Genomic DNA, 125,977 nt, shown 5'->3' on the forward strand with positions numbered 1-125,977 from the left:
TGTGACATCTCTAATACAGAGTGCTTTTCCTGGTAATGTACAGGTTAATAAAAGCTTCAGTCAGACTCAGAACTTTGCAACTAATATTGACAGATTTACTATAAATCATTCTTCCTGTTATTACACAGGTTATTAAGAATTTATATTAGCGTTAGGGACCCCTGATATGTGGTCTGCCTTGGCATTGGCTCAGGGGCTTACAACAATTTTGACCAAAAATGTCAAACTAAAAGACCATTTTACTTATTAGATATTTATACATATATATTTAGGCACTGTACCGTGTATGAGTCTCACTGGATGTGCTAAAAACTGAGCTTTGTCTGTGTTTTATGTTCTGTCTCTGGTTTTAAAAACATTAAATGGGGATAAATTGGTAGAATCCTTGATGGAGAAGGATTTAGGGGTGCTTGTAGACAGCAGGCTTTGCAATAGTGCCCAAAGACATGCAGTAGCTACAAAGGCAAACAAGAACTTATCTTGCATTAAATGGAAGGGAAGTAAACATAATTATGCCCCTTTACAAAGCATTAGTAAGAACACACCTTGAATATGGAGTACAATTTTGGGCACCAATCCTAAGAAAAGACATTATGGAACTAGAGAGAGTGCAGAGAAGAGCCACCAAATTAATAAAGGGGGTGTACAATCTATCTTATGAGGAGAGGCTAGCTAAATTAGATTTATTTGCATTAGAAAAGAGGCGTCTAAGAGGGGATATGATAACTATATACAAAAATATTCAGGACAGTACAAGGAGCTTTCAAATTAACTATTCATCCCAAGGGCAGTACAAAGGACTCAGGGGCATCCCTTGAGGTTGGAGGAAAGGAGATTTCACCAGCAACAAAGGAAAGGGTTATTTACAGTAAAGTCAGTTAAAATGTGGAATTCATTACTCATGGAGACTGTGATGGCAGATACAATATATTTGTTCAAAAAAAGGTTGGACATCTTTTTAGAAAGGAAAGGTATTCAGGAATATACCAAATAAGTAACCATGGGAAGAATGTTGATCCAGGGATTAATCCGATTGCCAATTCTTGGAGTCAGGAAGGAATTTATTTTTCCCCTTAATGGGGTTTTTTGTTTGCCTTCCTCTGGATCAATAAGTAAGTATAAATATGGGGTCAATTATCTGTTGTCTAAATTTAGCACAGGTTGAAAATGGCATTCTTAGGTTACATCATTTCTGATTTTGGCTTTTCGATGGATCCAGATAAACTCAAGGCTATCCTAGAATGGCCCCGTCCGACCACTCTCAAAGGTATCTAACGCTTATATTATATAGATATATATAAAATTATTATTCAGTGGTTGAAGTCCTTTGTTATTTTATTTAAAAATAAAAACTTCCCTTATATTTTATGGCTGTCTTACCTAATACTTTCACAGAATAATTCAAAATACTTACTAGTTTACAGTCAGGGGCTTATTCACGATAATTTATACATGATTTGAAATAGTATTATTAATGTCTCTTTAATGCAGTGTTTTTGGGTCGTGCTCGTAATTAAGGGCAGCTATGCCTGTTACTTTCAATGTGTGAAAGCAGGGCACTCGGTTGCCTTGCTCGGAAACTGCAGCTAATTAAAGCATCTGGCATTGTAATGACCCGCTAACTGCACGTGAAGCATAACGAGGATCTTGAATACATGCTTATATCAGACACATTGTTATCCCTGCTCTGGTTGCATGTGTTAAGTGTTTATAGACAAGTTTACAAATATACTAGTAAATAGATATAACACAGGTTATTTGTTAAATGCCTTGGGAGTTGTATGTTAGATATGAATGTCTGGTGAGGGGAAAGCTTTTCCTATACATATAAATATATATAATGACAAAATGGTGGCAAAATGGCTGTCAAGCTTTGGTTCATGCATCTACTAAGCACATTCCACAGTAGACCAACCACTTATTTATATATTCATTAATATACATACACTCATTAATATTAATATATATATATTTATATATTAATACATTAACATTATATATATATATCCGCCTATTGTTACCTCCATCTAAAAACTGCTCTTTAAATAGATGTTGGGCTGGGCCGGGGCAGGTGAGGGGAGAAAGGTCAGTGAGAGCAGTGACAGTGACACTGGTATTGACATGAGGGAGCACATTGCCACCTTTCCTCAGCTTTGTAACCTGGAACATAGCAGCTTCCCGCCCTTTTCAATGATTGGCTGCGAGGCCCTGACCAATAGCGTCTCATCTTCGGCGGCTTGTTGCTTGGAGACGGAATGCCAACGCGTACGCGTTTCACGCTTGTCTCTGCAGTCCCGGTAACCCTCTGACGTCACAACGAGAAACGAGGCTTGAAACGCAGGTGGCTGTCTTTGGTGAAGTAGGCATAGCTGCTGCCCAATGTGGAGGCGGCGAGTTGCTGTGCTGTTGCGTTGGTAACTGGAGAAATGACGTCCGAGGGGATGAAAAGAGGCCTAATACTCAATTGTCTTGGCTTATAACCGGTCTGTGATTTACTGGAGCAGGAGAAATAACGAAGGTAGGAAGGCTGGGTGTGGGGAAGCTGCCCTGGTGCAGGGGAAGCAGCTTCATGTGCTGCTAGAATCACTCTACGCTTCTAAATCTGTCTTTTAGTGTCTCCCCTTCTGAAATCCCTCTCCTGGCTCCCTATCAAATCCCTTATCGCACACTCAATTCTCCTAACTTGTAAGGCTGCGGTTATAGTGCCGGCGATGCGACGTTGCGTCAAAACAAATGTATTGCCGCTGTCGCATGCGCTTATAGTAAGCGTGACGGCTTGGTTGCGATCGCTGGATGTCATCTCAATTTGATTTTTCCAGCAACCACAACCTCGCCATCGCCGGCACTATATGTGTAGCCTAAGGCTACGGCCCCTGTCCTCCCGGCTGCACGTGCAGCGACTACAGCCACGATTGGTGGTCTGTGGGGGCGGGGCATATCTGCCCTGCCATCGGCTGTCTGCTGCCACGTGACCACAATCCTTGTCTTCCTTGCCAGAACACGTGTCACAGTACTTTGTGCACACACACAAAGCCACTGGGGCCTGTCCCAAATGGGGCTTTGCTGTGGTGTGTGGAGCGGGCCGTCGTGATCACCGGGGACTCAGCCTTAGGCTACGCGTATAGTGCCGGCGAAGCGACGGTCGCTGGAAAATCAAATAGAGATGACTTCCAGCGATCGCGACCAATCTGTCGCTCCATCGCATTGCGCTTACTATAAGCGCACGCAACGGCGGCAATGCATTTGTTTTGCAACTACGTCGCCGGCACTATAAGCGCAGCCTAAGTCTGCGGTCCCAGTGTGCACTGTAGCACGCGTGCCCGGCGGGGGGGTGGCAGCGCGTGTACAGTGCATCACTGCGATCTGTGGGGAGAGTCAAAGATTGCGATGGGGGGGCGTGGCCATGACCTCACACGGCTGGTTTGCCCTCATTAGCTGAACCGCCGGCAGGGGCGTGGCCACGCCTCCGTTGCAAGTTGTAAACACAATTTGCTTGTCTTTTGAAAGAATGGTAGTACAGTGCGGCAGCCAAATGCGCGCGAAGGTATGTACTGGGCCCAGCCCCATTGAGGGGCGGTACTTGTACGCACAGTGCACGGCGAGCCGTGCGCTGTATAACACGCCGAGCCGTGAGCTGTATAACACGCCGAGCCGTGCGCTGTAGAACACGCCGAGCCGTGCGCTGTAGAACACGCGGAGCCGTGCGCTGTAGAACACGCCGAGCCGTGCGCTGTAGAACACGCCGAGCCGTGCGCTGTAGAACACGCCGAGCCGTGCGCTGTAGAACACGCCGAGCCGTGCGCTGTAGGACACGCCGAGCCGTGCGCTGTAGGACACGCCGAGCCGTGCGCTGTAGGACACGCCGAGCCGTGCGCTGTAGGACACGCCGAGCCGTGCGCTGTAGGACACGCCGAGCCGTGCGCTGTAGGACACGCCGAGCCGTGCGCTGTAGGACACACTGGGGCCGCAGCCTAAAGCTTTAGGCTGAGATTATAGTGGGAGGCTGCAGGGCGTGCGTGCGATATCGCTCTCGCAGTGCGTGCGCGTGAATCCTGCACTGTATGCAGGTGACAGGGGAGGCGGATGCATGGCCCGTGACATCACGTGAGCGGTTCGCCTTTATTATTGGCTGTGACGCTGCCGTCACGCAGCCATCGCATGGAGAGACAAATTCATTTTTTCTCTCCTGGATTCTGCCGCCCCCGTCGTGCCTCCGCCTGGTCGCGGTCACGCTAACTATAAACAACACAACGAAATACAGGTATTTGTTTTGGTGGCGTGCCGTCGCTCATGTCACCAAAACTACTATAATCACGGCCTAACACTCTTCTGCCCCTCCTTACATCTCAGCCTTTATTTCTCGCTATGCACCATCCCGACTCTTGTGTTCTGCTCAAGGATGTCTTCTCTCTACCCTCTTTGTATCTAAAGCCCTCTCCCACCTTAAACCCTTCTCACTGACTGCCCCACACCTCTGGAATGCCCTACCCTTCAATATCCGACTAGCACGTTCTCTATCCACCTTTAAGACCCACCTTAAAACGCACCTGCTTAAGGCCTCGGCCATGTTCCTTGCTTGCTGGCGGAAGCGCGCTAACGCGCGCTCCCGCTCAGCACTGAGCCCCTACAGTCGCAATTAGAGCGGCTTTAGTAGGAGCTCACCTGCGCTTCCGCAAGCGTGCGGAAGTGCAGGTCTTAGGCTGAGTCCATGCTCCCTGCTTGCGTGCTGAGGCTCAGGGAAAGCGGGTGCTTTCCCTGGCCTTGCGGTTGCTTACCGCACGCGCTCTCAGCAGCCGTCAGGGGGCGGGCCGGGGGCGGGCGCGTCACTGGCCGGGGGCGGGCCAGTGACGTCACGGAGCTGGTTCGCCCTCATTGGGCGAACCGCTCACGTGACAGGCCTGTCGCGCCGGCAAGCGGGGGAATTTTAAATTCCCCTAAGACCTGCGCTTCCGCAAGCGTGCGGAAACGCAGGTGAGCCCCTACTAAAGCTGCTCTAATTGCGACTGTAGGGGCTCAGTGGCAAGCATCAGCAAGCGAGAGCACGCTTAAGCAAGCAAGCACTAACCATGGCCTGGGCCTTAGGGGAATTTAAAATTCCCCCGCTTGCCGGCGCGACAGGCCGGTCACGTGAGCGGTTCGCCCAATGAGGGTGAACCAGCTCCGTGACGTCACTGGCCCGCCCCCTGACGGCCCGCTGACAGCGCGTGCGGTAAGCAACCGCAAGGCCAGGGAAAGCACCCGCTTTCCCTGCGTCTCAGCACGCCAGCAGGGAGCATGGCCCAGGCCTTAAGGAAGCATATGAATAGCTCCATGGCTGATAATATACACCTCATACATAAACCTTGGCCCTTTGCAGACACACTTACAAGAATGCCCTCCTACTGTGTCTGTACGTTCTTCCAACCAATTAGATTGTAAGCTCTTCGGAGCAGGGACTCCTGTTCCTAAATGTTACTTTTATGTCTGAAGCACGTCTTCCCTTTTATGTGTTATTTGCATTATTTGTTATTTATGATTGTCACGTGTATTACTGCTGTGAAGCGCTATGTACATTAATGTTGCTATATAAATAAAGACATGCATACATGTGCAGAGCAAATCATGTATAATAGGGTTACTGATTAATGAAATTGTCACTGTATGTATGTATTTATATTGCGCCATTAATGTACGTCGTGCTTCACAGCAGTAATACACTCAATGGGAAGTTTCACTCACTAATTAGACTTCACTTCTTCTCAAATTATGCACTTCTTTTAACCAGCCTCATTATGTCTCTAACTCTATTCATATATCTCCATCTCTCCTTCCTTCATCACTTCTCTGTTCACATGAACTCCTTTCTTACCTGCGCCCTCTGACACCACACAGCTATATCCCCTGCACTAAAAAACACCCCTACAAATCATCCTCACACATCCTCTTTCTTTCCATGCTTCTCCTCCTTGCTTCTGGGGATATCTCTCCCAATCCTGGTCCCTGCCCTATTCCTACATCTGCTCGTCCTCGTCTGCCAATTGCAAACTCTACTCCCTCTGGTGTCAACCCCTCAAACCTCATACCCATCCCCTGCCACCCTCCCTCCTCTCTCCCTTTCTCCCGTGCCCTTTGGAATGCTCGCTCCCTTCCTAACAAGTTCCTCTCTGTGCATGACTTCTTTCTCTCTCCCTCTCTGCTTCTCTTAGCTAAAACTGAGATCTGGCTCACTCAGTCTGACTGTGCTCTGGAAGCTGCCCTCTCTTATGGTGGCCTTTCCTTCTCCCACACTCCGCAAACTAATGGCAGGGGTGGAGGCGTGGGGCTCCTGCTCTCCTCTATCTGTCGTTACCGAACCCTTCCTATTCCTCCATCTCTTGCTTTTCCCTCCTTTTGAGGCTCACACTGTCCAGATCTTCTCTCCTCTCCCTGTCCATGTGGCGGTTATCTATCGCCCACCTACCTCTACTCATCCCCCTTCTGCCTTTCTCTCTCACTTTGAATCCTGGCTCTCTTTCTTCCTCTCCTCAGACTCCCCTGTTCTTCTCCTTGGGGACTTCAATTGCCACATTGATGACCCCTCTCTCACTTGGGCCTCCCGCTTTCTTTCTCTAACCTCTTCTTTTGGCCTTCAACAGTGGACTGCAGCCAGCACCCACAAGGATGGCCACTACTTAGACATGGTTTTCTCTAAAAACTTCTCTCTCTCTGATTTCTCCATTTCCCCCTTTTCCTCTCTCTGACCATCACCTCATCTAATTCTCTCTATCTCGCTTCTCCACCTCCATCTACCCCACGGTTCTGCAGAAACCTGCGCTCTATTCACTTACCTGACTTTGAGTCCACTTTATGCTCCTCCCTCTCCTCTCTCAGCTCTGCTACAGACCCTGACAACCTGGTTAGGAACTACAACTCTGCCTTGTCCTCCTCTCCTGATCTACATGCCCCGCTTTCTCTCTGCCGCACTCGCCCTTCTAACCCTAGACCCTGGCTAAATCCCCACATGCGCATGCTGCGTTCCTCCACTCGTTCCTCTGAACTTCTTTGGTGGAAATCTCATACTCTCGCAGACTTCCTTCACTACAAATTTATGCTATCCTGTTTCAACTCTGCCCTCTCGCAAGCTAAACAAGCCTACTTTTCTTCTCTAATCAACATGCACAAGTCTAACCTACGCCGACTGTTCTCTGTCTTTGATACTCTACTCAAACCACCCTCAGCTGCCTCTCCTTCCTCCATCTCCGCTCAGGACTTTGCTGACTATTTTAAGGTAAAAGTGGAATCCATACGGCAGAACATCACCTCTTTTTCTTCCTACCATCCTACTCCTCTTCCTAACTCTCCTCCTGCCTTCCTTGACTCTTTTTCCACTGTCTCAGAGGAGGATGTGTCGCTGTTGATCGCCTCTTCTCCCTCTACCACTTTCCCTCTTGACCCCATTCCCTCCCATCTCCTAAAACCTCTTGCTCCTACTATAATCCCTACGCTCACACACATTTTTCACTCCTCCCTCTGCTCTGGAACCTTTCCATCCTCCTTCAAATATGCAACAGTCATACCATTACTCAAAAACAGCAAGCTTGACTCTACCTGTCTTTCTAACTATCGACCTGTCTCCCTCCTGCCTTTTGCCTCTAAACTCCTTGAACGTCTTGTATTCTCTCGCTTGCTCCATTTTCTCAACACCTATTCTCTCCTAGACCCTCTACAATCTGGCTTCCGCACTGCTCACTCCACGGAAACAGTCCTCACTAAAATAACTGACGACCTCCATGCTGCCAAAGACAGAGGTCATTACCACATGTATTACTACTGTGAAGCGCTACGTACATTAATGGTGCTATATAAATAAAGACATACAATACAATAGGAACACATTCATTGTGACGGTATTTATTCTCACTTTTGAAAGTAAGTATGTGGAAGGCAGCCTCCCTCTTGTATCAGCCCTAATGTACTTGAATTGCATCTTAGTCTTTGACTTTAGAACTTTCCATTAAGATGTAATTTATGGCAGGCTCAAAAAAATTGGAGGTCATCATTATGCATGTATATCTTTGTATAACGCCATCCATGTACATTGCGCACCACAGCAGTAATACATGATACAAGATGGGAATAGGCGCTAAGACATAAAAGTAAACAACATTAGGATTCCCTGACACAAAGTACTCCAAGGGAAAAACAATTAGTAATTCAACAAAAAAAGCTGCATCTCAGGTTCCATTACCTGGCTATGGCGAGTGAACATGGAGTAGAAAAATAAAAATCTTAGGAAATCTCTAATAATTTATTGGATAGTAGTATTGTGTGCCGTAAACTTACTGGGCCGAAACGTTGCTACAGAATTATGGGTGTCACGATAATATCATGAGGTATTAAGTATTTTAATCAATCTGGCACATCAGAGGTTAATTTTAGCTGTAGGTTGCCTTAGTAATACATGAATTGTTTTTATTGCAGGTCGAACCACTGACCATGCCTAGTTTTATGTGAAGATCTAGGGATAAGAATATCTGAGGTTGGTGTCTGGTTTTGTAAATTGGGGGATTGAAATGGCGTCGCAATTCTTCCCTGACGGGGAATAAATGAAAACCTTTTAAAAATACCTTGAAAGGCATTCTTTGGGTGTTATGTGGAATACCAGGGGTGTGTGGCCAATATGAGAGCCCAAAGGTTTGTGTAAAGTTTCTAAATATGAAATCCTGGGTCTGACAGAGATTCACAAGAATGACAAATAGATATTTGTGACAGTTGCGATTACCCGAATCAAATGATACCAAGAATAACAGGGTATCTATGTTATCTCTGTTTCTGATGCAAAAGTAGAAGTTAGGTTATCAAATGTTGTATCCAGACGCGCATATTAAGTATAGGCATACCCCGCATTAACGTACGCAATGGGACCGTAGCATGTATTTAAAGCGAAAATGTACTTAAAGTGAAGCACTACCTTTTCCCACTTATCGATGCATGTACTGTACTGATATTGTCATTTACATGCATAACTGATGTAAATAACGCATTTGTAACAGGCTCTATAGTCTCCCTGCTTGCGCACAGCTTCGGTACAGGTAGGGAGCTGGTATTGCTGTTCAGGACGTTATAACAGGCGCATGCGTGAGCTGCCGTTTGCCTATTGGGCGATATGTACTTACTCGCGAGTGTACTTAAAGTGAGTGTACTTAAAGCGGGGTATGCCTGTATACAGATGCAACGGTGAAGATGGCATTTGTCTAAATATTGTACAAATTAAGTTAAGAAAAAGGGGGAGTGGTGTTAGGGTACACCCCGAAAGGTCGGTTTATAATGTTTTCAATGCAGGGAGCCTAGAATATAAGGCATGTATTTACGACATGAAATTAGAATTTAACAGAGGAGTGTCTGATGTCAACAAGATATTTGAATTAATGACCTCTTGGAGCAAGCAGATAGGATTTCTGTTTTGTTTATCCTTTTTATTTTAAAGAAACTCTGCATTTTATACTGTATGCTCTTGTAATCTTTTTCTGTAATCTAAGCACTGAACTGTTTTTGTATATTACATTTAAAATCTAATAAGTAAATATTTGGGCTCTGATTAGGACTTTGCACGCTTTGTAGAGTAATTTTAACATTTTGGGACACATTTTGCTACAACAGATTTTGTGTGCATATTTTCTTTAGTAAACAGGGACCAAAGACACTGCAAATTAATATTTGATAATGCTTTGGTGGTGGCTGTGAAGTAAAATTCCAAAGTGCAGGGAAACGGTTTCAGGCGAGGAGAATCCTATTTGTGCAGCCAACACAACACAGACAAACAATTTCTTCAAAGTGCCAGTCTCCTCTAAGACAGGGATACAAACTAGAGCTCTACTCACAAGTTCATAATGAAGTTCTCCATTTAATGTGACAGTCAAGAACAGTGCAAAGACTGATGACAGGTCCATATGGATCTGAAACTTTATCTTTCCACTGTTCTTGGCTGTCACATTAAATGGAGAACTTCATTATGAACTTGTGAGTAGAACTCTACTTTGCATCTCTGTCTTAGAGGAGACTTGCACTTTGAAGAAATTGTTTGGCAGTGAAGTATGTATGTACGTGATGATTAAGGGGAGATATTCATTTGTGGTACCTTACGTAGATGAAGATTGGACCAGTTAGATAGCTGTCTTTATTAACCCTTGTCACATATACTAGTTACGTGCTTGCAGGTATGCCGTACGTAGTAAATGGTAAGTAAAGATCTATATTGTGACTGGTAGATATTACTCATTTGAGGGACATTGCCTAGGTGAAAATTGGATCAGCTAGGTAGTTGTGAGGGTATTAACCCTTGATATATATCTCTATATATCTGTATCTTGTGTGCTCACAGGTGTGCCGTTTGTGACAGTGGAGTTAAGTTCAGGTAGCTGTATATTGTCCTGGAGAAAAGCAGATTAAGGTTGGTCCTCTAAAAGGTATGCCAACATTGAGAGTTCTTCATAGATGAAATTATATTATTCAGCGCCTTGGAAACCTCGCAGTATACTTTAAGAAGAAAGCCCTGCACACTATAATGTCATCTATTAAGAACTCTAATGTTGGTCCACTGAAAGGTATCGCTACCTGCATCGAATCAGTGTTATATGTTCTATTTCTTCAGTATTAATGAGGGCTACATCTTTAACTGTGCTTTTGTTTCTTATGCAGCACTGACCATGATGAGGCGAGGGGGGGTGAGAAGCTCAGCGCTGGCCCGGGCTCAGGCTCAGCTTTTGGGTCAGAGAATTGCAATAAAACCCAAAGATTCTACGGATGAACTCAAGGTACTGTAGCATTCAGCTGGACACATCATACAGATGGGTTAGATGCTAAGTAATAACAGAAATGGCTGATTTTACCCCCACAATGTGTTTTACTCATCGTTGTTTGAAATACTTTGCACAAAAATATTAGATGGCTTCATAAAATTAAGGTAAATAAAGCATCTGGCGCTGATGGTATGCACCCAAGGGTTCTCAAGGAGCCAAGTTCTGTAATCGCTAAACCATTCTATTTAATATTCACGGACTCCATTTCCACAGCCTCAGTACCACATGATTGGCATAAAGCAGACATGGCGCCTATATTTAAAAAGTGAGGTAGATCACAATCAGGAAATTAGAGACTTGTAAGCCTGACATCAATAGTGCAGAACACAGGGAGAGATGGGGGAGCACAGTGTGAGGGAAGGTGGTTCAAAAGTGTATTTCCTTCCGCTGAAGATCAAATGTGATGTCAAACACCTCTATTGAGCCTTCAGTCTATGAAGTAAACTTCTAGGGTAATGAGCGTACATAAAAAATGTATAAGTGAAAGGATAACTCACACGGCCTTGTGTGAGTTCTATCACATCAAGGTTTCTTTAACTGCTGGATCTTCCTTTGGGATGCAGCTCCTTCTTCTTGTCTTTATTCCTCGCTGTCTTTCAGGTGTTCTCCGTTGGATGCGTGGCACATTCACATTGGTTTTCCTCTCATGGAAATGAAAATGCTGTTAGATATGCACATATAAATACTGACTGTAATGTAGGGGAAGACCGTGAATAATATGTTATCACACATAAATATTAATAATATCTCACTGACACGGCCTAATGTGAGTGTTTTCCTATAGCGGTATCTTGTTGTCCCTCTAATTAGGGATTGCAGGTAAGAACAGGAAAAATATCTGGGTGTCACCTAGTGATTAAGGTGAAAAGCGGGGGTTCGGAAGGATAAATAAAACCAAATACTCACACGGGCCAGTGTGAGTACACACTTGTAAGAGTTTCTTTGTGGCTTCTGAATCTTGTGGTGAGAACCTTCTATGTACAGGTGTGGAAGGTGTATATATACTATGGGACACTGAGGTCTATGGAAAGGGTATACTTTAATGGAGGAAAAAGCAATAAAAACAAAACAATAAAATACAATAAAGTGGAGACTAAAAACAACTGTTACAAGCAGCAAGGGGAGTCAATAAGTGGTATGTGGTAAAAAGTCCCTGATCTCCGCGTCGGGATTGGGGGATACCACGTCACCTCTCTCTCCTCTGTAATAGCTGCCGACTGTCCTGGATGCAGAGCAACGCGTTTCACCCTATACAGGGCTTCCTCAGGCTCAAAGTGTGTTAAATGACTGAGTGCTGGCCGTTATTTATATCCTCCGACGAATCACTCTATTTCCCTGGTGCTGGAGACCTCATCTTCGCGCGACGGAGTGCCGCCATCTTGATAGATGCGCACGCATCTTGTGAGGAGTTTGAGTGGCATCCTCCCTGTTCAAGGCTCGTATTCCCTTGTGTGATCTGCGCATGCGCCTTGCTCTGGAGTAATCCCTCCATTCATCTTGTTGATGGAAGCTCGTCTCAGCGTGACGGAGCGTCTTCCTCTTCATGAGTGCGCGCACATCTCGAGGGGAGTTCCTCGTGCGTCACCCGTGATCTCTTCAAGTGACGCCCTCCCGTTTCTCATATTGCTTTAGATTCTTGGCGCATGCGCCTCGCGCTGGTGTCCTAGTGTATAACGCTGATTGTTCCATAGTCTTTAAAGCAGTTAGTAGTGATATTATCCTTGGTGTATGAACACATGAAAAAGGTTCACTTCGTAGTGTATATGGGCATGAATCTAATGGGAATATAAGCCCATGGTGTGTTTATAGGGGATTATTGATGCCCTCAGTGGTAATAAAAATAGCCTATGAAATATCAAATTAGTGCGTGGTCATATGACCTAACGAAATATGATTGTGATGTCTCAATCATATTTTATAAAAAAGGGGGGGGATAATGATTATTAATCTGTTAATGATATACAATGTCTACTGGCATTTTTGGTTAAAAAGTATATAATACTAATGTTAAAATCACTGTGTACAAAGATAAAATCTACACTTAGTATGAAAAATAGTGGGGGAAAAAGTAGTGAAAAAAAAAAAATATAATAAAAGTAATATATAAAGTGGTAAAGTTTTCCAACATGTTCCACATTTATGAAGTCCATGAAAGTGAGTTACGCACTGTGGGCCTCGATGGGTGAATCTATAAAAAAGAACAAATACAACTTTGATAAGTACAGTACAATTTGTAGTTTAATCGTCATTTTATAATCCTCGAATTTGTAATAGGAATAACTGGTAAAATAAATAAATAAAATGAGTATTACTATACTATATGAAGAGTGGTGCTATACATTAAAAAGAGAGGTGTGGAAAGGCTACATAAAAGCCCCCAGGTCTATGTCTATGTTGAGACCCCTGGGGGTTAGAGTTTTTAATTTGTAAATCCAATACGTCTCTCTTTGGCATAGCTTACGTAGCCTATCCCCACCTCTCCAGTGGTTGTCTACTTTTTCTATCCCTTTATAGGACAAGACTCCTGGGTTGCCTTCATGGAACAGGCTGAAATGTTTTGATACGCTGTGTCATGATCTGTTTTTTTATGTTTCCCATGTGTTCCAGCACCCGGACCCTCAAAGGTCTTGAGGTGCGGCCCACGTACTGGAGTCCACATGGGCATGTCAACAAATATACGATATAGTCTGTGCGACAATTAAGCGTCTGTTTAATTTTGAAGGTTTCTTTGGTAACATTAGAGGTAAACTCCGTTTTTCCCCCCTTTGATACCTGTTTGCATGCTTTACAGCTGAAGCACCCGAAAAAGCCTATTGGTGGAGGCAGCCAACTCTGAGTCTTAGGTGCTGCCTTTTTTCTAAAAACACTAGGGGCCAGTTTAGATTTTATACATGGTGCTTTCCTAAAAATCACTCTCGGGGCATTAGGGATGTGATCTTTAAGGACTGGATCTTTCTGTACCACATGCCAGTGGCGTTTAATAATTTGTTGTATCCTTGTGGCATCTGAGTTATAGGTAGTGATAAAGGGAGTTTTAAAATCAGCATTCCTATCCTTCACTTTTGTTATCAATAGGTCACTGCGAGATAGTGAATTAGTTTTGTCTACAGCTGATTCTATTAGTTCAGGTTTGTACCCTCTGTCTAAGAATCTCCCTTTTAATATGTGTGCTTGATCTCTGAATACACTAGCATCTGTACAGTTCCTTTTCACTCTCCGAAATTGTCCATATGGTATATTGTGAAGCCACTTCGGATGGTGGCAGCTTGATGTCATTAAATAATTATTGGCGTCCGTCGGTTTTAAAAAAGTTTTTGTTTTAATCTCTGAGTTGTCAATGTAAATTGTCAGATCCAGGAAGTTAATGTTCACTCGGCTATGTTCAGATGTGAACTCTAAATTCACATTGTTAACATTAATGTGTTTAATAAAATGTATTAATTCAGTCTCCCCCCTTCCAAATTAAAAGTACGTCATCTATATACCTGTGCCAGGAGACCAGGTTTGCGCTGAAAGTGTGAGTAGACCAAATATTGGCTTCCTCCCAGTCTGCCAAAAAAATTTTGCGTAACTGGGCGCAAACCTGGTCCCCATTGCGGTTCCGCACAACTGAAGGTAATAAACACCATTAAACCAAAAGGCATTATGTGTCAAAATAAAATCGATGCTGTCTATTATGAAATTTCTTTGTTCTTCTAAAATCAATGTGTCCTTTATTATGGTTCTTTCAACTGCCCGAAGGCCATCCCTGTGTTGGATGCACGTAATCAATAGTGCAGAAGCTACTTGAAGGTTTGGTACAGGATAATATTCAGGAATACCTAATGGATAATATTATTATTATTAGGAATAGTCGGCATGGCTTTTTGAAAGATAGGATGTGCCAAACTAACCTTATTAGTTTATTTGAGGAGCTACAGTAGGTAGAACTTTAGAGCCGGGTAATGCAGTTGATGTGGTCTACTTAGATTTTGTAAAGGCTTTTGATACAGTGCCACACGAGGTTGGTGTATACAAAATTAAGGAACTTGGTCTCACTAAAAACATTTTCACCTAGATTGAAAACTAGTTGGTGGGTAGACAATAGAAAGTTGTCATAAATGGAACCTTCTCAGGTTAGGCTAAAGTTTTAAGTGAAGTACCTCGAGGTTCGGTACAGGGGCCACTGTTTAACTTGTGTATTAATGGCCTTGAGGTTGGTATAGAGAGCAAAGTCTCCTTTTTTGCTTATGTGGTCCTCTGTGTGTCTCTCTGCCTCTGTGTGTCTCTCTGCCTCTGTGTGTGTCTGTGTGACCCCCCCCCCCTGTCGAATCGCTGTGTGAACTGCAAGAGGTGCAGAGGAGCTGTGTGTTTGTCTGTGTGTCCCTCCATTCTCTCCCTTCCCCCTTCCCTCCATTCTCTCCCTTCCCCCTTCCCTCCATTCTCTCCCTTCCCCCTTCCCTCCATTCTCTCCCTTCCCCCTTCCCTCCATTCTCTCCCTTCCCCCTTCCCTCCATTCTCTCCCTCTCTCCCCCTTCCCTCCATTCTCTCCCTCCCCTTCCCTCCATTCTCTCCCTCTCTCCCCCCTTCCCTCCATTCTCTCCCTCTCTCCCCCTTCCCTCCATTATCTCCCTCTCTGCCCCCTTCCCTTCTCTGCCCCCTTCCCTTCTCTCCCCCCTTCCCTTCTCTCCCCCCTTCCCTTCCCTCCATTCTCTCCCTCCGCTCATCCGATACTGTCTCTCTCTCTCTCTCACCATCTGTGTCTGTTTCCATCTCCCCATTCTGTCTGTGTCTAGTATAGATAAATGTATGCTATTATCTGCTAGTTAAAAAAAAAGTTCTGCACATTTAATATAGTGGGTTTTCCCCCCCAATTTTTTTTTTTTATTACATCAAGGGTGTGTCTTTAGAATCGTGGAAATACGGTAGATATCTTCAGAAAAAAAAAGTTGGACATCTTTTTAGAAAGGAAAGTTATACAGGGATATACCAAATAAGTAAACATGGGAAGGATGTTGATCCAGGGAGAAATCTGATTGACATTATTGGAGTCAGGAAATAAAAATATCACTTGTGAGCACATGTCTGACATGTCTGCAACCCTGCTTTTCACCATTATCTCTTTACTTACAACGCTTCCACTGCAGCCAGGCATTGTGGGTAATGACATGCTAATGAGGACAGTGTCAGGAAGGAATTTATTTTTCCCTTATGAGTAGGGTTGCCAGAATGTATGTATGTATGTGTGTGTGTGTGTGTGTGTCCTTATTTCATTGACTTGTTCCGTTGCCCCGGAAAGATCTGTCGGGAAGCATAATAGTCCCGTAATTTAGCGTCTTGATGTGAAATGCCTGAAGTTAAAATTACTGTAATGAAATTAGTCATAAAAACTTATCAGATTTCTACTGTAATAGTTACATTTTCCAGTAGATGCCGCTTAATTAAATTATAAAATTATTAAAATAATAAAGTTGGGACACTGCCTCGTCATCTCCCAATACCACGACACCCACCCCTATAGGTGTTACTCAGTGCGCGACCTTCCCCGCCCAGCCAAGAGCAGAAGTGATAAAAACCAAAGCATATAGCGATCAGCGGGAGATACCACTCAGCTCCAAGCATTCGCAAATCATTCATCGCTCATTATGACGTCATAATTTCACACTGGATTTTGTCATCCTGTATTATAAAAACTTAAATGTGGCAACCATACTTATGAGACCTCATTGGATGATGTTTCACTAGGGTTTTTTGTTTGCCTTCCTCTGGATGAATACACTGTAAATACAAATATAAGATGCATATCTGTTATCTAACATGGGTTTGAACTGGATGGACATGTTCGTCTTTAATTTATTTTTTTCAACCTCATCTCCTATGTAACTATATGTAGCTGTATATTCTACCACCAGAAAACGAACCTACTGCATTCCATAATCATTTTAAGTTCTGCCTATACTGTTCTAGATCACAAACGCCTCTTCAAACAAAATATTGCTCAATGTAACCAGATCTTCACTATTCTTTTTGGGTGTGGAACATCTGCCATCTAATGTAGAGTCTGCGTTTGTTTATGAGTATTTGAAGGGTGTTCGAGGCTGATGGGGGAGGACAGTGAGAGTTGTTAGATGTAATTATTGAATGGCACAAGACGATGCTGTTTTTGTGTCTCTGTTCCCCAAGTCGAATTTTTTTATATTTATTTGTTTTATATATTAAATGGCAAATCTCAACTGAGACTTTAAAGTGCCTTAAAGAGAAACAAATGGACATTTATAAAAATACATACTGAAAGCTAATAGGAAATTTTTAATATCGCCAACATAATTTTTTACAGTGTGTATACATACGTATTGATTCTTTTAATTACAGCCTGTTCATTTTTGGTAGGGTCACAAGAATAAAATACATTTCTAAGCTCTGAAAGATGTGGACCTTCTACCTCCAGTGGAGTTAAGCATTCCATATAAGCACAGACTCTCTCTGTCTCCTTAGGAGTACATGAATGCTCTCAACAAGAAGACAAGCGCATTAAAACTCTCGCAGCCGTCGGCCCCCAGTCTGAGCGACCGCAGCGACTTCTCAGTCGAGGACCAAGCAACAGAGCGACACAAAGGGACTGAGAGCCCACGGCAGGCAGCGTTCACGCAGAGCAGGTTCCTGAAGAACAAGCAAAGCAGTGAGCAGAAACCAGAGAGTCTGAGGAGTGGTGCAGCCACAGCAAATGTGATGGGACCAGCTGCCCGCGTCAACCCTGCTGCCCGGCCAAAGGTGCCGACCAGCGCGGCTCTGAGAAAGCTGGCAGAAATCGAGAATAGATACGGGCACAGGTATGGAGGTTCCGTGGTTGACTCCTTCGCTGCAAGAGGGGCCGGCAATGCATTGCAAAGCAGTGATCTGCTAACTAAGTGATTAAGATTCTGTATTTGGGTCCACTAGATTCTCATCGTGACAACTCCGTGAGGTATCTACATTTATCTACTTCTGCCTTTTTGCAGCTATATCTTTGGAATATGCCATAAAGCCAAAGCTACCAAAAGTTGCCTTTGTGTTTCCGCCCCAGAGGTGGCTGCATTCTTGCTTCTGAAAAATAATTGTTAAAAAAAAAAAATTTGAAATTCAAACAAATATGGTAACAAATAGTCAAATACAAAAAGGAGAATCCCAAAACAAGCACTCGACTTAGCAAAAAATAGAAAACAATTAATTTGCACACATTTTTGACCGGCCATTCTGAATGATGCTATCCTAAAGATTTTTTTTTCCTGCAAAATATTACTTCATGTAGAATTTTTGTGCCCATTTTGGTCCATATGATACCTGGGCGGTTCTATTATGTTCCTGTCGGAGTATTTGGGATTCTCTAGGAGTCGTGTGTTTTTTCTATTTTTGTGGTAACCTTATATAATACTGAGTTAAGTTATGGTGAGTAAAAAAAGTGACAAAAACCCTCCACAGGAAAGCAAATATGCAAATATAACTATGCTCATCTGCATGTCTGAGGCAGGTCTGCAACCCCACCTTTCCCCATCATCACCCAGCATACAGCACTTCCACTGCAGCAAGGGATTCTGGGAAATGACATGCAAATGAGCACACAGGTTTTCTGGGTATGCACCTTAACCCTGGCTGTGCTCAAAGCTGTGACCATGCAGCAAGCTTAAGCCTATAGGGAACCATGTTAAAAATGGTTTTTGAGGCAAAAAGTGACACTGTGTGCTCATTTGCATGTCATTTCCCAGAATCCCTTGCTGCAGTGGAAGTGCTGTATGCCGGGTGATAATGGGGAAAGGCGGGGTTGCAGACCTGCCTAAGACATGCAAATGAGCATACAGTTGTATTTGTATATATATATATATATATATATATATTATTTTTTTTTTCCATTTTCATAGGAGGCTGGAGATGGACACTTCTGAGAACGAGTCTGACCTGAGAACATCCGATGAAAGACCTTTCTCCGCCAGATCCAGCAGCGATCGCAGCAGGAGGGGTGTCAGATTCCTGAGGAAGAAAGCAGACGTCAAGGACTCGGAGGCCAAAATACAAAAGGTTGGAAGAGCTGGCCAGAGCAAACCAACCGAGCGTAGGAGAGTGACACTGGAGAGCGAGGAGGAGGAAATTCTTAAGCTGATTGGGAGCTCGGTGGAGATGTCTGAGGACAGCGACAGGTGGTGGAATCTGCCGGTGAGCTCTAGGTTCAGGTTATAGAGTTCTTTCTTACTCCGATATTTACCTTGCTCTTCACCAAGAAGGAATTTGTTCAGCACACGGTGATATCAGACCCCTTACAAGCCTCCGCTCACCATGTTCACAAACTAACTTTAACAAATGATTGAAAAATTCTTATAGCTGTCAGATTTGGGTAAAAAGGGCATCTGTCGCTCCTTAAACATGTCACTGCTCTTAGTACATTCTGTTCCTAGGAGAGGTTACTGGATTTAAGAAATCTTATGTACTATGCCAGTGGACTCCTGGGTTAGATGGGATTAAAATAAGATTCCTAGGCATGGAGGATTGCTCCAGAAATGTAACTGCAGTCAAATTAAAAAGTCCTTCTTTTCTTGCCCCAAAAGAAGAAACCACCTAGGACGCCTTCTCCACCCAGCAAAGGGACCCCACGCCGAAACCTGCAGAGAAGCCACTCCGCCCTGGGGTACAGCTCCCTACGCCGACCCTCTTCCCGCTACCATTCCAGGACTCCCTCCCCGCCGAGTCGGAGCACAGCCAGGTCCCCTGGCAGAACACGTTCTTTAACACGCTTGGGGTCTAGGTCCCCCTCGCCGTCCGTGAGGAGCACCCTGACCAACAACACTTCCCCCCGGGCTAGGCTGGGGAGACGCAGCCGCACGCCACTGTCCCAGAGGAGCGACCTCAAATCCTTGGATGAGCTGTTCTCTAGGACGGCCGAGACGGATGATCCGAGCAGCGCGAGTTCCAATGGTTAGTTTGTGTGTGTGCCTGTTTTCTCCTCTGGACCCAGCTGAACGGAGCGTCTGTCGCTGATTGCACATGTCAAACTGCTTACAAACATAACCAGCAGTGCACGTATGTGAGATATAACACAGGTGAACCCGACGGAGACGAATGCCTTGTAGTTTTGTAGCATTTATTAGGGATTAATGACCTGGATGACATTGTATCTTTGAAGTAATTTATAGGACTTCAGGGTAGACCCTTGAGCCACTGGTGCTGAAGCAGGGGTATCCTCAACCTGACCTGTTGGTGGCCCTTGAGAACTGGAGTTGCCCACCCCTAGTGTAGGAGATGCAGAGCGTGATTGTCACCCTTGTGTCAGTTTGTCAATCACACAGAGCCTTTCTTACAGCGCTTTTCCATGACCCTTTATAGACCTCCCGCAGCTGCCTCTGGTGTGGGATCTGTGTCCGCTAATGTTATTCATGATGTCTCCCCCCTAGATTTCAAATTGAATATCTTAAACCTTGATGAATTGGCACCCACTACAGAGACCAGCGAAGTGCGGGGAAAGGTGAGTTATGGTAGTGGCAGAGAGGCTGATATTAAGCCCTTGTGGGGTGGGGTGGGGCAGTAATAATTTATGTTGAGACCTTCTTCCTTCGTTCCACAAGCTTAAGTCAAAATATAGACCAATAAAAACACTTCCCATTAACCCAACAATGACCAATTCTATAGTATAAGCCGTGTAAAACGGCAGGCATGAGCTTATAGGGATCCACGTTAAGAAGCAAAAAGTCACACACTGTGAGTGCTCATTTGCATGTAATTACCCAGAATCCCTGGCTGCAGTGGACGCACTGTATGCTAAGAGATAATGGGGAAAAGCCGGGAGACACGTGAATGTACTCAAATTGTATTATTTGCTTTGCATAGTATACGCAGGAAGGGATAGGACACTATATGGAAACCATGAACAAAGATATTACCCCATCACTGCCTGAGGGGCCAGCAATGCATTTCTTTGGGGTTTATTTGTGTTGTAGGCCCCAATGATGGTGAAGGGTTTAAACTGTTACCCCCCCCAAAAGAAAATGTGTATTTTGACATTCCCCTTGATTTTTGTTTTTCAGGAGGCGGCTGCCATAAAGACTCCGAAGGAAATCCATCCTCCCTCCCCCACCCAGGGCAAAGCGCTCCCGCACACCAAGCATATAAAACCTTTCACACGGAAGACTTCTTTAACAGAGGAGGAAACAGCCAGCGAGGTGCAGACGGAAATGAACGCGAGCACAGAAATCTCTGTGCCGACGCAAGAGGAAAGTGCGGATAACACTGCTTATTCCGAGGACTTTGAAAACTCCTCCGAAGCAACAGCCTCGGAGACTGAACACCGTTCAAGATCAGGCTCGAGGTCATCTCTTAAATGCGCACCCTCCACAGAGTGTACCCCTTCCCCGATCCGTTCCTACTCGCGCCCCAAAAAACCCCAACGGGGTGAAAGGTGGGCTGAGACGGTACAGAGAGTCTCTATGAAAGAGATGGCTGTGCAGACCAGCGAACCTGGATTTACCTACTACTGGCCACACGGTAAGTGGGATTAGATGGTAAGCTCTCTGGTTGACCAATTCCCTTTTTATTTTTTTTTATGGTTATTAACATTAACTGAGAAGTAACACACAAAATGTAACTGCAATAAGAGCCATTTGGCCAACACAGTCTGCCCGTTTTCCCATCTGCTGTAAAATGTCAGACCCCATTCCTTGGCTTTTTCATATTTAGAATAGCCTTTTGTCTATCCACAAGCATTTTTTAATTGCCGCCTTGTATTCGCATCTACCACCACTGTTGGATGGCTATTCCGCTCATCCACTACCCTTTCTGTGACGAACAAGCTGCTCCCACCTTCTCTCTGCGATATGCTTCCCTTTTGCACCTTGTAAAAAAACCCTTGATAGATGTGAAAGTTTGTGTCCTATCCCCTCTCTCCCCCCAGCTGCCCATGGGTCCTTTCCTGATACGCTTCGTGACGCGGACTGTGCACTTTAGGAGAGGTCATGGCAATGATCTAAGGAGGTGCACAGTTCATACTCGGGCCCTGAATCTTTTTGAGAACGTTTATGGGACCAGCATGCAGACAACCTGTATTAGATTTGATTAAATTAATTAAACGGCCGTACCGCAGCAAAAGACTCTCATGCAGTTGTAAGACCTTGAGTGTTTATTCAATGGCAACCCTGCTCCTACAGTGCCCATTCTGTGCATGTGTTCCATCTATAAAGCTTGAATGTTTCTTTCTCTGTCACGCAGCAGCCAGCACCCTTGGGCCTTCTCTTGCACCTGCCTTTGTTGATCCAGTGCCAATAGCCCATCATGTGGTGAGCCCTGAACTGATAGAAGGTAAGATAACACAAACTGCTTGTTTAGAGGCAACCCCCCCCCCCCCCCATTCTCCTGTTTTGCAGCCAAAAGCTGCTTAGCAGTGCACGTTTATAACTGCCTACTGCAAATAAGAAGAGGGACAAAGGTGTTAAAAGGGCCCAAACATGTGTAGAAATGGTGTCTATGTACCAATAGAACGAGAATAAATTCGTTACTTTCTAATTTTTCATTCCCTGCGCTATACTGAGTGCCTTCTGCCTCAGTCGTTTCACTTGGGGGTCTATGTACCAACACAGGCACGTGGGTTTTGTAGCACTGCTGGGTTTTGTGGGCAGACTTGCGTCACACAGAAGAACAGTTTTTCCATGATCGGAGTGGGGTGGGGGGGGAAAGAATAATTGAGCAAAGTGTTTTGATACATAGGTGGAGGATGAAAATACCCTGGTTTTGTGTCTCAATGGCTTTGATGCCTAGAACCCCTATATCTTTATGGATTGCACCTTATTTCAGGGAAAGAGCGGCTTTCCTCTGAAATGAACACTTGTTGCAATGCATTGAGGTCCCCTATCGCTCGTGGAAAATCCAGGTCCAGCACCCTCCCTTTATAGCATAAACACCAACCCCATTCATTCTAGATTAGGAGTCAAAGTTTTTTTTTTTTTTTATTTTAAGTTATAAATTAGAACCTACATTTCCCTTTGGGTGAATGTCGCATTCTAGAGAAATGTTTTGACAAATGGGGAGACGTTGCTGGCCTGTCCGACAATGAAAGGGTTAACGGCATCCATGTTTGCATTTTGTGCGCGCAGCACCAAATGGAATATGATATGAGGGCTTATGAAAGAAGCGTTCTGATTGGTCGGTGTCACAGCCCTGACTGGCAACAAACTAATATTAAAACCGCACTCCCTCTGCAGCACTGACCACATATAGTCCGGCAGCCCTGGCCCTGAACGACATGTTAAAGCAGCAGCTGTTCCTGACCCAGAGCTTCGTGGAGCTGACCAGGCAGTTTCACCTCTCTACAGTAAGGTCACTGGAGGGCGAGGATTATCACTACACCACACTGGAGGAAACAAAGGAGGTGAATGCGTAGCACTGCTTGACCTTGACAGCTCAGCACTGACCCTTCACCAGGGCATGCTGGGGGTTGTAGTTCTGTAATCAGAGAATGAGTATGCATCTCCCAGAATTCCTTTCACTTAGATTTTTATTAATCCACTTTCATACTGTACCAACACAAATGGCTTCAGCTTTCAAGTAGGTTCTTTAGGCTTAAACGCTGGGCATCAGGTTTGTTTCAATAATAAATATGAACTTTATTTCATATAGCTCTTTTCTCCCAATGGGACTCAAAGCGCTTCACAATTACAGTATAGTGTGCGGTACGCAGCATTGTACATAGGATTTTTAAAAGTGTGTGTGATCTCTAGATATTTCTCTAGAGACAGATATATCTATATACACACGCACACACACACACACACACACACACACACATTCTTTCCTCTGGTGTGATATGTAACAATCTGCGTTATCAATGCCGTAGACTCCGATTTTCTCGGTTACAGCACGATATGGAAGCAATAGGAATGATGAGGCTAGCTCTGTTTTGCATGTGTATACACATCTGTGTTTGCTGTGAAGGAGGAATCGACAGTCCTTTCCATTTTACCTAATACAGCCGGTTAGAAAATTCTTTGAGCCGGGAGATGGGCCCTGTCGGACAAATATCTCCTAGTTGTGGAGAAAACGGGAAAGGCCCCAACTGCATGCACTCATACTCCTCAGTGAGTTGCAGAAGGATTAAGTGGAGGTAGAGACCTACAGAGTTAAATGGGCGATTTGTGAGGGTGGCACTAGTAGGAGTTATGAATAAGAACGGTGCCCCTGTGTGCTAGAGGCTAAACAACTGAGTCCCTCAAAGTACGAACTGAGAGAGTCCGAGTATACTAAAAAAAATCTATACAATTTTAATAGGGCTCATTAAAAGAATAAGGGGACAAAATTGCTTAAACAAACGGAGTGAAAATAACATAAAGAAGACCTCGGTCTGGTCAACCGCACTAGGATCGGGGGTGTTAATGCCAGACCGACCCTGGTGTAAACACCTTTTGATTCTGCCTGCCAAATGGGGCACAGCAGAGTATAAGGAATTACTGGTATGAATTAGATCCAGTCATGATAGTGCTCCGAAACGGTACAGTTGGTAATGCCATGAAGTGGCAAAATATTACCAGTACTCCTGGAGTACAACTCCAAGGTATTGTCTCTGTCCCCTTGGGAAGAAGGCTACATGAGGTGTCCTCTGCTATGGGAATAAAGGAAAGGAGATAGTAGATGGCTGTCATATGTATAAAGTGAAGGTCTACGTGGGGTTAACAATCCTAGAAGGTGATGTATAAGCCCTACAGTGATCCAATAGGTGTATGCATCACTAGGGTGCTTAGGTAAGATATGTTACAGTCCTTGGGTCATCAATGAACAGGTAATGTTAATATTTTAGTCCTAATCTGTTGTTCAGAGGGGCAAGGGTTCATATTCCTTGTGGGTTCTGCATACCCAGTGGTTCAGATAAACAGGGCAGTCCTATTACCCATAAGGAATATTAACCCTTGCTTCTGACCACCTAGATGATAGCAATATTTTAAACATGACCTGTTCATTGATGACCCAAGAACTGTAACATATATTTACTATATAATTCAGAGTAAGAGTGCAATGCAATTGGAGCCTTTCCTGTCTTCTCCTCACCTAGGCACTATTTGTCAGACAGGGCCTCTCTGCCTGCTCATATCTGTTTTCCCCTAGTACACTGACCCTCTACGAAACAGTGTGTCAATATGGGTATAGCGGGTATCCCTGCTTTCCATTCTCTTAAAATATTACTAAAGAATTTTTTAGGAGCTCTTTAACACGACGTTTCCTCAGTCACTTGCATTACCTAATAATATATAGTCTTTTTTTTCGTGGTCTTTGCAGTACATCAGACACCACCAATCGCTGAAACGCAATCACGGGGTAGCACTAGGAACCAGCGGACATCATTCTTGGCACTGAGAAGAGACTGGAGAAAGCAGCAAAATACATTGTCGTTGAAAACTGCTTTTGTTTCTCAAAATAAGAACATTTTGTGTGCGGCATGGTACCGACCTATCCATTTTAGAGACGCTTGCAATGCAGTGCTGTTAAGTTATCATGGATTTAAGTGTAATGTACTAAATGCAGTAACATACTATTTATTACTGGTATCTTATTTTTTCAGTTCCTGTCCAACAACATGCTAAAGTATTCATTTTTTGTACCCGATTTAAAAATATATATATTATTAAACAAAATATTTGTGGCTCTATTGTACTTGACTCCACCTGTGGTAATGCAGGGGGTTATTGTGCTTTTTGGGCTAGCAAGGAAACTGCAGTGATAACTGAACTCCTGCAGTATACTATCCCTCCTGGTATCCAATGAAGCAGTGTGCTTGGTGGTGCTGCACTTTTCCTGTTAGAGGGGACATAGTCATTGCAGCAGAGTGCATGACTGGTAACCCTAATTCTGCACATTTTCAAGGTCACATGAGAAAGGCCTGTGTAGCTCCTGTCCTAATGACCTTACTCAACAGTAGCAATATAGAATATAAAGGAGCACTGACACTAATTGTTAACTGGTCACAGGTGCACATTGCTTTATTGATTCGGATAGATTCATCAAAAGGAAAGATCGGACGGCTCTCCACTAAACTTGTATTAGGAATGTGGTACATTTATTGAACCATGTATGATCCAACGTTAATGTCCTAAGTGGGACCAAAACGTAGATTATACATGTTTCAATAAATGCATTACATGTTTGTTTGATGCAAGTCCAGTGGTGGGCTGTGCAATAATTAACTTACGTGTCAGCTGCATTCAATGACTTGCTTTCCAACCCAATCAATTGGCCTATTTTATTTATTAATGAATGGTTTTACTTATTAACCGGTCAGGCCTCCTGTGAGGGATGTCAGCTGCTGTCAGATCGATGCAGTGTCACTCGTGGAAGGATAATGGGATCCTTCTCTTGTAACATAAATAACATATTTGGGGGAGGAGGAGAAACAGGACGAGAGGTTTATATGAACAGTACGACTCCACGCAGCACAAAGCCCATTTTGTTTTATTGAAGCTGAAAACTGACTGCCTGTGGACAGTCACGTCCGCAATATAATCCTTCATTGGTGCAGGCACGTTTAGACACTAGCAATTTAATCCTTTCTCTGCTAGAGAAGCCAACACCACTCCGTGAAAAATATAAGATTGTAATTCCTATTGCTGACTGTGTCAAACATGCATCTTGCCTCTCACACTGATAATGCAGTTAAGATAATAAGCTTGTCGCTTCGATTTACCCCTTATTAAATGGGGAAGACCCTGCTAGGACAAACGTAAACAAAGCAGTGACCTGTGAAATGGAGCCGAGTGACACGGTAAACATAAGCTTTGGAGAGGTTTTACACTTTTTTTTTTCAACTTAAATTTTTTATTGAATTCATACATGGCTTACAAGTATAGTATACATTGGAGGCAAACACTCCTCCTCTGACTGACTGAGAACCATTCATCATATGTAAGTACTGTATATTCTGGACAAACGGGGCCGACAAACCGACCGACAACATAAAGCTCCCGGGTGGGGGGGGGGGGTCCACCTAACATGTTTCCGCTTCTAACCCTGCGTCCGTTGGCTCTCTGCGTCCGAGAAAACCGAGTGCCCGGTTTGCGCCTTCCAAGTCTCTCCGATTCTGTCCGAATGTGTCCGGGTTATCCCAACAAACCGTCGTGGTCTACTGGGACTTCTTCATGGGAGAATGCACTTGTGTCTATTAGTGCCAAATCGTGGCCCTTTCTACCCCCGGTATGTCTGTCTGGGCCAACCATGGTGACCAGACTTTTAGGAAATTTGTGCCAGTATCATTGACCAAGCTCGTCAATTTCTCCATCTGGCAAACTGACCAAATTCGGTTCCTGATCTTAGCAATTATTGGAATTTCATTCTGTTTCCAGCGTGTTGCAATCTCCCCCCGTACTGCCATAGCGAAGTGCGCCACTAGTTTATTTTCTCGCCTGGAGAGACCTTTTTGTGGCCTGTTCAAAAGGAACCGCCATGGGTCCAACGGGATGGATGTGCCTAGGATCCTATTTAGCCAATCGTTAATTGAATCCCAGACAGGCGTGATCTTGGGGCAAGACCACAGCATGTGCAACAAGTCTGCCTGTTATCCACATTGTCTTGGACACAATGGGGAGTAGCTGGGCAGGAATTTAGCCAATTTTATGGGGGTATGGTACTACCTCATCATAACTTTATATGCATTCTCCCTTAAAGTCGTGCACATGGAGCTTTTCGATGTCGCCGCCACAATCTTTGTCCACTCCTCTAATTCAATCACCTCCCCCAAGTCCTGTTCCCATCTCGTCATGTATCCTGTCTTGTCCGTCACTGTCTTGCTAGAACCGGTTACCTCCCTGTACATCTGCGATGTGAGTCCCTTGGTGGATGTCCCTGAACGACAGAGCTTTTCAAAATTCGTCAATGGGGTGTGGGGTTGAAAAGCTTGATAAAACCCTCTGATCTGGAGGTATCTAAAGAACTCGGCATTGGGGATGTTTTGGCTATCTTTAAGTAGATCAAATGTCTGTATGCCTCGTTGCCCCTCCAGATCTACTAACCTGTTAATTTTTTTATTTTTCCAGATAGTAAAGTCTGCGCTGGCCCGACCCAGAGCAAAAACTGGGTTGTCCCAAAGTGGGGTCATGCTTGAGGATTTGTGTGTCAGCTTGCATTTTATCCTTGTGGTCTCCCAAACTGAGATTGAGTTGGTCATTGAGGATAGCGGCATTTTGGCGCCTAACCGCGCCTTTTTGGGAAGCCAAATCAAGTGTTCCAAAACCATAGGGGAGCATAGCTCCTTTTTATAGGGCGACCCATCTCTTTGAGTCTGGATTGGTGTGCCATTGCACAATTTGGCATAATTGCACCGCTTTGTAATAGGACAACAAACAAGGTACTGCTAGCCCTCCTGCTTCCGTCTGTTTACGCATAATCTGTTTACCCACCCTCGCTTTCTTACCTCCCCAGATAAATTTATCTATTGCTGATTGAAGCGAGAGGAAATCCTTCAATCCTATTGGCACTGGGAGGGTTTGGTAGAGGTATAGTAAGCGTGGAAGCAGGTTCATCTTAACACAGTGGATCTTTCCGATCCATGAAATTTTGTGGGTGGCCCATCTCTTAATGTCCCCTCTCAGGGTCTGCACCAATTTAGGATAATTTACCTGGTACAGCGTATTATAGGACTTAGTGACATTGATCCCCAGATATCTAATATTTTTCTGCTGCCAATTGAAATTAAAATTTATGGCAATCAATTTCTCTACATGTTTGGGAAGGTTGATGTTCAGAGCGTCTGATTTGGACTGGTTTATTTTGAATCCGGAGATCCTATTGAATCTCCCCAACAGGTCGAATAAGTTTGGTAAAGAGGTAAGAGGTTTAGATATTGTCAGGAAAACGTCATCCGCATACAGTGCCACCTTATGCGACTGGCTTCCAATGTCAATACCCGTGATGTCTTTGCTATCGCGTATCTGAGCAGCCAAGGGCTCCATACACAAAGCAAAGAGGAGGGGGGAGAGCGGGTATCCCTGTCGCGTTCCGCTCTTAATTTGGAAGGGGTCCAAAGCGAATCCCTGGTGGGTAACCCTTGCCGACGGAGACTCGTATAGGGCAAATATTGCCTTTGTTAGTTTTTCTCCCATCCCAAATGCTCCAACCGTGGCCTCTAGGTATGGCCAGTCTATCCTATCGAACGCTTTTTCCGCATCCAGACTGAGCGCCATAGCTGGTATTGATCTGGCATTGGCTATTTCTAACAGATCAATGATTCGCCGGGTGTTATCTGATGACTGTCGACCCGGGATAAACCCGACTTAATCTGGGTGCACCAGTCTGGGTAGGATGAGACCCAATCTATTGGCCAGAAGTTTAGCGTAGATTTTTATGTCCGAATTAATCAGGGATATTGATCTGTAACTTTTACAGTCCTGTGGGTCTTTTCCCTGTTTGTGTATTACTGAGATGGACGCCTGGAGCATATGTTGGGGGAAGGGGGTACCTCCCAGTACTTCATTAAACATTCGGAGGAGATGTGGGGTTAGGTGTTTCCTAAATTTCTTATAATAGATTCGAGAAACCGTCGGGACCCGGGGCTTTACAGGGTTTTAGGTTCTTAATAACCTCCGTTATTTCCTCCATTGTGAAATCACTACCCATTACCTCTCTGTCCAACTTGTCCAGACTCAGTAGATTCGAGCCCCTCAAGAAATCTTTTTGGACTTTGTCCGTACCAGCCGAATGGGCAACTTTTCCTCCATCGTACAATTTTTCATAAAAGGTCTTGAATGCCGCTACAATTTTTTGGGGATTGGCCGTGGTCACCCCTGAGTCCAACCGCAAGGCCTGTATATTATAATTATTTGTTTTGGCATTAATCATGTTAGCCAGCAGGGTATCTGGTTTGTTTGCTTTTTCAAAGAATCTTCTCTTAGACCAACTTAACGATTTCTCGGCCTGGGAGGCAAGGAGTAGATTCAATTTAGTCTGTGTGTCGCCAATCTGTTGGCGGGTGGTTAAGTCTGGGGAACTCTTATATTTCTCCCATAATGCCTTTAGCTCTGATTGCTCTTTTATAATTTTCGCGTTGCTCTCTCTTTTTTTTTGGCCGCTAAACTAACCACAATCCCTCTTAGTGTTGCTTTGTGTGCCTCCCAGAGGGTTATATGGGAGTGGACGCTTCCCGTGTTTTCGCTAAAGAAATTTCTAATTTAGTCACCAATCTTCACCTGCAGATCCGGGATTTTTAAAAGGGATTCGTTTAATTTCCAGTTTGCTCCTGGTCTGTCCAGCCTTATCTGTGAGCACCTTAGCTCTATGGGTGCATGATCAGACCACGAAATATCGTGGATCCCAGAGTGGGTGATCTTTGGGACCAGTCTACTAGAGACAAAAAAGTAATCGATTCTACTGAAGGAGTCATGTGGGTGTGAATAGAAGGTATAGTCTCTGTCTCGTGGGTGAAGTTCCCTCCAAACATCGACCAACTGCAAGTCCCGTAGCTCTCGTTCCAGAGCCGTGGGTCTGGATGTCACCCGAGATTTGTGGGAACCTGAACGGTCTAGGGATGCGTTCAACACTGTATTGACGTCGCCCCCTACAATTAGGGCTCCTTTAGCGTGTTTGCGGATAGTTGCAAAGGATGATGCGAAGAAGGCCGGGTCTTGTCCATTAGGGGCATATATTACGGCGATCGTTATCGGTTGCTGGTTAATGGACCCTGTGAGTAACAGGAACCTGCCCTCCTTGTCCTTCTTCACCTCATCCACCACCAGCCCCACTCTATTGTGTACCAAGATTGCCACTCCACGTTTTTTTTCCTGTGCGGAAGCTAGATATACTTGTCTAAACTGCTTATCGAAATATTTGGGGAAGCTGGTGGTGCTGAAATGTGTTTCCTGTATTAACACAATATCCGCGCCCTTTCTCTTGTAGTCAGTGAGTGCTATCTTCCTTTTACGAGGACGGTTTAACCCTTTGGCGTTGTGTGAAATAAATGTTAAGGTCATGGCGTGTGTGTAGTCTCACCTCTCATCCCGTATGTCTTAATTTGGAGTGTCCGGCGCTCCCCGGTGCGACTCTGTTTTTCTGCAGTGCACAGCGGTTTGCCAAGTATCAGCGAGACACCACCTAGGCAGGAGGGGGGGGGGGGGGGGGGGTGGGCAGGGGGGATACGTAAGGAACATAGGACACATACAGGGAAAAAAACAACAACAACATGAACAACAGAATAGGAGAGGCGTCTGTGGTCCTAGACCACTGCCTCCCCCTTGCCTTTGGGTTGGTGAAGGTCAGCAGGAATCCCTGTCTCACTCCTCCCCTGCACAGGGTTACTCCACTCCACCCACTCCCAAGGACTTTCTCGGGTACCTGGGCATCCGCCCCGGCCCGAGTCTGCAGACACACGGCGACGGCCAGACCTGAATCCCAGCCGACAGTCGAGCCGTAACGTTGTGTTCATATGCTTTATTTCAGTGTTCATTTCTCTAGCACTACTAAAACTGTTAGTTTACCATAAGACCCCCCCATCAACCTATTTAACTTAATAACTAGACCTACCCCCTGCTTCCGACGTTCCCAAGGATTGGATTGAGTTGCCATCACCAGACATTTGTTGGACCCCCCCCTGTTCTATTTACTGTATCCTCGTTTATTGGTCCCTGTTCAGTATCCATTGGGGCCCTATATCTTTTGCTATCCTTTTGCCCGTGCGTACCTATCTCCCGCTCCTCTCTCTCCTCTATGCCCCTTATTCACCTTACTACCCTCCCGTGCCCTCTGCCTTCTAGCCTGCCCCATCCCTCTTCGTCCAGACTCATCCCTTCCCTGTCCCTGCCTCTCCCCCTCTTCATCTCCTACCCCCCCCCTTCTATCCCCTCCTTGTGCTCCTGGCAACCCTTTTACCCTCTTACTACCCTTCCTCTTCCAACCCCTCACATCCACTCTCATCCCCCCGCTTCCGTCCGCCGCTGCCACATTCCACTGCTCGTTTGTAGCGGGGCCCACTTCCCGCCTCTTCCGGCCGCCCCCTCCAAATCCCTCTGCTTCCCCCCCCTCCCTCCTTCATTCATCCCTAACCCTCCCGTTGTCTCGTTCGTACTCCGCTGAGGGCCTCTCGTCCGCGTATCTCGGCATGTCTGTTCTGTGACTGTGGCTCCTCCCCCTTCGGCTTTTGCTGCCGCCATCTTGGAAGTCCGTAGCTGCTTCTAGGAAGGCCCTCTCGCGAGATCCGTCTGCGCCTCCTCTGTGACGTCATCTGGGTCCGCCCCCGGCCGCGTGTGCAGTCGGAGTTAATCCAAGATGGCCCCAGTCGTGAAGCAGCGCTGCTGTGCCGAAGAGGCAGCGTGGGGCTATTTTTCAACAGGGAACAACCGGTTCCTTCAAGGGCTCCCAACAGTAGAGCTGCAACTGGATTAACTGGAACATTGTAAGGTGAGCAGTTAGGTAGGATTTTGTGAATTTTCCTCACTTAGGGCTGTGTGGCTGCCTGTTCTTGTTTGCCCTCCCAGCCTCCTTCCAGGCTGGGTCCGGGGTTGTGCTCCCGCCAGCCGCCTCGTCAGGCACTTTGTCTTGGAGCCCTATTTTAGTTAAGAAGCTCCCCCCATCCTCCAGACGCCGCAGGGTGTGCGAGATGCCGTTGCGGGTCACCAGTAGGCCAAACGGATACAGCCAGCGGTATCGTATCCCCTCATCGCGGAGCACCTTTGTAATGGGTGTAATCTGCCGCCTTTTAAGAAGGGTGGTGGGGTCTAAATGGATGTCACGTTCCGGTTTGTCCAGCATGAGCTGCAGCAGCCATCTTCCCATGAAATCCTCCGGGTCTCTTCTTCTGGGACCCCCCGTATCCGCACATTATTGCGACGGTCTCGATTATCTGAATCCTCCTGACTGTCAGTGGGGTCCCGCACCACTTCTTTCACCTGGGCCAGTTGTTTGTCGGTTTTATGCTGGGCTTTGATGGTAGCGTCTAGTTTTTTCTCCAGGGAGTCCGTTCTGACCCCTATGCTGCCAATATCAGCCCTCAGCACCGCCAGTTCTGACTGAAAGCACCGCTTGATGTCCAGGCAGAACTCTCTCATATCCCTTCTGAGCATTATTTGGTCGTCCCTGCCATTATCTTCTCTTTCCTCTTCCTCCGACTCTGTGCCACTTTGGGCAGGCCCCTGATGGTTTTTGGCGCGCCCCGCATCCCCTTTTACAAAATAGTCCGTTAGGACCGACGAGGTCCGCTTCGAACGCGTTGCCCGCGACATCTGTGCTTTTTTAGCAGGCTGTGGTTTGTCCGGTAAGCGTCTGTTTGGTTTTCGTGCTTTATTTATTCATTTTAATGCCGGCTGTGAACGGAGCTCTCTGCTCACACGTCCATACAGCTAGCCGTCGCGCATGCGCCAAGGAGGTTTTACACTTTATAACTAATGTCATGTCAACAAGACTCCACAAAATTGTTCTCATCTCGGCTTTACTTTGTAAAGGGCCAATCATAAGTAGACATTCTGCTTCAGTCCCCAGTGTCCCTGACAAAGAAACTATGTATATTTTTTCACATGCTAAAACCGTAACTTCAAGAGGGGATTGAATTTGAGCGTTTATGGTCCCAAGGTTCAACCAAGTATCCGGGCGCTCCTCCTCCTTACTGTGCACCCCACAACTGGAACAGTCTACCGGAGACTCACTACCACCAACAGTCTAAATTATTTCAAAACTAAAGCAGTCTCATTTAAATGTGTAACTGTTACATACGCCTATAACATTATCTTTAACTGTGCATGCAAGGTCTTGTATATAATGTATAACCCTCCTCACTTAATACATGGTTACATTATTTGTCATAACTATGCCCAGAACATACTTGAAAACGAGGTAACTATGTATTACTTCCTGGCAAATCATTTTTATAAATAAATGACACTGAGAAATAGTACATGTATACACATTTTTTTTTATCTTCTGACCCTTTTCCTGACAGAGGGGCTTGTGTCAGTGAAAAGGTTCCAGTTCTTTCAATTAGTTAAGTTGCCTGTTTCTCCTCTCACCCCACATCAGGAAGGTGCTCTTTCCCTATTCAATTTACTTCAAATTCCACAACAACAAAGTTTGCAGTGACAGCACATTTACAATAGGGGCAGATTGTATATATGAATTTTGTAGGATTTATTAATGGACTAGCACCTCCTCATGGTGAAAATAGTTATAGTTCCTCAGAGAGAATTGTGTGGAGACAATATTATGAATGCTGTTTTTTGCCTTTATGAAAGCTGAGCAGAAGTATAAGCCTATTCCTGATTTTTGCTAGTCTGGATTCCTAACCTTGCTTATGCGGAATAGATCGTGTTGGGGGTCTCCGTTCTGAGCATGGAATCACAACGTACAGAGAAATGACCGAGGCAACTCCCCCTATTTTTCTTTTATTGTACAAAAGTGTTGGTATCAGAAGGCAATATGCTCACATACACAAACAGAAGCTGTCACATCAAATCGCTCCGCAATACACAAGCCAATGAGGCCCAACTACACCAACTCCAGGAGAAACAGTGTTATTAACCCCTTCCCTGCCAGAACATGAGGCCACCAAAAGATCAGGTTTTGAGGATATCCCTGCTTCAGTACAGGTGGCTCAGTCAAAGATTGTGGCACCTGTGCTGAAGAAGGGATATCATCAAAACTTGACCTGTTTGTGGCCCTTGAGGACTGCAGTTGCTCTCTCCTGCACTGCAGGGCCCAGAGCAGTATAGGAAGGACACTGCTCCCAGAAGCAAGGACCAAGAAATATATCACTCCGCCACAGTACTTTAAAAAATAAAAACTGGGTATCCCTTCCTCACTTTTCACATCATAATAGAAAACAAAAAATGTCATGTTTATAACTTCTGTCCATCCAGGAGGGGCCCTCTGAGTGAAGGTGTGAACTGATTGCACACACCTAGCAGAATGCAAGTCAATTTAAAAAAAAAAAAGTCCTTTTGCCACCCCCTAAGTCATTAACCTCTTCGCTGCCAGAGGGGCCCATGTTTTATTGAGTGTATTTTGGCCTAATATTCTGATGGGAAATAGAATAAAATTAAAGGGTCCAGAGGTTATAATAAAACAGTACGACTGTGCTGGTCATTCAGGAAAAGTCCTCAGCTCGGAGCTGCTTCTTATTCTGGTGCCGGGGGATCCGGAGTCTCTCGATTTGCTGAAGGAAATAAGGCAACAGTACATTATTTTAGTTTGATCGAACCACCAGATTGTAAATAGCCTCTGTTGTCTGTTGTGTTGCAGCTGTGTAATCACAAGGGTCAGCTTGTGATGTGGGTGGGGGGGATGTTTAGGATTGGGTTCTGCAGCACAACCATTATAATACTGTGTATCGCTTTCCCACCGTGTCTAAGGCCTAGCAAGTGTGATGTGGCATAAGCCTCCCTGGTTTAAAGACAGAGTTAGAAGCTTTGTTAACGAACTTCAGATGTGCTGTGTGTCAATTACAGCTTGTGCCTCAATGCAAACCTTTATGGGGAGGGGGACCGTTAAATCACACCCCCTTTAGGCTGGGAATCCTGGGAGCGGATGTTTACAATTCCCAATGAAACGTTTCTCAAGATAAATGTTAAAAATGCATTTCCTTATTTTCGAAATTTAGGTTATGAAGAAAAGAACAAAAATGCCGCACGGGTTATATAATTCATGCTACTTTTGGAAAGGTCTCATCCTGGGATTCACATCCAATGTAACAGATTCCCAAACTAGTGATCAACGCTATAAAAAAGTAGTTTGCGCGAGACACGCCATTTTTGTTAAGAGCCAGCTGAACGATTCACTCCCCTCCAGCTCCAATAAAGAAACAGCTGTGGGTGTTGGAGTGAGAAGTTGCCCATTTGCACTCTAGAGCTTTTGTAGAATTTGATTCATATCTATTCTACTGGAGTCGGACATAATCAGGGACATCTGCGTGCTTTGAACTGCAGCGAACATGGAGGAGAATATACTTACGGTTGCTTGGGGGAGCAGCACCCGGGGGGAAAGGTCCTCCTGCTTTAAAATCTGGACAAAGAGGAACACTCCCGTCAGTATGGGAAGAGTTTTATTCAACCAACACAAGTGGGCAACACAAACTGACTTGGGAATATGTACAATTAATGCCTTAAGGCAGGGGTGTTCAACTTCAGCCCTCAAGCTCCCCCAACAGGTCAGGTCTTCAGGATATCCCAGCTTCAGCACAGGTGGCTCAATCAGACCAAACCTGTTGGTGGTCCTTGAGGACTGGGGTTGGCCAGCTGTAAGCTTTACAACTCCAGCCCCCAAGAGCTACCAACAGGTCAGGTATTAGGGATATCCCTGCTTCAGCAAAGGTGGCTCAATCAGTGGCTCATCAAAGACTGAGATAACTAGGTGTGTGCCATTGAGGGGAGCTTGAGGACTGGAGTTGAGCACCCCTAGTATAAGGCACATTCTCGTTAATGGGCTTTAAGGGGACTTCCAGCAGACCGGTAGACATCAGCATGGGACCGCTTAACTTTTCCAGCATCTCCTCCACCTCCGTCATGTGACGCATAATCATGTGACATTACTTTGTCATGGCGACACGTCGTCACAAGGAGTAAGATGCCAGAGTTGAGGAGCAGGAGATGCCGGAGCTTACAGAGGCCCAGCGCTCTTCCCCTGCAATCAGTTTAAATGCTGCGGAGGAAGCGCAGGGCTCAGTGCGACTGCACGGATGGCACCACCATCAAGCCGGTCAGAATAAATGGATATTACCGATTCAGAGACTGGATAAAAAGGATTTATGGGGTCTCCTAGGGACTCACTTTCATCCCGCGCTTTCATGCGGGCGATAAACGAGTAGCTTTTGTTCCTGCGGTAATTCTCATAGGGGTCATCCAGGGAGACGCCGACCCCTTTGTACTGGTCCCACTTGTCACGGATGTCGCCGCCTTTAATGGGGTCTTGGATTCCCTGCTCGTTGGCACCGAGCCCGCCCGCCCCGCTCCATCCTACAGTGGGAACAGTAGCTGGCAGCTCATGCACAGTACAAGAGAGAGACTAACAGGGCACATTATGACATTACACAAACCAATGTTATGTTCTAGAAAATCTTGCTTCTCTGCATTAATGCCCCAAATTAACAGAGAACAGGATATCTTCCTTTTTTTTTAACCCAATTAGATTGCAAGCTCTGTGTCTTATGTTTATATTCCTCCTGACTATATATGTAACTACCTGTATTTTGGGGGTAAGCGGGAGATCTATATGCTTCCACTGTAAAGTGCTGCATACATGGTTTATGCAATATGAAAGCATATATGCATCCCCCCCCCCATCCAACTCCATGTGTGGCTAGGCCAATTCCCCCCCAAAAAAACTTTAACGGCTGTCAGACTGGGTCATATTCCATCCTGAGTCCCACCTTATCCTACCATAAGCAGCCACCTTACCTTCTCATTTCACCATTGTCCCTCATTCCTTCTACACTGAAGCTCTCCCGAGCAGCTCCCTCACTACCTCACTACCTCCTTGTATCCATCTGCCATCACTTGTATGTCACGTTTTATGTACTATACACAACTCTGCATTGTACCACGCCACGGAATATGTTGGTGCTTCACAAATAAATGATAATAATCTATGACCATATCATAATATATCCATGTATACATTTTTTATTTTTGGGGGGGGGGGTTTCGATGTTGGCTTGAATGCAGGACTTCATTAGTCTTGTCTCTTAATGAGAGGTCTAAAGTGATTACAAAAAAAAATAAACTATTACCGTGCACAAAGCTGAAGCGCGTTATAAGATGCGTGAATAAAAATAAATGTCAGAATAATCACTTTGCCTTTTAAACAGGATACCCAAGATTATAAACAGGACATCTTCCCAGACTTAATGAATGTCAACAATCTTTAAAGGTGACGGTAAGCTGTGATGGTGCCGATCGGTGAACTATCGCTCAGAAACGCCCATTGAAGTCAGTGGCAGCTTCCGTGCGATCGTGTGCGACACAGATACAAAGTTTATGAAGAGTTTTCTTCCATAGGAAGCAGGAAGAAAGGACGCGGTAACCACCTGGTGCGTTTTGGGGCACCCTCCGGAGAGGACAAACTGACCTAATGACGTTCTCGGTTTCTTACCCATCTTCACCAGCATCTGGTGTCCTTTATTCTCCTCCCCGAGACGCACATTGGGCACTGGAGGTCCCGACCCAGAGCCCAGACCTGAAGAGGAGCTTAATACAGAGAGAAAGGGGTTTATTTACTACACAATATAACAAAATGTCTGTCCACAAACTAACGGTGTTTAAAAAAAAAAAAAAAAAATTATTCCATCAAGGTGCGACATGAACTTTAAACGAGTTTATTTATATGACCGTTGCTTTAAAAAATAAAAATATTGCTCCCAAGGAGATGACCGACGTTCATTTCAGCTCCAGGGACCCCCCCGCCCCCCAAGATACTTACATCCCACTTCTGTTTAAAGGTCCCGCGGCACACAGGCCAATAGGAACCCGCCAGAGATGACGTCGCAGCTTCCTATTGGCCCACAGGACCTTTAAACATACATTTCCTACGCCCAGCCAGGGCTGCTATCTGATAGTGTCTCGGGAAGCAGGGGTTTCCCAGGGCTGAAATCAACACAGCTCAGCTCCAGAGACCCCATGCTTCAAGCCTAGTAAAAAATAAATGTTAAAAATAACACCAAGAGGTAAAACCACTTTATTAAAATAAAAATTAAATTAGGAGACAACAACATTATATACACTTTTTATTTTCATATTGACAACTGCAGCTCTGTAAAAGCAAAACGCTTTGCTTGGTCTAAGAGCTTGCAATCTAGGGACACAAAGATAAAGTGACTTTCCACAGATCACAAGAAGTTGGCATTTTGTTCTGAACGTTTTAAATAAGAGACACTGCTGTTACCACTGGGCCTCCCTCACCCCTCTAAAGTTTCCCATGGGGAACAAGGACACCCCCAAAGCAATTATTCATTAGTATGACATGGTTGTTATGTTGATGCAGCGGCTAAACACAGTACGATCAGACCCCTTTATCTCTGCGAGCGGGTCGTACTTACGGGGGCGTCGCACTGCGGGACCGGGATCTCCGTTTCCTTCCGGGGGATACAGATTTTGATCTGGATCTGGACCTCGAGCGGCTGTGGGACGATCGAGACCGGGTTCTGCTCCTAACACAGAAGAATCAACAGAATGCAGCAACTTGCGAGATCAGAGAGCTTCGAAAGGATTAAGATTATATTGACATTTATTGCTAGAATGTTAGACTATGCGAAAGGACCCATCTTTGATTGAATGCCCATTTAAAACGAATGTTTATATTCATATTATAACCTAATTGAATTGTGCAAATGTGAATGCCTTTGGCTGCCATGGTCAGAGATTACTGCTAACAGAACACTGTGAGAGGATCGGAAAGTGGACACATTTGTCATAGTGAGAATGATAATAATAAGGATAATCCGGACTACTATTTATGGGTGTTGGGGACAATGAGAGAAGGCCAGAAGCGTATGCCTTCCATTTTGTCTGGTTAGAATAGCTGGAATATAATTTCTCCACGTAGTCGGCTTTTTGCTAACATATATTCTCTCATGAAGTTAGTTTTTACTGTCTTATCGGTAAAAGGGAGGATAACTCCTTTCTTGGGAAGCTAAATCATCCCACATAAGTTCCATGAGAACCAAGGTTGTAAATGACGGAGGTGAGAATGTTATGTATTCCTGATAGTGTCTGTCCTGGGAGATTTACGCCCCATCGATCACCCCACAAACATGTCTCGCCCCTAAATCACACCTCTAATCAAAGTTACGCCTCTAACCTTTTCCCCTTCTTTTACCCTATGCTTAATAAACAAGACAAAGGTTTTGAAACACTGCCTGCATCTTGTTTCACTTAGTTCGTCTTCCGAGCTCGTGCGTTCATATCAGATCGAGAGTTAACAGTGCCAAGGTCGTGCTTCCAAAGCTTCTCGAGAAGTCAGCAGCGTGGTGCTGCGTGTGAGTGTTCGTGTCCCGTCACAAAGGCCTCTGGCCCTAGTTCCAATTGGCAGGGCAACCCCAAACATGGGACTGAATTGTTTCTACTATCTAATTTATTTTGTTTAATCACTGTAATTTTTTAATGTCAGTTTTCTGGATCGTTTGTTCGGTTAGGTTTTATTATTAATGCTGTCAGGTAATGTGTTACTGTATATCCGGGACTCTAATATATAACTCGCCTTATATGTTATTACACAATAAGTCTGAGTATTGCTGACTGTAGACAGCAGAGTGAAAGTGTAAAAACTCTGGTGTGTCTTTTTGTTTTAAAGTTGTGTTGTTCTGTATACGTAAAATGTTATATAAATGTGGATTAGAAATAAAGAATTTACAGACACAAAAAGAAAAGTTTTACTCTAGGGTTTTTTTAGCACAGAATTTTTTCTTTAAACACACACACTTTAAAAATGGTCTTTTCATCATTTTGAATTCCTCCAGTCGTTTATATTTGAGAAAACTTTAATTTTAAATTTTTTTGCAGGATTTGTTTTCTGACTAACGAAGCTGAGCTGCCTCAGCCTGCTCTGCCCTGCTACCTGCTGGCTGTGTGTGTCACAGGGGGTTCTGTTTGAGCAGCTGCCCTCACCTGGATCTGGATCGGGAGTAAGATCGGGATCGGGAGCGAGAGCCGGAGCGGGATCTGGAGTACGAGCGGGAAGATTTGGATGACCCAGAGTTGGAGCGGGAGGAGGAATGGCCGCGGCTCTTCGACCGGCTTTGGGATCTCGACGGCCTGCTGGAAGAGGCAATAGGGTTACGTCAGGTGTACCCATGGACTGCATATTGCGCCGCTGGCCACTCCATCAGTGAAGGTGTTAAAAAGCAGACGTTCAACACCATACCGTACAATAGTACAGAGTATATAACCATCGCCCACTGATCTGCGGTCTCAGAGGGATTTAGCTTTCACCCTTTGGCGTCTGATCCTCACCTGTTTCTCTTGCCCTGACCCTTCCGCCGCCTGGATCGCATTTTGGCTCGGAAGAATTCGTAGAGGCCGTTCTGCTCCCAGCCCTCGCTGCACAGGACAGGGGGCAAGGAAGGGAAAGGGTTAATGTTATCTCAATCTACTTCCAATCACGACAACTTTCAGACTCGTGCTCTCTCTCTCTCTATGGGGGTTATTCGTTAAACTGAATGGGAGTTTCTGTGAGACAGCGCCCCTATCGGCCCGATCAGTTTAATGAGCAACCTGGATCTCTCTCTGTATATCTATCCATCTCCAGTATGCTGCTTCAAGCCGATATAAACCATTTCAAATCAGACGGCAATGTGAATACACCAAAATGGCATTAAAGAAGAAATAGGATGCAGAAGAAATAGGATGCCCAAGAAAGAAAAGTCATACAGAACCACATTGTATGAGAGAGGAGAGAGGAGAGAGAGAGAGAGAGAGAGAGGGAGAGAGAGATTCCAACATGGAATATCCCTTTACAGAACTCATTCTTGTGGGAAATTGGGCAGACTACATGAGCTGTGTGCTTTTATCTGACACTAAATTATGTGATCCTATTAGGAAGCATTCGTCTAAGGCAGGAGTGGCCAACTCCAGTTCTCAAGGGTCACTAACAGGACAGGTTTTAAGGATATCCCTGCTTCAGCACAGATGGCTCAATCAGTGGCTCAGTCGAAGACTGAGCCACCTGTACTGAAGCAGGGCTATCCTTAAAACCTAACCTGTTAGTGACCCTTGAGGACTGGAGCGGCTCACTGCTAGTCTAAGCTACGCTTTGCCCACTCCTGATAAAACACAGGAACCATCATTATAAAATTGCCTGGTTTTCCCAGACAGGGGGTTAATAAGGCACCGCAGGAACATACAGATGGTGCATTGGAAAGAATACCAACCAAACTCCCGTAGTGAAACAAAACTAACAAGACTAAGCAGTGCAGGGGTTAACCTTTGAGAAGGCCCCAGAACCTTTTCTGCACATGCGGACCTAAAGACCAGCTGTGTCTATGACGCTGCCCCCACCTGTTCCGGGGTCTGTCATGTGACGGGGGGCTGTAAAAGGCCTCAACGGCAGCCAGCAGCCTCTCGCTGGGAGGCATCGGGGGAGGAAGGCGGATGTCCTTGGGGTCCAGAGGTTTGTAATCGTAGTCTTCCAGCTGGGGAGGGAGAGGGGAGGGATTTAGCAGTCGGACATAGGAGCCCTGATGAGAACCTGCCCTCGAGAAACTAGACTCTGCCTCCCCATACAAACGTACCTTCACCAGAGGTGCCATGAGACCGGCGGGCAGGTCAAAGTAGGGCACGTTGGGGACAAGGCTGGGGTCGTCGTGGTTGACGTGCGGGGGTCCCTGTCTGCGCATGTGAGGAGGCTGCCCGTTAAATCCATGGGGCGGCGGCCCCCCGAATTCCTGGTGCTGGGGCCCGCCCCAGGGCGGGTGCTCATTCATATTGGGGTGTGGCATTCTGTGGCCTTGGTGGTGATGTGGTGGACCCATTTCTGGGGATGAAGCAGAGGACGATGAGACAGATAACAATATGTTCACATTGTCACAATAACAGGACTTAGTTGGTCCAATAAAAAGGTCCTTTAAACCCCCACACTTCCAGAGAAGCTGCGGTAGAAAGGTCTCGTGATCCATTTAATCTCATTAGCCTCTCTTTTATCTATGTTATACAAACTGGTCATTATAATTAGGATTTTTGTAAGATGAGCAGAAATTCGAGATAACACAAGCTCAGGAGTTTGCAATGTGAGGAGAGTTAGACAGTGAAATCAACATGACAAAGGCATCTTGAGAAATAGGAATATTGGTAGGATATTAAAGATGGGTTTTGGAGATGAGGAGCATCGTTAGATACAAAAGGACAGTTAGATCCGTCTGGAATAAGAAGCTTGTCAGAACAGAGATTGATAGTACGAGCAGACATCTCACAAGGATGTCTGGAGATAAAACATATAGGGATACATTGTTTTACCATGAATGTATGAAAGATAACAGCTGAAGACGAAGATCTGCTTTCTTACTGCCTGTTAATATTAATTGCTATGCATAACCTGGCTGATCATGAGAAAGAGGTGCATCTGCCAAGAATAGCCGGTTACAACAGCATTAAGGTTTTGCTTGTCCAGAGAGAGAACAGAACTAAGAAATACCATCATGTTGATTAGTTCCCCACTCAGAACCTGTACTGTACCTATATACCAGTAATATGCTTTCTCTGTGTCTGAAGAATAAACGATTATTGGAACAAAGATAACTGCCTCAATCTTGAAGAATCTGAAGGACCATTTCAGCTGCAATCACTATATTTAGCCTGCATTTTATAGTAAAGCAGCATTCCTGGGGACACTTTTTTTGTTTTTATCTTTTATTAAATAAGCATGGGGTCTCTCCGGAGCTTAACTACATTTTATCAGCCCCCTGCTTCCCGAAATACTTACCTTGAAAGGGGGTGCCTGTAAAAGTTCTGACTGGACTAGTTGGGGCTAACATAATGGCGACTTAAATGCCCTGCGGGCCAATAGGAAGCCCACGTCTCAAGCGGGACATCTCAACAGCAGAGAGCTACAGCCACTTCCTGCGGAGGCGAGGATCTCAGGGAGCAGGGGGTCCCCGGAGCTGAAATCAACACGTCCAGCTCCGGAGACCCCCTGCTCAAAACCTATTCAAAAGCATAAAGGGTCCCAAGGAGCGCTGCTTTAAAGGTGCATATTCACTAAATAATATACAGTGTACGCACCTCAGTAACAGAATACACCCAACATCACAATCACATACTGAAAATGGGCATATATCCTATATTTAAATGAAGCATTTCAATAGCTTGGACTCCTTGACATTGCTGCACTCACTCACCATCAAGGTAAGGCACTACCATCCACTACACTTTCTCCTTCCCGTCCCACAACATCCCATTTAGATTGTAAGCTCTCCGGAATAGGGATTTGCTTGTTATGTGCTTGTTTGATTCACGCTTTGCATAATAATGCTCTGTATTTGAACATCTATTCTGTAAAGCGCAAAATATAAATACACACACACACACACGCACACACACGCACACACACACACGCGCACACGCATGTGCTATGTAGTACAGGTGTAGCGTTACCTGCAGGGAAGTCCCCCTGGGGGTAGTCAAAGCGATGAGGGAACGGGGGCCTTTCAAAGGGGTGCCGCGGGGGGAACTCATCCTGCATGAATCGGGGGGGGAAGCGATTGAAGTTGTGGGGGTGGGGCGGCTGGTTGAACTGCGGCGGGTGCTGCTGGTGAGGGGGGAAGGGCCCCCGGAAATGAGGGGGCCGCTGCATGCGGAAGTGCGGTTCCCTCTGCGTCCCGGTGCCCCAGGGGGGCTGCTCGTGCTGATTGTTCCAGGGGGCCTCAAATTGATTGTTCCAGGCTGGTTCGGGCTGGTTGTTCCAGGGGGCTTCCCGCTGGCTGTTCCAGTTGGGGTCCCTCTGCTCGTTCCACATGCCCTCGTGGCTGTTGTTCCAGGGGGGGCAGGGAGGTGGAGTCGGGTGGTGAGGGAAGGGAGGCTGCTCGCAGGGCTACAGAGTGGAAGCAAAATACAAGCAGGTTAGATGCCTTTATTCTGCATAGTGTATAACCCCAGTGTCGGGAGCACAGGGTGTAGCATTGGTTCAAAGCAAGCTACACCCTAAACATTTAAAGTACAATTTATTTGTACATCTGGCAGCCAAGTAGTTAAATTCAGGCTACACATTTTAGGTACACTTCTTGTTCAGTTTTGGTTTACTCATTTTAAATATTAAAGCAGCAGAACAGGCTGTATTGTGTTTTAAAATGTATTTGTTTTAATGACAGGATTGAAGTAGCGGGTGTTAATTTCGGTTCCGGGGACCTCCTGCTTCCGGATACTTCCCTCCTTACGGGATGCTGCTATCTGCAGCCAGGGAACCGTGTGCCTAACGGAATGCCGGTGTTTGAATGTACCGCGTCACGCAGGCCAATAGGAAGCCCTGACGTCATTCGTTGCCAGCGTGACAGGGACAGATAAACTGCACATAAACGCATTGCAGGCTGTTCTGCTGCTTTAAAAAGTCAAGGATGTTTTATACCAAAAAAGGACCAAAAGTAGAAGATGCTACGATTCTCATTTAATTATATAATTTGTAGTTCATGAAGTTCCAGTAACTGTAGACAGGAAAGTCAGATCACATCACTCCCAGCTCTCCTCACTGACCGGGACATGCAATGTAACTGATATTACGCAGCACATCATTCAGATATCATAGATATAAATAAGTTCCCAGCTCTCAAAAAGCAAGATATAATTGGGATATGCCAAATAAGTTTAATACGAACTCAATATCCAACTGCACACTGAAAATGTTGGAAGTATAATGGGTCACACACGTGACAAACATAACACAAGGGTATGCAGCATGAGGAGGGGGAGGGAACAGGGGAAGGGGAAGAGGGAGGGAACAGGGGAAGGGGGAGGGAAGGATATGAACAGACAAGGAAAGAGGGGAGGGAACAATGAAACATGGGGAAATAAGGGGGCTATTGTTGTATTTGGTTGATCATTCAGATATAATAAGAACAAATACATCACAGTTGGCTGCTCTTTTTTTATTAACCCCGTTATTTTCAGCTCTGGAGAACTCCCCCACACCCTCCTATTCCCAAAATACATACAGGTGAAGTTACCGGCTTTAAAACTTCATTCAAAGAGAACTAAATCCTGCGGCTCCCACCGGCCAATAGGAAGCTTCAAAGTTATCGGTCGCTGTTTCCTATTGGACCGCCACTTAAAGATATTTAAAAGAACAAGAAGTAGTATACATCTCAGCAACTGGCTGGCCAAAAAAATAACTAATGCCTAGTTCCCTGATGAAGTAGACGTGAGTTTACGAAACGCGTAGGATTAGTGTATACGGTCTGCTGTGAGACTTTGTTCCTGCCATCACTGTATCAAGCTTCAAATCGGCTGCCGGCGGGAAATTCACTAATCTAGTTCTGGTCGTCGCTTAATCGCGGCGCGAACCAGTGATGTCAGTGATTCCGCTTTGAGGCACCGAAGCTACAGGCTTGCAGCGGAGGCTGATAGAGCCATCAGTGAGGGAAGTATTTGTTCCAGCCGTGTGCCACTATCTGGGTTCTGAGCCGTGGAACTGTCTACCGAGCGAAGGATCATTTGGAATACTAAAGCTACTGGATGTAAAGACGTTTCCATTCGGACCGGAGGTTGATGATCGCAACGGGTGTCCACGAAGCAAGTCATCTGTATCCACGAGCAGTAACATGTACCCTAAACATGCCCTGCTTATATAACTCATATTTCTGTACGTGCATTTATTACCACAATTTTTGTTGCATTATAATTACATACTTACACTATGAGAGCTGTGTGCTGAGTCTTTCTTTCTATTCCTTATTGCAGCGGTGCGCAAACTGGGGGGCGCGGGATTTTTCTGGGGGGGGGGGGGCGCGGGCGGTTGCAGAGGCCCCGCACTCTTCCCCGAGGCATTTAAATTAAATGCAGGGGGACTGCGTGTGGTTTCTGCAACCTCAACTTACCGGGATTCAGCCAGCTTCTGGTCACGTCGCCACGACAACGCAGCGTTATTTGCCGCCGCGGGGTCATGTGACGTGTCATGGAAACTCGCGTCAAATGACACTGCGGGGTCACGTTACCCTCGGTGTCATTTGACGCCCGGTCACTGGGGAGAGGGGGCGCGAGCACTGGAGCCGGCAAACAGGGGGGCACAACAAAAAAATAACTTTGCGCACACCTGCTTTATTCTATGTTTTATATGTTTGTCAATTACATTTCATACTGTCATTACTCAAAAGAGCAAAATATACATAAATACAGTAAAATTACTAAATATGTCACTATCATATTTATAGAACACTCACTCTCACTCACTCACCGGCTGCTGCTGGCCCCACGGTGCGATTGGCTGTGGCTGATCAAACCACGGTATTTTGTTGGGTGGGATCTGATCGTGAGCGACTGGGACCCGTGTCCCGGCGGCTGTAGGATCCGGCACGCTGCCAGGAGGGGGTTCAAACTCTGGTGAGCTGGGCATGGCCAGGGGAGGGATCACTTCCTCTGTCAGAGAGAACAAGGGTGACAGGGAGTGAGCAAAAGGGGGCGCGCAAACAGGAGGGCGGGGGGGAGGCGCGCACACAGGAGAGGGGGGGGGAGCGCACACAGGAGAGGGGGGGGAGCGCACACAGCAGAGGGGGGGGAGCGCTCACAGCAGAGGGGGGGGGAGCGCACACAGCAGAGGGGGGGGGAGCGCACACAGCAGAGGGGGGGGCGCACACACAGCAGAGGGGGGGGCGCGCACACAGCAGAGGGGGGGCGCGCACACAGCAGAGGGGGGGCGCGCACACAGCAGAGGGGGGGCGCGCACACAGCAGAGGGGGGGCGCGCACACAGCAGAGGGGGGGCACGCACACAGCAGAGGGGGGGAGCGCACACAGGAGAGAGGGGGGGGCGCGCACACAGGAGAGGGGGGGGCGCGCACACAGGAGAGGGGGGGCGCGCACACAGGAGAGGGGGGGCGCGCGCACACAGGAGAGGGGAGGGGGCGCGCGCACACAGGAGAGGGGAGGGGGCGCGCGCACAGGAGAGGGGGGGGGCGCACACACAGCAGAGGGGGGGGCGCGCACACAGCAGAGGGGGGGGCGCGCACACAGCAGAGGGGGGGCGCGCACACAGCAGAGGGGGGGCGCGCACACAGCAGAGGGGGGGCGCGCACACAGCAGAGGGGGGGCGCGCACACAGGAGAGAGGGGGGGGGCGCGCACACAGGAGAGGGGGGGGCGCGCACACAGGAGAGGGGGGGCGCGCGCACACAGGAGAGGGGAGGGGGCGCGCGCACACAGGAGAGGGGAGGGGGCGCGCGCACACAGGAGAGGGGAGGGGGCGCGCGCACAGGAGAGGGGAGGGGGCGCGCGCACAGGAGAGGGGGGGCACGCACACACAGGAGAGGGGGGGCGCGAGAACATCAAGTGGATATGTCATTAACTGTACATCACCCTCCCCCTCCCTAAATCTGTATGGGTGTTTTGTCCTAGCAGTCTTATTATACCTGGAGGGGGAACTTGAGGTGGTGCAGGAGGAGGAGCCGGGGCAGGAGGCGGCGGCGGCTCTGGGATAGGCTCCAGCACCGGGATCTGAACTTGTTGCTGCTGTTGTTGTTGCTGCTGCTGCTGTTGTTGCTGTTGTTGTAGTTGTTGTTGCTGCTGCTGCTGCTGTTGTTGCTGCTGCTGCTGCTGCTGCTGCTGTTGTAGTTGTAAACCGGCAACAAACTCTTCGTGCTGAGTTTTCAGGGTCTGTATCTGCTGCTGGAAGGCGATGTGTACCGGCTGCACCACGTTGGCAAACTCTGCCAGCAGTGCCGCCTGGGAAGGGGTGAGGAGAAGGGGTGAGGAGAAGGCAGGAGTGTTCACTTATACAGCACTGCAGTGCGAACTGCACAGGGATGTATATTTTAGATTAGTGCTATTGAATTTTAAACGGGTGAACATATTGTGTCGTAGAACTCTGTATACACGAAAGAAAGAATTTGAGAGCATATACAAACCACGTACCCCACCCACCAACTTTGCCCATGTTCCTATCCGCTGGGAAACCTCCAACCCCATTAGATCCTAGGATTTGTATCATAATTAGGATCCCCTTGGGTTTATCCTAAGCAGAGTTCCTTACTGTTTAAGCCTCTACCACCTCTGCTGGGAGGTATGTGTGTAGAGTGTAGGTATGCGCGTGTGTAGAGTGTAGGTATGCGCGTGTGTAGAGTGTAGGTATGCGCGTGTCTGGTGTGTGGGAGTGTGGGTGTCTGGTGTGTGGGAGTGTGGGTGTCAGGGGTGGGGTGTGTGTGTCAGGTGTGTGGGTGTCAGGTGTGTGGGTGTCAGGTGTGTGGGTGTCAGGTGTGTGGGTGTCAGGTGTGTGGGTGTCAGGTGTGTGGGTGTCAGGTGTGTGGGTGTCAGGTGTGTGTGGGTGGGGGTGTTAGGTGTGTGTGTGGGGGTGTTAGGTGTGTGTGTGGGGGTGTTAGGTGTGTGTGTGGGTGTTAGGTGTGTGTGTGGGGGTGTTAGGTGTGTGTGTGTGTTAGGTGTGTGTGTGTGTTAGGTGTGTGTGTGTGTGTGTGTGTGTTGTGTGTGTATTAGATGTGTGTGTGTTAGGTGTGTGTGTGTGGGTAAGTGTGTTTAGACGAGTGTGTAGGTATGTGTGTGCAGGTGTGTGTAGGTAGGTATGTGTGTGTTAGGTGTGGTGTTAGGAGTATGTGTGTGTGTGTTAGGTGTGAGTATGTGGGGGTGTAGGTGGGTAGGTTTGCACACATACACCATATATAACATTGTGTGCATATAGTTTTATCTGTGGGAGCCGCTCCTGACAGTAGTTGAAGTAGTGAGATCAGTAAGGTGGCGAGGGGCAAACGCTACCTTCTCCCCTTCACTGGCAAGCTTACAATAACATTTCTGGTGCACAAACCACCGGGGGAATAACAGGGCTTGGCCAAAGACTTACGAGAAATGGCACTGGGTCCAAACTGTGATAAACCACTTCAGTAATCACTTCTTCATTACCGATTGTTCCCCTCATTGGTTATCTTATCTCCAGCATCCGTATTGATAGCACCTGTAGCATCTACAGCTTTTAACCCATACACTTCCAAAAGCCCCAGACCAGAGCAATCAGCAGAACGTACCTGGTGCTGTCCCAAGCCGAGCGCGGGGCTCTGTAACTGCTGGATTGTGGCCTCGTCAAAGTAGCCATTTTTTTCCCACAGCTGAAGCAGCTAGAGAGAGGGGACAGAGCATAGCTTGCAGCAACCACGGGGGGGACAGAAGCACTTTCAGGCATCTTTTAGATAGATTTGAGATAGGGGGGTGGGGCTAACTACATAGGCCGTCATAACTCTACAATTGAGAAAACAAAACTAATTTACTATTGTCACTATACAATAAAACTGAAATAAGCTTGTTATGTGTGCGATCCATTGTATACCTATGTGTACTGTTCCCCTCCTGCCCAGTCAGCCCCAATCCATATTGGGTTAAAATGCAATAGAATATGTATGAGACTCGATTCTCCTACAAGACGATGTCTTTCCTCACTGTGCGTCCAGCCCACACACTACACCACTATGCCTTCTGGCGATTCGCCACCGAAATCTGTACTCAGGGCTGCAGTGAGGTGGAGCCAGTGATCTAGAAAGCTGGGTGCTTCACCTTCCCTGTCTTTCTGCTCACCCGTGCGATCTTCTGCTGCTTGTCCTCTTCCACTGCTAGGAAGCTGGTGCAATATAAGGGAACCACCACTTTCTGCAGGGCAGCTAGCAGCTCCCTGGCCTGCTTCCTCTGGCTGTGAGGGGGGAAACAACGGTTACTGTAACACTGCACGGACATACCACTTATGGTTCTTGGTAACCATCAAAGAACCACTGCATTGACCCAGTCAGGGCCAGAGGGTCAGCAACTGAAAAGGGTTACGGGGCATAATTAGAGGAGCATATGCATACTGTATAATATTTCATTGTAGTAAACAAAAGGGATATTCAGCAGACAGCATGTTATCACACCCCAAGCCCTGTAAGCTCCCTCTCCCCTTTTCTTCCCAGTAAATCCCTCCTGTGAAGTGTCTCCCAGTCCCAACACGCGTGTGCTGTGTTTCCTCCCTCTGGTTAGCAGTACCGCAGGTTAGAGTGTTCCCTACATCAGGGGTGCACAACTCCAATCAAGCCCCACCAACAGGTCAGGTTTTCAGGATATCCCAGCTTCAGCACAGGTGGCTCAATCAGAGACTCAGTCTTGGACTGAGCCTCTGATTGAGCCACCTGTGCTGAAGCTGGGATATCCTGAAAACCTGATCTGTTGGGGGGGCTTCAGGACTTAGTTGAGCACCCCTGCCCTACAGGACTCTACAGTCAGTCTCTTCTAACAAGCATTGGGCTGCGCCAATAGTGACGGCGACAGCGACGTTGCGTCAAAACAAATGCATTGCCGCAGTCGCGTGCGCTTATAGTAAGTGCGACGTGATGGTGCGACGGTTTAGTCGCGCTCGCTGGAAGTCATCTCTATTTTATTTTTCCAGCGACCACAGCCTATCGTCGCCGGCACTATAAGCGTAGCCTTACAATACACGCATATACACATTGGGAAACCTTGCATCCCAGACACAAAGACACTGCTTCCCCCATGGAAACCATGCCTACCAATTATATAGTGTATGTATAGTACAAAACTCTGCCTGCCAGTTATATACAGTGTGTGTATACTAGGAAACCCAGCCTAACCTGTTATATACAGGGTGTATATAGTAAAAGTTGCTGCCTACCAGTTATATACAGTGTATGTATAGTAGAAATCCCTGCACACCAGTTACATAGTGTGTGTATAGTAGAAATCCCTGCATAGCAGTTATACACACACAGTGCTCTTGGAGCAACCTCTGCTTACTAGGCAGGGAGACAGACAGACCCCGAGTAGGAATCCCTCCATACATTACACACGCTGCTCCCTTGTGGGAGATATAGATAGATATATATATATATATCTACATAGAGATAGATAGATAGATATCTATATCTATACAGTGGTCGACAAATCACCAAAAAATCTACTCGCCAAACAAAAAAATCTACTCGCCACCTAGTACCACACGTGTGCTGCTTGGGCCAATAGGAGCTCGCCACGATGTTAAATCCACTCGCCCGGGGCGTGCAAATGTATAGGTTTGTCGAACACTGTATATATGTATATATATATATATATATATATATATATATATATGTATATGTATATGTGTATATATATATATATATATATATATATATATATGTGTATATATATATATATATATATATATATATATATATATATATATATATATATATATATATATATACACACACACACACACACACACACACACACACACACAATCTGCAACCCTGCTTTTCACCATTATCACCTAGCATACAGTGCTTCCACTGCAGCAAGGGATTCTGGGAAATGACATGCAAATGAGCACACACTGCCACCTTTTGTCTTAAAGCCATAATTACATGACACCCTTAAGCCAATGCACGCTGCTTTAAACACTGCTTTTAAAGCTGCAGTTCAAGCAATATCCTGCATGTGGTTTTTTTTTATAAATCAGTTCTGTAGTAAGAAAAAATACTTTTAGCATTTTCTGTTTTAAAAAAAACATCTTTGAAAGACCAATTTTCTTGTATTCTATTTTAACAAGCATACTTGTTACTATAGCAACCATTTACATTCCCCATATTTAAAGATGTCGCCAAACTTCGCTGATCAATAGACGGAGAACGAATTGACCGGCAGCTATGCAGTTCTTTAGGTAAGTAGAGATTGCCCACATGAAACTATTGAAGTGAAAAAAAAAAACCTGAGCTTGAACTGCAGCTTTAAACATAGCCTGGCATGAGATGCAAAGCCAGTGAACCCACTCACAGACAGACTGTTTCGACCTTGTGGGTCTCATCAGTGTGAGGTTGGTTATACTGGCTTTGCAAATATATATATATATAATACTGAGTTAAGTTATGGTGAGTAAAAAAAGTGACAAAAACCGTCCACAGGAAAGCAAATATGCAAATATATACACACACACACACACACACACACACACACACACACACACACACACACACACACACCTGTCTAGGACATGCAAATGAGCATACAGCAATATTTCCATTTGCTTTGCTGTGGAGGGTTTTTGTACACACACACACAGGCACACAGGCACACACACACACACACACAGGCACACTGACACACACTAACCAATGGTGCAGCACGTCATTGGTCAGGTAGATAAGGTGCAGACGGAGCTCGAAATGCGCTCCGTCGGCCGTGATGCGGTCACGGAGGTGCCCGGACATCAGCTCGCAGTGCTGGGGGGTCTTGGCGTTGCTGAACATCCAGTTCTTGCCGGCCTGGGAAGGAGACAAAACGCACTCAGTTACAGCGGGATAACCGGTGTATTCGATCCAAGTCCTAATAACAGATAAAAAATAACCTGAACAAACATGAAAGTTTTTCTACATTTATTTATCCACAAAGGATTCAACATCCAATATCCATGTGTGAAAATGTATAGGAACCTTTAGATTCAGTACCTGGTGGCGCCCCCTTGAGAGGCAATGTCTTCAACTAAGCGTTTCCTGTAACTGCTGGTCAGTCTCTCACATCGGTTTTGAGGAATTTTGGCCCATTCCTCCTTACATAACTACTTAAACTCATTGACATTTGAGGGCTTCCTTGCATGGGCAGCTTGCTTCAGGTTCTGCAACAACATTTCCGTGGGATTTAGGTCCAGATTTTGACTAGGCCATTCTAAAGCGCGAACATTTCTTCTTCTGCAGCCATTCTTTTGTAGATCTGCTTGTATGTTTAGGATCAGTCTTGCTGCATGACCCACTTTCGCTTCAGCTCACGGACAGATGGCCCGACATTCTCATCTAGAATCTTCTGATACAATGCAGAATTCATGGTTGTGTGTCAATGATGACAAGCCGTCCAGGTCCTGAGGCAGAAATGCAGCCCCAAACCATCACACTCCCACCGCCATGCTTGACGGTTGGGATGAGGTTCTTCTGTTCGAACGCAGTGTTTGGTTTTCCCCAAACATAACGTTTCTCATTGAGGCTAAGGCGAGAGTGGCCTGCAGATCCTTGGATGTTACTCTGGGGTTCTTTGTGACTTCCTAGATGATTTGCAGGTTTGTTCTTGGAGAGATTTTGGTAGAATGACCGCTCCTGGCTATAATGACTGTGGTCTTGAACTTTCTCCATTTGTAGACTTTCTGACATTGGATTGGTGGAGCCCCAAATCCTTAGAAATGGTTTTGTAACCCTTTCAAGACTGATGAGCATCAATAACCGATTTTCTGAGGTCCTCAGAGATTTATTTTGATCGTGGCATAATGTGTTTCCACACACCTATATGGTGAAGACCAAACTCACAAAGTTTCTGATCTTTATATAGGATGGGGCCTCCCAAACTCACCCTTGAAGATCTACCCAATTATTTAAACACCTGATTCTAATTATCCCCTTTAATTTAGCTGATAAAACCAGGGTTTCGCTTACTTTTGCACATAAACAAACACACAACCCCAGCAAGCTCTAACCCCAGAACCCACCACATCATATACACGCACAGTCTATTGTATAACAGTATGCACACAGTCTCCAACAAATCCTGATGTTGTCCCATAGGAATAAGATAAACATATAGTTACCAGAACCAGTCCGATGACAGAGACAGCACACAGCAAATAGTACTTCAAAAAATATATATTGAGAATTCAGGGCATATGTATATGTGAATATGTAAAAAGGAGTGCTACTGAGTGTGGTTAAATGTATACAGCAAAAGACAGAAAAGCCGAATGCTACATCCAATGTGACAAAATATATAGCAAATAGTATGTAGTTAAATACTTCAATAATTATTATTATTCTCATGAGTAAGGGTCTTTTAGTTAAACCCTTTGGCCAAAGCGTTATAAGCCTGAAAGCCACATCAAGGCATAACGAAATTTTGCAGGTCCTAACACTAAACTGTTGAAACTTCTCTTTTACCTCTGTTGGAGGGAGAATAACTGCAGTGAGTCTATCCTTACAGCAAAATGTGCAGGTCCTAAAACTAAACTGTTGACCTTCAAAATTTGGTTATGCCTCGACGTGGTTGGCAGGCTCCAAAAGGTCACAGAATATCTTTTACGTGTTTTGCAATGAAATTGCTTCGCCTGGACCTCAGCATCCCACAGAGAACGTGGAATTGAAGGAACACAGGAGCGAAGATACCAGACGACTCACGCTGTCCAGGCTGTGGTCATGCTCCAATGCAGGCCGCTGATGTTATTTTATATATGTAAGTACAGAGTGCTGTACTGTATTTTTATGTGAATACATCGTTTTTATATACATTTTCTCTGTGTACGGTAATTGAAAACGAGGGGGAGACACTGTATTCTAAGGAGGGTTCCCGGTTTTGGTTCAAGTCACAGGTAGATGTCCCCTTTGTACGAACACGAGTTCAACAGTTAGCAGTGATTGGGAGAGAAGAGGAACATTCTTCCAAAGATACCTTTATAGGTCTACACTCACTCTGGGCCATGTGAGTAGTGGCATCGATCACTTCTAAATCTATGAGCCTCTCTCAAAAACTATTTTGCTATTACAATATTGCTCTATATGCATATTCTATCTTTTACATGATTCCCGTATTCTACAATCAACACTCACAGGAATAGCATCATGTGTGTCTCTCTCTAGAGCTACTCACAGAAATAGTATCCTTCGTCTCTCTGCAGGTACTCACAGATATAGCATCCTTTGTGCACGTGTCAATGATTGGCTGCAGTAAGTTATCAAACTCGTTCATGTCAAGTTGGGTCTCGTCCCGCAGTTTCTGCACCTGCTGCTCCATGGCGTGTGCCACCACCGCAGTGACTTCCTCCTGGTGGGGGAAGAGAGATGATCCCGGATGAAATCAGTGACCTAAAAATCTGCAGAGCCTCCTGCACCCATCAAGCGGCTGTAAAATGATGTCTGCTCAGATACTGACCGGCGAATGTCAACTAATTAGCGGAAATAGAATTTTACATGGGCACATTTGAGACCTGAAGCCTTTAATGTAACCCCAGCCGAGCCAGAGGGGCCAGGAACACATTGGGGTCAAAGGTAATACTACCATGGCATCTTACACACGGTTGCCTGTGAATGAATCGCTTTCCCTACAGTAGTAAAGGTGGGCATACTGCGCTCTCCTGTACCTGTCTCATGACGAGCAGCTGCTGTTCCTGCTGCTGCAGGTTCCACTGGCTCTGCTGGATGAGGTCTTCGATAGGAGGGGCACCTTGAGGGGTTACGAGCACAGGAGGCAGAGGCAGGGTCGGTGGAGGGATCGTAGGGATTGTGGGGATTGTGGGGATTTGGGCGATGGCTTCCAAGTCCTGAGCCTGCTTGCAAAGAACTGTCGGAGAAAGAAGATACAGGTGCATGATAACGGTACAGTTCAAAAGCAAGCACAAATCGCAGCAGATAACCTTTGCTGTATGGCCTCGGAGAAATAAAACTAATTCATATCAGCGGGCCACCTTCTTGAGATCGTGATGGGTGCACTATTTCCTAGGGCATTCAAATTGGGAAACGTCATGTACTTCAATGCATATTCTACATACATACATACATACATACATACACGTACACACATACGTTACGCCCCAAAATGTTTATAGAATCACCACTTATAAGTTAACCCTACAAATAAGATTTCCCTCTTACACACACTTCAGTTACACCCATAAACTGCTATACAATCACTCTTAGTTAGTATCAAATGTCTATACTATATAGACTCTATAGTATCAACCTTACACACACCAACAGAATCTCACCCTTACACAGCTGCCTTTATAGACTTCTATAATATCGCCCCAACACGCACCAGCTACCAGAAAAATATATATTTATCCCTGCCTTATATCTTCCATTGCACTGTGGTGTTATCTCTAACATGCCAATGTATTTCAAGAAGAGGAAAATTGAACTAGATGTATAGAAATATACATGATATATTTATTTTTTTATTTTTAAAGCCTGCAGTGATAATTACAGCAATTAACCACTTCGCTACCAGCAGCGAAGGGGTTAAATGCACAGCAGAATAGCTGTATTAACACGACAGTCAGACATACGCTGCTGCTGCTGCTCCATTGCGAGTTTACATTTGTAGTAGTTGTAAAACTCTCCCCCAAAGAGGAAGGAGAACTTTGGGTTTTCCTTCTGCTTCTCCATGGTCATGTTCTCGAACTCCGGCCCGTTCCTGGCTACAAACTGCGCCAGTTTGTCAATGACGTTCCTCAGCTCCTGGTCTGTTAAGGGACAGGAAAGAGTTATATGGTAGCACTGTGACATTAAGTTATAGTATTCACCTTTACACACACCAGTTACCCCTATCTCCTTGTGTAGGATCCCACTCACAGACACCAGTTACCCCTATACAATTGTGTCGGGTCACCCTCACATGTCAGTTACCCCTATGCACTTGTGTAGGTTTTTCATTCATATCAGTTATCCCTATACACTTGGGCAGGGTCACCTTCACACGCACCAGTTACCCCTATACACTTGTGTCAGGTCACCCTCATATGTCAGTTACCCTTATACACTTCTGTAGGTTCACCCTCACGTCAGTTACCCATAACAACTTGTGTCCTATCACGACCACACACCAGTTACCCTTGCACAATTGTGTAGGATCTCACACACACCGGTTACCCCTATAAACTTGTGTAGGGTCACCCTCACACACTATCCAAATAAACTTGTGAAGTATGTCCCACACACCACTTAACCCTATGAACTTGTGTAAGATCATCCGCTTTCATGATCTCTCGATTACTCGGTCACCCCTACAAACCTCTCAAGGATCATAATCTTACACACTTAAATGTCCCAGTAAGTAACCGAACCCCTGTAGTGCCTTCTATTCCTCCCCCCCGATTTCAGGAGAGAGGATGCACTCCCTGAGCTTTAGATGCCAATAAGCAGTGTGCCAGCATAATATATATATATTATTTATATTACAGAATCCCTTGCAGTGAAAGCACTGTATGCTGGGTGAAAGCAGGGTTGCCAGACCTGTCCAAGACATGCAAATTAAATATATAAAATCTCAAATGGAAATATTACTGTATGCTAATTTGCATGTCTTAGACAGGTCTGGCAACCCTGCTTTCACCCAGCATACAGTGCTTTCACTGCAAGGGATTCTGTGAAATAACATGCAAATGAGCACAGTGCCACCTTTTGCTGTAAAACCATATAACATGGTCCCCTATAAGCTTATGCTTGCTGCATTTCCCAGCTTTTGAGCACAGCCTGGGTAAGGCCTCGGCCATGTTATCTGCTTGCTGGCGGAGGCGCGCTCCCGCTCAGCACGGAGCCCCTACAGCCGCAATTAGAGCGGCTTTAGTAGGGGCTCGCCTACGCTTCCGCAAGCGCGTGGAAGCGTAGGTCTTACCTGAATTTAACATTTCCCCGCTTGCCGGCGCGCAGGGCCGGTCACGTGAGCTGGTTCGCCCAATGAGGGCAAACCAGCTCCGTGACGTCACTGGCCCGCCCCTGACTGTGTAAGGCCAGGGAAAGCTTGGCCGTGGCCTTAAGATGCATAGCCAGTAAACCCACCCACTGACAGACAGATATATATATATAGGTATATATATATATATCTATATATAAAGCGGAAATAGTCGTGTTAGTCCAGTTGCGATAGTGCAGAATAAATGAGTTCAGTATTAGGTGATACCTTTTTTATTTGGACTAACAATTTATGTCATAGAACAAGCTTTCGAGAGTTTTCCTCTCTTCCTCAGGTCAAGAAATACCCTGAGGGAGAGGAGAACTCTCGAAAGCTTGTCCTATGACAAATACTGAAGAACACATATATATATATATATATATATTTATTATACACACACACGATTATTATTACTACACGAAGCGTGTTATCTCCCCGGAACGATACCCCAGTGAGTATCTGGAGGTAACCCAACCCCATGCACTGCCCTATACCCCACCGGCCTGAGAAGAGTATATAAGCCGCAGGCCTCTCCTGCGCTGCTCCCCGGTCTCCTCCTTACCGTCTGGGGGAAGCGGGACCTCCATGGCTCTGAGTGGGGCCTGCACACAGCCCTCCGGCGGATACCGTCACACCGAACACCGCCACTCACACACAGAGAGGCCGGAAGTGTCGCGAAACCAAGCTTGGAATACGGCAACAGCATTCGGGGGGCTCAGTCACCATGACAGCCGCTTCACTAGGCGGCGCTGCAGGGGAAGGGAAGAGGGTGGACAGGTCGGCCATATTGGAGCACTCAACCACGAGCCAGCCTGATCCCTGAACCGCTCAGAAGTCAGCCATCTTGGTACTCCCACTGCCAAAGTAGTACAGGTACTGTATTTACAACTCCATCTTGGTACTCAGACAAAGCAATGCTGTCTCTACAAATTATTATTGCTGTTGATGTATTCTGTTTTGTAGATCATTTTGCATTTGGAATGTTATAACCACTGTTGCACTTGCACCTGCTTCCCTTTCTTTTAATTCATATGCAAAATATATGGATCGTTGTCTAATGTTTTCACCTCTGTAATAAATAAGGTTTTCTTGAATTTAAAAGGAGCACACCCCTGAACTTATTTTATATTTTTACCCGTCTATTTCTTACTTGCCATCATTAAAATATGCAGTATTTTAATCGTGAGACACCAAGGGTTAAGGGACATTTTTAAAAGACCAAGTGGCATACGGTATTTATTGGTCAATAAAACAAGATGTGTAGATGAATGAGGGAAACAGATAAAAGTAAGTAGACTACCAGAGCATAACCTGTGGTTATCAGTGGTGGAGCACTAAAATGATGTGTATATATTATGGAGGTCTGGTAGCAGTACCCAGTAGGGTTGCCAGGTGGCTTCTCCAAAAATACTGGACACAATGGTGAAAGGTGCGACGCGCTCTAGAAAAGTCAGTGGGCAGGTAAGTTATTTATAAATAATCTGACTGTTATGTCATTTCAAAAAAATTCCCTTAAGTGTGCACAAATTTGCACCTTTTCATATTCTTTTTTTTTTTTAACGAAATAGAATATGAAATTATGTCAATTGGGACATAATTATTATATGTAACTAGGATGGAGGGGGAGGAACAAGAAACAGGTATCAAACTAAATAGAATAGATGGGGATGGGGAAATAGTAAGGGGTCTTGGATTTAGAATGGGGGCAAGTGCAAGTTTCGCAAGCAGGGAGACACCAATATTAATGCTGCCATTCAAGCAATATCTTACTTTTTTTTTTTTTTTTTAAATAAATCAGTTCTGTACTATGAGAAAATACTTGTGTAGGATTTAAAAATTTAAAAAAAAAAACAATTTTAAAGACATTTTTAATGTATGCTAATGTAACAGGCACTTTTGTTCCTATAGCAACCATTTACAAAGTCACATCCCCTTCACCTTCTGAAACAGCATCACCTTTTTGGGCCCTGCCCTCTCAAGCAACAAACCAATTGAATCTACTGCCTCCCTGGTCACATGATCTTCCTCGCAGAACTTTGGCAGTTAGTGCAGCAGAAGATTACCCAAGATGCATTTAGTGAACCCCCAGCCGAATTTCAGCGATCGATTACAGCAGAAAGGATCGATCAGCAACTTAGCTAATCACGTGTCAGTGTGTAGATTTTATTAATGCACATGCTGAATAAAAATGTTAAAAAAAATTAAAAACGACAGCTTGAACTGCAGCTTTAAATACAGATAATACTAGAAAAATTCTAAAGCCTAAACCCAATGGGTGCAGAAAAGCAGGAGCAGATAAGATAATAGTACAGACTGTGACATTCGTGAGGATTTGGCCCGGTATTAAAGGGGTTACACCCCAATTGGCCACCCTCTAACCTCACCAGTGAGACAAGGGGTTAACTGGGCTGAGGTCCAGCAATGTGATTCAACCCTTGTTATAACATGAAAATGTATATTCCCCTGCTCCCATGTATTATTGTTATATCAGTGTCTGCATAACACACACACTGGGGCTTAAGGGGTTAATATTATATGCAGTGCTGAATAACAGGAGCCGTTCCATTAAGACTGCTAATTTAGGAACGGAGTGAGCCAGCACCCTGATTGTTGGTGTGCAGCCTCAGGGTAACCCCCCAAGAACACACCTATTAAAAATAAATCTTTGTCATAAGGGAAACATATATTTTTGATAAAGTGCCTTTCTGTTGCAGTTTTAAAATGTACAGGCAGGATGCTATGGTTTCTGCCTGCCTTTGTAATGCATTAAGGAACAAATGTTATGCATACCAGAACCAAATGTTTTGACACCTATGAGCTGGGTCACTTGCCGATGCAAGCAGAACAGCTTGCTAGAATTTACATAGCCTGGTGATCAAAGGCTAATTACCTAATTGTGTTATGCGTGACCCAGGAACTGGAGTGGGTTGTGAGCATTAAAACTCACACTTACAAACCAAGGTATCCTGCAAGAATAAACATAACACAGGGGACAAATGTCCCCCCCCCCCCCAGGGATCCCTGCTTCAAAGGATTTATTGATGGGGGCAAGGGATGGGGCTACCCAAGGAGAAAATCAGAATGGGTGACCTTATTAAATATAAGAATATTATGAGATGTCCTTGGCTGAACATGCTAAGAGTTACATATGTGTATTCGTGGGAGTTACCCGCAACTAACGGTTACAAACACCTGATGTTTAGCCGGTTCGAACAGACATATTAATATCTCTCTTAATTTTAATATTAAACTGTAATATTTAGTCTCTTTGGGAGCGTCAGGCGTGACGCGGAATGTATTAATATGTCTCGCATGCCAGTAAGTACTACTCAACTGAAGTTATGAAGTTATTTAGATAGGGAAAAGCAGTTTTTAAACGTCGTGGGGTGGGAGGAGTTTTACTCTGAGGAAAACTGTCAACTTCACCACTGATTTATGAGAGGGGCTGGGTTTAGGTTGGTTCAAAGGGAAATAATTGTATAAGAACCAGGCTCAGCCTATGGCTATTGTCCTTCATGTCTTCATGCAAAAGGCCTTCATGTTCTGCATGTGTCCTGCATGTATTGCTGTGATGTCAGCTGAAATATGGAAGAAATGGCCCAGTCTGTATCCTGATGGCTTTCTGTCCTAATCTTTCAGTAAGTGTTTATATTTTGCCTGTTATTTGTATAATATGTGTGTTCACCTTTATCAAGGAATAAATTATATTTTATCATATCTAAGTCTTGTCCCAGTTCAAACCCAGTTATATATATACAGGCATACCCCGCATTAACGTACGCAATGGGACCGGAGCATGTATGTAAAGCGAAAATGTACTTAAAGTGAAGCACTCCCTTTTTTCCACTTATCGATGCATGTACTGTACTGCAATCGTTATATACGTGTATAACTGATGTAAATAACGCATTTGTAACAGGCTCTATAGTCTCCCCGCTTGTGCACAGCTTCGGTACAGGTAGGGAGCCGGTATTGCTGTTCAGGACTTGCTGACAGGCGCATGCGTGAGCTGCTGTTTGCCTATTGGGTGATATGTACTTACTCGCGAGTGTACTTAAAGTGAGTGTCCTTAAACTGGGGTATGCCTGTATATATATTTTTTGGTGTATTATTAATAGCCTGTCACAAAGCTCCCGTCACACAGACTGACAAATGTAGCCAGGTCCCCCTGTCCTTCCCTTACATCCGATGTGGGAGCAGAGCAGGGGGAGGCTACGGCTGGCTACAGCGGGTGCCGGTGGCGTTGCGGCAGGGCTCCGGTGCTCGGAGACAGTTGGAGCCAGGACTCTGAAGGGGAAGGTAGTGTCCGGGTGCCAGTGGCTCCCGGACTATGCCCAGATTGTCCCTTAGGTCCCAGATAGGCACCACTCACGTTGAGGTTGTGGTTGCTACAGGGATAGGCCCCCAGATCGGGACATTTCCTCATAGCTGTAGCAGTGTTAGGGTATTGTGTCATGACGCTGCGCGGTGACTCGCGGCCAGTGGTCTGGGACCAGACCACCTACTGTGTAGACTCTTAAAGTTGAGATCCTCCAACGGGAGTTCACCCCACGCAGAGGTGAAAGATGACATCGCTAGATCAGCGGATCCCTGTATAGCATGGGTTTCCCTCTGGGCTCCCCTGGTCCCGTTGCATTCCCCCGGGTTCCCCTTAGTTCCCTTACCTGCCGCCGCGACTGCAACCAACAGCAGGGATTGGGGAGGGCTGCGGACGGGAGCTGAAGCTCCGGGAGGATTGTGATGACGATCGTGTCGCCGGCGGCTCCCTGTGCAGGGCGCCGTCATCTTAGAGGCCATTGTGCATGCGCGAGATGCTGCGCATGCGCAGGACAAGCGCGCAAATGGTGGCCAATATGAAGAGGCTCCGAACTGGGACTACATATCCCATGAGCCTCAGGGACAAGTCACATGGTATCAGCCAATAGGGCTGCAGCAATCCCTTGCTCCCTGAGATTGGTACATTTCGCATGCTGCAAGTCACATCAGTCAGAGCTGGGACAAGGAAGGGGTAGGTTTTATGTGCATGTGTCTGTGGCACCTGCACTAGGCCAGGTATCCTCTATTAGGCCCCAGCTAGGCCCCGACACATCTCAGTTTGTGGCTGCTATTGGGACAGGCTCCTTAGTTAGGGACACTGCCCTGCTTAGCATCCCTAGTGTCAGGGACACAGCAGAAGCTACCCAGCATTTGCGGCCTGTGGTCTGGGACCAGACCACCACTAAAAGGCACAGAGACTCTCTTCATGGTGGGACACTCCAACCGGATACCACCTCACGCTGAGTGGACTCATCGCGGACGACGCCATCACTGGATCAGCGGATCCTGTCTTCCTTTCTGTCGGCGCGCCCGGGTGCTGGAGCACTCTGCAGGTACCTCTTCTCACCAAAGTGCACCAACTATACACGGCTAGTGGGGCGGCGCTGTCTCACACACTTGGGTTGGTTGTTGGTTCTGTGGACACTGGGATGGTACTGTGCCGGAGCACTTCAGTACTTTGGGGTAACCCCACAGGGATGTGGACACAGTGTTGGGAAGGAACGGTGAGGGGTTGCCGCCCTGCGAGGCCTAGTGTTACATTAGTAGTGTCATTGTTTATTATTGTTCATATATCTACAGTAAAGTGCTATTGTTTTATTATATCAGTATGTATTGTTCATATATGGTCCTGCACAGGGCTATCCCACATAGTTAGGATCCCGCGTAGGTGGAGGCGCTGTCACCCATCGAATCAGGTACACGTCAAGCTCTCAGCTGCGGAGGTTCAGGCCTCCTGAGAGCCTCAAGTAAAGCACCACACACACCGTAGCCGCTCTATCTCCCAGGGGGTGGGGTAAAGTGGGCTACACCCGTTTGTTATTCGGCAATACCTGGGTGCTGGAGCGCCCGGGCATGTACCACACCCAAGTCCACCAACGGTTCACGGGATAGCGCTATTCCATACACTTTTGTGTGGGCCCTGACATTATGGGAAACGGATATCAGGGATATTGAGCACCCTGTGCACTTTGGGGGACACTCACTTGGTGTATTGGAGTGGTGTCTGTTATATACTGTGGGGTACAGGTCGTATGTTATTGTTCAGTAAAGCGTTATTATATACCTGTGTGTGTATTTACTATTTGGTTCCTGTTAGGGGATTATCCCGCTACGCTAGGATCCCTCGCAGGTGGAGGCGCTGCACCAAGGCGAGCAAGAGATCACCCCAAGCTCCCAATGGCGGAGGCTCAGGCCTTCTGGTAGCCAACAGGTAATGGTAGTACCAGCGATTCTTTTAAGTACGGGGAAAAGGGGCTACACAGATAAAATGGGGAGCTTGAATTAATAGCTGCAAGGGAGCAGTATGATATCATAGGCATTACTGACACATGGTGGGATGAAACGCATGACTGGGCAGTTAATTTAGAGGATTATTCCCTTTTTCGGAAGGATCGAGCAAATAGAAGAGGAGGTGGAGTATGCTTATATGTTAAACCGGATCTAAAACCTATTATAAAGGGAAGATGTTTATGAAGAGAATGATGAAAATGTGGAAACCTTGTAGATAGAAATTAGCAGTGGAGGTAAAAGTACAGTACAAAGAAAATGTTTGTAGGGATATGCTATAAGCCAGCGGTGCACAAACTGGGGTGTGCGCCCCAAGGGTGGTGGGAGAATTTCTAGGGGGGGCGCGGGGGGTTACAGAGGCCCCGCGCTCTTCCCCACGGCATTTAAATTAAATGCCGGGGGAGGCGTGAGACCGCTGTAACTCACTTACCTGCTCTCTGCCGGGTCTTCGGCGACACGTCGCCATGGCAACGCAGCGTCATATGACACGGCGGGGTCACGTGATGTCGCATGACCCACGACGTCATTTGACGCAGAGTCATTGGAGAGAGGGGGGGCAACGCTGCGGCTCCCAGGCAGGGGGGCGCAGCTGAAGAAGTTTGCGCACCCCTGCTATAAACCACCAAATATCTGTGAGATTGAGGAAGCTAAAATACTTTTGCAAATGGAGATAGCATCAAAACGAGGTCATGTTTGCATAATGGGTGATTTTAATTATCCAGACATAGACTGGGGCAATGAGATTAGCATTACAACAAAAGGAAACAGGTTTTTGGAGGTGCTTAGGGACAATTATATGACCCAAATTGAGGAATCAACCAGGAGAGGGGCAATACTGGATTTGGTAATGTAGCGGTCATGTAAAATGCCTACAGTCATCTCTCCTGCTGGCAGTAAGGCCTGGTAAGTGTGGGCATGCCAGCAGTAATCATGGAGGTTTTCCCTCACACCCTGGTGGGGTGCTCTGTGTATGGCTGGGACTGGTCACATGCTCTGACTCCATGGTTAGTGATGTCAGAGATGTGTCAGCCTCAGAAGCTTACATAAGGCACAGCACTGTGTCTAAAAGTTAGTTGCTGGAAAGTTCTACCTGAGTAGTTGTTCTGCAGAGAAAGGAGTTCCAGTTCTTGTCAGAGCTGAGGAAGGAGTTCAAGTTCTATCAGAGTGTCAGTTATGTTATAGTAACTCCATGGGAGGCTGTGTCCAGGGACCTGGCACAGGACAGTGATTCCTGCGGGAATAGTGAATCCCTGATCTAGGTGACATACCTAACTAAAGGGAGCACTGGCGAGATGAGCGGCTGAAGATACTCCTTGTGGAGGGCAGTTGCCCTGCCGTGTCAATAAAGATGAGTTCAGCCAGAAACCCTCTCGTGTATCTATCTGGAATGAGTGTACAGAGAGGAGCACCACGGAGGAGTTCCTCGCCAGGATCATCCCCTTGCGGACGCAGGGACCCTGGTGAGGTGGAGGCGCTGCACTGGAACTAGGTGAGACTCAGCACACTACCTCAGCTGCCTGTCTGACGGGTCCTCCCCACACACCATCATGCGGGAGACTCAGGAGTCCTGTAGCCAGCAGGTGCACCATCAGGCATATTCACACTGTAATGGGGTCCGGTTAGACCACAGGGGCCAATGTGAGATTGGGTGGGACAGGCCGGGCCACAAAACCCGTTACATTTGGAGGCGAGCTGCTGAGATCAGATCCGTCAACAGGACAGGCTTTTAGCTAGGTCACTGGGAAACAGGGAGAGTGTCTGCTGCCACTTTGTGCTGCGTAGGGACGGACCTAGGGGTGGTCAGGGGGCTGACGGGATATTGTCAGTTCGCAGGGACAACCTAGGGGCCTGAAGGGAGTGAGGGGTCTGGAGCGGGCTATAGCTGACCGAGTCACCTTGAGGCAGTGCTAGTTGGTAGGATGCCAGAAGGGACAGCCTGTTAACTTGGTCAGGAGTCCTGGAGAGGGTCTGCGCTAGGCTGACCAAGACAGGTAGACGCCCCAAGTACTGCATGGCAGAGCCAGCCAGAGTACCTAGCCATTCCAGACACTCACCGTAGGGAGCACAGACTGGGAGGAAGGAGTCACAGCAGACACTGAGAGAGTGAGCCTAGCCTGAGGTAGTGCAACACTGGGTCACACCTAGATAAGGTACACATGTGGTGGTGCATCTGAAGCTAATCTTTATTGTACCGGTGTGGTGGCTGCCCCGCAGAACGGAGCCCCATGTACGATAGTTGGTGCGAGAAAATGGCGACCGCAAGAATGGAGGATCCGCGCGGTGCGGATAGTCCAAAATGGCGGACGGAGGCTAATGGAGAGAGCGCACATGGTGTGTGTGCGTGTAAAAAGAACATGGGACAATTGATGAAGCGGTACTTCAGTCTTTATCAGGAAGACGGAGAGGATCTACCTGGGTTCCTCCTGCGGATTGGAGCCGTCTTACAGGAGATGCGAAAGGGGGATTGTATTAAGGCCACTGACGTGGAGGTGTACTTTTGTGATCGAATTCTGAGAGGAGCGTCACCTGACCATCCTGTCGTGGCTAGGATGCTGTGCTCCTGGATACGGGGTGATCCCCTGTCCTTAGGGAGGCTAGTGGATGAGATAGAGGAATATGAAGTTGCAGCTGCTGTGAATATGGATTGCAGAGCGATCCAAAATGGCGGTTCCCGCTACCCGGGGAGACCGCGTGGGCCAGTTGCAGAAAATGCTGCAAATGCAAAACTTGCAGAAAGTTGTCCGGGATTGGCACCAAAAGAAAAATTCCACCCTGCGGGGAGGTATGGCGCGAAACCTGAAGCCGCGCCCCCCAGGACTGTGAACAGTTCAGCCCCTGTGCCGGGGCATCCAATTAACTTGTGGGACCCTCCCCAAATATTCACCAGGGGGAGTGGTCTCTATCTCTGCCAGCCAAGACCCGAGTTGTCTGAGGGAGGAGCTGGGTGTGAGCTTCCTGTCCCACAGTTGCGAGCTGGTGAACAGGAGAGACCATTGTGCAAAGTGTCTCCTGTAACCAGCACTACCAAGAGCGAGATGGACATTGGGGTATATCCCTATTTATTGCCAGGAGGCTCCCTGGTAGTCAAGGCGGGGGCGGACACAGCCATGCTGACGGCTGAAGCCCCGCGTGCGGCCTGCACCGAACCAGTTGATCCCGGAGAATGGGGATCGCTCCTAACGAGCAGAACGGAGCCTGAAGAGAAAGGGGTCTACAACCGCGGTGAGAACCCGGAACCTCACCGTCGGTCCCCTGCGGCAGTGCCACTCCCCGAGTCGGAGTTCGGCTCCTCGAAAGAGGAACAAGCGATCCTAACGACGGTGGTGATGCGTCTACCGGCGGACCACTACAGCGGTGCTGGAAAAGAACCGGCACTTACCTGTGTCGTGGCGGAGCGGAGTCTCGTGTCGCCGGTGCAGAATCAACCCGAGAGGCGGAGTCCCACGGCCGTGGTGACTTGCAGCGCGGAAGGAGGAGAGGATTCCATCCCGAGCCGACGGAGCGGTGAGATACATCCTTACCCTTCCCAGGCGCCGGTGGTGGCAACGGCGGAGGAAGGCCTAGACCAGGCCCGAGCGGAGCGGAGAGCAGAACCATCACTTCCGGCGGAGGATGTCGTTGTGGAGGAAGAGATCCCGCTTGGGGATCCATCGCAAGATGGCGGAGTATCCGGTTCCGGTGATGACGTCACTTCCGGCGGAGGTAGCAGAACGACCAGAGAGAGAACCACAACGCCTCGGCGATCGGGCAGTGCTTCCCGATCACCTGTGTCAACAAAGAGCTGGCAGGCTGCGAGGAGAGCTGAGACGGGTGAGGCCCAACCAGCGGCACGTCCGCACAATGATACGGGACTATCCGAAGGCAGAGAGCGGGTCGGAACCCCGCGGATGCCCATTTCCTGTCCCTATGCCCAACCCCATGCCCTAGGTAATGCCCCTGTCCCTGTCACCTTTTCCTGTGGGTCCACATCCAGTTTGGGAGTGTCGGAAGGGTCCCAGGGAATCGGTGAGGAACGGACTGGGGAGAGACTGAACAGCTATGCCTCTGATGGTGGGTCGAGGGATGGAGGGCAGTTGGGAAAAGTATCCGAGTCCCGATGGGTACCTAGTGTGGCCGTAGTTAAGTCTCAGGATAGCTCCAAACAAGAGAGGTGGTCTAGGCCTCTCTCATCAAGGACCTCTGGGGTATCTTCTTGGGGGGATACAGAGGAGGGGGACTCACTAGAGTGGGGGTCTGAGGAACGTAAGGAGACCCGATGGTGGGCAGTAGGACAATTTACACCGGCCCAGAAGAAGAGGAAGATGCAGGAACGATGGTTCAGATAGGTCAGCATAATATAGAGCCTATGGGGCCTGGGATATTATCTGACCCTGTGGACACAGACAAGCCCCTGTCATGGGTGTTGCCAGGGAGGGCAGGGAACGCAGAGCTGACTAGGAGCAGCCGGGCCGAGAGGGCTATTATAGCTAAGTACAAAGCGCCCCACAGGTTGGAGTACCTATATGTCCCTGAACCCCTCATGGAAGGAGAAATTGAGTTTAAAATGGGTTCCACTGGTGAGGATAGGGGATATGGCACTGATGAGGAGGCAGGATCAGGGGAAGAAGATTGGGATCCTGGCGGGTTAGATGAGAAGTGTCACCCAGAGGGTTACAGCATTGCTGCTTTAAGCCCAGTGGACCATGCTGTGCACAAGCCACCGTAAGAGGGTATGGTAGTACCACTAATGGATACTCCATAAGGGAGTAACCCTGGTTGTTATACATCTATGTTAGGATGTATCTGTAATGTTTATGATGGAGATATGTACTGTATTCATTTGTACTGCATTATGAGAAAATTTGTGTGATGTTAATTATGTTTTTGTTGCAGTGCTTCCTGGAAAGAGGTATGCAAATTTAGGTCCCAGCGAGGACGATGGGATTCACCAGGGGGAGAATGTAGCGGTCATGTAAAATGCCTACAGTCATCTCTCCTGCTGGCAGTAAGGCCTGGTAAGTGTGGGCATGCCAGCAGTAATCATGGAGGTTTTCCCTCACACCCTGGTGGGGTGCTCTGTGTATGGCTGGGACTGGTCACATGCTCTGACTCCATGGTTAGTGATGTCAGAGATGTGTCAGCCTCAGAAGCTTACATAAGGCACAGCACTGTGTCTAAAAGTTAGTTGCTGGAAAGTTCTACCTGAGTAGTTGTTCTGCAGAGAAAGGAGTTCCAGTTCTTGTCAGAGCTGAGGAAGGAGTTCAAGTTCTATCAGAGTGTCAGTTATGTTATAGTAACTCCATGGGAGGCTGTGTCCAGGGACCTGGCACAGGACAGTGATTCCTGCGGGAATAGTGAATCCCTGATCTGGGTGACATACCTAACTAAAGGGAGCACTGGCGAGATGAGCGGCTGAAGATACTCCTTGTGGAGGGCAGTTGCCCTGCCGTGTCAATAAAGATGAGTTCAGCCAGAAACCCTCTCGTGTATCTATCTGGAATGAGTGTACAGAGAGGAGCACCACGGAGGAGTTCCTCGCCAGGATCATCCCCTTGCGGACGCAGGGACCCTGGTGAGGTGGAGGCGCTGCACTGGAACTAGGTGAGACTCAGCACACTACCTCAGCTGCCTGTCTGACGGGTCCTCCCCACACACCATCATGCGGGAGACTCAGGAGTCCTGTAGCCAGCAGGTGCACCATCAGGCATATTCACACTGTAATGGGGTCCGGTTAGACCACAGGGGCCAATGTGAGATTGGGTGGGACAGGCCGGGCCACAAAACCCGTTACAGTAATATCAAACAATGTAGAAGTAATAAAAAATATTCAAGTCCTGGAACATTTGGGTAACAATGATCATACAGTAACATGGTCTCATTTGAAATAAATGAGCAAAATACTTGTGGAAGTCGCTGGAGACAGGTCCTGGGGTTCAGGCAGATTACCAGGTGCTCCCTCGGGAGGTGCCCACCAATCACCAGTGAACTCGGTTGAGGCTCCTGTCACGGTAACTTTATGACAAGCTATAATATACACCAAAAATACCTGGGTTGAACTGAACACGACTGAGATATAAATAAATATAGTTTATTCCTTGAAAAAGTGAACACACATGATATACAAATAACAGACAAAATATAGACACTTACTTAAAGGTTTGGACAAGAAAGCCATCAGGATACAGGATGGGCCATTTCTTCCATAATTCAGGTTCAGATGTAGACATCACGAAAATACATGAAGACAACTGAGTATAGGACTGACACTGATTTATATGCAATTCCAGTCATAAATCAGTGGTGAGGTTGACAGTCTTACCCCAGAGTAAAACTCCTCCCACCCCAGGACGTTTAAAAACTGCTTTTCCTATCTAAATAACTTCATAACTTCAGTTCAGTAATACTTACTGGCACGCGAGACATATTAATACATTCCGGCAAGCATGACGCTCCCAATGAGACTAAATATTACTGTGTAATACTAAAATTAAGAGAGATATTAATATCTGTCTCTTAGTACCTGCTAGACATCATGTGTCTGTAATCATTATTTGCGACTCGGTCCCACGGATACACATATGCAATTTTTAGCATGTTCAGCCGAGGACATCTCATGGTATTCTTATATTTAATAAGGTCACTCATTCTGATATCTCCTTCTGTAACCGCACCCCTGGCCCCCATAAAACCCCTTGTCAAGAAATGCTTTGAAGCTGGGCCTCCTGTGTAGAGAACGTTTGTCACAGGTGCTATATTTCACACCCAATGCTCCAGATATTACCCTTACCCGTCTCTACCAGCAATATACACTCGGCCTGCAAATATGTGTTAACATACACCAAACCCCTCTGTACTTTTCACACCCAACTTCAATCAAGCCTTTTGAAGCCCAGATATTTCTGAAAAGACACCACATATATTTGTATTTTCCTAAAACTGTAGCTCATTAACCCCTTAAGCCCCAGTGTGTGTGTGTGGTGCAGACACTTACATGGTGATAATACATTGTAACAGGGGAACACATATTTTCATGTTGCAGCAAGATAAAAAAACACATTACTGGACCACAGTCCAGTTAACCCCTTGCTTCCCAAGTGAGAGCAGGGGTGGCCAAATGGGGTGTAACCCCTTTAATACCGGGCCAAACCCCCTCTCCCATGACAGTTCCCTCCAAAGGATCTTGATTTTGGTTACTTGTAGGAACAGGAGTTTCTGTAGGTTCTTCAGGTTTAGAGTTATTCAAGAGTCATCCTCACCCACTTGGGGTATGGGCAGCAAAAGATTATGATGCCAAACCTTTACCTTGCCGTCCCTATCCGGTATGCGGTACACAGGGAGGCCCGGTATCTGGGACTCTACTTCAAAAAGTGTCCTTCTCTCCATCGATCCGCCAGCTTGTGCTCCTCGAGGATCCCTAAGTTACGCAGTAGGACAGCGTATCCAGGCCGAAGTTCTCGATAGCGTACCTTATGGTCGTATCTCCTTTTATTATTAGCATTCACTTGGGCTGTAGTCTTTTCTGCAAGTTGGTAGGCACGATGTAAACTGCCTTGAAGTCGCTTCACATAGCGATAGTGAGCCATATTGGGTACCCCATCGGTAAATACCCTTAGACGAATGTCCACAGGCAGATGTGCCTTTCGCGCAAACATCATGAAGTACGGCGTGTACCCCGTAGATTCGTGCGGAGTGCAATTGTATGCGTGTACTAGTGCTCCGACATGTTTGCTCCATTCTCCCTTTTGAGAGTCTTTCAGAGTACCTAACATATCTAACAATGTTCGATTGAATCGTTCGGGGAGCGCATCTCCCTCAGGGTGGTAGGGAGTGGTTCTAGACTTTTGAATGTTTAGCAACTTGAGAAACTCCTTGATAAGCTTACTCTCGAAGTATCTTCCCTGATCAGAGTGCATCCGATTGGGCAGCCCTTAGTGCATAAAATACCTTTCCCACAGCACTTTGGCCACTGTGATAGCTTTATGGTCTTTCATTGGAAACGCTTGTGCGTAGCGGGTATAGAGATCTGTCACTACTAGCACATTGTCGATGCCTCTTGAATCTGGTTCTATACACAAGAAGTTCATGCAGACTAAGTCCATTGGGCCAGAGCTTTTGAGATGGCCCATTGTGGCAGCACGGGTGGGTAGTTGTCATGATAGAGAGGATTTGGCCCGGGATTAAAGGGGTTACCCCCCATTTGGTCACCCTCTACTCTCACCTGGGAAGCAAGGGGTTAACTGGACTGAGGTCCAGTAATGTGTTTTGCCTTGCTTCAATATCCAAATGTTTATTCCCCTGTGTAAATGTATTGTGTTATCCTGGTGTTTGCACTCACACATACACTAGGGTTGATGCGGGAGGGAAGGGGTTAATGTGAAAATAGTGATTATAGCCCTTTGTGTAATTTTCCTGCCTTTTCAGGCTCCATTTTGCAGCCGTCCATAGGTCGCCATTGAGCCTCCATGCTTTCTAATGGCAGAAGTAGCGGTTTTGGACCTGTTTTCCAGCGACGACCAGCAGGTGGCGTCCGAGAGGAGGAGCGGCGGTTTCCCATTGTAAGTCAATGGGCTCATTGACTTCAATGGAGATTCCTCAACGTCGGCCTCGAGCAACAGGTTGGCATCCATCCAAACCGCAGACCGCAAAAGCGGATACAATGTCTTTTAAAAGAGTTTAATCACTACGGTCAAGTCCAACGACAATTGGCGTGGGAATCTTGGGTTCTAGGGCCCCTGGGAATAAAGTTCTTTTTGTCTCTAACCCCTAGGAACCCCCACACACGATCCACATCGGGTCCGGGAATAAGGGACCCCCGTAAGAGGTTGAGCGGATAAGGAGGGTCGCACCATTGAATCTAATGGCGGCGGGCGCCATGCATTGTCAATGGCGGCACCGGCCATTGATTCCAATGGGGAAAAGCCGCATGGTGAATAAAACGACTAAGTGTGAAATGTTGAAATGTGTAAGTCCATATCTCCGGTTCTGGAATGACCAGAGGGATGGGATTTGGGTGGCATATAGCCAAGGTTCCGGCTTTAATGCATGCCCATTCCCAGCCCCCTCAGACCAACCAGACGGAGTGTGGATGAAGATAAAGATTTGGGGATTTTCTCATAGACTTCAATGGTGGCGGTTCCTCCATTGAAAGTCTATGGCGGGAAACTCCATTGACTACAACGGCGGAGTTGCTCCATTGAAACCCATGGCGGCGGAGCCTGTTGTTTTCAATGGGGATTTAGTGAAACGCTGAGATTTCTTTTTAGCGGAGATTTTTATAATAAAATATGAAACGGTTTATGTGATATTTGTATAACTCCGGTTCCGAAGGTCCTAGCGGGCTGAAATTTGGACCCTATAGTGTACCACTTCCGGCATTAAGGTCTGGAAAGTTTGGACCCGCTCGACCTACCAGAACCGGGTATTTTAATATGTGTAGGTATTAAAATGTATATGGGGTTTTGGGTCTGCTCTGAAAACTGCAGACTCCATCTGCTATGTTAATAGGCAGGAAGAGCATCCTGCAAGAATTAACATAGCCCGGTGATCAAAGGCTAACTGCCTAATTGTTTATGCTGGGGGCAGGAACCAAGGAACTGAGTGTTTTTTAAGTGTGATACTTCACACTTACAATGGAAGTCAAAATCTGCTTCAAAGAGATTTTTGCTAGACAGCTCCGCGCCTTGAGTGTAAGAGAAGGTTTAAAATGGTATATAAGGCAGAGTCACCCCTTACTCAAATGTCTTCATGGGTCTTCATGTGTCTTCATGATCTGCATGTATTGCTGTGATGTCAACTGAATTATGGAATAAATGGCCCATCCTGTATCCTGATGGCTTTCCTGTCCTAACCATTAAGTAAGTCTCCATATTTTGTCTGTTATTTGTATATCTCGTGTGTTCACCTTTTTCAAGGAATAAATTATATTTTATCATATCTAAGTCTCGTCCAGTTCAACCCAGTTATATCTTTGGTGGTGTATTATTATAGCCTGTCACAAAGCTCCCGTCACAGTAGTGTCTTTCTCTGAATACACCGTAGACATTTCCTGCAATGCTGCTCTATGGGCTCCCGCATTTTAGGCCAGAAGAATCGTTCTCTTACTAATCCAAAGGTCTTATCCACCCCGAGGTGTCCGTGATCATCGTGCAAGGATCGTAAGATAAGGCGTTGCACATGCCAGGGCAAAAACAATAGTCGTCGGTCAGGGTGATTGTTGAATGGGACGACCCAATAGAGGCCGCGATCCATTTCAAATTTGTCCTATTCTCGCATGAGGAGGGCGACAGTATCAGTGGTGGCCCGTTTCGCCATAGAAGGGTCATTTTTATGGAGGGCCTCACGGACAGCGTTAGCCACTGGATCACTTATCTGTGCTAGTACCAATTCTCTCCAAGTGAAGATGACATTTTGAGTGAGGCCCATGCCGTCGGGGTGGTAGTAGGCATCAGGAAGTGCCTGGGGTCGACACCCTAAGGAATCAGCTACTCGTTGAAAGCTTGTTCGCAGGCCAATGTCCACCGATCGCCAAAGGGTGTTCGAGGAGTAATATTCTTCTGTTGTGGCTCCTCCGGATAAACCTTCAGAAGGCTATTCAACACTTTGGCCCTCTTGTTGTACCCTTCAATGAAGCGGCGATAGTACCCGCAGAACCCTATGAAGGATCGCAGCTCCATCACATTGGCGGGTATCGGCCAACTCACCACGGCTTCCACCTTAGCGGGGTCGGTAGCCACCCCGTCTGCTGACACTATGTGGCCTAAATGAGTAACCGACGTCCTGCAGAAACGGCACTTATCCAGGGATAGCTTCAGGCCTTCCTTACCCAATCTATCCAATACTTTCATAAGACGGGCCTCGTGTTCTTCTAGGGTCTTTCCAAACACGATTATGTTGTCCAGATAGACCAGACACTCGCAAGGGTTAATGTCCCCGATCGTCTTCTCCATCAATCTTTGGAACGTCGCAGGAGCACCGCAAATAACTTGGGGAATTCTGGTGAACTGGTAAAATCCTAGAGGGCAGACGAACGCCATCTTTTCTTGGTCTTATAAGCTCACGGGTATCCCGACCTCAAGTCAGGGGCCGACCGAGGGGCCATCATCAGTATCAGCATAGACATACAGCTGCAGATTCAGCAACAGAGGGCGCCTGTGAGCATTGGTAGCTCCTTTAGAGCTGGTTCCTGGAGTGCAGTGTGTGTAGGTCAGTCTGTGTATGTGTGTGATGGTCAGTGTGTCTGCCTTAGTGAGTGTTGTGCAGGTGTGGGTCAGGGTCTGTGTGTTGTGCAGGTCAGTGTGTGTATTTTTAGTTTTCAGTAAATGTGTCTGCAGGCCAGTGTGTTTCTGGGAAATACAGTGTGTGTGTGTGTGTGTGTTTATGTATTTGTATGGGGTGGACATATCAGGGATGTGTGCTTGTGTTTATGATGCCTACATGCAGATATCGTGGCTGTTATTGCATTCATTACTGTGTGATAACGGGTGCATTAATGTTGCGTACAGCAGAGGCCAGTAGCCCCCTAATAGTAGGGCCGATTGCCCCCAAAATCCACCAGCTAGCCCCTGGAGAGGGGAAATAATGATAGGTGGGAGGGGGAAGAGATCTATCTCAGGGGTGCACAGTGGTTACAGAGGCCCCGCGCTCTTCCCCAAAGCATGCCAGGGACCGCGCGAGGTCTCTGTAACCGACTTACCTTGGCTTCGGGATACACATCGTCAGGTGACCCCATGGCCTCATTCAATGCCAGTTCCTAGGTAAGGGCGCGAGCCCTGGGGCTGAGCAGGCAGGGGGACGCAGCGCAGAACGTTTGCGCACCCGATCTAACTAAAGTAATTAAGCACTGTACTACAGCACTTTTGTATACTTAATGTAATAAGTAGTGTCTTTGGGCCTGAATTGAACTTTGCACGTTTTGAAGAACGTTAACTTCATTTTCGGACACATTTTGCTATAATACTATTTTGTGTCATAATCACATATTTTTCTGCAAATAGAACGATAACCTATTATAAGTGGTGGCAGCGATTTAAGGTTATATTTGTGACGGATTGAGGGGAGAGATCATTTGAGGGACCCTGCAGGAGACAAATGTGGGTCAACGAGACAGCTGTGTGTATTAAACCCTTGTCACATATACAAGTCACATGCGTGGTCAGCAAAGTTACCAGGTTTAAAACCGGTGCTAAATCTCAGGCCAATCGGAAGTTGCAACATCATTGGTCGTGGCTTCCTAGTGGACAGCTATTTCACTGCAGTTTAAAAATGGTCAACTTCACCTGTAAATATCTCCAGTAGGGGGTCCCCAGACCTGAAAATAGCATGGTTGAGATCTGGAAGACCCCCACTTCCAACCTGGCGCAAAAAAAAAAACTAACAATAAAATATATATATTTGTATTTTCACAGCCCACTTACCAAAACATTTTACTGTTATAGTCGTACCATTGTGTTTTCCTTTATGTAAAACAATAATATATTGTTTTTTAAAAAGGGGGGGGGACTACCCTTTTATTTTCACAAGTTTCAATCTTTCTTAAAGAACATGTCCCAAATTAATATTTAATCCAATGTAGATCAGAAGGGACTAAAACTGCAGTCCTCAAGAGCTACCAACAGGTCAGGTTTTCAGGATATCCCCGCTTCAGCAAAGGTGGCTTAATCAGAAACTCAGTCAAAGACTGAGCCTTCGATTGAGCCACCAGTGCTGAAGCAAGGACTGATTGAGCCACCTGTGCTGAAGCAGGGATATCCTGAAAACCTGGTAGCTAGTGAGAACGGGGGTTGGCCACCCCAGGTGTAGATGTTTAAAATCAATCCGTGCTGCCACTTTTTTTTTGTTTGTTTTATAAACCTTTTTAAGCAGGTACCCCTTGTGCGTGACTCATAGCGACGATAAAATAAAGCCACTCATTTGTTTTTATTGTTCTGATAATTATCCCTTGCAGGACACGACCCAAACACAAAACCAATAAAGAGACAAATTTCACAGTACAAAAAAAAAGTTCTATTTTTCCCCCATGACATTAATAATAAAAAAAAAAAAATGACTTCTTGACACAGTACCAGGTTGCAATTATGTTTGCAAACACTCAATGTTTAACAGAAGGCTTCGTTTCTTTTGTACGTGATACATTGTAATTGTCTATATACATCAACGCCTAGCGCTTTTATATACACTGCCAATAAATAGATCATTCCAGGTATAAAGCCAGTGTTTATACTTGATGGTTAGGGGGAGCTGGAGAGAGAACAGGGCAGGGGGTGGAAGGAGCATGCAGGCTTAACCTTCAGGACAGACCAGAAAAAAAGTAACCCCCTCACTGCCAGAGAACCTGATCTTGTATAGGAATAGAAAACCTCATTTGCAGAAAATCCCCCAAATGCCCCCCCCCCCCCATCTCGATCATTGTGAGAAATATTTTTTTTATTCTGGGGGGAAAAAAAATTCACATGGTGAAGAAACAAAATATATAGTTATACAGCCATGATCACTACATTTTTAGAATAATTCCTGCATTCTTTGCCTAGTCCGGCTTACCGCCTTAAAAATTCATTGGACTAATGCTTAACACTGGTTTATTAAATGACCTTCGGATTCAATGCCGGCTGACACCTTTAAATGGGCAGTTCCCAGCTAAAATGACCTTGAAAGTGAGATCAATGTAATGCCCTTTAAAGCACATTAACCAACCTTATTTTACATTTTTCCAAGCCGTTTTGTATATTCTATTAATTTTTTTCTGTTTTTTTTACTAAAAAAATAAAAATAATAATTAATAAAATGTTAAAAAGGCCCACAAGCAGCCTGCGGCGGTGTTTACATGGCAACTCCTGCTGGGTTTAGGCTTTGGTCCCGCTGCATCCGGCAGCGCACGCGGCCACGGACCACCAGCCCCTTTCCTCTAGTGTGCAGGTCCCCGCTGGCTCCGTACTACTTGGCTGACTGCGTGCTGCGACGCGTCAGCCGACCGATGCTGCAAGCTCCACGTGGTGTGGCTGTCAGCCAATGAGGGAAGGAGCTACGGATGGGAGGCGGCTTGGAAGGGTGTGTTTGTATTGTGGGGGGGGGGGGTGTGGACAGCACTACGATCTCAGACCTGGCAAAGTTTTACCACGCCCCCATCCGCTCCCGCCTCCCTACAGATCGCATATCGCGGTCAATTGCCTGTCAGCGCGCCGCCTGTCTGCAGTGTGGGCGCGCTGACTGAGGGAGGGGGGCCTTGCTTGCCGGTGGCGCGTGCAATTCACTGCACCGTGATCTGCAGTCTGCAGTGAATTTTTTCCAGCACGGGGGGGTGGCCAAAACGGGTGGGGGGGTGCGGCCATGACACGAGGGGGTGGGACGGCCCCTCAGCGGGACGGCCCCATCAGCCCCTCGGCCTGCACTCGGAAGCACACAAATACACACGGAGGAGTGGGGGGGGTGGATCGGAGCAGGGGGGGTGATCGGAGCAGAGGAGGGGGAATCGGAACGGGGAGGGATCGGAGCAGGGGGGGGGGGAATCGGATTGGCTGCCTTGCGTGTCACGTGACGCGGCACTCGCCGAAACCACAAGCTCCTTGTGGCTCCGGCTGGCTGACACGTCACAGCACGCAGTCAGCCACATCAAGAACAGAGGCAAGCAGCTGGTGTTCTGCGGCCGCGAGCGTCACCGGCCGCAGCGGGACCAAAGCCTTATGCTTACTTGCTCCACTTCAGACTACAAGGGCCTTATCAGAGAAACCGTCTTATCCCAAGCTTGTGAGTTAAGGCTCTATGACATGTAATAATGGCACCAGTGGAGAGGGGATTAAAAGCCATATTAATTTAGGTTTAAGCCTTTTGTAGGAATACAACAAAGATGCATCAGCGAGCGTGGGGGAAAAAAAACCCACAAAGGGGACGTATTGGACACTAAAATGAAGACATCGAACAAAAAACAGAGAGGGAACTGCACCTTTAGAGGACAGTATTTTAGATACGACATGGTATATACCTTATAAAGGCTCTCTGTTAAGTATACTTACAGCTTTCACCTAACTTAATATTTAATGCTAAGTGGATCTACATTTTTGACCTTAGTCCCACTGAAATCAAAACGGGTTTCATTTTTCTAAAAATAAGTTTCAGCAACCTTCACCGGTCCCATATTTCATCAACAAAATCCCACAATCCTTTGCTCACCCTGCCCCCATTAAAATGCCCATTTAATTATTATTTTTTAAAAATAATCCAGATCAATTTTTGTTCTTGAAAACTAGCAACAGCTAGAACGTGTGGTGAACCCCATACATGCTTGGGTTTCATTGTAATGCCGGACAAAGTGTAAAATTACAGTCATAACTTTAAAATAATGGTTTGTTACCTACAGATTAAATGCATTGAATAATTCATGAGTGAGATATATATATATATATATATATATATATATTCTATTTCACGAGGACGTAACTTACCTGTTTTTTTTTTTTTTAAATAGCTGGTTTGTTGGCACATTTAACCCTTTAGTTGCTGTGGGTTACCGGCAGTAAAGGGGGTTACCGGCAGTAAAGGGGGTTACAAACCGTTTCAAGCCACAGGTTTGCCAGCGATGGACATGATTCCAGTTTGCGCCCGCCCTGCCCGGAGATGGAATACAAAAGGCCTTTCTGTGGTGTTTGATCATTGGAATCGGTTCTCTAGCAGCAGCAAAAACAAAAAAAAGGAGGGCCTCCCTCATAGCAGATGCACAGCGGATACAACACAGCAGCACGAGGACCGGCCCAGTGGGGAGAGGGGACCCGTCGTCCGGTACAGTCCTTAAATCCTTCAAGGAGGTATGTAAACAGTGTCTGCTTTAACGCAAAAAAGTGAAAATGAACATGCTGTGCTGTATAATGAGTATGTCTATATACTCCCGGACCTACAATACACATGCTGCACTGTATAATGATGCCGAGTATCTCTAGACACATCCAAAGCCTTAAAGTGCGGTTCCTACCAAAAAGGTGACACATTCTAAAATGTCATTCCTTTAAATGTGCGGTTTCCCCCGAAAGATTAAAAAAACAAAATAAAAGATGTTGGAAGAGATCTCACTATAATGCCCTTTCGGCAGAGTAACAAACGTATTTGAATGCATCGCTGTGAGAAAAATCCCAAAGACTGCCGTAGTGCTCCACCCCAGCAGGCAGCAGCGAGCTGTTTTCACAGAGAGGCTCATCAGTGAAGCCCTCTTGTTGGGAGCGCCTCTGACCGAGCTCTGAAGCCCAGCGGCATCACGCAGTGGGAGCATTTTGCAGCCGTCTTCATTCAGGTTTTGGGCTCATCCTTGGAATAAAAGGGACAGTTTGCACTTCGGGGAGCAGGGAAAAGTCTAGAGACCAACTCCGACAGAGCACGGTGAGATGTTTAAATGGGGAAAATAAAACATGCTGAAGGGGCATGGTTGGGGGTCCTCCTTGTAGATAAAAGCCCCCGCTTAGCCCAGGTCTCCAGTGGCCGTTGCGGCGCACACCAGATACACACCTCTATCAGGCGGGCCCCAGTAGCTTCATGCGTGGGCGCTGACGTATCGCGATGGCGCGTGCGCCGGCAGGGGAGACAAGAATTTGGTCGTCCCATGACGCAACGCGATCGGCGGGCAGGTAATGGAAGGGCAGATATGCCCTGTCATGGCCACGCCCCCCACGTGCTCCCCTACAGACCGCGGCTTTCATCTGTGCACGCGGCGCCAGGCGTGTGTGCAGCAGTTAACTCTGGGGCCGGAACCTTACGCTTGTGCGGTGTGTCAGCGTTGGTGAAGCTGCAGTTATCTATAGGGCACCTGCAGTTATCTATAGGGCACCTGCAGTTATCTATAGGGCACCTGCAGTTGTATCTGGAAGCCGTTAACACCGGGTGCTTAACTCCCATCCTCAAGACCTCCAACAGCTCAGGTTCTCAGAATGTCCCTGCTGCAGCACAAATGTCTCAGGCTCTGACTGTGCTGCAGCAGGTATATCCTGCGAACCTGAGCTGGGGGGGCATGGGGGGGTCTTGAGGGACTGGAGGTGAGCACCCCTGCGTTAACCCTTCTACTGCCAGAGACTGATCAGTAAAAGTGTTAAAGGGCATCAGCGGTGAACAGTGAGGATATGATATAATAGTGTGATCTGGGCAGATGCAGAAGGGTTTAGCGATACTCAGTACTGCTTTATACTCCAGCATGTACATTCCCAGGGGCACAAGTTCCTACAATAGAAGCTACTGTCTGTTTAACAGTTCACACAAGACATTTCTTTCTCCCCCCACCACCCCTCTCCTTTTCCAAGTATCAAAGCACTGCAGGAGTTAGAATACCCGGCAGATAATCTGATGGTAACCTGACCCTCCTAGAGCCAAAAGGCATGACGTAAGCGGCATGCAACACTGCCCGCAACCAGGTTTCATGGGCTCTGGGGGACAAAACCAGCAGCCCGTGCAGAGGTGAAGATGCCGCGGGTTATATGGAGAAATCTGCATGTCCTGTGCTCCATTTTAACCGCCCTAAAATGAATGTAGAGCTTCAAAAACGGGAGTGGAAGGGAAGTGGCCTAAAGCCGCAGTGTTTTGGCCACCCGCAAAAGAGCATCTTACAGTTTGCACGATTCCTTTGCACGCCCACAGACGTGCATTCTCCAGTCGGAAAAAAATCCTGTCACGCGTCATTCCGACCAGAGAGAGCCGAGATAAAAGGAACGCGGCAGGGAGGCGTTCGGGATTGCAGGGCGACGTGGTGAGGGAGGAGGAAGTTGTTGGAGGAGGTTTAGACATCATAACGGTTGTGTGCAGTTGGGTGTCCCTGCCGGCTGTACTGGAAGTGGTCCGTCAGCACGTTGGTCCGGTTGTACTGCAAGTCCCTGCCAGGCGAGAAGACCGTCAGGCCATTTTGGATCTTCTCCGGGGGCCCGCGATGGTGGTCCGGGCCCTGGAGCTCCCCTGAAGACAACGGGAGCAGCTGCTTCTTGGATTCCTGGTGGACGTCGTACTTTGCCTGTGGGGAAAACGAAACAACATTGTGCCGTGACCGAGCAAAACAATGTCACCAACAAGAGGCAGCCATGTTTGATTTGTGATGTCACTCATGACACAGCAAGGGGAGCCAGAAGGAAAATAATTTTAGAAGCACATTTTAATAGTGCCATTTATAGCTGCTACTGCCCTAATCAGTGCCACACCGACACCATCCAACACACTGATGCATACACAAAGTGACCAATACACGCAATGAGGTACACACAACTATTTCCACATGCACAAGATAGACACATGCGTATACAGTATACAGATACATACCCCAAAAACTATAATCGTGTTTTTTTGCGTATATGGACGCTACCACCCCTGACAGCCTGAGCCAAAAGGCGGATCTCTCTGGTTCTGAAGGTTGTGTGGGCTTTGCTAAACAGAGGATCCCGATAGGTTGGTCAGCCTAACACTCACCTTGTTATAGAGGAAGACTCCAAAGATGGCGGTCATCATGCCCAGGACGTTGGTGCCGGTGACAGGGTTGCGTAGCATGAGCAGGGAAACACTGATCACCATGATTCGCTTGGTGGCATTGGCCACGGAGTAGCTGAGGGGGCTGATCAGGTTCAGGATGCTGAAGGCGATGAGGTTCTGGGCAAAGTTACACGAGCCGCTGATCACCAAAAGCATCAATGTCCACGACCACTGAAACGTTGAGCTCTGCAGGCGGGGAAGACCGAGCGAAGGGGTAGGGGGAGGAGGGGAGAGAAGGGAGGGAGGGAGGGAGAAAAAAAAAGGAGAAGGGAGGGAGAAAAAAGGAGAGCAAAGGGAGGGAGAGGGAGGGATTGGAGAGCAAAGGGGGGGGAGAGGGAGGGAAAGGAGAGCAAAGGGGGGGGAGAGGGAGGGAAAGGAGAGCAAAGGGGGCGGGGGAGAGGGAGGGAAAGGAGAGCAAAGGGGGCGGGTGAGAGGGAGGGAAAGGAGAGCAAAGGGGGGGAGAGGGAGGGAAAGGAGAGCAAAGGGGGGAGAGGGAGGGAAAGGAGAGCAAAGGGGGGCAGAGGGAGGGAAAGGAGAGAAAGGGGGGGGAGAGGGAGGGAAAGGAGAGCAAGGGGAGGGAGGGATAGGAGAGCAAAGGGGGGGAGAGGGAGGGAAAGGAGAGCAAAGGGGGGGAGAGGGAGGGAAAGGAGAGCAAAGGGGGGAGAGGGAGCGAAAGGAGAGCGACGGGGAGGACAGTGATGTAAAGAGGGACAAGAGAGAAAGTGAGGATGAGAGTTAAGAGTAAACAAGGGAAGGAGAGAAAGGCAGTGGAGGAGAGAAGGAAGAGATCAGTTGATGCTGCTGCGTTAACGTACACCCATGTGCTTCCATCCCACAGAGAGCTCGCTCACCAGGTCGCTATCCACCAGAAAAGACGAGAGGTCCAACAACACCCAGGTGGGGATCATGAAGAAGATGGCGTGACATCCCAGGAGGTTCAGCAACCGCAGATGGTGTATCCGCGAGTCCCTCAGCACCTGCAGGAAGGGGGAGGAGGGGGGGAGGGGTGCAAACATTACGTGTTACAATGTGCTGGCAGCAAAGGGGTTAACTCCAGTCCTCAAGAACACACCTCTCCCATAACAATGGGTCCGGTTTTATGGATATCCCTGCTTCAGCACAGGTGGTTCAGTTTAATACAGGGTTATTTTTAAAACCGGAGTGGCGGTGGCCCTTGAGCACCCCTGGGTTAACGCATTGCTTGTGTTTAGGAGCGAGAGTTAGGGACCATGTAAAGAGCAGCAGGATCTGGCATTAGTGGTCAACAGACATAAAAAGGCAGAGGGCACCGTAACCCCTGTGCTGCCAGATGGCCAACAAAGCATCGCTCTGCGCATCATCGCTGCTCCCCAAAGCGTTGCCGAATCCGCCAGCCGTGAATTTACATGTGCGCTTATAAAACACTTCCCCGCTGCCTCCCGTCCTAACCTTCTTGGAAAAGATGTTCTGCAGAGAGAAGCAGAGCGTGGCTGCCAGGGCGCTGAGCATGCCCCACATGTCAAAGGACAGCTCCGTCACCGTGGCCAAGAGCACCCCGCCGATGATGGGGACCAGGGATAAGTACACCTAGGGGGAAGAAGGGAGGTCAGAGACAGGGCGTCTGCCCGCACGCAGGCACGGGCAACTGCAACAAGGTCAGATTCAGAGCAACTACCACATGTATAGGGCAGATTCAGGGCATAAAATAGTATAATTACCCATGCACAGCAAGTGATCAACATGTGATGGTACCAGGGGTACAGAGCACCCCTTTTCATTTACAATCACTTCTTGAAGGCATTTTGATACCCAGGTATTGTACAAGGTAAATACAGAGTTTATGCACACAGCATAAGCTCCATATTACACAGATACGATGCCTGACAAACTGTGGCAAAATATGTACATTAACAACTCACACACAAGGCAACGGGTTTATAAAACAAAACAAATATACATCATACAGAAAAGGGTGTCACTCCAGATTAAGCCCTATTTAGATCTTCATTAGGATAGAGAACAAGATCCAGTGCACCTTCTATACCTTAACCCAGCCCCAGCCGCCAAAATCTCGTGGATTTACAAATCTTCTCTAGATACCTTGGACAACGCGACATTATTTGAAGACGGAAGAAACGGTTGCAGTGACCCAGACTCGGCACGGTCTCGATTAGTACCGTTTATGGTCTTCTTGACATTACTTGCACTGCTTTGAAATCTTGTAGCAAATTGAACTGTGGTTTACAAAGTAACCAATTACCCCTGGCACCTAAACATCAATTGTACGAGAACAACACAAGAAGCACTCATTGCACGACCCATGTTACCGCAATTATAGATCGATTGAGTATACTACATAGTTTATTGTGTTGCTCTCGTAACGTGATGTGATAAACACATTGTTTTGTGCTGCTGTACCAAGGGTTCCATACAATATTGGGTGAACACCATTAACACTCGCAGCTGATTTTTTTTTACTAAGTTTAACTAGTCTGTTGCTTAAAATGCCAATATTACTACAATTTATTCTTAAGCGAAATAACTCACGCGATCAGCTGCTCGTAGATATGTACACAGAGCGCTATACTTCCCCTTTTGACATGGTACTGATGTACAATTGACCGTAGCCGCCCCATAACATGGCTCATTCTTCTACAGATCAGCAATGCTCCACGGATAGAAGTTGAAAAGGGAGTGCCGTTTAAGCAGCACATTAACTTAATATAAAATAACTGATTGTACACCGCTCACCAAATAGCGAATAATATAACCGGTGCAAAGGGATGGTACTAGCATGGCAAGTAAACAGGAAGACAATAGGTTAATCTTCCACAGATCCCAGATAACTGCACACAGGCTAATAGAATATATAGCACAAATACAGTTTCTTGTGTTACTACAGGGAGTGGACTGAGGGGGGGATCCTGGTAATTGCACCCAGAATTGGGATAGAGCAATCACCTAAAATGCCCTATGGGCAAAACAATAAACTTTTATTCAACATATATGTAGACGCACATTGTCACGACGCAAAAAATCAGTGAATAATAAAAACAACTAAAACACAGGCACGGGTATGTAAGGAGGTGGTGGTAGGATAAATATCAGATATACCACTGCTTAGATAGATACCTCCATTAATGGCTCCGATAGGGGTGGTAGGCGGTGAAGGTAAATATACCTAATGAAAACTAGCAATATATGCTGGTGAATCACCTGAAGCCTGGGAGGGTGTAATGGGTGTCTGTAATGCAATTAGTATGGTAGTACCGGAGGAGTGAGCCTCAGTCACTGTGGGTCATGAGAGCTGCAGATAAATACGGCTGCGTTACACACTGCTCTATCGAATGCAATGTCACCCCGTGCAGCTTATGCAGTCCCTACTCTCCTGTCTCATAGAGCGGTAAGTGCCGGTATAATGCTCAAAATCTGGCAAAGTAGCTGCGGTTAAGAGTACCCGGTACAGCAACTGACACCCTCCCTTCCCTGTAAAGGAGCGATCTCACCCGTGACCTCCGACGTCAACGCGATGACGTCATCCCGACGTACGTTTCGCGCTCGGGGGCTGGCGCTTTCTCAAGGTAGGAGGTCCCTACTGAATCATGGTAAATCTTATTTGTATACATATGAAGGGGCGTGACTGGAAAACTCCCCAATCACACTCCACTGTTGTGATGGACAGTCTAAAGAGCGTATCGTAGCGCTCGAGGGGTATTGGAGGACTATTGATGCTTTGACCCTTTGTATGCCGTCAGTTGTATTGTGGTAGGGCAAAAGAAACGGATTAAATACAATAAAGTATAACATGTGCCTAGATATGGCTGTCTCTGTCTTACTTCTTGTATAACCCTTAGATGCTACAGACTTGCCAGGTAAGTGAGTTGTCAGATAGTAGGGCATTGAATCCGTAGCCGCATTGCTCACCAGGCGTATGATTAACTCAATGTGCACTAGGTATAGCGCTCAGTGGATGGTGAGTATGGCACCAGAAGCCTGAGTGTTGATATATAGGGTGGTTATATGGGACAGTGTACTGAACATCTAGAGCTATGGTATATGTAGATGAAGGAATAGACAACCAGGTGGATATAGGTACAGTCCCTCCGTATATACTGACCTGGGGCCAACTAGTAACTATAAATATGTTATGAATGTAAATGGGCTGTGGAGTTTGGCATGGTGGTACGTTGGTTGAGGGTGTAGGACTGTTCTAACCTATGGCATCCGCCCCGTAGGTCAAAACGGACTCTATATTTAAACTGTATACCTGGATCCCAATCCGGTGTAATGCAGTACATTACACCGGATTGGGATCCAGGTATACAGTTTAAATATAGAGTCCGTTTTGACCTACGGGGCGGATGCCATAGGTTAGAACAGTCCTACACCCTCAACCAACGTACCACCATGCCAAACTCCACAGCCCATTTACATTCATAACATATTTATAGTTACTAGTTGGCCCCAGGTCAGTATATACGGAGGGACTGTACCTATATCCACCTGGTTGTCTATTCCTTCATCTACATATACCATAGCTCTAGATGTTCAGTACACTGTCCCATATAACCACCCTATATATCAACACTCAGGCTTCTGGTGCCATACTCACCATCCACTGAGCGCTATACCTAGTGCACATTGAGTTAATCATACGCCTGGTGAGCAATGCGGCTACGGATTCAATGCCCTACTATCTGACAACTCACTTACCTGGCAAGTCTGTAGCATCTAAGAGTTATACACGAAGTAAGACAGAGACAGCCATATCTAGGCACATGTTATACTTTATTGTATTTAATCCGTTTCTTTTGCCCTACCACAATACAACTGACAGCATACAAAGGGTCAAAGCATCAATAGTCCTCCAATACCCCTCGAGCGCTACGATACGCTCTTTAGACTGTCCATCACAACAGTGGAGTGTGATTGGGGAGTTTTCCAGTCACGCCCCTTCATATGTATACAAATAAGATTTACCATGACTCAGTAGGGACCTCCTACCTTGAGAAAGCGCCAGCCCCCGAGCGCGAAACGTACGTCGGGATGACGTCATCGCGTTGACGTCGGAGGTCACGGGTGAGATCGCTCCTTTACAGGGAAGGGAGGGTGTCAGTTGCTGTACCGGGTACTCTTAACCGCAGCTACTTTGCCAGATTTTGAGCATTATACCGGCACTTACCGCTCTATGAGACAGGAGAGTAGGGACTGCATAAGCTGCACGGGGTGACATTGCATTCGATAGAGCAGTGTGTAACGCAGCCGTATTTATCTGCAGCTCTCATGACCCACAGTGACTGAGGCTCACTCCTCCGGTACTACCATACTAATTGCATTACAGACACCCATTACACCCTCCCAGGCTTCAGGTGATTCACCAGCATATATTGCTAGTTTTCATTAGGTATATTTACCTTCACCGCCTACCACCCCTATCGGAGCCATTAATGGAGGTATCTATCTAAGCAGTGGTATATCTGATATTTATCCTACCACCACCTCCTTACATACCCGTGCCTGTGTTTTAGTTGTTTTTATTATTCACTGATTTTTTGCGTCGTGACAATGTGCGTCTACATATATGTTGAATAAAAGTTTATTGTTTTGCCCATAGGGCATTTTAGGTGATTGCTCTATCCCAAATCTGGGTGCAATTACCAGGATCCCCCCCTCAGTCCACTCCCTGTAGTAACACAAGCAACTGTATTTGTGCTATATACTCTATTAGCCTGTGTGCAGTTCTCTGGGATCTGTGGAAGATTAACCTATTGTCTTCCTGTTTACTTGCCATTAACTTAATATCACTGCTCTTTAATTATGTGTCCACTGCTCCACTTGAGTTACAGTTAAGTTATTGTCCCCCCCCCCAGTCAGTCAACTATGGGTTTTATATGGTTGCATGACAACCAGTCACTTTGGCACTAATGGTTTGTGTTGGCGTCTGGGACTAGGTTAGGTGTAGAAGGTTCATGGTTTCATGAACAAAATCCACATGGGAACCAAAATATTGATCCTGTAAATACATTTTCACCAGAGATTTGAGATCACTGGAGTGACGCCATTTTCAGTGACATTGCCCCAAACTGGTTTTATATTGACTTGCACCCGTCGCAGGAAGCAACCAGTTGGAATGGTGAGGGCTCCTTTTTCCATTTGATCACATGTACATACAAGGCAGGTGGAGGGAAGAGAACACACGGTCATTACACGTTCTGCTGTATAGATGGGTAATTACATCTCTAGTGAGATACACTAAACTTGTGTCTGGGAATAGCAGAGCTACAGTATAAAAATATACAGAAGTCTGTGTGATCGTTTCCATTCTATCCCAATCAGATAGTTTAATAATGTGTGTTATACAATAAGCAGTATTGTTCCATCACAGGTCTGTCTGTGTGTGTCCCTTCCACTATAAAAGGGGCAGAAGGACTGACTGTGGGCTACCGATTCCTCCTGTCCGTCACTGTGCGTAAACGTGTCGCAGTCCCCCATCTGTCACCATACTGTGAGGGGGACAGACTTCATGTACCAAAGGTCTCTGTCTGTGTCACTCTACAGGTCTAACTAATGTCTAACTATAATCCACAAGTCTCTTCTGTCATGGACACGTGGCGGTGACGGCAGCTCTCCTCTTACCCTGGTGGTCTGCTTCTCCTTCATTATTATCCTGGACAGCAGCACCACCCAAATAGGCATTGTGGCCTTGACTGGAAAATAAGAAAGGGACAGTGACGTCACAAGGTAAACACAGAAACGCCCTGAACTCAAACTAAACGCACCCAACTGGGCTCCTTATGGAGCCGTTACTGCGAAGCACTCAGGCATGCAACACCTCTCTACATTCCCCACCTGTTTCTCGGTTAAAAGCAGACCCCCCAATTATATGCAAATAGCCATTTTACTTCAAACAGGAAGTGCGGTCCTGAGAACCGCGGAAGGAGAAGCTTAGTGGTAAAGTCACTGTAGTGGGCAAACCCAGTTCAAATCCCAGTGTTCTCTCCATATGATGTTGGGCAAGTCACTTTATCTCCCCACGGGACAGAGCAAAATTATACGCGCTGCGTACACTGTCGGCACTATATAACCAATATAAAGCAGCAACCTCCTTTCAAAATAGATGGACACAAGTTTAGTCTTTTCACCTAAATAACCCCCTTTTCTCAATTCCTTAAAAAAGAGGCTATTTTGTTCTTTTACTGCAGAAAATTGATTTGTTTTCCTTTCCAACAGGTTCTGCTAAATCCATTCTTATAACGCAACTATAACACACATCACTGCAAAATGCTCCAAGAACTAGATTGTTCATCACTCGAGTCTAGGCGCAAAATTCAACTTTCCTGTCTTGCCTTCTAATTCTTTATGGAGAAGCTACCCAGCTACCTGAACAAGCTCCTCACCCCTTCCACATGCAGCACCTATCACCTGAGATCAGACTCCAAAAGACTGTTCATGGTCCCAAGGCTCAACAAAGTATCTGGCCGCTCCTCCTCCTCTTACCGTGCACCCCAAAACTGGAACAACCTACCAGAGACTCTCACATCCACCACCAGTTTAAGTTCTTTCAAAACTAAGGCTGTCTCACACTTTAACCTGGTCTGTAACTGTTACATACGCCCATAATATACATCTTCTCTAACTGTGCATGCAATGTCTTGTATATAATGTATACCTTGTTCACTTATGTAACTGTATTTGTAACCATGTATTATTTGTCTTACTCTGTACACAGGACATACTTGAAAACAAGAGGTAACTCTCAATGTATTACTTCCTGGTAAAATATTTTATAAATAAATAAATTCTTATAAGACTTTGCTCCTCTCTGTCAGCGATTTCCCTATTGGCAGAATTGGAGTTTGCACAGGCAAAGACCCCGTCTCCTTATCTGTATTGGCTCTTGCAGGGGGGACACGGTTGGCTAGAGATTGACAAATGCTCCTCCTCTCTGCCCCTCCCCCCACCAATTAAGAGACCCATATAAAAAAAAGAATTTCTTCATTTCCAAAACAGACCAATGCTGGGCTTAATTTCTTAAAAAGGGAGATAATTACATGTTTAAAAATAAATATATCACACTACCAGGGATTGATGCTGCAAAAGTTTAACAGCATATTTCAAAATGCAGATACAGCGCATACAAAAGCTAGTGCAATTAAAAGGCGTATTCAGTGGTTGAAGTGTGACTGAATGTTACTGGAGGCAGCCCCATTAATGTTGGGACATGGTGAAATTTAGGGGAAAATAAATTGATTCGGTCAGTGAAGGTTTCACATGGATACAATTTGCTTACAGAGAAATAGACACCAAAAATGTGTCGGGAGAGTTGCAAACAGACTCGCTCTACGTGCAAAGCCATACACAGAGAGAGAAGTTAATGGTAGCGAAGCACTCGCAGGAACTTTTGGGAAAAAAAACCCAGTGATTTACGTGATTACATCAACGTTTCGGTCCCATTACAGGACCTTTCTGAAGATGTGAATTGGAATGAAACGTCGATGCGCTAAATAAATCCCTATTTCTTCAAAAGTTCCTGTGAGCGCTTTAGCAACACCACTATGATTAAGACAATGATTAGGTTAATTCTAACACACCCAGGAACCTTTTTTTTTTTGTTAGGTGAAGGGTGTTGGTATGTATTTATAAAATGTTTTACCAGGAATACATTGAGAGTTACGTCTCATTTTCAAGTATGTCCTGGGGTAGTGGGGGATGCATGCACGTGTCAGCAAAGGGGTTAATTTAATAGACAAGCCTTGGTTTCTCTCTGAGAGGGACAGACAAGATGCTACATTGTGTTACCCACAGAGCATAAAACCTCAATGACAAATCACTCATATCCCAACTAACCTCAATAAATCAACACACAATCCCAGCAATCTCTAACCACACACACACCAAAAGGAGTGTTAGGCTGCGTCCATACACACATCAACCGTGACATCACCCGCGTGAAGAGAGAGCTTTTTGTTGACAACCTAGACGTGCCGTGGGGGCGTGTCTGTGACGTCACGGAGCTGGTTCGCCCTCATTGGGTGAATCACTCATGTAACCTGCCTGTTGCGCCGAGGAATCAGTTTGAACCGATTCCTTACGCACCGTGCGCCCCCTCCTGCTGTCACGCAGTCTATGGGTGCAATCAATGCCTTGTGATCGCGCCGCGCACGCCTCCACACGGTCTTTGGCAGTATGGACGCCTCCTTTCTAAACGTGGCTAAATGTATACAGCAAAAGAAAAAATACTCCATGCTACGTACAATGTGACAAATACATAGTTAAATACTTTAATGTAAGTATTCTCATGAATAAGGCTGCGTCCCCGCTAGCGTGGAGCTCGCTTAGCAGGCGGTGCTTGGCGAGGTGACATATATACATATATATATATATATATATATATATATATATATATATTAGTCATGGTATGGAGATTTGCACTCACGGTTTAGTTTAGGAGGCAGATGCTTGTCCCATACGTAGCACATAGACGTGTGGTAACCAGGGGATCCTGATGAATAAAGAAGACAGCACACTGCAAGGTTGATGTCAAAAAAGTGTATTGTGGAACACAAGGCCGCACTGCCCTGAGGAAGGTCCCGTTGTGCGGACCGAAACGTTGGCGGCCTTGTGTTCCACAATACACTTTTTTGACATCAACCTTGCAGTGTGCTGTCTTCTTTGGTCATCAGGATCCCCTGGTTACCACATTATATATATATATATATATATATATATATATATATATATATATATATATATATATATATATATATATATATATATATATATATGCAAGTCCCCGCTCACTCGATGCGCTTAGGTAAATAACATTTTTAAACTTTCCTGCTCGCTCAACTATTCGGCAATGCCTCCCCCCCGCAAGCGCGCGAGCAGACGCAAGGACACCCACCACACATGCTTTGAGCGCGCTCAGCGCTAGCGGGGACTCAGCCTAAGGGTCATTTAAACACTTTGGCCAAAGCATTTAAGCCTGCAGCCACTTCACGGCAGGACCAGTATGCAGGTCCTAACGCTACCTGTGAAAATTCTCATTAAACTCAATAAGTCAACACATCACATCCGTCACAACCCTCCCCATATCTCTATCAGACCCACCCTCAATTACATCCCTGACATCGCCATGTTCCAAAAGGATGCCTCAAATCCCCAACAGGTCACCTCCTCCAACAAACTAACACATTCCTGTTGTGTAAAGCTGGTTACCCCCTACCTCCCCAGCACATCCCTAACAGATGACCCCATAAACCTGACAAATCCCCCCAAACACCCAACAGGTCCCATCAAATCCCTAGGAGATGCGCAGAGCTGAATCCCAACATCTCACCATATCCCTTACAGATTCCCCACATATCACTGACAAATTTCCACCACCTACACCGGATCCCTAAAAGATCCCATAATTTTCCTAACAGATCCCATAAAACCCATAGTAAAGCCCCACAGCTGATGCCCAACATGTTACCATATCAGTTCCCGCCTACCACACACAATCACTAACAGATCCACTGAAAGCCTTATGATATTGCCACACCTGATCCCAAACAGCTCACCATGCCCCTGTCACACCCCCGCTTTTATAGTCCCTGCAAATCCCCACCTGATCCCATCCCTGTCAGACCCTACCCCAGGCAGATCCCATCCCTGTCAGTTCACGCCCCCCCCCCCCCCCCCCCGGACTCACCGGTATGCGCGTAGGACACGGGCACCTTCCAGATGCTGAAGTGCGCGGACACGGAGGCGAAGTACTTCCCGAAGGCCAGCGGGATGATGTACCAGCGGTAATACCGTGCGGGGAGCTGGGTGTGCGGAACCCCCCAGGCCCGCAGCAGCGGGGGGAGGAAGCAGCAGATGGCCAAGATGTGAAAGAGGGACACGGTCACCGGGTACGGGAATCCGTTCAGAATGATCTTATTCACCACGTTCCCCCCGGAGCTGACCGAGTACCAGAGCAGACACAGCACGGCCACTCGGGCCCCGTCCCGCATACCTCCCACCGCCAGCGGCGCCCCACCCGCCGTTCCGGCCGCCGCTGCTGCTACTGCCGCTGCCATGGCCCGTCCTCCCCCGGGAAGCCGCGGCTACACCGGGACACACACAAGCAAGCAAGACGTGGAAGGCAAGAGAATGGGAGGAGATAGGGCATTTTCATAATCGCGTCATTTCCTGTGGGGGTGAGCTCTTTAAATTTAGCGTCACTTCCGTTCGTCATCGCACCGAAATGCTTTGTGAGAGCGAACCAGTTTAACATAAACGAATGGACTGATTTCCCGTTTTTTTTTTTTTTTTTTTTATGCCCGTTGTAAATAATTTGACACCGTGTTTGAAATCTTGCCCTTTGAAATTGTATAATACATTTTTAAGTCTACTCTGGCATTTACTGCCTTTATCCCTTTCCTGATCCCGCCTATTTTCCATTTTGTGCTCAGACAAGATCACATCTGAATACCTTCTTTACTGGGACAGAGAGGGAAATGACGACTTTCTTTCCTTTTCATCCAGAGTAAAAATGTTCAGGTTTCCAAAATGAATGATTTTAAATGGATATATCGCAGCATTTTAACATATCACTGTATTAACATTACAGGGCAAAGAAATGTAGTGATGAGTGAGTAAACTGCAGGTGCATGATTACAGCTAACCATCTTCCGGTCTCATTAAATTGGTTGGGGCACTTTCACACCACGTCACTTCCCTTAGAGATCTCCACTTCACTTCCTTTCTTAGGAATAAAAGAACTGATGCATTAAACTGGGTACAAGACTCCAACCACAGATGCCAAACTGGTCTCAAGCCAATCGTGGTAGAATTAAAGGGCCAGTGTATCCTGGGACAAAAGTGAACCACCAGTAACATACGTTAAATGGAGCCGACTGACAGCTTAAAAAAAAAACCACACGTATTTTCAATCAACTTTTTAAACGTAATATTTCCATGACGAGCACAAGCATTGGAGGGTTCTTACCATCTTTATCTAGCAGTCCTCATAGGCCCATGTAAATGGTTCGCTTACTGCCAATATAACACAGCTTGCCGGAGGCCGGGGTTAGTGTCAGCAAGACCATTTATTTATCTACTCAAAGTACAGTGATGACAGCACGTTACCTCATCAGAAGTAGCTGAATGAACTCACGTTCCGAAACATGCAGGAGGCGCTGTCGGTGCTATTGCTGCCATGTATACTTTCCATACAATACGTGTCTCGCTGAAACTATATACTGGCCTCTGAGAAGCTGTGCTACGTGGGTGCTGTATTGATTTGTTCACAAGGAGCACACAGAGATATTGGAGTCAGGAAACAAAACTGTAAGGTGTTCGCTTTGCTGTTTATTGTTTGCAAAGTAATTATCAAACCATTATAACAGATCATGTTTAGAAGCGGATATGCTTGAATTTCAACAATCCTGGAGAATTAAACATTCATTTTGATCAGGATGCAAAACAGGAAAACATTTACTTTAAAGGGGGGGGGGGGGGGGGGCGGGTCTTTCTAAGGAAGCAGATTACATGTTTAAAAATAAATATATGTAAAATGTGTAACTGAATTTTTTTTTATATAAAATAATGAGCAGGTGCTGGGAGATGTATTTCTAGTAAAAAGGACCAACACCTATAAAGAGAGCATTTTGCTGTTCTGATTAGTCCCACCCAGCAAAAACAGTCCCTCTGGTCTCTAGAAGTCTCATGAACGTTTTAAGAAAAACAAACATTCAAGTCAAATTATGCTTTCAAAGGGACATTTTAAGGCTAAAGCAACTTACCACTTTCCTACCAGAAAATAAAATATATAGCTCCTGGTGGAAATTAAGTTATAGGGAGAGGCGATTTCCAGCTCGTCTGTGGGGGATAGGAGTGGGAATAATAACTGGGAGAGAAAGAAGGAGCTGTGTGTGGTGTGTGTTAATACCAGCAGCAGAAAAATAGTCCTTGAACGTGGTGGATAGAAAATATCCACTAAGCAGCAGGGCTCAGTGATATTTACATAGCAAAAGCAGGTGTTCATACAAAAAACGCCACTGAGATGCAAGGGCAGAGAACATGGATACAGAAGCAGTGTATGGGCATAGCTAGTTGGCCCAAATACTAGTACTGTTGTGAAAGTGGTATAACAGAGTTGATTATCATTAGGGTGTTCTTTTTTTCCATACATCGGTTCAAATGCTGCTTCGTTTACTTCCTCTTGGTTATTTATATTGCCTTCTAAAACCTCTGCATAAATCCCAAAAGGTGTCTACTGGTGCAAGGACTTAACTAGTCAGTAACACAGGGCCATATTTACTTAGCGGTGCTATACCATAAGACACCTTAAAGCCTACTCAAGCCAAAGGGCCTTCTCGCCAGCATCTGTCATTGCACCACTTTGTAAATACAGCCTGAGTAATCATTTATAAAGAAGAGTCTTCCCCATGTCACTTCAATATTTACAGTCATTTTATTGCCACCTGTGCAGCCAGCTCTGGGTTAGCATATTGATGATGCGCTGGTCTGTTTGACATATTCATGGGGGCAAAGCGATAAATAAGCCGGTTTCAGGTGAGGACATGGCACTGAAAAAAGTATTTCAACGAGAGCAGGTTATACCTGCAACCGAACCCCCACAATGTTATAATGCAAGCGTAACATTTCTCTTCAGTAGAGACAGCTGTGGTCTCCAGTGGTAAAGCTGCCCTGTGTTATCTTACCTGCCCAATGGTTATTACAGATGCTCTGTCATGAGTGACTAAATGATCCCACGGGTTGCGACTGTTCTAAACCAGAACACACTAAGATTTTATGTATGAGCTGTTCTGCAGCTGTGTTGCGAAAGCATTTTCACCCTGCGCCTTATAGCTTCAGCGCATCCAAGTACTTTTGATTCTTTTTTGCTCGTGTGTGTAGGTTTGTGATATAGGAAGTGGCAGAAGGTGTTACGCAGTAAGTTAAAAACGAGATACCAAATTCTAAAAAAACAGCCAGCCTAATGATCTGTGTCAATTTAAGAAGCTTGATTAAGCATTGAATTTCTTGGATCACTAGTCATCGTGGGGCCAGTGAATTACAAAGCAATGCATTGCAGACCCCTTTCACAGTTAATATAGATTATGGGGCAATCACATCTACTGGACAAAAGTGTTTGGTCAATTATTTACCAATGCGATTTGCTTCTTTAAACAAAAATAACCATGGTTAAAGAAAAGATCTGTGCCGCTTTCTTTTTAAAGAAATCCATTTTCTTTGGGGCCTCCAAATGGGGGAAGTGCTTCTTATACCAGCTGATTCTTATCTGAATCAAGGGGAAGAGAGAGGGTTGGGGAGAGAGACGCCAAACTCCTGTTCAGCACAGTGATATTATATAGAAGGCAGCAGCAAGAGGAAATCAAACTCCAAAGTTTCAGCTCACCATGTTAAAATATAAATGTAACAAAAAAATTTAATGACAAATACTTAAAGGTGTTGGTTTTGTTAAAAAAAAAAAATAAAAATAATAAGAAGGAGTGCTTCCCACCCAAGGGGCTTACCCCTTAAAAATGTCACTGTTGCCAAATACACCTTAGGCGATATCTGGGACTCAGCCCTTCCATTCCCAAACCGGCTGAAATGCAGCAATAGGACCTGGTTTAAACTCATACGGGATAGAACCTTTTATTAACAAAAAAACATTTCAGAAGCTTCAGAATTAACCCCCTCACTGCCAGAGCGGGACTACAACAAATTGCCAAGGAATGAGTTTGCTGGGCCCTCTGGCAGCCAAGAGGTTAAAATAACATCCACAACGCTTTGTGCACATTTGGTAGTTTTTAGTTTTTTTTTTTATTATGGTTTCCACATTTATATCACAAATTGTCCACTCATAGGACCAAAATTAGCAAAGTTGCTCCCTTCTGCATCACAGAAATACAGAAGTCTAATTACTGTACATTCAACTAAGGCTCTTTTGTTTTTGCAAAAAATCGCGTTTATGATGGATATCCATAAGGCAGATTACATCTAAAGGAATGGTAACAAGTTGTTGTTTGTTTTTTTTGTTTTTTTTCCAGCATACAAAAAACAGGCCCTTTCTTTACTTCCATCTCCGTACAGTCACAAGCTGGTAGCACCATCTATCACCTTAGCTTTTTTTTTTTTCCCCTAACGTTTCGGAGAGGTGAAGGTTATTTTGGTATGGGGCAGACTATAGCACATTTTAGAAAGGCTGCTAAGGGAATTTTCAAACATGGCATTTAAAAAAAAAAAAAAAAAAAATTTAGGAGTAAAAAAGACTGCCGATGTTGCCTGCTTCACATGGTAATCTGCAACGGGATAAGCAGCCAATCTGACCCTTCAATTGCAATTTTGATATTACTTGGATGCCTTTGGAATGTTCCAGACTGCAGGAAACACTGCTGTAGAACAGGGGTGCTCAACTCTAGTCCTCAAGCACTCTCTCCTCCCCCCAACAGGTCAGGTTTTCAGTCCCTGCTTCAGCACTTTGACAGCCTCTGATTGAGCCACCTGTGCTGAAGCTGGGATATCCTGAACACTTGACTTGTTGGGAGGGCTTGAGGACTGCATTTGAGCCCCCATATCTAGAGACTGAACGAAAGTTAAAAAAAAGGAACCAAAAAAAAAAGGAGAGTGATTTCCCAATTTGAAAAACGCTCTCCACGATCTCGCAAACAAAACCGGCAGGACCGCTGCTTAGCAGCCGTGATGCACAGAAAACAACGCCAAAGGTTTTTTTAGCACGTCTGTAGTTTTAAGACGTCTCGCTGTCAACTTTAGTGGAAATAAAATGAGGAAAAACAAAATTGTCAAATAAATACGTACTTTGTTACGGTAACTTTTCCTCTCCCCTCCCCCTCCCCTATTTAAATCCTCTCACAAAAAAGCTTTTCGGTACCGGTCTTATATATTTTTTTTATTCCAGCCCTTTTGCAGGTACCGGAAAAATATTGACTTTTTTTGTTTTTTTGCGGTTTTATGGTTGGTTTGAACTTAACACTTTAAATTATTTATTTTTTTGACATTTTTATTTTGTTATAGCTCGCTTGCTATACGAGTTTGAAACTCTTGGTTTAGCCACTTTATACACCCTTGCATTGCATTTCCTGTCTCCCCTCTGTATTCTTTTATTCGTTAGTAAACCTGTAGCAGCATTTTGCACAAAAGAAGGGGTGTTTGCAGACGCTCAGGGGGGGGGGGGTTGGGGGGCACCAGTAGTGGGAGGGGGAAAGTTTTCCGAGGAAGTAGTGGCCGAGATGCTCGGCTCCTCTGCTCCCCTCCCGGCATCCGGCTCTGGACCCTCCACTCCCAGAGACTGCCCTCTTAAATCTCCCGTGTCGAGCGGCGGTGCCAGGCACCCTGGTTTTGCAGTGAAAACTGCAGATATGAGAAAAGCAGGTTTGGACCGGCGCTCAGTCTAGGCAGACGTAAGGCAAGACGTTTAATCTACCGTCATCGCCGTGGGGGTCTAGGGAGATGCACTGCGTCCAATTATACCAGTTACCCTGTGTATCGTGGCAACCGTTGACCCCGGGCCAGTGCTGGTCGTGTATTCTGTCTATGTCACTGCTATTCACCTCCCTGCCTAGTCCGGGCAGGTCACTGGGTAGGATGATTGGGACTAAAACGTGAGTCTTCCTAGCTTCTCTCTTAGTGCATTCCTCCTGCTTTAAATATTCGGACATGTAATAGTGAGCGCTCTGCGTTTGTACCCCCGAAGAAGACAATAAGCTGCTCTGACGATTGAGATAGGACTGGATGATCTCGTTTCGAGACAGCTCTTTCCAGTTCGTCTGTTCAAACGGACTCTGCAGGCCTAGTTTTGGGTCCTGCTTGTCTGTTTCTGTCCTGTGCTGTTCGGAGGGGGCTGGGCTCTCGGCTTGCGCCGGGTCTTTGTTTGTTAAGGGTTTAATCTGCCCAGTCATAGGGTCGAAAGTCAGCTTGCGCTCCTTTTTTAACCGGGCCGGTTTACCCGTCCCGTCCGCCGCCTGCCCCTCGTGATCACCCCGGCCCCGGGATTTCTTTTTCTTTCGACTGTCAGACCCGGATGCCGCGTCGTCACTGTCCATTTTAGAAGTGTCCGGCGAGAAGCCGGCACGTGGCATTTGGGAGTCCGTGGGGGGTGGGCCGGAACGGGGCCCGTGGGGGGTGTGCTGTTGCGATGTTCTAGGTGTTTGCTGGTGGCAATCCAGGAGGGTCTGCTCCCCCAACCTGAGAGGGGAGGCGGCGTCCCGTTTGGGGGACTCCAGTCTTTTAGCCGCTGCAGGGGGCGTAGACGGGTGCGCGGGGGACTGGTAAGAGGGCGCATGTGCAGCGTCTACGCCCTGTGGCCTCTGGGAGGGGCTGGGCATGGAACCCTTTGGTGCATATGTGGTGTGCGGCCGTGCCGGCAGCTCCGGCACACGGGGGCTGAAAGAGGAGCAGCGGGGGCTTCGGGGCTGGTGGGGGGAGGCCTCCTCTGACCCCCCGACATGCTGCTGAAGGACAGCTGCTTTCAGTAGGGAGGAAGTGCTTGGGTGTTTAACGAGTCCAGGGGAGTTGGTGTGAGGTCGAACCGCATTCACCGGGATTTTGCCATGCTTGTCGTTCTCTGAGGGCTCAAGCCTGGCAGTCTGCAAGCTCCCATCCAGTGGGCTGGGGAGGCTCTCAGGGGGGCTGCCCCCGATGCCGTTGGTGGGTGGGGGCGATGAGTTTCGTAATGCTTCATGGCTGGGTTTGGCCACTTTGCAGGCGGGCCCCTGGGTGACGTCCCGGTGATCTCCTTTTCTCTTCCGATTAACCACCTTCTCTGCTTTCGGCGAGTGCACTCTCTGGATGTCGTTCCTGCCTTTTAGCTCCTGGACCGGCTTCGCCACCAGCAGGACTGCTGGCAAGGGCTCCGCCTTGCAGTTATGGGCGCCACCCCCATTGGCAGAGCCAGGCGGGTTGGGTGTGCCTCTGGCAGACGGCTCATTCTGGGACACAGGCTCGATTAGCTTCTGCCAGCTCCGCAGCAGCTTCTTTAAGCGCTTGGCAAGCTCCTCGTTGCTGGTTTTCTTCCTCACATCATTGATCAGTTTTCCAAGTCGCGTTTCCTGCGAGGGCAGAAATGTTACAGATTTTGAAACCGCCAGCCATTAACTGTTACCCAAATCCCCCAGATGAAGCCCCAACCAGGCCAAATCTTAGGAATAACCAACCACACAAGTACATACAGGTGTGCCTGATAATTTCATTGGCAATCTCTAAAGCCTGGTCTGCCCGGGTTTCCATGAGGATATACCGCACAGGCCATAATACACCAGCCAAATGGTGATAACGCTGCCCTTAAAGTAGGTGAACCCAGTTCAAATTCCTGTGTCCGCTCTTTGTGATGTTGGACAAGTCCCTTTATATCCCTGTCAGGGACCCAAACCATGGCTTGTAAGCTCCGGGACTTGTGCCTGCACACTTTCCAGCTGCAGCACTGTCGATTACGATTATTCCTCTGCTACACCGTGTTGAATGGAGAAGCCAGTGCTGCTCTCACTATAAACAAATGTTTCGGGGTTTATTTAATGGAGAGTTTACTGGCGTTCCAAAATAGACCCGATCCGTGTTTCAATTATTTAGTCTGGTTGTTTTTCCCCCCGTTGCCCTGAGAAAACAGGAGATACTGGAAGTGGGGAGTGTCACATTGTGTTCCTACAATGGTAGACTCCCAAGTGCAAAACCCATGGCCAACATGTTTCGGTTGGGAAAACCACAGAGGCAGAGAGATGCTCATTGTCCAAATTCCTCTCAATGGGCGTTCAAACCTGCAACGTACCTCAAGTGCCTCTTTGGTAATGGGGTATTTCTCCAAGCTGGAGATCACTTCCAGCACAGCCACCATGTTACGGATCTGGAGAGAGAAAGGAGCTGAGTTAACAGGGTCAGCGGGTGTTGGGCAAAGAACAAAACATGCAAGAGGTAACCCATCCACATGGTGCTATACCATGCTTTCATATTGGCACGTAACACTTCAAAGGCCGCGGGGGGGAAAAAAGGGGGGTGGGCGGGGGTTGAGGGGAGAATATATATTTTTTTATTAGATCTTGGGCAACTTGTGTCTATACACATACAATTATATACATACGTTAACAATCTGTAAATTTAATCTCTATACACATACATAGGCCGATATACAGACACACACTTCCCTCTAAATTGCTTCATTCAACATATTTTGACCAGCAGGTGTCCCCACACCTCCAACAGCATCATGTCCTTATATGACTCATGAGGGGCCATGTTTTTATTTTTATTTTTTTAAATCAACTCCACAATCCTCATTTACGAAGCATCCACAGGGGGCCGCCTATGGCACAGGATTTCTACTCATCTGCAAATGAAAGGGGCCTACATCCCCCCCTAGCATGGAAAAGTTGGATTCCAGGCACATTAAATAGGGATCTACACTACTTATCCAAGACGTGGGATAGCAGATGGTGCGGTGGTTGTCGAGTGCTTGAGGATTACTGGGGGCGTTACAGACTTCAATTAACGTTATGGGAGTTAGCTGCACAGTTCTACTTATGCCCAAAGCAAACTAATAGCAGTAATATGTTTAATAGGTTCAATCTTGATGCACACCTTTTTTAGACTCGGTGGCTTTTGAAGTGGGTGAGCCTGATTCGAATATCAGTGTTGGCTCTCCATGTGACCTTGGGCAGATAACTTAATCTGCCTGTTCTTCAGGCACTAAGATTGTAACATTTTAGGAGCAGGGATTCAAGGCGTTTGCTAAATTCTATGTATAGCACTGCGTAACCGGTCAGTGCTAGAAAACTTATTTTTCAAACATGTAGATGTGCCTTTAAATCCTTTTTGAAAGTAGGTAATAGGTGAGGTGACTCATTATTGGGATGGGAGCAGATGAAGACCAAGGAAGTCATACCAAGCCAATTAGAGTGGATAGGAGGAAGGTAGAGATTAGGGCAGTAAGTGTCACCTTGAACTCCTGGCAACAATTTTTGTTGAATGTCTTTATTCTAGAATTTTTTTGTGAAACATCTAAAATGTATAGATTAATGGGATCCATCAATTACAACATGTCACGGTAAGGTCACTCTGGTCCCACATTGGACTGATCCTTTAAATACACTAAACATGTAATGGTCATTCGGTCACTTTGATCCCACATGGGACCGACTTGATAAGGAGGACTTGACACACTGCAGGACCCCCAGCCTAGGCAAGAAAGGTGTTCGACAGAAAGAAAATGCTCAAAGGCAAGCGGGTGGAGATTTCCATGAGTCAAAAGTGAATACCTCCAGGCCAAACTAAGAAACACCTAAAGTTTCTAAACATTCAGGCAGAGGGAAAAAAAGTTAATAAATGTGCATAACGCTGTACACCACAAAATTAACCCCTTCACCGACAGTGACAGCAACAGGTTTTTTTTTTTTTTTTTTTAAAGTCTCAAAATTCAAAAATGTTAAATTCCAATACGGTCAGCCTACATGTGTTTGCAAAAGAAATAACATTTTTGCAGTGTCGACTATTCATGACAACAATAAAGAACTTTTAACAACTTATCTGCCCCTCTGAGTTACAAACTGGGAATCGAAGCATATTCTGGATATTAAAAGGCAGAAAGCACAGAACATGCTTCCTGTTTCCCAGCATTCCATATTGATATGCAACAGAATCTGGACTACAAGTCCCAGCCTGCCATGCTGATGTCCAGTAGAATCAGAACTCATTCTAATTAGAACTAATGGAACATGCCCCATGCCGCTACAAAAAGGGATAAAAAAAAAAAATGAATGCCCCAAAAGCCCATGCTGCTGTATGATGGAATTAGAAGGTCAACTCCCAGCATCCCATGCTGCTATGTAATGGAATCAGGACTACAAGTCCCAGAATCCCTTCATGCATTAAGTAATCAGAACTAGTCCCAGCATTTTGTGCTGCCACATGAGAACGAACAATCTTGGCATCCTGTGCTGCTACTCAATAGGATCAGTACCACAACTCCCAGAATCCCTTGCTGCTACTCAATGGGATCATTCAATCTACAGTTATTTTTGGCACCTATCAGAGGCACCCTCTGTCAGTGTGTAGGATCCACACAATTCGGAACACATGGTACAACCTTTCCCAGTAAACCATTCCTGAGCTGAAAGGAAAATATGAGAAAGAGGCTTTTGGGGTCCAAGGAAAGGAGACCAACAACCTGCCTGCAGAGCCCCATAGTCTCACATTCAAGTAGCTCTGCTCATATTACCCATGTGGACACAACCTGGCTCTTGCAGCTTGAGAAGTTTACAGCTTCAGGCCAGGCATCCGGCAGAACTAAGCCCAGATAACGCAGGTCTTGACTCCGCTCCTACCACTAGATAGCGGAAAGCCACCTGTGTCTTCACCAAGCCCAAGCACCATTTATCAGATGCAAATGAGAGCATTTGTTTGACACCGTGTCCCGACTGTGCCGTGCGGTAAAAAACGTTTCCAACTCAGGACACTTTCTAGTTTCAGAAAAGAACAGAAATAGAATTATTGAAAGGAGGTGGGGGGAGGGCCACAGGACACCTGCAAGATTAGATCATGGAGTGGATGCAAAGTACAAGTCGATGCATCAGTGGGTCGGGACAAATTGCATGTTATATTTGTATTATATACTACTGGCAGGGACTTTTTATTTATTCCTGAGTCTGCCAGAGGGGTTACTAAATATTTAGGAGCCAGTGTTTTGTTAAGGAGGGGGGGGGGGGGGGGGGAGGACACGTTCCGGCTTCCTCGTCCACCTTATAGATGCTGTCAGTGTGCATCTGCGACACACACAAACGCACAAGCCAGCCATACATCACATGCTTCCTATTGGCCCAAGTGATATGGGGGATTTAAACAAGTAGCAAGCACCAGCTTTTCCTAAATAATATCTTCACAACCAGTAAGGTAAAAGCACTTAACCATGTAACCTGTGCTACCATTTAAAAAAAAAAAAAAAAAAATCAGTGGTTTGTTAAATCAAAATCTAAAAAAAAAAGTCTAGCAGATTTGCACATTTATTCAAGCAGGATCAGAAACAACCCACGTTACAGAAGGCAGGCTGCTTTTATCAGAAATCAGTGACGAATAAAACTATATTTTTTTTAAAATAGGACAAAACACGACAGTCATAATTAACAGGCCCACTAAAAATTTACAAATTTTCTTTTACAATAGGTAAAAAAATTAAAAATGACAGACAATTGTGGGATGAGTCACGGTGACGAGGGTCTATAATTTTTTTTAAGCTATGCACTGCTGGGAGCTCTAGCAGTGAAGGGGTTAAGACCCCAGCAGTAGATTGTTTACAGTTCAAGACAGCCCTCCCATCATGCCCTTGGTCCTCCTCTATAAATAGCGTACAGGGCTGGATACTATTCATAGGACTGCATGTCAGGAAAGCGATCAGGTTATAAGTGATTAGTGAAGACGGGTGACAGGGACGCTGCGCGGCAGGGCTCGTGATGTACAGTAGCACCAGTACAAGGACGCAGTGTCCAGTGAAGGTGCCCCAGACATGGGAGCTTAAAGGGACAATCCCACATAGCTGCCCCCCCACAAAAAAAAAAAACTTCTGTAAAGAATATTCCAATCTTATAGTCTTCCTTAAGGAAATGTAACAGTGCTAAAAGCAAAGTGTTTGCTTGTGTTTCTTTGGAAATTAGGTACTGTACCATTTTCCTTTTCTTTGGGGGCTTGAAGTGTTGGTCAATCAACTGTTTCCTTTAAATTTTGCCCCGTCCTCCGAGAGCCAATAAAGAAAAGCAGGAGGGTGCTGCCTGCGCAAACTCCTGAACACACAGGAACCGCAGACAATAGGAGCAGTCAGAGGAAATCAAATGCCTCCCAAGTCTCAGCTCAACATGTTTACAAAAGTAACTTTAATGACTTAAAAATACTTATAGGTGTCAGAATATGGTTAAAACACACACACACACCACACACACCACACACACCACACACCACACCACACACCACACCACACACCACACACCTCCCAGGCGTGACCCCTTAAACATGTCACTCACTGCCATTAGCACACTATAGTCCTACCTGGGAGGGAATGACCCCTTCAAGGAGGCGCAGAACCACGTGCACAGGCTGCCGGGGATGATGACAGTGGCGGCTCCCAAGTCAATATTGGTAAATTGGCTAAAACCGTTTCTACTAAGTATCAATTAAAATATTATTTGATATCATGATTATTGAAAATGTTGATACACTTTCTGATATCTCTAATAGAGCAGGGAAATATATACCCGTGGAAACCATATTTGTCCAATTTACCTCCAGCGGTCTTTAAAGAAGTTATGGCTCTCTTTTAATACCCTGCATGGGCGATCAGTTGTGTTATTGAGGGGAGCCTGGCAAAATACAGAAAATACAGAAAACACACACACACACACTTTTTTTTTTAAAGTGAAGCAGGGTGTGTGGCCAAGACCTAATTTGATAGAAGGAATGTTACTGTGACATTTATTCTGCATTCATAATCTGTATGGGCCATCTATAGTTGTAGTGTTTATTTACAACATTGATGTGTCAGCATCTGTCTTATATTATGCTCACTTGTAATAAAGAAATTAGAGGAGCAGAATCATAGACTGAAAAAAAAAAAAATTAGCAGTGTAATTCCATATGATGATTTAAAAAGCCATCCTATAGTGAAAAGGTCACCCAGAACAGTGCATTCTCCATCACTTAAACAGGCTCTCAATCAGCCTTAAGGTAACATTTTCACGTAATGGTCCATGTGGAAAAATGAATGGCCTGTATTGCGCAGGGTCCCTTATAATTCCAATCTACGGCTAATAGCAGTGTAAATTACCTTAAACAAAGAAAATCTGGTTTCACTATTGAACAGTATAATTCACATTTGACAAAAAACGCTTTATCCCAAAGAGAGATTAGGTAAAGTTTTTCACTTTTTTATATCCACCATAACTTTAATGTCTGGTTATAGCCCCTACCAGCTTCACGTTGCATACCCAGCAACCAACCGCACACAGACCCAAAGGTGAAAACAACTGTCTGTGAGCAGGGTTACTGGCTCTGCACTGCTTTAACTAATGCCGTGCAATACAGCACACATACGCTTATAGGCGGCCCATGTTATAATGGATAAGAAATAAAGAGTGACAGTGTGTTCTCATTTGCATGTCATTACCCAGAATCCTTGGCTGCAGTGGAAGCATTGTACGCCAAATGGAGAAAGACAGGATTGCAGACATGCAAATGCACCACAAGTGGTATTTTTATTTGCTCTAAAGATTGTAAAAACGTTCCAAAGCATTTGGTTTATACGGAAAGATTCAACGTTTTAAAAATTACATTTAAAACAAAAACATTTGATCATTGAAAATAAATAAATCAAATATTTGCAGTATTACAGATTTACATAAGTTCAGCACAGGTGGGGCTGTTCCTTTAAAGCAGCAGTCCACGCTGCTGGTTTTATTTAACATTTTATTTTCCCCCCTTTAATAATGTGCATCAATACAATCCACACAATGATAACTAATTAGTCAAGTTGCCAATCGATCCGCTCTCCTGTGATTGATTGGTGAAGATTCTGCTCGGGGGTTCACTAAATGGCTGTCAGTGCAGCAGAAGAGGACACAAGAGGCAAAGTTCTGTGGGGAAGATCATGTGACCAGGCAGTCACTAGATACAATTGGTGCACTGCTAGAGAGAGGGCAGGGCTCAAAAAGGGGCGTGCCGGAGCCTGTTACAGAAGAGGAAGTGACTTTGTAAAAGGTTGCTATAGAAACAAAAATGCTCGTTACATTATAATACAGAAAAAACGTCAGTTGTAGATAATTTTTTTTTTTTTAATGCTACAAGTACTTTCTCATAGTACAGAATTGATGTTTTTAAAAACACACAACAGGATATTGCTTGGTTTGCACCCTTAAAGCAGCATTCTGCACGGACCGATACATTTTATTTGCATAATATTTTTGTATAACCTTTGAGATCTCAACCCTGCCCTTTCCAACACTTCTCTTTTATCCTACGCTCTGTAGAGGAGATAGAAGCGGTTAAAATATTAAAATGTCTGGGAGATTAAAATGCAGCTCTCCCCAGCACGGTCTCAAGGTTACTATGGCAACCGCAGAAGCAAGACATTAAGAAAATCATGATTGTAAACAAGAGTGAATGTGTGGGGAGGGGGGGGGGGGAGGAGAAGAGCAGGTCATTATCAGGGGCAAGATACCAATAATAACCTTTTCACCGCCAGAGAGGCCTGCAATGCCCTGCAAAAGGGGGTTCAATTGAATGGCCTCCTTTCCTGCCCACGCAATGTCCATTTCACAAGTTTCAGCTGGAAAATGAGCACCTGGTTATTAGAAAGCAGCAGCTCATCTTCCCTGCGCGTTTCCACTTCGGTTCCCAGAGACCCCCCACGCGCGCGCTCTCCGGCCATCTGCAGGTGTAGGAGGGAGCAGGCAGTTAGAAGTCAAAGTGTAACGAAGTTATGCATGTAATGTGGCATGTTTAATAGGTTAAATGGAGACCACTAGTTATTCCTTTTATTATGTATAGGTTATTTAACCTTTACAGTGCTCCAATGATGTGCCAGGTTCCTTCATGGGCATTTGCTTGTTTTCGGGATGACCTCTCAAATGGAGCCTACCCCTGGAGCAAATCACATGACATTGAAGTGCCAACAACCAGAAAAGTGCTCTTTTACGTATAGATTTGCTCATTTGAGAACCCTCCCTCACTCCCCTCGTCGCTGCCCCTTTGCCATGATCAGAAAAAATAGTCTCGCCCGTGACAAGTGGAAGATCAGGGCAGACGAGTGGGATACAGCCTTATTTACAGGACCGCGCGGCTTCGAGGCGGCTGTGAAGGCATCGTGCCTGTCACCGCCGGAGCCTCAATACTTATGCACCATAATGCTTTGCATCTGCCTCCTTTAAGTGCATGGCGGCGAGTGACAGCCACGCCGACGTCACACCACCTGCAGTTCTGTGTCTTTAAGGCTGAGTTCACGGTGGCGGCGTCGCTACGTACACGCACTTGTGTCTGCACACACTTCACGGACTCTTTTACCCGATTGTCTAGGGTAGTTCCTCAAGTGCCCACGGCGCTGTGCGTTGACGCAGCGACATTTTGCGGCAACAAAAATTGAATTTTCGTGCTGCAGTAGCGCGACGTCCACGTCACTTGAACTGGTTCAGCCAATGAGGGCGAACCAGCTCCATGACACATTCGCCATGCCCGGATCGCCGTGAACCAACTCCTGCAGCTAGTACACACATCGCTGCGGCTGCAGGCGTGCGCGCCTGAGCCGCCACCGTGAGCTCGGCCTAAGCCATGCAGTCCGGAGAAAAGGTGACGGTAGGAGGGGGAAGAGAAAGACGGGTGGTGAGGTGCAGCGGCGTGGGAATGAGGGGGGCGGAGAAGAGACAGACAAGTAACTTTACCAACCTGGACTGGTGAATGTTACTGATATTTTTCCAGCCTTGGCCATAATTTCAATATTGAATACAGTGAAGCAGTGTTCATTTTTTGGTGACAACATTCCCCTTCTATATAGCTGGCAAAGGAATTGCACTTACCTTTTCAATTGATTAGTCAGGCATAGATCCATGGCGGTAGGGAATGGGTTAAAATGGTTTTCAGAAAGCTGATTCAAAGCATCTCAGCATAAAAGACAAGAAAAACATACAATAGTGCAGCTGATCTAAGAGGTACGTTTATAGATACATAGAATGACCGAGTGTAAACTCACACTCTCCAAGCAATATGACAGCTTTAGTAGACCTGTCTAGGAAGGTAAAACAGGAGGTAGTTTGGAGCATCTCGCCAGCGACTTCACATCACCCTAGTCCTGACGAAGCAGAGTGCTCAACAAGTTGAGTGGTGGCTCTTTTTGGCGACATACTGAGAGGGAGCGGGCTGTGTGGTCTCTGCATGGTTTCTCCATTAATCTGGGTACCGATCTGCCGGGAGCGACACAGTGACATCACTGGAGAAAAGTCAGATACCAGCGAGGCGGTGAGAAATCCCAAACTATTTCCCCCTCCCCCCCCCCCCTCTTCCCAGACAGGTCTACCAAAGCTCTCATATTGCTTGGAGAGTGTGAGTTTACACTCAGTCATTCTATGCATCTATAAACTTACCTCTTAGATCAGCTGCACTATTGTATGTTTTTCTTGTCTTTTATGCGGAGATGCTTTTAATCAGCTTTCTGAAGACCATTTTAACCCATTCCCTACCACAATGGAATAATGCCTGACTAATTAATTGCAATGTGGGTGCAATTCCTATGCTGCTAAACTATCTACAGTACATAGAAAGAAGAAAAAAAAACAAGATTGCACTATTGTTTCTCCGCCCCCCCCCATTCGGTACCTGCGCTCCCCAAGTTTTTTCCCTGAAGATTTCTACACTGCAAGAATTTGGGAACATATTCTGAAGGGTTTTTGTGCTGACTTTTTTTTAATTGGTTATCACTTATTATGCACTAATAAATAATTTCAGTGAATATTTGGGACGTAATATCTATCACTTTGTTTTTTACTGATCATTATTTATTACTGCGACTGGAAGTGCCGTGTCTGCACCTTTTCTGTTTCTATATGTAATCTGGGCCCTTGTCCTCAAACGTCCCTAGTATATTGTAGTTTTTGAGCTGCATTTGTTTGCAAAGTAATGATGAAGCAGTCATTAATCAAACAGGAGCCGATATGTTTGAATCCAAACAAAAGATATAATTAATTTTTACAATATATAAATAAGCAAAACAGAAGCTATGTGCACCCACGCTAGTGTCTGAGTGGCAGCAACATCACTTGGTGGGCAGAGGTAGGCATTTCCGCAACTATTGTAAAAAATAAATAAATATACACACACATTCTGATCTATGTCCACTAGTCTATGTCTTTATTCCACACTTTCCATTTGAGGTCAAATTCCACAAAAAGGGTGTCAAGTTTTACTGCTGTTCACTGCCCTCACTTGGGAGGCAGAAGCAGATTAACAGTAAGGATGTCACACACAAGGGATTCTGGGAGATGGAACAGCAGCCACAGTCTCCTTAGTAGAGTGAGAAATGTTAAAACCCAAACTGTTTATAAAGTCCATAGATTGAGATGCTTTGAAATAGTTTGCAGGTCAGGTATGTAATTGGCTGCTCGTCCATATGGCGTGTTCAGCCCAAAGCCGATTTTGGACAAGACCGATTGTTATGAGACTTCAGTTTCTATTTTGCTCTCTGCGCGAAGAATACAATAACAAGGGACTGTTGCTCTGTACCCCTGCAGACATTGTCAGCAACAACTGCCATTACATTCCAGAGCAAGGGTTTCTGGGAGTCAAACAACACACAATGATGTCAACTTAAACAGTGCCTCTAAATTCCAGTCCTCACTGGCCAAACTAAGGATATCCCTGCTTCAGCACAGGTAGCTTAATCAGTGGCTCATTCATTGACAGAGTCATCTGTGCGGAAGCAGGGATATCTTGGAAACCTGACCTGTCTGTGGCCCTGAGGACTGGAGTTGGCCACCCGTGGTCAAGATGGTCCTTTTGAGATGTGTAATGCCTAACCCACAAGAACACGGTTCTAGAAATATTGAGCACCGTGTGTTATTAGAAGGCATTACTAGCAAATAAATAAATTTATACCCTCAAAACAAAACCGATATAACCAATATCCATGAAAACCTGAACACAAAGCAAATCTCTCGAGACCCCTCAAGTCTCATCTTACCATGTTCACAAACTAATTTATATTTCAATTGGGTAAATGCACTCTTATCAACCAGATATAATCCCTTAAAACAGGTCACAGACATTACCGGAATGGGACATTTCGTCGCAGCCGTTTCACCGCAACAAAAATTGCCGCCGCCACTTTGCTGTGGCGGAGGGTCCGCCCACTGCATCGCTGGCCACTTCTAAGGTATGTTTTATTACTTAGGGTAGGTTAATTGAAGGGGTTTTAGTGGTTAGGGTGGAGGGTTAATTGAAGGCTTTTAGCGAATGGATAGAGGGCTAATTTAAGAGGTTATAGCAGGTAGGGGGTTTTAGGGTAAGAACTTAAGGTAGGGGGTTAATTTAGGGTTTTTGTGGTTATGGTAGGTGGTTTTCTGGTAAGGGCTTAGAGGTTTTTTAGGGTAAGACACTTACCTTAGCGGCCGGCAGGAACAGGGTGGGTCACGGCGAAGCACCGGCGGCCGCAACCAAATGTCCTAGACCAGCCGTTACTACACTTTGCTCCAAGGAGGGACGGACCCTTTAAGGTCAAAACATTTCAGAAGAGAACAGGCATCCTCAAAAATTTCCATCTCTCAGACAAGGTTTAGTATAAATTGGGGGACCACTGCTGGATACAATATTGGCGATGGAGTCTGCAGCACACCCTTACTTTTAGGTCAGCGGTAGTGTCTCAATCAGAAACCCATGAACTTCAGCCAGGGTCGTCCTGTTCCCTGACCCGCTCTCCTATCACAGCCATACAAACAAAACAGCAGCACTCCGATGGGTGTTCACCACTGCCATGGTATTAACCGAAAAGTATTATTATTAGGAGATTAGCGCAGATGACCACAATGCACCTGATTGAGACCCTTCCTTAAACTCACCCCTCCAAAATGTTTTGCTTTGTGGTCTTCTGCATGAATGTCCTAATAAATTGCAGGTTAATACTGGGACAGGTGTGGAACACCCATCTGAGTTCCACTGCGGCAGTATAAAAAGTGAACCTACAAAAAAAAAAAAAAGTGTGCATCTGCGTTTTGGGAACCTACCGACTGTCTGGGAGCTACATACATACAGCACTAACCATATACGCAGTGCTTTACAACACTACAATAGGAGGTAGATACAAACTATGGGAATAAGTGCAATAGATGACAACAGAAGGCTAAAAGAGACCCTGCCCCAAAAGAGCTTACAATCTATATCTTTAAAAAAACATGGTGTGGTAACAGCCATTTCCCACATGTCAACACACTATAACTTTCTCTGCCAACGCCACCACAAGGTGCAAACCAGTACTGCAGCTAACATTTCAAAGAAGCAGCAGGAGTGGGGGGTTGGGGGAGTGGGGGGTTGGGGGAGTGGGGGGTTGGGTTATAACATGCAATATAGAAATATGTATTTCATACAATGTGGGGGAAAACAGAAGCATTAGCACCTACTTTTCAAAAACAATATTTACACATTTATACACAATATTAGGCACACAAATCTAGACATTAGATAGCTGTGAAAAATTAAGTATAATCTGCCTCTTTTTAAAAACAGGAATGGACCCTCTGTCTGCTAGAGGGTATGGCTGGCACCATCAGCATCAAAAAGGTCCAAGCGAATGCCAAATTCCTCCTGGAACCCCATTCACATTGTTCTCCATGTGACCAACGCCTTCGACACACCAAGAAGTTGTGAGAAAAACCAGAGGCGAGGAATGAATCAGCCCATGGGCGCCCCGTTTCCAGCAGCCATGGCTTTTTGGAGCCCGCATGATTCTTGGTCATGCCTCATTCCAGTATAGTTAAAAAAAATAAAATCATCATTTTAAACACGTATCTCTGAAACAGTAGTTAGAGGCAATCCAAGCAGCCCTTTAAACAAAAGAGATTTTTTTTTGTTTTAATACATGCAGCCTTTGATTACCTATATTGAAAATCAATACTAATTACCTAACCTGCTGATCAATTCGTTCTCCCATGATCGATCAGAAAAGATCTTGCTTCCCAGGGTTCACGAATGGCTGCCTTTCACTTTCAATCGATCCTTCAGTCAGTGTACCTCAGCAGCTACAATGTATTCTTATATTACCATGGTAACATTATCTGTTACAGTTTACAGCTCAAACGGCTGGAATATTGGCAACAAATTAGCAAAAAGGAGAGTTGCAAAGATCTTGCACTGCTGGGTTCGTGTGCCAATACCCGCTATAAAAATAAAAGCATGATCAGTATATTAAAACTCATTAATATTGGAATTAAGAGTTGAATTGAAAAAATAATAGTACTTAATACTTCAAATAATGATCTCATGGAAGAGATGCGCTTGATTGCTAAACACTTGGTCACTTGCCGTTTTCAACAACAAAAAATAAAAAAAAACCTTTTTTTTGCCTAAGTCACTACAATTTTTAAAAAAAAATAAAATGTACCTGTTGTCTTGCAAATATTTTACTACACAACCCCCGAGTTGGTCTCTTTGGCATTCAATGAGTTAAGCATGATATTCCCATTTCTTAGCGAGTTTATAGATGGATGTGAACGCATATATCTGGTATAAAGTAGGAGAATCAAGAACATAAATCTCCTTCCCTTTTTCAGCGCCTCAACTGTTAATAAAAAGGTTAAAAAAGACTCAGAAATTATAATTAAAATACACAAATCTGGCCATAACAAAAAAAATATATATAAATTAACGCACAAAGATTGAATTAACCTGATCATTGCTCTTAAAATCATTTTGTCCTAAGAGGGACATTTTATTTACCCAACATCCACAGAGGCACAGAGCACAATACAGCTCTGTCAACTCCACTTTAATACCTTATTGCTCATAAAATCACATTACGCCCAAACACTGGTTGGCACGGGCAGCGGTTTCCAGGCTAAGGGCTCCATTTTACCAAATGCTGCAAGGGGGCAGCGCTATGCTGTGACTTCACCCAGCGCTGCCCCGAGCAGCATAGTGATTATACCAGGGAGCTGGCAGAGAGGAGGTGCGGCCGTGAGTGGATCGCTCTCCTTGGCTGGAACCGCTCACATGATGCGGCCGTCACCGGCCAAGATCAAATCTGCAGATCGCGCCAGGAGACAGCTGCCCTGCAGTTCCACGCGGCGCGCACGCTGCAACAGGTATGTGCGCTGCTGTTTGTTTTGTTAATGTTTTTCATGCACGCTGCATCGCGTGTGGTTTTGCGTATAATCACGGCCTAACAACGTTTCAAGTGGCAATGCTTCACAACACCTTGTATTCCAAATAATCTCCAGTGTGCAGTGCCAGCTTCAAACTGTACACAACTTTATTTTGACACCCTGGCTTGTGATATCTGTCAATGGACCAACGTCAGAGCTCCCTTTGGATGTGTGTGCAAAAGCTTTCATGCTGGTCCATTATTGGGTGTAAGATTTGCCAGTGAATTTGCACTTCTCCAAGACCAACGCAGGACTGGATGTCTCACAGATCAGCTGCTCCTAACCGGTGTGACATGCTCTACAGGAGCAAAAAGTTAAAAGCAAACATACAATGCATATTTAATACCATTATTACAAGCTTAACAGTCAGAAACTTAGCTTTGAACATAACACATTAAAATAAGTTTCCAATACAAGCATTTCTGAGGACATATCTAGATATAACTATGAAAAAAGTAATGTGGTGGGTCTTCCTGCAATGGAAAAATAAAATACAATTGGGAACTGCAAAGTAATGGGTCATTGCCGCATTACTCACCCCCTTTAATAAAGATTATTATTTTATTATTAACACGTGTGTGTAATATACGCAGTTTATCTATACATTTTACCTGTATATTTCAGTAATTTCCACAAATTATACATACATATTTACACACAGGTAAATGAAGAATTTAGTGTGACGTATGTATGCAGGTACACACAAATAATATACGTATGTGTGACTGTGCCTTTAAGTCTGCCTGCTGCGGTCAGTGTAAACCTCCAAGTGCAGATGAGGCCATGTTCTTAATGGAAGTGTCCTTAGTGGAAGTGAAGAGCGGGGAGATTGAGTCAGGGATTCAGACACTAATTCTTGGGAGGAACAGGACACAGGCAGGAGTTCTCCGTACAGAGCACCTGTGCTGTGCCTCACCATTTCCTCTGGGAAGAGATGACAGTGGAGAGCGGGGTGGGGGCTATACAAAACCAAAGACACACTGGAAGCCAAATTACACCAGTCAAGCAAAATACATAAGCACAGTTCCACTTAATCAATTTGCTATCAAACAAGTCAGTGACCCTGATAAAAGTATCTAATTCATAGATCAAATGTTACAATATTAAAGATATACACACAATTTATGGATAGAATATGATCTATAACATTACTATATCAGGTCATGGAAATATTGTTAACTGATAATTTGAATTTTTTTTAAAAAATTTTTTTTAAAAAAAACCCTGGTAGTTTGAAAAATAAGACGTTGAAAAGTCGACTGGCTTACATTAAAAGTGCGGTCAGTGCTGGAAAGGAAGATTCAACCAAAGATTATGGGGCGCAAGTATTCAGCAATGCAAACTGATTTGGGCAAAGTGCCTATTCCCGAAAATCAAATGATACTTTTTCTCCCTCAACATGCACTATAAGCGCCTAAAATTATTTTTAATTCAAATACATTGGTACAAACAAATGGGATGCGCATAACGTACAGATGTATATGGTACGAACGTAAATTAAACAACTGCTAACTAAAACTTTGCGTAAAAAAACAAAGAAGTCTGTTTATATTCTTAGTGCCTGAATTAGACGTGCTTAAGTTGCACTGTATCAACAAACAAAAAAGGTTGATGCCGCACGGATATTTCATTACAAACAGAACGTAATATTTTCACAGTATGGTTACTATAAAATATATTTAACCAATTGATATTTAAAATATAGCCTATAAAACATTTTTAAGATACACTAATCTGTTGAATCTTTAATTGTGTGTGTGTAGCAGGGACTTATCACTGTTTGGGAGAAACTGCCTCTAAATCCAGCAGGTTAATTGCAGACAGGCAATTCACTAGACTCCACCTGGCCACAGAGCTCCAAGAAAAGCCTCCTGTTGGGAACAGGAGAGATTCCTTAGCTCACATTTGGGCTGACAGGAGAGCAGAGAAGCCTGCACACAGACACTGTCTTGAGCACAAATGTGTGCTGAGATCAATACACACAGGCACCCAGAGACCTATATTTCCTGGACACATAGGACCCAGGAACCTGCCAGAGACTGACATAGAGGGCCACCTGCTTAAGGTACCTCCTGAGACTTTGGATGATAGGCTGATAATGGGAATATCCCTCCAGTCCTGCCGATAGGGTCTGGGGAAGTAAGTTAGCCCTTACAAAGGGATAGGGGTTTGTTATTTTGTAATTTTTGTATGTTTTGCCTGGATAAAAGGAACAGGCTCAAAGCCAGGATTTAATTTCACCTTCATCGGTTTCCATTTAATGTACATCTGCACACATCTCATAGTATGCAACAACAAAAAGCGCCAATTTCACACATACCATGCACGTTTTATTAAGGTTTGTACCTTTGAACAATACAACTTTGACACCTAAAAAAAAATATAAACACTCCAGTTGGCCCTTAGTGAGATTTTTACAGATCCAGAATGAAGCACTTGATTGAGATTTTAATGTAGAAATGTAAATAGCTGCTGTGTGAGAGCTTGGAGTTTCTCCAAGTATCCTCAGCAAGGTACGTGAATGAGAACAGTTACTTTCTGCCCTATCAAGATTACAATTTAAATTAACTACATAGGGAAAAGGAGCATCACTGCATGACTTTCTAAAGGAGTCACGTCAGAGGCCAGCACCTCATCCGCAAAGCTAGTCTGTGTCCCCCACAGGCAAGGGCTTAGGTTATATCCTCATGTCTCGGTTATAACTGCCACGCTTAATTACCTGTGTAATAACTTTGTAGGTTGAATATTTATGTATACCAAGATAAAGAAATCAAGTCAGCATCTCTCTTACCTACCAAACTGTAGTTGTCAGGAAAGATAAACAATGGATCGGCATGTAAACCATGACAAATATCCTACGTTATATATATATATATTAATATATATTTTAAAAAAAATCAGTTCTGTACTATAAGAAAATACTTGTAGCATTTTTTTTAAAACAACTCTAAATTACATTTTTAATGTATTATAATATAACAAGCTTTTTTGTTTCTATAGCAACTGTTTACAAAGTCACATCCCCTTCCTCTTCTGAAACAGACTCTGGCACACCCCTTTCTGAGCCCCGCCCTCTCTAGTAGTGCACCAATTGTATCTAGTGACTGCCTGGTCACATGATCTTCCCCACAGAACGTTGCATCTTTGGTTCTCACCTGCTGCACCGACAGACATTTAGTGAACCCCCGAGCCGACTCTTCCCCGATCGATCGGCAACTTGGCTAATTACTTATGGTGTGGATTGTATTGATGCAAATATTAAAAGGAATGTGTATTTTTTTAACGGCAGCTTGAACTGCTGCTTTAAGATTAGGTCCCAGATGCAGCCAGCAGCGCGCGACCGCGCCGCTCCCCAGCAGTCCCGGTGACGCCTCGCTTCCTGGGTCACTGCATACTGTGACGCAGCAGCCAGCAGGATCTACAACAGGATTTTGTTACCGTGCAGCGACGTGTCACATGGTGCACCAGGGAGCCAATCAGAGACTGGATCCCATCAACCAATCAAATACAGGCTAGTGCTAACCAATGGGAGCACATATTTTCAACTTTTAACTACCAAACAAATTTAGTAAAGATTCCCCACATTAACAAAACGCAACTGACCGAGTCTACACAATATCAGCAAAACACAAATTCATTAACATACAATAAAGAATGTGATTGAATGAAATATATTTAGTAATCGAGTGTACATGCCCGTTACCGCACCCTTCATGGCTGCGCCCACCTGACCGATTTTGGCCACACCTCACGCCTAAAAAAAAAAAGCTGCCTAAAGTCTGCAGATCGTGGTGAAGCGCCATGCACACGCCGTGAGGACGCAAGGCGGGCGTGCTGGCGCATGCAGCGGGATCTTAGCCTAAGATATCGTAATCAAATATTGCATGATGGTTGCCGAAATCAAGGAGCCGGTTTGTATCCATTTGGAAACAATTGGTCACATTCTAGGAGTTATAATTTCTCAAGCAAGTAGGCTATGTATCCGGGACGTGACATCATGCTGGTGACATCATAATGCACATATCCTGTGGCAGCTAAGGAGACTGATATAGCTATAACGTTTACGAAAAGGCAGATAAGAAATGATGGAAGTCAGCTGGCGAGAGACTGGGGGGGGGGGGGAGGAGGAGAGAGGGGGGAGGAGGAGAGAGAGAGAACACTTGGGGGTGGGGGGGTAAGAGGGAGAGAACACTTGGGGGTGGGGGGGTAAGAGGGAGAGAACACTTGGGGGTGGGGGGGGGGGTAAGAGGGAGAGAACACTTGGGGGTGGGGGGGGGTAAGAGGGAGAGAACACTTGGGGGTGGGGGGGGGTAAGAGGGAGAGAACACTTGGGGGTGGGGGGGGGTAAGAGGGAGAGAACACTTGGGGGTGGGGGGGGGTAAGAGGGAGAGAACACTTGGGGGTGGGGGGGGTAAGAGGGAGAGAACACTTGGGGGTGGGGGGGGTAAGAGGGAGAGAACACTTGGGGGTGGGGGGGGTAAGAGGGAGAGAACACTTGGGGGTGGGGGGGGTAAGAGGGAGAGAACACTTGGGGGTGGGGGGGGTAAGAGGGAGAGAACACTTGGGGGTGGGGGGGGTAAGAGGGAGAGAACACTTGGGGGTGGGGGGGTAAGAGGGAGAGAACACTTGGGGGTGGGGGGGGTAAGAGGGAGAGAACACTTGGGGGTGGGGGGGGGTAAGAGGGAGAGAACACTTGGGGGTGGGGGGGGTAAGAGGGAGAGACGGTGGGGGGGGGTAAGAGGGAGAGACGGTGGGGGGGGTAAGAGGGAGAGACGGTGGGGGGGGGTAAGAGGGAGAGACGGTGGGGGGGGTAAGAGGGAGAGACGGTGGGGGGGGGTAAGAGGGAGAGACGGTGGGGGGGGTAAGAGGGAGAGACGGTGGGGGGGGTAAGAGGGAGAGACGGTGGGGGGGGTAAGAGGGAGAGACGGTGGGGGGGGTAAGAGGGAGAGACGGTGGGGGGGGTAAGAGGGAGAGACGGTGGGGGGGGTAAGAGGGAGAGACGGTGGGGGGGGTAAGAGGGAGAGACGGTGGGGGGGGTAAGAGGGAGAGACGGTGGGGGGGGTAAGAGGGAGAGACCGTGGGGGGGGTAAGAGGGAGAGACCGTGGGGGGTAAGAGGGAGAGACCGTGGGGGGTAAGAGGGAGAGACCGTGGGGGGTAAGAGGGAGAGACCGTGGGGGGTAAGAGGGAGAGACCGTGGGGGGTAAGAGGGAGAGACCGTGGGGGGTAAGAGGGAGAGACCGTGGGGGGTAAGAGGGAGAGACCGTGGGGGGTAAGAGGGAGAGACCGTGGGGGGTAAGAGGGAGAGACCGTGGGGGGTAAGAGGGAGAGACCGTGGGGGGTAAGAGGGAGAGACCGTGGGGGGTAAGAGGGAGAGACCGTGGGGGGTAAGACGGAGAGACCGTGGGGGGGTAAGAGGGAGAGACCGTGGGGGGTAAGAGGGAGAGACCGTGGGGGGTAAGAGGGAGAGACCGTGGGGGGTAAGAGGGAGAGACCGTGGGGGGTAAGAGGGAGAGAACGTGGGGGGTAAGAGGGAGAGAATGTGTGGGGGGGGGGGAGGGAGAGAATGTGTGGGGGGGGGGGGGGGGGGAGAGAATGTGGGTGGGGGGAGGGAGAGAATGTGGGGGGGGGGAGAGAGAGAATGGGGAGAAGATGGGTTTCTAAGAATTCCCGAGCAACGGCAGGTACTTTCAGCTTGTACATATATTAACACATTGTTAATTGTCTTTCCAGCAATCTTTTTACAAGAGCCATATTAAAAGTGATCAAACCCCTCTAAAAGTTGCAGCTGGATATCTGCAGAGCCATAGAAAAGAAATTCAAACCCTACTTAAAGTTTATATCTACAATTAAAACATGGATTTAAAAGTTGGGGTCGGCACCATAAAGATAATAGTTTAAGCATCAGGGGGCCGGAGTGTGAAGTTTTGAATTCACAACATCAGTTGGATAATACATTTTCTTATACGCTACCACTTGTTGAATCTGCAAAGCACAGTTAGATTCTGAGTTTGAAGACCATAACCTGCCAACGAAGGGGAGGGATGCATGCCAGGGGACAGGAAAAGGGGATTTTCAATCCCCAAATCAGAAACCCAAGGACATCGAAGATATTATAAAAAAACAGCCATTGAAAGGAGCTCCTAGACCCTAAAGTACCAAAAGCCTACCAATAAAATCGCCCAACAAAAAGAATCCGACAATGCAGGAAGGGGGGATTTTAGGACAGACAGCCAACAGCAACATTCATAAGGGCAGAAATTGGCTTTAAAGTCTTTACATGAGGTTTTAAAACCTCAAAAAACTCAAGTGGCCAAGCAAGCGGGCGACCATCTACCCCCCCCCAAAAAAAAAATCAAGTGAGAATGTTATCCTATGTAAGAACGACAGAGCAGTAGGCAGTTAAGTTAAAGGAATACAAATATATATACAGATATACACCTGCTCGCAGCATATACTAAACACACACAAACCGCTCGCTGCAGATATACATACACACGTGTGTATCTGCTGGGAGGTGGTGTGCAAGATATAGGTCTAGAGCCGAGGTGGGCAACTATGTCGCCATTCGCGGCAAATTGGCAGCCAATGTGTGGCGAATTGTACTTTGCTAGTAATGGGAAATAGCATGCGTGAGAGGGCGGCAGCAGCGGAGCCCGATGGCAGCGCTACTGCTGAGGGGACGGGCCGCGGACGGTGGCCGGGAGGTGAGTGGAGGAGAGAGAACCAATGAGAGCACAGCGGGGGCGTAGCACACGACCCCGGCGGCGCCAGCTCCATAGACACCTTTTCCGGTGCCGTCTGGCAAGGTGAGCAACACAATGCTGGCTCAAGAGATGATCTTGATCTTGGGGGGAGGGGCGGGGGTGATGGGAAATTACATGATGATGAGGGGGGGGTGAAATGAGATGATGGTGATGAGGGGAAATGAGATGATGAGGGGGTGAAATGAGATGATGAGGGGGGGGGGGTGAAATGAGATGATGATGATGAGGGGGGGATGAAATGAGATGATGATGATGAGGGGGGGTGAAATGAGATGATGATGATGAGGGGGGGATGAAATGAGATGATGAGGGGGGGGGGTGAAATGAGATGATGATGATGAGGGGGGGATGAAATGAGATGATGATGATGAGGGGGGGTGAAATGAGATGATGATGAGGGGGGGTGAAATGAGATGATGATGATGAGGGGGGGGGGTGAAATGAGATGATGAGGGGGGGGGGTGTGAAATGAGATGATGAGGGGGGGGGTGTGAAATGAGATGATGATGATGAGGGGGGGGGTGAAATGAGATGATGAGGGGGGGGTGAAATGAGATGATGATGATGAGGGGGGGGTGAAATGAGATGATGATGATGATGAGGGGGGGGGTGAAATGAGATGATGATGATGAGGGGGGGGGTGAAATGAGATGATGATGATGAGGGGGGGGGTGAAATGAGATGATGGATGATGATGAGGGGGGGGGGTGAAATGAGATGATGATGATGAGGGGGGGGGGTGAAATGAGATGATGATGATGAGGGGGGGGGGGGTGAAATGAGATGATGATGATGAGGGGGGGTGAAATGAGATGATGATGATGATGATGATGATGAGGGGGGGGTGAAATGCGATGATGATGATGATGATGAGGGGGGGTTGAAATGAGATGATGAGGGGGGGGTGAAATGAGATGATGATGAGGGGGGTGAAATGAAATGAGATGATGATGAGGGGGGGTGAAATGAAATGATGATGATGGAGGGTGGTGAGATGATAACGAATGTGCAACATAATTTCTCAATTTTTACATGGTGTGGCGATTTTCACCTCTAATTCGCCACACCTGTGGCTACATTGAAAAATAGGTTGCCCACCTCTGGGCTAGAGTGATATATAGAAATCATATAGAAATCACACACACACCTCCCTGTAGATGGATATCTATATCTAGACATGAGAGATATACATATATATTCACACACACACGTGTATATCTGCAGGCAGGGATAGAGATAAATATATAAAACACCTCCCTGTAGATATACATACAACAAATATATCTGCAGGGAGGTGTGTGACAGACACAAAGATATAACACACACACCCCTAACTGTAGATGGAGAGACACACACTATCTATACCTAGTCATTAGAGACTAGAGACACACACACTATACCTAGTCATTAGATAGAGATATATACACTATGTATACCTAGTCATTAGAGAGAGACACACACTATACCTAGTCAGAGATATAGATATACACACACACACACACACACACATATATATTATATATACATACACATACAACACACACTATACCTAGTCATTAGATAGAGATACACACAGACCTCCCTATAGATGGATATCTATATCTAGACATGATACACACACACAATCTATACCTAGTCATTATGCATATATATATATATATATATACACACACACACACACACACTCTATACCTAGTCATTAGGTGTGTGTGTGTGTGTGTGTGTGTGTGTGTGTATGTATATATATATATATATATATATATATATATATATATATATATATATATATATATATACACACACACATATATATATACATATATATATATATATATATATATATATATATATATATATATATATATATATATATATACACACACACACACACACACACACACACACACACAGTCATTAGATAGAGATATACACACACAGGCCCCTATCAGAGCCCCCCGTGCTCCCCTCACACAGCGGTTGCTCCCCAGCAGGGATCTCCCCGGGCTGGCATGAGGTGTATGTAGGTCCGGCGGCCTCCTCCTCCCATGACAGCACGCAGCGCTCGAGCCACAGGTAGGCCTCATCCTCGGCCTCGCGTAGCGAGTCCTTACCGGCAGCCGAGAGGAGTGGGAGGGGATACCGGAGAGCAGAGAGGGGGGGGGGGAAGTCGGGTGACAGGGCGGGTAACCTCAGACCTACACCCTCACCGAGGCCGGTCACTCTTATTTACCCCTCTGGCACCGTCAGGTTAAACCTATATCAGCCTGGTTATCCCTACTCACCAACTCCCTTCCCCTATTATTACACCCTACCCACCAGCTCCCTGTCCCACTATTGCCCCCCCTCCCCTGGTCTATTTCTTATCGTCCAACCCGCTTAACCAGAACCCGTCACCCAGTTCTCTCTCTTACCCCCCCCCCCCCCCAATATCCTCTTTCCTCAGACCTCCATTATCTCTATTACCCTCCCCCTTGTCACTGCCTCTCACGGACACCCCCCTCCCCCACCTGTGTCCCTGCTAATAGAAGTTTCTCTAGTTCCCCACTACATCCTCCAGTCTGCCTCAATACCCTCACTCTCCCCCAAGGAATCACTTTATCTTCTCTCCCCCCCTCCCCCCCCCCCCCCCCCCCAAGACCAATCTCCACAGGTCTCTTTGCCCCCTCCTATGACTAACTGCTCTGAAGGGCTCTCTCTTCCCCCCCAGTCACTTATTATACTGGGTGTCCCTCACATTACTCTGCGGATCCTCTCTCCCCAATATCACTATCTTTGTGTGTGTCCCCTCCCTGGCTCTTCTCCCTGTTGCTCTCACTACTCTGCAGATTACCCCCTCGGTCCTTCTCCCCGGCCTCTCTCGTAGTTACCCCTCCTCCACCCTCTGGTCCTCCCCCCGGTGTCACTCACATTGCTCTGCTGATCCCCCCCCCCCATCGGGCCCCCCCTCCTGTTCCTCTCCCCCCGGTGCCACTCACATTGCTCTGCGGATCAGTGGCCTTTAGCAGCCGCTCCCTGATCTGCTGCGGGGTTGCCGGAGCCGCTGTCATTGCCTCTGCCCGGGGAGCGTCGGCTGCAAGTCACTGCGCGTCCCGGGGCTGCGGAGGGCGGCGCGGCATGTTCCCGGGGAGGCTCCGGGACGGGTACACAGGGGCGGCGGGACCTGGACACAGGGAGGGAGGACTGGAGGCTCCGGGACGCGTCTCTCCCGCTGGAGCCTCGACAAGAGCGACCGGGGAGCCCCGAGGCACGACGGGAAATCCGCCGCCGCACGCTTTGTGACGTCACAGAGGCGACGTCCCTGCGTCACAGGTCTTCTGGGCAGCACGCACGGCGGCACGTCACGCACACTTCCCCCCTCCTTCCCAACCAGGAACTGTCACACAGCACACATTACATATACATGTAGAGCATGGCGCTGTGAGACACAGAGACACACAAACACACTCTGCATGGAGCTGTCACATACAACAGACACACACTGAATGGAGCCGTCACATCACACACACACACACACACACTCTGCATGGAGCCGTCACATCCAGCGTGCGCACACACTGCATGGAGCCGTCACATCCAGCGTGCGCACACACTGCATGGAGCCGTCACATCCAGCGTGCGCACACACTGCATGGAGCCGTCACATCCAGCGTGCGCACACACTGCATGGAGCCGTCACATCCAGCGTGCGCACACACTGCATGGAGCCGTCACATCTAGCGTACGCACACACACTGCATGGAGCAGTCACATCCAGCGTGCGCACACACTGCATGGAGCCGTCACATCCAACACACACACACGGCATGGAGCCGTCACATCCAGCGTGCGCACACACTGCATGGTTCCGTCACATCCAGCGTGCGCACACACTGCATGGAGCCGTCACATCCAGCGTAAGCACACACTGCATGGAGCCGTCACATCCAGCGTAAGCACACACTGCATGGAGCCGTCACATCCAGCGTGCACGCACACACTGCATGGAGCCGTCACATCCAGCGTGCGCACACACTGCATGGAGCAGTCACATCCAGCGTGCGCACACACTGCATGGAGCCGTCACATCCAACACACACACACGGCATGGAGCCGTCACATCCAGCGTGCGCACACACTGCATGGTTCCGTCACATCCAGCGTGCGCACACACTGCATGGAGCCGTCACATCCAGCGTGCGCACACACTGCATGGAGCCGTCACATCCAGCGTAAGCACACACTGCATGGAGCCGTCACATCCAGCGTGCACGCACACACTGCATGGAGCCGTCACATCCAGCGTGCGCACACACTGCATGGAGCCGTCACATCCAGCGTGCGCACACACTGCATGGAGCCGTCACATCCAGCGTAAGCACACACTGCATGGAGCCGTCACATCCAGCGTAAGCACACACTGCATGGAGCCGTCACATCCAGCGTAAGCACACACTGCATGGAGCCGTCACATCCAGCGTGCACGCACACACTGCATGGAGCCGTCACATCCAGCGTGCACGCACACACTGCATGGAGCCGTCACATCCAGCGTGCGCAGACACTGCATGGAGCCGTCACATCCAGCGTGCGCACACACTGCATGGAGCCGTCACATCCAGCGTGCGCACACACTGCATGGAGCCGTCACATCCAGCGTGCGCACACACTGCATGGAGCCGTCACATCCAGCGTGCGCACACACTGCATGGAGCCGTCACATCCAGCGTGCGCGCGCACACACTGCATGGAGCCGTCACATCCAGCGTGCGCGCACACACTGCATGG

The 125,977-nt window shown here is 46.4% G+C and overlaps 4 protein-coding genes and 1 long non-coding RNA gene across 15 annotated transcripts; 2 read left to right on the plus strand and 3 right to left on the minus strand.

Moving 5' to 3' along the window:
- Positions 1-2,264: 2,264 nt before the first annotated feature.
- C8H19orf44 (chromosome 8 C19orf44 homolog) lies at positions 2,265-25,444 on the plus strand. Of its 5 annotated transcripts, XM_075611198.1 has the most exons (11): positions 2,267-2,518; positions 8,440-8,497; positions 10,657-10,772; positions 17,292-17,626; positions 18,692-18,983; positions 19,373-19,739; positions 20,216-20,286; positions 20,846-21,302; positions 22,023-22,112; positions 23,012-23,178; positions 25,077-25,444. In XM_075611198.1, the coding sequence occupies exons 3-11, from the start codon at positions 10,665-10,667 to the stop codon at positions 25,152-25,154; spliced, it is 1,965 nt and encodes a 654-aa protein (XP_075467313.1). In that variant the 5' UTR covers positions 2,267-2,518; positions 8,440-8,497; positions 10,657-10,664; the 3' UTR covers positions 25,155-25,444. The 5 variants fall into 5 exon arrangements, with proteins under 5 accessions (XP_075467317.1, XP_075467315.1, XP_075467313.1 ...); XM_075611202.1 differs by lacking the exon at positions 8,440-8,497 and having other exon boundaries at positions 2,265-2,518; positions 19,376-19,739; positions 22,026-22,112; XM_075611200.1 differs by lacking the exon at positions 8,440-8,497 and having other exon boundaries at positions 2,266-2,518; positions 19,376-19,739.
- Positions 25,445-34,118: 8,674 nt separating this feature from the next.
- CHERP (calcium homeostasis endoplasmic reticulum protein) lies at positions 34,119-58,547 on the minus strand. Of its 4 annotated transcripts, none has more exons than XM_075611206.1 (19): positions 58,387-58,547; positions 56,470-56,616; positions 55,516-55,715; positions 55,062-55,199; positions 52,518-52,669; positions 49,938-50,070; positions 49,415-49,504; positions 47,795-48,107; positions 46,626-46,807; positions 43,838-44,273; positions 41,980-42,221; positions 41,747-41,880; positions 40,703-40,789; positions 40,358-40,507; positions 38,791-38,901; positions 37,848-37,942; positions 36,527-36,712; positions 35,712-35,762; positions 34,119-34,917 (listed from the first exon to the last, which is right to left on the minus strand). In XM_075611206.1, exons 1-19 carry the CDS (start codon positions 58,409-58,411, stop codon positions 34,880-34,882), a joined length of 2,910 nt encoding a protein of 969 aa, XP_075467321.1. In that variant the 5' UTR covers positions 58,412-58,547; the 3' UTR covers positions 34,119-34,879. The 4 variants fall into 4 exon arrangements, with proteins under 4 accessions (XP_075467321.1, XP_075467320.1, XP_075467319.1 ...); XM_075611205.1 differs by having other exon boundaries at positions 49,959-50,070; positions 56,440-56,616; XM_075611204.1 differs by having other exon boundaries at positions 38,791-38,895; positions 56,440-56,616.
- An 18,476-nt stretch (positions 58,548-77,023) lies between these two features.
- Positions 77,024-93,778, minus strand: SLC35E1 (solute carrier family 35 member E1). 2 transcript variants are annotated; one of them, XR_012803475.1, is made up of 7 exons: positions 93,283-93,778; positions 89,223-89,293; positions 84,036-84,173; positions 83,459-83,584; positions 82,548-82,793; positions 80,932-82,098; positions 77,024-80,889 (listed from the first exon to the last, which is right to left on the minus strand). XR_012803475.1 is itself a non-coding variant. In XM_075611211.1 (6 exons), the coding sequence occupies exons 1-6, from the start codon at positions 93,650-93,652 to the stop codon at positions 81,871-81,873; spliced, it is 1,179 nt and encodes a 392-aa protein (XP_075467326.1). In that variant the 5' UTR covers positions 93,653-93,778; the 3' UTR covers positions 77,024-81,870. The 2 variants fall into 2 exon arrangements, 1 of the variants encoding a protein (XP_075467326.1); XM_075611211.1 differs by having other exon boundaries at positions 77,024-82,098.
- On the plus strand, positions 93,045-113,612 carry LOC142501365 (uncharacterized). Its single transcript, XR_012803476.1, has 3 exons — positions 93,045-93,772; positions 111,351-111,468; positions 112,815-113,612. It is a non-coding gene; the product is annotated as an uncharacterized LOC142501365 (long non-coding RNA).
- Positions 97,659-124,498, minus strand: MED26 (mediator complex subunit 26). Of its 3 annotated transcripts, XM_075611207.1 has the most exons (4): positions 124,189-124,498; positions 107,893-107,979; positions 101,347-101,421; positions 97,659-100,633 (listed from the first exon to the last, which is right to left on the minus strand). In XM_075611207.1, the coding sequence occupies exons 1-4, from the start codon at positions 124,258-124,260 to the stop codon at positions 98,972-98,974; spliced, it is 1,896 nt and encodes a 631-aa protein (XP_075467322.1). In that variant the 5' UTR covers positions 124,261-124,498; the 3' UTR covers positions 97,659-98,971. The 3 variants fall into 3 exon arrangements, with proteins under 3 accessions (XP_075467322.1, XP_075467324.1, XP_075467323.1); XM_075611209.1 differs by lacking the exon at positions 107,893-107,979 and having other exon boundaries at positions 124,189-124,496; XM_075611208.1 differs by lacking the exons at positions 107,893-107,979; positions 124,189-124,498 and adding an exon at positions 123,184-123,435.
- Between the last annotated feature and the right edge of the window lie 1,479 nt (positions 124,499-125,977).

This window comes from Ascaphus truei, chromosome 8, assembly GCF_040206685.1.
Source record: "Ascaphus truei isolate aAscTru1 chromosome 8, aAscTru1.hap1, whole genome shotgun sequence".
NCBI lineage: Eukaryota > Metazoa > Chordata > Amphibia > Anura > Ascaphidae > Ascaphus > Ascaphus truei.

Bases quoted from the DNA above. Each gene is read 5' to 3' on its own strand.
- C8H19orf44 (XM_075611198.1), top strand. From the start codon at position 10,665: ATGATGAGGCGAGGGGGGGTGAGAAGCTCAGCGCTGGCCCGGGCTCAG. The intron at 18,984-19,372 runs GTGAGCTCTAGG...TTGCCCCAAAAG, and splicing joins ACAGGTGGTGGAATCTGCCG to AAGAAACCACCTAGGACGCC. The intron at 21,303-22,022 runs GTAAGTGGGATT...TCTGTCACGCAG, and splicing joins TACCTACTACTGGCCACACG to CAGCCAGCACCCTTGGGCCT.
- CHERP (XM_075611203.1), bottom strand. From the start codon at position 58,411: ATGGAGGTCCCGCTTCCCCCAGACG. The intron at 55,716-56,439 runs GTATGTCTGACT...TTTCTCCGACAG, and splicing joins AATGGAGCAGCAGCAGCAGC to TTCTTTGCAAGCAGGCTCAG. The intron at 50,071-52,517 runs GTTAGTGTGTGT...CCCCCCTCACAG, and splicing joins AATGACGTGCTGCACCATTG to CCAGAGGAAGCAGGCCAGGG.
- SLC35E1 (XM_075611211.1), bottom strand. From the start codon at position 93,652: ATGGCAGCGGCAGTAGCAGCAGCGGCGGCCGGAACGGCGGGTGGGGCG. The intron at 83,585-84,035 runs GTTAGGACGGGA...CCCTTCCTGCAG, and splicing joins AGAACATCTTTTCCAAGAAG to GTGCTGAGGGACTCGCGGAT. The intron at 82,099-82,547 runs GTGAGTGTTAGG...TTTTCCCCACAG, and splicing joins GAGTCTTCCTCTATAACAAG to GCAAAGTACGACGTCCACCA.
- MED26 (XM_075611207.1), bottom strand. From the start codon at position 124,260: ATGACAGCGGCTCCGGCAACCCCGCAGCAGATCAGGGAGCGGCTGCTA. The intron at 107,980-124,188 runs GTGAGTGGCACC...CTACACCTGCAG, and splicing joins CCACTGATCCGCAGAGCAAT to ATGGCCGGAGAGCGCGCGCG. The intron at 100,634-101,346 runs GTACGTTGCAGG...CTGCCCTCGCAG, and splicing joins TTACCAAAGAGGCACTTGAG to GAAACGCGACTTGGAAAACT.